At 43.2% G+C, this 130,249-nt stretch overlaps 7 protein-coding genes across 16 annotated transcripts; 3 read left to right on the forward strand and 4 right to left on the reverse strand.

The window, feature by feature from the left end:
* The first annotated feature begins 2,183 nt into the window (after positions 1 to 2,183).
* On the forward strand, positions 2,184 to 23,087 carry scarb1 (scavenger receptor class B, member 1). 5 transcript variants are annotated; one of them, XM_087790935.1, is made up of 14 exons: positions 5,113 to 5,441; positions 9,025 to 9,185; positions 9,717 to 9,858; positions 9,944 to 10,147; positions 11,466 to 11,561; positions 12,558 to 12,673; positions 12,751 to 12,917; positions 13,009 to 13,127; positions 18,394 to 18,467; positions 18,578 to 18,629; positions 19,843 to 19,989; positions 20,289 to 20,336; positions 21,849 to 21,921; positions 22,658 to 23,087. In XM_087790935.1, exons 1-14 carry the CDS (start codon positions 5,322 to 5,324, stop codon positions 22,663 to 22,665), a joined length of 1,527 nt encoding a protein of 508 aa, XP_087647061.1. In that variant the 5' UTR covers positions 5,113 to 5,321; the 3' UTR covers positions 22,666 to 23,087. The 5 variants fall into 5 exon arrangements, with proteins under 5 accessions (XP_087647060.1, XP_087647061.1, XP_087647063.1 ...); XM_087790937.1 differs by lacking the exon at positions 20,289 to 20,336; XM_087790934.1 differs by lacking the exons at positions 5,113 to 5,441; positions 21,849 to 21,921; positions 22,658 to 23,087 and adding an exon at positions 2,184 to 2,319 and having other exon boundaries at positions 20,289 to 21,105.
* A 2,634-nt stretch (positions 23,088 to 25,721) lies between these two features.
* Positions 25,722 to 39,472, forward strand: LOC148079384 (electrogenic sodium bicarbonate cotransporter 4-like). The gene is made up of 18 exons (XM_087790930.1): positions 25,722 to 25,864; positions 27,620 to 27,749; positions 28,506 to 28,666; positions 31,292 to 31,444; positions 33,066 to 33,121; positions 33,272 to 33,429; positions 33,493 to 33,580; positions 33,746 to 33,900; positions 33,965 to 34,090; positions 35,139 to 35,313; positions 35,483 to 35,616; positions 35,695 to 35,875; positions 35,932 to 36,022; positions 37,434 to 37,480; positions 37,956 to 38,147; positions 38,334 to 38,447; positions 39,048 to 39,209; positions 39,290 to 39,472. The coding sequence occupies exons 2-18, from the start codon at positions 27,670 to 27,672 to the stop codon at positions 39,470 to 39,472; spliced, it is 2,256 nt and encodes a 751-aa protein (XP_087647056.1). The 5' UTR covers positions 25,722 to 25,864; positions 27,620 to 27,669.
* A 174-nt stretch (positions 39,473 to 39,646) lies between these two features.
* On the forward strand, positions 39,647 to 40,699 carry LOC148079385 (electrogenic sodium bicarbonate cotransporter 4-like). Its single transcript, XM_087790939.1, has 4 exons — positions 39,647 to 39,733; positions 39,798 to 39,971; positions 40,035 to 40,196; positions 40,600 to 40,699. The coding sequence occupies exons 1-4, from the start codon at positions 39,674 to 39,676 to the stop codon at positions 40,657 to 40,659; spliced, it is 456 nt and encodes a 151-aa protein (XP_087647065.1). The 5' UTR covers positions 39,647 to 39,673; the 3' UTR covers positions 40,660 to 40,699.
* Positions 40,700 to 42,319: 1,620 nt separating this feature from the next.
* On the reverse strand, positions 42,320 to 43,679 carry ubc (ubiquitin C). The gene is made up of 2 exons (XM_087790938.1): positions 43,582 to 43,679; positions 42,320 to 43,371 (listed from the first exon to the last, which is right to left on the reverse strand). Exon 2 carries the CDS (start codon positions 43,368 to 43,370, stop codon positions 42,432 to 42,434), a length of 939 nt encoding a protein of 312 aa, XP_087647064.1. The 5' UTR covers position 43,371; positions 43,582 to 43,679; the 3' UTR covers positions 42,320 to 42,431.
* Positions 43,680 to 45,468: 1,789 nt separating this feature from the next.
* Positions 45,469 to 65,863, reverse strand: sez6l (seizure related 6 homolog (mouse)-like). Of its 4 annotated transcripts, none has more exons than XM_087790925.1 (17): positions 65,672 to 65,863; positions 58,922 to 59,287; positions 58,354 to 58,496; positions 58,099 to 58,294; positions 54,322 to 54,507; positions 53,981 to 54,152; positions 52,782 to 52,948; positions 52,507 to 52,701; positions 51,511 to 51,649; positions 51,254 to 51,450; positions 49,477 to 49,671; positions 49,218 to 49,409; positions 48,096 to 48,290; positions 47,811 to 47,843; positions 47,567 to 47,681; positions 46,443 to 46,548; positions 45,469 to 46,338 (listed from the first exon to the last, which is right to left on the reverse strand). In XM_087790925.1, the coding sequence occupies exons 1-17, from the start codon at positions 65,739 to 65,741 to the stop codon at positions 46,309 to 46,311; spliced, it is 2,697 nt and encodes an 898-aa protein (XP_087647051.1). In that variant the 5' UTR covers positions 65,742 to 65,863; the 3' UTR covers positions 45,469 to 46,308. The 4 variants fall into 4 exon arrangements, with proteins under 4 accessions (XP_087647051.1, XP_087647050.1, XP_087647053.1 ...); XM_087790924.1 differs by having other exon boundaries at positions 45,469 to 46,341; XM_087790927.1 differs by lacking the exon at positions 47,811 to 47,843 and having other exon boundaries at positions 45,470 to 46,341; positions 47,567 to 47,675.
* Positions 65,864 to 69,355: 3,492 nt separating this feature from the next.
* On the reverse strand, positions 69,356 to 91,488 carry myo18b (myosin XVIIIB). 2 transcript variants are annotated; one of them, XM_087790928.1, is made up of 45 exons: positions 91,408 to 91,488; positions 90,499 to 90,690; positions 90,238 to 90,384; positions 89,771 to 90,012; positions 89,115 to 89,283; positions 88,994 to 89,057; positions 88,814 to 88,926; positions 88,590 to 88,757; positions 88,295 to 88,505; positions 88,065 to 88,207; positions 87,902 to 88,002; positions 87,705 to 87,768; positions 87,506 to 87,650; positions 87,271 to 87,435; positions 86,913 to 87,003; positions 86,551 to 86,743; positions 86,406 to 86,486; positions 86,220 to 86,340; positions 86,011 to 86,158; positions 84,301 to 84,484; positions 84,080 to 84,230; positions 83,916 to 84,025; positions 83,508 to 83,573; positions 83,312 to 83,440; positions 83,099 to 83,242; positions 82,936 to 83,025; positions 81,887 to 82,006; positions 81,704 to 81,809; positions 80,037 to 80,161; positions 79,820 to 79,974; positions 79,566 to 79,689; positions 79,222 to 79,422; positions 79,043 to 79,153; positions 78,879 to 78,983; positions 78,640 to 78,801; positions 77,533 to 77,646; positions 77,355 to 77,471; positions 74,288 to 74,371; positions 74,094 to 74,231; positions 73,846 to 74,031; positions 72,043 to 72,176; positions 71,917 to 71,958; positions 70,765 to 70,932; positions 69,760 to 70,695; positions 69,356 to 69,481 (listed from the first exon to the last, which is right to left on the reverse strand). In XM_087790928.1, exons 2-44 carry the CDS (start codon positions 90,535 to 90,537, stop codon positions 69,765 to 69,767), a joined length of 6,402 nt encoding a protein of 2,133 aa, XP_087647054.1. In that variant the 5' UTR covers positions 90,538 to 90,690; positions 91,408 to 91,488; the 3' UTR covers positions 69,356 to 69,481; positions 69,760 to 69,764. The 2 variants fall into 2 exon arrangements, with proteins under 2 accessions (XP_087647054.1, XP_087647055.1); XM_087790929.1 differs by lacking the exon at positions 71,917 to 71,958.
* Positions 91,489 to 93,602: 2,114 nt separating this feature from the next.
* On the reverse strand, positions 93,603 to 127,776 carry grk3 (G protein-coupled receptor kinase 3). Of its 2 annotated transcripts, XM_087790940.1 has the most exons (22): positions 126,017 to 127,776; positions 115,653 to 115,729; positions 110,054 to 110,127; positions 109,838 to 109,939; positions 109,130 to 109,204; positions 108,690 to 108,751; positions 108,570 to 108,621; positions 106,372 to 106,463; positions 106,192 to 106,291; positions 105,435 to 105,513; positions 104,109 to 104,239; positions 103,845 to 103,939; positions 103,016 to 103,123; positions 102,216 to 102,282; positions 101,436 to 101,536; positions 101,025 to 101,091; positions 99,719 to 99,814; positions 98,340 to 98,502; positions 97,464 to 97,600; positions 97,345 to 97,383; positions 96,219 to 96,332; positions 93,603 to 96,155 (listed from the first exon to the last, which is right to left on the reverse strand). In XM_087790940.1, the coding sequence occupies exons 1-22, from the start codon at positions 126,127 to 126,129 to the stop codon at positions 95,994 to 95,996; spliced, it is 2,106 nt and encodes a 701-aa protein (XP_087647066.1). In that variant the 5' UTR covers positions 126,130 to 127,776; the 3' UTR covers positions 93,603 to 95,993. The 2 variants fall into 2 exon arrangements, with proteins under 2 accessions (XP_087647066.1, XP_087647068.1); XM_087790942.1 differs by lacking the exon at positions 97,345 to 97,383 and having other exon boundaries at positions 126,017 to 127,767.
* Positions 127,777 to 130,249: the final 2,473 nt, after the last annotated feature.

The raw sequence follows: 130,249 nt of genomic DNA on the forward strand, positions 1-130,249 counted from the left end.
TTGAAACTCAAGGTTCCAATTTGGTTTCGGTCGATAGGAAAGAAACACACAGGGATCTTCATAAACAAGTAAAAAAAACATCCAAACTCATGCATATGTGTGTTTGTGTATGTTCTGTCCATGTATAACAGGGTGTTGTGATTTATGGCTTTTTGTGGTCATACAACTGTCATGCAACACAAACATGTGTGTGTGTTGGACAAGTGAGTGTGTGTTGTGAGTGAAAGATGTAAGTTGTGTGTGAGAGGAGTGACATCATTGCACGTGTTTGTTCAAAGTAGTCATTTGACTCAACGGTAACCATTGAAGAAACAAAGTGAATCATAGTAAGGCGTTTTGCAGAATAGACATTTTGTTTCATCTTTCAATTGGTTCCGACTCTCCACCAAGATCCTATCGATTCAAGACTTCAAACTGACAACTTAGTCCGATCTATTCTAAGACTGGAAGAAAGACCTGGTCCTGGTCTCGGTTCTGGTCTCGGGCACGAACGAGCAGCAGATTCTTCATGCTGGGTCAGATGAGCGTCTGCGGCCGTAAGCTTCTGCGTTTGCTAAAGAGTGTGACGCCTTATGAGAGATTCTTCAGAGAACTTCTTCATCCCCAAAATCCAGCGGAACCGGTGGACGCACGAGGGAGCGAACTTTTAATATCATCGGCGGTCAACTCTTGGATCCCCTGCAGGGTCGTGGGGGCGGATGTTGTCGCGCCTCATTTATCTCACAAAGAGTTTGAATGTTTGGCCTCATAGTCGCCTCATTCAGCTCCGTCACCGACGTGGACTCGAACCATTTCCCGCGTCAGTGCTTCGGTCAGAGGACTCCTTATCATGACCGGATTTTAACGATTTCAATTGCAGGAGAACTGCTCCAGGTGTTGAACATGATGTGAAACTGTGCGTGAGTCTAACGTGTGACCCCCAAGCCAGGACAGTTCACAGTTGATCATTTCACACTTGATTTTGCCAAATATATTTCCTTCATTTTCAAATATTTTCCGTCATTCATTCATTCATTCATTGTCTGTGTGTAGAAACTGACGGAGATGATGGAGGAGCCGAAGCAGAAGACAGGGTTGTGGTCAACGTTGCAGAGGAGCGGCAGGAAGTGAGGTCATACCACAGAAACACCAGAGACACCTGTTTAACCTCTGACCTGTGATCTTGACTTTAGAGATCGCAGCAGGTCGGCTACTGATCGGCTCATGACGGATCAATAACACTGAATACACTGAGAACACGAAACAGTAGAAGAAGTCCAGACCTTTGGGTTGACTATTTGGGTTTTTTCTTGGAACAGTGGTTCTCCACTGTCGCCAACCAACAAGGAGGAGGAGCAGAGGCAGGAAGAGGAGGAATGTAGAGATTCCGCAGGAGAAGATGAAACAAGGAACCCATTTTAGAATGTTTTAAAATATGAAATTAACTAGGAGGTGGAGGAGAAGTAGAAAGATTTGAGGAGGGATTGGGAGAGCTTGGAGTATTGAAGAGGAGGCCTAGAGATGAGGAGGAGAACAGAGACAGGTGAAGGAGAGAGGATTGGAGTAAGGAGAAGAAAAGTAGCATGGAGAAGGAGGAGAGAGAGAAGTGGAGAGGAGGATGAGATGCAGATATAAAGGACGAGGTGGGGGAGAGGAGAGGAGCAGGAGTAAAGGGGAGGAGGAGTAAAGAAAGCGGAGGAGAAGGAGAAGAAGAGAGTAAGGAAGAGTAAAAAGACAGGATGAGGAGTAGAGAGGGAGGAGGAGGATACGATGAGAAGGAGGACATGGAGAAAGACAAGAGGAGTAGAAATGAAGGGAAGAAGAGAGAGAGAAGAGGGAGGAGTAGAGAGAAGGTGAAGCAGAAAGAGAGCTGGAGTAGAGAGGAGATGAAGTAAAGATGTAGGTACAGAGGGAGGTGTAAATTTGGGTAAAAGCAGGATAAAGGACAGAGGAAAATGGGAAGGAGGAAGAAAAGAGATTCAGAGGAGAAAAGAGAAGGATGAGTAAAAGGGGTGAGAAGTGGAAGGAGAAGAGAGGGAGGGGAGTAAGAGGTGGGGTGTTAGGGAGGGAGTGGGTGAATTGGGAGAATAGCAGGAGACAGAAGAAAAAGGGGGAGTTAAGAAGGGGAGGTACGAGGGGGGGGAGACATGTAAAAGTATAAAACGGAGCTTTCGGCTGAAGCAGGAGTTATTCTTGTGCATCTTCATCTTCATCTTCATCATGGCGGTGCAGAAGTCCAGGGTCACGCTGGCGTTCCTCATAATGGGGGTTCTGACGCTGCTGTTCGGGCTGAGTCTGCTGGTTCTGGGCCCGGCGGTCATGAACCACCAGATCAAGAAGGTGAGTGCTCCTCTGAACAGAACCACCTGGAGCGGGTTTTGAATCACCTGGACATGTGACCAGTCAGATGATGTCGATTCTCAAATGTGGGATTATCTTCATCAACGTCTCTTTCTAACATGATTATCGACTGATGATAATCTATGGACAGTTTTCTGAAGCGGTTTTCATTGAATCTGCACGTCAGAGCGAACTTTGAATGTCAAACAGTTTATTCGAACGTCTGTGAAATTGCATTTGCTGTCACGCTGCACAATATTTCGGGTTGGACCCTCAGTGTGGTCCTCAGGCAAGATCCTCAGATATGTTGTGAAGGTAGGCGTGTCACAACGAGACTCGTGACCAGACCTGACACACCAACCAAGAAGAATTTTATCTGAAGCCTATCAGATTTAACCATCCTGACCAAACTGGTCATTATTGGGACAAACTGGTCCGAGAAGCTGTTGGTTTCCGGGCGGTTAATGTTTGGAGTTTCAGGGTCATGATGGTTTCAATCCAGAGTCCAGTGACTCAGTCAGTGAGACAGTGATCAGTGAGTCATTCAACGGTTCCTCAAGTCAACTAGAGCCGTTAAACGATTTTCCTAGGTCAGGATATTTTAGTCCGACTTTCAAATCTGCTGATGATTTTGGGATGTTTGATTTATTCTATAGACTTTAGATATTTTATGGGATCATGATTTGTGCACTAAAATATTATTTTATCCCTCTTCAGTTTTCTGTGATGGTTACTTTTTTCCAAATCAAATTATATACTTTTTTTCGGGTGTTTAAAAAAAAAAAAAAAAAATGTACGACTTTTGTTTTTCCACTTGTTGTAACACAATCCCTAGATTTAAAAAATACATAATATTAGTGTAAATGACCTTCTTATTGATTTACATTTTTTTAAAGGCTTTTAACTTTATTATGTATCACGGGTTTCAATCCAATTCAATTTTATTTAAAGTGTCTTATAACAAAGTTATCTCAAGACACTTTACAGCTTAAGTGAGACTATAGTGGAGAAAGATGGTCAGAAAGAACTGAATTCTGAGGAGAGACAATAACATTTTTAATTTCAAGTCCGTACGCTAGGACAAGATCTAATGTGTGCTTAAGACAGTGAGTCGGTTCATGAACATACTGAGAGAAACCAAATGACTCTAGGATAGAGTTAAACTTGTTAGCTAAGCTATCATGGACCATATCAACATGGATATTGAAGTCACCAACAATAATCACTTTCTCTGATTTAAGCACCAGGCTGGTCAGGAACTCGGAGAAGAACTCAGACAAGAATTCAGAATAAGGTCCAGGAGGACGATAGACTCCAACAAAGAGAAGTGACTGACCTGATCTCAAGGTTGTATTAGATATGATAAGTATAATTAAAAGAATTGAAATCAGATTGTTGTCTAGTAAAGGTTGACAGACATGAGTTGATGATGGCTGCGACTCCACCTCCTCGACCAGAGTGTCGAGGGGCATTAAAGTTAGTGTGGCTGGGTGGTGTTGATTTATTTAAAGATACGTAATCATCTATAGACAGGTTTCTGTTAAGCAGAATAAGTCAATGGTTTTATCTGATATGAGTTCATTAATTAGTGAAGCTTTTGAGGACAGGGATCAGATATTCAACAATCCACACTTAATTCTCCTGTCCTCTACAATGGTAGTGGAAGTATTTATTTTAATTAGATTTTCTTTAACAACTCTTCTACTGCGGATATTTGTTCTTGGTTTCATTAAACGGGTCAGATTCACACTCTCTATGTGGTTAAAGAATTACCTAATTTATGAATAATTCAAGAGATTTTCTCCTACTAACAGTTGGTGTAGTTACTTTTTTATGCTGTTGGATGTCTTTTTTCTTGCAGGATATTAGGGGAACACAAAGAAATGATTATAGTTTTTTGTTAATTCACAATATAACGACTTTAAAAGTTGTAATATTTAAAAGAGAAATCATAATATTATAAATTAAATAATAGTAATAGTAATTTTTTGTGTGTGGCCTTAATAGTTAACTGTCATAGAACTTGACTTTTATTTTTATTTTTATTAATTTGATCTTTTTCTTGTTCTGTTACAGTTTTCCTCTTTATTTGACACTCGACATATTACTGAAAAATGATAAAAGAAGACACTCTTATTCACCGAACCACTGACTAAACTGTTTACTTACTTACTTACCTGTAAAACACGTTGTTGGTGTAACACCTGCAGCCGCACCTCGGGAGGTCAGGGGTCAAACCTTCTGTGTTATGTAGAACAGTTCAGTTTCAGCTGTTGACCATTATTATTTTATCTAAATGTATTTATTCACTAAATCAATTTAAATGTATCTTAAAAAACATTATATATATTATATATTTATTTTCCACCATAGGAAACAATTTATATGTATTTTACTCAATCAATTTAAATTGATCTAAAACATTTAAATCAATATTTGAATCCGTCCTTTCACTATTTATTTTTTACTCAAAAGTATTATTGAACTACTGTAAATTATATATTTTTTATTTTTGACATAAAATATTTATTTTCCACCATAGGAATCGATTTATCGATTTAATTATTTTTTAACATAATATTCATACTAATAACATTTTGCTTTTTCATTATCCTTATTATAATTGATCTGTTTTATTTGAATAGTAGCATGATGGAAAATATTTTTCAATAATAAAATAATAAATGTGTTTTAATTCCTTTAATTATAGTTGTTTATTTTGCGGCTAGCGGCTGCTAATCGGGTACTACATCTCCCATGATGCCCCGCGTGAGAAGGAGGCGGCGCGGGGCATCTATAAATGACACAAACGCAACATGCAGGCAAATATCGATCACAAGTTATCGATACCTGTCTGCCTGTCTCGGTTCGAATCTGCGGGTCAGAGTTTGTCGCTCGCCGATGTTGTTTTGCTGCTCTTCGCTCGGCTAGCAGAAAGTTAGCCGTCGAAGCTAAACAATAACAAGGGGCAGATAAGCGGGTCAAGTCGGATCTTCGGAACCATGGCCGTAGACGGGTCCAAGGTGGCGGTGGGATTCGTCGTGGTGGGGGTCCTGACCGTGTTCTTCGGGGTTGTGCTGGCGGTTGTAGGTCCACTGATCATCGATGACCAGATCATGAAGGTGAGTCAAGTGTTAAAAGTGCCGACTCAGCAAATAATCCTCAAAACATGAGTTTACTTTTTTTATTTTTATTTACTTATTCATCACAGAAGATCTTATCTTATTGTACTTGTTCAAGTTCTGGATATTTAACTGATGAATTAAATCACCTACAACTGAGTGAATGTGTAACATTTCCATGTCAGATTTTGAGTCACTACATCAACTCATCTGAGAGTCACGAGTCACGACACCGACTCACCTGTTAACTTGAGTCACAGCACTGACTTGACATTCAAACTTGAGTCACTTCACTCACCTGTAGGTGTGAAGTAACAACATTGACTCACCTGTGGAGTCACAGCAGAGACTCACCTGTCTGTGGGAAGTAACAATATTGACTCACCTGTGGAGTCACAGCACTGACTCACCTGTGGAGTCACAGCACTGACTCACCTGTGGAGTCACAGCACTGACTCACCTTTGGAGTCACAGCACTGACTTGCCATTCAAACTTGAGTCACTTCACTCACCTGTCGGTGTGAAGTAACAACATTGACTCACCTGTGGAGTCACAGCACTGACTCACCTGTGGAGTCACAGCAGAGACTCACCTGTCTGTGGGAAGTAACAATATTGACTCACCTGTGGAGTCACAGCACTGACTCACCTGTGGAGTCACAGCACTGACTCACCTGTGGAGTCACAGCACTGACTCACCTTTGGAGTCACAGCACTGACTTGCCATTCAAACTTGAGTCACTTCACTCACCTGTCGGTGTGAAGTAACAACATTGACTCACCTGTGGAGTCACAGCACTGACTCACCTGTGGAGACACAGCAGAGACTCACCTGTCGGTGTGAAGTAACAACATTGACTCACCTGTGGAGTCACAGCACTGACTCACCTGTGGAGTCACAGCAGAGACTCACCTGTCTGTGGGAAGTAACAATATTGACTCACCTGTGGAGTCACAGCACTGACTCACCTGTGGAGTCACAGCAGAGACTCACCTGTCGGTGTGAAGTAACAACATTGACTCACCTGTGGAGTCACAGCACTGACTCACCTGTGGAGTCACAGCAGAGACTCACCTGTCGGTGTGAAGTAACAACATTGACTCACCTGTGGAGTCACAGCACTGACTCACCTGTGGAGTCACAGCAGAGACTCACCTGTGGAGTCACAGCAGAGACTCACCTGTCTGTGGGAAGTAACAATATTGACTCACCTGTGGAGTCACAGCACTGACTCACCTGTGGAGTCACAGCAGAGACTCACCTGTCTGTGGGAAGTAACAATACTGACTCTCCTATCACAGAACTGTTTTTGACTTTGTGTGAGTTAGTTTTTTTTCTCCTGTTTCTTTGAACTTTCTTAAATTCCTTCGTGGTTTTCGACATCAGTTTGTGACGATGAAGCTTTTATTCTTCCTGACATCGAGGTCACGCTACAGTAAAAGTTGATTGTGAAGACAAATGGCCATAAAACCACTAAGAAAAGAACACAACAATTATAAAAACAATAAAACTCAAACTCTGTGAACAAAATAAACAATTACTCTCCAATGACTGATTACTTTTGATTGTCTCTTATCACAGGAATTTAAGAAGGTCGACTTCTGAGAAAGACTTTTAATCTGGAGCATCATCTCTGGTTTTATTTCTAGACTGACTTTTACTGACGGTGACCTTTTGATAATGTTTGTAGGTACGTTTACTTTTTCTTCAGCTCAGTACAATTCTTTTTCTTAACAACTTTATTTTAGATTTTCACTCTTTTGATAGTTTATCTGTCTATCTCATCGTTTTTGACAGAAGTATTCATTGACAAAGTCGCAGTAATTTTTACCAGTTGTCAGAAGTTGTCGACAGTGTTTGTTTCTGCATCTGTCGACGGTAGTTGTTAATAGTAGTTGTTAACGGTGTTTGAAAATAGATGTCAGTTGTATAATATTTGTTGATTTAGTTGTTGAAAGTAGTTGTAAATCATCGATAATGGATTTTGACATCGCTGTTGATGGAAGTTACAGATAGTTTTTCATCAGTTGATAATGGTAGTTGACGTTGTAGTTATTGACAGTAGTCGTTGACAGTAGTCGTTGACGGTAGTCGTTGACAGAAGTCGTTGACGGTAGTCGTTGACGGTAGTCGTTGACGGTAGTCGTTGACGGAAGTCGTTGACGGAAGTCGTTGACGGTAGTCGTTGACGGTAGTCGTTGACGGTAGTCGTTGACGGTAGTCGTTGACAGAAGTCGTTGACGGTAGTCGTTGACGGTAGTCGTTGACGGTAGTCGTTGACGGTAGTCGTTGACGGTAGTCGTTGACGGTAGTCGTTGACGGTAGTCGTTGATGGAAGTCGTTGACGTTAGTCGTTGACGGTAGTCGTTGACGGTAGTCGTTGACGGTAGTCGTTGACGGAAGTCGTTGACGGAAGTCGTTGACGGTAGTCGTTGACGGTAGTCGTTGACGGTAGTCGTTGACGGTAGTCATTTACTTGGTTATTGACAGTCATCGTTGACTTGGTTATTTGTATTTGTAGTGTTGACTTAGTTGTTGGTAGAAGTATTCAACAGTTGACACTGCTTATTAATTCAGTTGGTTTAAAGTAGTTGTAGTATTGGTTGATACACATGTTGTCGTGTGCTTCGCTCTACACATGTGTGGTTGTGTGCTTCACTCTACACGTGTGGTTGTGTGCTTCACTCTACACGTGTGGTTGTGTGCTTCACTCTACACATGTGTGGTTGTGTGCTTCACTCTACACATGTTGTCGTGTGCTTCACTCTACACATGTGTGGTTGTGTGCTTCACTCTACACATGTGTGGTTGTGTGCTTCACTCTACACATGTGTGGTTGTGTGCTTCACTCTACACGTGTTGTTGTTTGCTTCACTCTACACATGTGTGGTTGTGTGCTTCACTCTACACGTGTTGTTGTTTGCTTCACTCTACACATGTGTGGTTGTGTGCTTCACTCTACACATGTTGTCGTGTGCTTCACTCTACACATGTGTGGTTGTGTGCTTCACTCTACACATGTGTGGTTGTGTGCTTCACTCTACACATGTGTGGTTGTGTGCTTCACTCTACACATGTGTGGTTGTGTGCTTCACTCTACACATGTGTGGTTGTGTGCTTCACTCTACACATGTGTGGTTGTGTGCTTCACTCTACACATGTGTGGTTGTGTGCTTCACTCTACACATGTGTGGTTGTGTGCTTCACTCTACACACGTTGTTGTGTGCTTCACTCTACACATGTTGTTGTGTACTTCACTCTACACATCTTGTTAAGCAACAGTTGAAGGTTGAGTGCCGAAATATGCGATCCTTCAACTTGAGGTTATCGTGGTGCAGATCGAGCTGATTGTTGGTTTGCACTGTTTAACAACAGGAAGGGTGGTGGCCTTGGGAGCTCATCCTCAAGGTCGTCGGGGTCCAGAAGACCAAGATAGCACTTGAAGAACTAGTTCCTGCTGTGAACATTCCTGTGACTCGCTAAAGCAACATTCCACACTGGACCTGTCGTGTTGTTGACTCTTTTTGTGTGTCAGGTATTGTGTGTCAGTGATTGTGTGTGTGTGTGTGTGTGTCCGTCAGAACACGATGATCGACCCGAACAACGAGTTGACCTACACCATGTGGAAGGACATCCCCGTCCCCTTCTTCATGTCCGTCTACTTCTTCGACATCCTCAACCCGGAGGAGGTCCTGAAGGGAGAGAAGCCTATGGTGGAGCAGCGTGGTCCCTACGTCTACAGGTACCAGGTCCGGTCCGGTCCAGTCGGCCCGCGGGCCTGTGGGAGGCGGGAGGGACAGGGGATGCTGAGTCAGCAGTGCTGGACGATGCTGAGCAAACACTTTCTTATGTCAGAGTAACGTGACGACAGTTAAGAATACGTTTTCTCAGCTGAAACGACTTCCCTTTTTTCTAAAGTGATGAAAGCGACAGAACCAGCAGTCCAGGTCCGACTGTCTCGTGGGGTCCGACTCGTGGTTGCTTGTCTCAGTTGCTTGCACAACCATCAAGTGTTTCGGCTCATATCTCCAGCTGTGGAACATCATGGTCACATGTTTATTGTGTGTTACCTCAGTAGACAAAACACTATTTATAAGTTCTAGTGTTGACTTTTATTGCCACGACTTAACTATTTCACAACAACTTATAGTCACTCAAAGTATTTATTCAATATATGATCAGTCAGAAAGTGCTACCGTAATGACTGTAATACGAGTGCAAAAGTTCTGGTCAATGAAGAGAGAAAACATCAAAACTTTGTATTTGTTTCTAGGAAACGCTGTCAGAAAGACAACATCACGTTTCACCCGAACTACACGGTGTCGTTCCGCGAGTACCGCCAGTACTTCTTCGAGCCCGACATGTCGGTGGGGAACGAGTCAGATGTGGTGACCATCCCCAACATGCTGGTGCTGGTGAGTGGCTGTGACCTCTTCTTCTTTTATTTTTTTTATCCGACTCTCCGTCTCACCGACGGCTCTCTCTCTCTCTCTCTCTCAGGGCGCCGCCGTGATGATGGAGCGACTCCCGTACGCCGTGAAGCTGATGATCAGCGCCTCCTTCTCCTCCTTCAATGAGGGGCCCTTCCTGACCAAGACCATCGGGGAGCTGATGTGGGGCTACGACAGCGGCCTCGTGGACTTCCTCAATAAATACTTTCCAGGCATGCTGCCGTCCTCGGGGAAGTTTGGACTCTTCGCAGAGGTGAGTTCTGTCTTGTGACACGTCGGTGCGATTGACTCTCGTATCTGTGTCACAGCAGGAAGTAAAACAAGGTTTTGTCATAAAGCACGTGTTTTAAACTCAAAGACTGTGTAACAGAATTTTGATTAATTGGAATTTTACATGTTGAAGCTTTTCAATTTTTTTTTATTGAAAAAGTACTAAATTATTTTTTGTAATATTAAATTTAATAATTTGTGTTTTGAAAGTTTTGATTTGTTTTTTAATTATTTAATAATCATTTTAATTCAATATGAAATATTTTCAAAATAAATTTCTAAGTTTAATTTTGTATTATTAATATAAATTACTTATAATAATGTTGGTATAATAGTGTCACCAGACAATTGTCGGCTGTTCGTAGTGACACAATTATTATATTTATTTATAATTTAATTATTATATCATTTAAAGGGCTGTGAATTAAATGCTGAATTTAGAAAATTTGCATTTTTTTTAAACTTCAATTACTAAAACAAAAACAAATTCAACTTTAAATATATAAATTATTTAATTATGCAATAAAAACAAATGAAACCTTTAAATATACAAATCATTTAAAAACTACATACAATTCCATGTTTTAAAAACGTTTCCATAAGTAAATTCATAGTTTCAACATTTGAAATGTTAAATTCTGCTATTCAATAAATTCACAAAGTTTGACGAGTGAAACCAGTCGAGATACAAACATGAGGAGGTTGTCAGGTTGGTTTTGAGTGTGAGGTAAGAGTGAAAGTGTGTGTGTGTGTGTGTGCTAGCATGTTTGAGTGTGTCGAGATGAGATGTGGAGGAGTGACCTTTGAACTGTCACTGAGTCCACCAGCTGAGATAATGGGACATGTTGTGCTGACGAGGTCGTCTTTACGGTGTCTCTGTCACGTCTTGCTCAAACACATGTCGGGTCTGAATAACTGAATGAAATGTACATGCAAGTTAAAAATGATAGTTCAACCAAGATTCGAACTTCACTCACTTTCTACTCGCCATCATGTTCTCTAAGGGTTGGGATTATTTTCAGACTCATCTGTTCTTTATTGGAGTTATAGACAAAAGTTTTTTGTTTGTCCGACGGTCGCCAACCAGGAATTTTCTATCACTTTAATGGAAGATTTCTTCACTTGTTTGCTCTCATTTCACAACTTTAAAAAAGACGACAGCTTTGAACCGTGCAGACGTCTGGATGTTGTGTTTGGATTGGGTTTGACTGTCTATTTGTGTTTGATATATTTGTTAGAATTCTTAAAGCGGCATCAGATGTGAGTCGTGACACACGTTTGTTGTGCTTTTCCTTCCTCAGTTCAACAACTCCAACACGGGTCTGTTCACCACCTTCACTGGGCAGGACGACATCAACAAAGTCCACGGCGTCGACTCCTGGAACGGCCTGACGGAGGTGAGAGACTCGCGGCTGCATCTACACACTTGACACACAATCACACATGTTTACATATATCGGTGTCGTCAGGATATTCAATGGTTCAGTTGAACTTTTTATCGTTTTGTTTTTTGGCAGTACCTATTTCTTTAAGCATAATTTAATACTTTCTTTATTGAAATTATTATTATTTTTAAATAATTCGATTTATTATTATTCTTTCAAAAATGTTTTTCACACATTCAGTTTGATTTTCTAGATCCAATAATCCAAAGATAAATGTTCAAAATCTAATATTTTTTAATTCATAGCCTTTTCAATTCAATATAAAAATGTAAAAAAAACTTACCAACATTTTTATATTGAATTTAAAAGGCTACGAGTTTACATTTTTGTAATTAGAAAATCGAACTGTATGTCTAAAAAAAAAATGCATTAATTCATATTTTAAATATGCAAATTTAACCATTTAATATAAAAATAATTAAGTTCAATCGGTTTAATTTTTTTATTTTTATTATTTAAAGTTTCAACATTTGAAATGTTAAATTCAAATGTTTAAAATTCTGCTGACACTGATAAACGTCCGTACAAGACTCTCATGACAACATTTATGTTCCTGCTTTATTTCACAAGTGTAGTCATGAGTTCTTATGTGTGTGTGCGTTTCTACATGAATCGTCTACAAAAAAATATTTTCACCTCCTCCAATAAAAATGATTAAGTTTCTATTTTCAAATGGAATAACAAAAATAGAATAAAATGAATAAATCTCAGGTTCAGAGAGGGGGTCACAGGCATGAGCCAAGATACAATGATTCGACGTCTTTGATCAAACTGATTAAAATCATAAAACATGTGACATTCTTTGTTCATCAGTCTCCTATCGTGGATAAAAAAATGTATTTAAAATGTATTAAAATGGTTTTAAAGTAGAAAAAATGGTCATCTATTGAAATATAAAGCATATTCACTGTTGCCATGGTAACAAGGTGAGGCTTTGTTGGCTTCCAGCTGAGCTACTGGAGGACGCCGGAGTGCAACATGATCAACGGCACGGCCGGACAGATGTGGCCCCCCTTCATGACCAAAGAGTCCACGCTGCCCTTCTACAGTCCTGACGCCTGCAGGTAGGGGGCGCCCCCGCTCGCTCTCGCTCTGGCAGCGTCGCAACCGATAAGTCCTGAGCGTGCGTGTCTGCTCTCAGATCCTTGGAGCTGGTCTACCAGCGACCGGGTGAGGTGAAGGGGATCCCTCTGTACCGTTTCGTCGCACCCAAGACCATGTTCGCCAACGGCAGCGACTACACTCCCAACGAGGGCTTCTGTCCCTGCCGGCAGTCTGGACTTCTGAACGTCAGCAGCTGCAGGAACAGTGCGTCTCTCCCTGAACCGCCGACCCGATCCGTCCTCTGACCCGATCCGTCCTCTGTCTCGCCCTCTGACTCGCCCTCTGTCTCCTCCAGAGTCTCCCATGTTCATCTCTCACCCCCACTTCTTCAACGCCGACCCCGTGCTGCTGGACTACGTGGACGGTTTGAATCCCACAGAGGACGAGCACGGGCTCTTCATCGACATCCACCCGGTGAGTCACCCTGAAAGTCTCCTATTATGGAGTCTCAGAAAATATCAATACACTTAATATAGCTTCTTTTTTTTTCATAATCCTGAATTAATATTCAACAGCACTTTATCATTTTAAAAGTGTGGTTTTCAAACCATATTTTATTTATTTAAGTAAGAAAACCATATTGTAAAGTGCGTCCAAAAGGTTTTTGCTGAGGACAAGAGGATACATTCGACTCCAGAAGCTTTTAAAGCTGATGTTTGGTTTCAAAACAAATTTTGGAAAATAAGTATTTGTATAAATGTGGGAATTTTATTTAAATCTTAGTAGCGTTTTTCCAATAATGCTTGAAAAACAAGCAAACCTCTCTTTCACTTGACCTTTTATTTAACCAAAACTGTTACTTTGAGACGTAACTTTGCTGATACAAGAACAACATTATTTCTTCACGATCATCAGCGCAGAGTCCTCACTCCCACCTCCCTAGAATATAAATACATATACTATACAAATAAAAATTACTTACTTACTTACCTACTCCCTCACCTGTCTCTGTCTTAAAGGAACAGTAACACGCGAAAAACGAGCGTTATAGTATTTCACTTCAGTTTTCAAATTTTGATATCAAATCATTTTGTTCTTAATTTCCTTTTATTTTGTATTCTGCATTGTTGAAATGATGGTGATAATAATAATAATATAATAATGATGATTATGATGTATATTAATTAATATATAAATGAACCTTCAGAGTCACATAGTGCTTTACATAAGAAAGGGAAAAACAACCATGACTCTGCATTACTGCAGTAAATATACAAAACATTCAGCCAATATTTAAATTTTACATATTTTCCATTCACTCTCATGTCAACTAAGGGTTGGGATTATTTTCAGAGTAATCGGTTCTTTTTAGAGTTATAGACCAAAATGTTTGTTCATTTTAATGTAACGACTGGAGCTCAGTTGTCTTCGTCTTTATCTTCGACCAAAAAGACACTTAAAAACATCAAAATGCTTCGAAACTGCTTTACTGCTCAATTCATATATATTATAAAGGCAAAGGGAGAAAGTGAACATTATGGAATTATATTTATTTTTAAAGTCAAAGGGTTTTCCTTCATGTAGGAAATGAAGTGAAATGAATGAATGAACAACTTTGAGTTTTTAAGATCGCCGACCCCTGCCCTAGATTGTGTGTCCTTGTTCCTCCCTGTAGTGTCATGTTTATCGTAAGATTCTTGCTACTCCTGATCCTCCAACATGATAAAAAAAATGTCATGTCGTACGTCAGAGGTCACTCCTATCTGGTCATAATGTTTGTGCGGTTTGTCCTGGAGAGAGAGAGAGTATGACGGTCCGAGTCTCTCATAGACGACCACTCTGCTGCACAGCCGACGACACGACAAGAACTGATCCACCTGCTGGTTCTGATCACGAGTGGACCGGTCCCAGCTGAGCTGGTTTCATAAGAGTCGTGTGACTGAAGTCGTGCCAGCAGAGCCGAGCAGACAGAACCTTCAGAACCGACCTGCAAACCTGGAGACACACCAGAGAGGGAAACTAGTCTTCAGGTGTCAATAAAGTTTTTATTCAAATACATGCGATCAGAAAATGACATCAATGTTAAACAAACAAACAAAGACTGAAAACAATTGCAACTGAGAACGAATTTTTATAAATGAGGTATAACAAAATCCAAAGTAGATTCTGTCTGTTTTATCGCCGTGATCATGTAACTGTTCCGTGTTATGCAAAAGTTTATCACGTCGTAAACGCTGATAAGCTAATTGGTGATTGTTTTACGGTGCTTTAACGGCTGCCGAGTGTCGCAGCAAAGCGTTGCCACAAGAATATCTTTGACCTTTTCTGATAATGGAGCATGTCATGGAGTTACTCAAGGTTGAGCTGGAGTTTCAGTTTTCATCAGGGACTGAGAGTAGATCCAAGAACTCAAGAAGTTCTGAGTCAGATCTTCATGAACCACTTTTAGTAGTTGAACGATCATTTAAAAACAATGATGTCGGTTCTATGACCCTTGAGTCGAGTCTTCACAAACTTATTTTTCAATATAATAAGATGCTGTGTGGGGGGGGGGGACACCCTGAACATGTCACATGATCACCCGGACTAGCTGGTACCCCGTTGAAGGAATAAGGTCTAGAAAATAAATAAGTCTCAGAGCAGAACCTGAACCGACGCTGGACTTGAACCACAGAGTGAACGAGGGGTCGCACAGGTCCGTGTCAGACGGAGTTCTGCCCCGAAGGTCCTGCAGCTTTCATTTCCTGCAGATGGTCTCAGTTCCTCCTCGAGTCAAAACAACTTCAACACATTCAGTTCAGGGTAAAGCCGACCCGAATCTATAGGAGCCTTTATTAATTAAGGGGATGATGATAAAGATGATGCTTATTTAAGGTAAACTCATTTAAAAAAAACACGTTTCAAATGTTGAATCTTTCTCACTTCATAAAGTTCTCCCCTGTCTGAAATCCTTACGAACAAGAGGTTACGAGAGCGAAGTCCATTAATGGCTTCACTCCTCCTGCAGCCAGCTGCAATTATGCCAGCTTTGTTTATACAACAGGTCCCTTGAAGGTGGAGACTTATGGTGCACAATGACAAACCCTGATGTTTGACCAATCACAGCAGAATGATGGTAAACAAGATTTAATCTCCATAAAAATGGTGTTTTCAGTGGGCGGGGCTTAAGATCATTATTTAATGTAAGATTTAAATGAAAAGAGAGTTTTGTACAAACAGACACACACTGATAGAATAGAGATACAGTAAAGTCCAACATTTATTTAAGAGACACAATAGTGTTAAGAGTTGATGAAGTTGATGATGATAATGAAGTAAGTGACGAGGATGATGATGATTATGATAAAGTTGGTGATGAAGTTGATGATTCAGTGGATGTAGACGATGATAATGAAGTTAATAAGTTGGTTATAAAGTTCAAGATAATGATGATGATGATGATAAAGTTAATAAGTTGGTTATAAAGTTCAAGATAATGATGATGATGATAAAGTTAATAAGTTGGTTATAAAGTTCAAGATAATGATGATGATGATAAAGTTAATAAGTTGGTTATAAAGTTCAAGATAATGATGATGATGATAAAGTTAATAAGTTGGTTATAAAGTTCAAGATAATGATGATGATGATGATAAAGTTAATAAGTTGGTTATAAAGCTCAAGATAATGATGATGATGATAAAGTTAATAAGTTGGTTATAAAGTTCAAGATAATGATGATGATGATGATAAAGTTAATAAGTTGGTTATAAAGTTCAAGATGATGATGATAAAGTTAATAAGTTGGTTATAAAGTTCAAGATGATGATGATAAAGTTAATAAGTTGGTTATAAAGTTCAAGATAATGATGATGATGATGATAAAGTTAATAAGCTGGTTATAAAGTTCAAGATAATGAAGATGATGATGATAAAGTTAATAAGCTGGTTATAAAGTTCAAGATAATGAAGATGATGATGATAAAGTTAATAAGTTGGTTATAAAGTTCAAGATAATGAAGATGATGATGATGATAAAGTTAATAAGTTGGTTATAAAGTTCAAGATAATGAAGATGATGATGATGATAAAGTTAATAAGTTGGTTATAAAGTTCAAGATAATGATGATGATGATGATGATAAAGTTAATAAGTTGGTTATACAGTTCAAGATGATGATGATAAAGTTAATAAGTTGGCTATAAAGTTCAAGATGATGATGATAAAGTTAATAAGTTGGTTATAAAGTTCAAGATGATGATGATAAAGTTAATAAGTTGGTTATAAAGTTCAAGATGATGATGATAAAGTTAATAAGTTGGTTATAAAGTTCAAGATGATGATGATAAAGTTAATAAGTTGGTTATAAAGTTCAAGATAATGAAGATGATGATGATAAAGTTAATAAGTTGGTTATAAAGTTCAAGATAATGAAGATGATGATGATAAACTTAATAAGTTGGTTATAAAGTTCAAGATAATGAAGATGACGATGATAAAGTTAATAAGTTGGTTATAATAATATTATAGTTGCCGGCCTGGTTGCCTGGAGAACAATCAGCTCAGAGTTTGTCTCGGAATCGAAAAGGCCTTCAAACCATCAGTCCACGGCACCAAGTTGTTAGGGTTTTTTGTGTTCCGATGAACCGACCCCTCCCCAGCCTCGTACGTGGTGATGGAATGAAGGACAGACACATGGATGAGTTTAAGAAAAATGCTCGTTTAGTGAATTATGCAAAAGTCAGAGACAAACTTACGTGCACACGGGCGCTAGCAAGCAGAGAGATCTATCGCAGACGTCTTCGGATGCCAGAACGCAAAGATCAGACAAAATGGTGGATCTTTATAGTAGAATATTCAGGTTAACGCCTCTAGTCAAATGTGAATGTAGGATTGGTCAGTAAGTGTAAACATTTGATTCTAAGATGGCCGGTCGCACGTGAACATAGTGGAAATTTACCAAAAGTTGTTGTTTTCAAGAATCTGTTCCCAGCGACTTGTGTCCTTCAGAGTGAATTCTCAGACAGGTGTCCAGACGTCCAGGAATCTGGGATTGTTTAATCTTTCTGTGTGTGTGAGGCTTTGTGACCTCGGCCTTTGAGTTGTGAACCTGAGTTTAGTTTAAGTGAATGCAAGAATAGGATTATTTAATATGAATTAAATATGTAAGATTATCAGTTAATCAAGTGACTATTTGAAATGTGTGTTAAATCTAGGTGATTGATTACAGTAAAGTTGTCATTTCCTTACAAGTTCAAGATAATGAAGATGATTATAATGATGATGATGATGATAAAGTTAATAAGTTGGTTATAAAGTTCAAGATAATGAAGATGATGATGATGATAAAGTTAATAAGTTGGTTAACGTCAGCGAAAGTGATTACGAAGATGACTAAAATAATGAAGATGATGATAAAAAAAAGTCGAAGTTCTGAAGCTATTTCTGGTTTACCAGATTCCTTGAACGCACCTCTTGTGTTACGAGATTGTGTCGTTGACAGCTGCCGGAGTAGCGTGAGATTTCCTGGCGGTGATGTCAGAAGCATAACTCCTGGCTCCAGATGAAAGCTCTTTCACACGTGTGATTGTTTCTGTCGCTCTCACTCCGCAATCAGCTGGAGCGTCTCGGCGGCACACGAGGATTTCCTTCTTTTGTGGGTCCGCTCGTTATGTGGGAACATTCAGCAGCCGATTGTTGGTCCGAGGCGGACTCTGACGTCGCTGAGTTCTAAGTTTGTCTCTCCACGGTCTCTCCGCAGCAAACGGGCGTCCCACTCAACGTCTCCATCCGCCTGCAGCTCAACCTCTACATGAAGGAAGTGTCGGGATTTAAGTGAGGATGGTTCCCTGGAGCGTGACGAGGACATTAAGCTTGTCACCTATTGTGTCTTCACCATTCATCTCCAACTGTGAGCTCACTTCCTGTTTCCCCTGCTCCTGCAGGCAGACCGGCAAGATCTCAGAGGTGGTGATGCCCATGCTCTGGTTCGAGGAGGTGAGTGAAGCTCCGGTGGTTAACACAATAACACACTGTCACACACACACTTGCAAACACTCGCACACACACACTTGCAAACACACAATCATATACTTGTCGCATACACTTGCGAACACACAAACATACACTCGCAAACACACACTTGCAAACACACAAACATACACTCTCTCACACAAACACTTGCAAACACACAAACATACACTTGTTACATACACTTGCAAACACACAAACATACACTCGCAAACACACTTGCAAACACACAAACATACACTCGCAAACACACACTTCCAAACACACAAACATACACTTGTTACATACACTTGCAAACACACAAACATACACTCGCAAACACACACTTGCAAACACACAAACACACAAACATACACTTGTTACATACACTTGCAAACACACAAACATACACTCACAAACATACACTCGCAAACACACAAACATACACTTGCACACACTTTCAAGCACATAAACACACACTCTCACACACACTTGCAAACGCATCTCTCACACACACACACACACACACACACACACACACACACACACACACACACACACACACACACACACACACTCTCACTTGTAAACACACTCTCACATACACTTGCAAACACATAAACATAGACTCGCACACACACTTGCAAACGTACTCTCTCACACACACACACACACACACACACACACACACACACTCTCTCACTTGTAAACGCACTCTCACATAAACTTGCAAATACATAAACGGACTCGCACACACACTTGCAAACACACAAGCATACACCCACACACATACTTGCAAATGCACAAACATACACTTGCACAGACACTTGCAAACACATACACTCACACACACTCTCAGACTGACTCGCACACACAAACACAAAGACGTTCACAAACTTAAACACACTGACTCACTATCTTGCACACACTTTTGAACACACAGATTTACAAAAACAAAGATTTGACATACTTTCACAGACTTGCGCGCACAAACTCGCACTCAAAACAGGGACCCACTCACATACACACAATCAGACTCACACATTCACACCCAGTCACACAAACAGTCGAACATATATGCACGCTAAAACACACATGCAGACTTGCACATACATGTACACACAATCCCCTCTTCTAGATTAAAGCACAGGTGTGATAGTTGTGTTGCTGCTGTCGTGACTCGGTGGTTCTGGTTCCTCAGAGGGGGAACATTGACGGGCCGGTCGTCGACACCTTCTACACAAACCTGGTGGTTCTTCCTGCCGTCATGGAGTACATGCAGTACGGCTTCATCGTCCTGGGCGCCCTCACGGTCATCATCGCTGCGGTGATGCACCGACGGATCAAGGTCAGTGTGTGTGTGTGTGTGTGTGTGTGAGAGAGTGTGTGTCAGAGAGAGAGAGAGAGTGTGTGTTGGTGCACGCGTGTTCCAGATAACAAGAGTAACGGCTGCATGCAGCATGACCTCGACTCAACAACTTCTTTATTCACTGTAACGATGCTGCAGGTTCAAGCAGCCAAAACATTATGACCAGCTAAGTATCAGGAAACGCATCATGGTTGTAGGTTCTGAGGGCGACTGATGCTGCAGTGACGTCTCGAAGGAACTTGTCTCATGATGATGATGATGTTTGTGGTCGTCCACAGAAAGCTCGTGAGTTCGCCTTGAAGAGCACCATCATCGAAAACAAAGTGGTGTGTTTTGCCGAAAAAATCTACTCGGAGAATCTCCCCGATGCTCAATCAGAGTTTATATTTAGGAAGATTGTTCAGGTTTGATGATTGAATCCTGGTCTGAACAAGTCGTGAGATGATTCCGGGAATGTAGTCTTGACAACGAGTCTTCATATGACGAGGCTCCACTGATCTGCCTGCTCTACTACAGACACCTCACAGACGACTGAGCTGCGGATTGTCGTCCTCTTTAACAATCTTTTACAATCCTTGTCCTCCAAAATCTGGAGAGAGAAAATGGACACATTTGATTCTGAAATCACGAGTCGTCGCCTCGCAGCAGCTGTTGACAGGAAATGAAAGCCTTGTTTGTCCTTCACTTCCTGGATTAACTAATGACATCCTGACCCAGACGCGGTAAAACAATTTAAAATAAATGTTTGTTTTTCCCCCGAGTGAAGCGCTGCTAGCAGCTGAGAAGAACTTAAACAATTTAACCAACGTGTGTATTTAAGTTCTGCTGAAACAAATTCGTTATTTTTTTCATGTCCCCGGATTTTAATCCGCGAAAATAGAGAAAACGTACCTGTAGTGACGTCTTCAGACAGCAGAGGGCAGCCACGAGTCACAAATGAAGTCTACTCTATTGGAGACACAAAGACAACAACTAGATCGACATTAAAAAAAATCGACAACACCTCATAATTATATTTTTTTTTTTCCACTGCGCTTTCACTTGGGTATTTTATTTTATCAATTTAAGTAAATCCACAATTTTATTGATACTACGCTTTAGCGGGAAGCGATTTATATCAAGGTCCCACTGATTGGACCAACCATCGTCTAGTTAGAATATGAACCAATAGGCAGCTTTCTTTGAAATAAGCCCCGCCCATTGTGTCTGTGAGGTATTATTTTTTTGCTGTATAATATATTTCCCCTCCTCGTCTTTTCTTTTTCCCCATAAGTAATGTGCAGGACACAAATGGAATAGTAGTAAAGTATATACTTTACACTATTTTGTTTATAGTGATTTTATTTGTGCGTTGAAAGATAAAAATTACATTAATTATTTCCATATTAAGCAGATTCTAAAGTGAAAAATGAATAATGACTGGATCAACAGGAAATAAAACAAAACTATAAAGTTGAAGTTTAAATTAAGAATTTCATATTTTATTTTATTTTCAGTTCAAAAAACATTTTTAAACTTTGGTGGACACGTTTGTGAACCTCGGACGTAAACCCCGGAAGTGTCTCGCTTACTGAATATTTATGTTATTGCGTAACAACATGGAAACTCTCACATATTTGAGGTAGAACTCTTTAGCTAAGAAGCCGCGTCGCGAGTCACCAGCGGTTCCTCCATCTGCGCCCACAAAACTAATCAACCTCTGCTCCCATCAATCACCCAATCCAACCAATCGCACGCCTCGCTGATCAACTGCATGTCCGATTGATCGCCTCCTCCTGCATGACCCCGACAGTTGTGTTCGACCTCCATGAGTGAGTCCATCTCGTCGTTTGTTCTAGGCGTCCGATAGAATGGGGGTAAACGGGTCATACGACCGCCAGCCTCAGGCCAAATGTAGCGTAAACACCCCAGGTATGTATGTTTCAAGGTCTCTGACTGTATGTGTCTGTTGTTTCGTCGACGAGAGGAGGCGTGGCCCTCGCACCACAGCAGGGGGCGACACTGAGCTGCGTTTTGGAATGTTGTGTCTTGGGAGCATGTCTCGCGGAGCCATAATATTATGACTACCTGGCCAACGCTTAACTTTTCGGACACACATGCTAGCATGTTATGTCAGGCTAGCATCATGCTAGCATGTTATGTCAGGCTAGCATGAGGCTAGCATGTTATGTCAGGCTAGCATGAGGCTAGCATGTTATGTCAGGCTAGCATGATGCTAGCATGTTATGTCAGGCTAGCATCATGCTAGCATGTTATGTCAGGCTAGCATGAGGCTAGCATGTTATGTCAGGCTAGCAAGATGCTATCATGTTATGTCAGGCTAGCATGATGCTAGCATGTAATGCTCAGGCTAGCATGATGCTATCATGTTATGTCAGGCTAGCATGATGCTAGCATGTAATGCTCAGGCTAGCTGTTTCTATAAATGGCTACAAAATGTTTTCTACTCCAGCACCAGGGGGCGCTACATTTCAAGTTGATTTCATGACAAGGTTTGTGTCGCATATTTCATGAGTACACTAAGAAGCAGCAGTGTGTTACCAACATGGTTTGTGTCTTTTTAATTATTTTTTTTACTGTTTTTTTAATATTGCTGTTTTTTCCTTTGTCTTGAAGAAAGTTTTCTCACATGTTTTCTCTTCTGCAGAGAAATAAAAGTGGCAGCATCTTCGAGTCGACACAGAGCACGTCACTGGAGGAGGAAGAATCGTTTCGGGGGAAAACCGACACACACACACATGGACACACATAGACTCCATACTGAGCTTGTGGGACCTCATTTATAAAAAAAATAAAAAATAAAAAAGACAGTTGAGTCGCTAGTGCAGGTTGAGATGTTCCAAGATCACATGACTCTGGTCCTTGTGGTTCACAGGTGGACGTTCACACGGGTGCTATTTCTATTTCTTTGTTTACATCTGTATCTGTTGTGAGGACCAGGACTTGGACCCGCCCCGGGTCACCTGTCAAAAACACTCTGTACTGTTGTTCGTGTTGATGTGTTCATGATCGCCTCTTTGACAGACGGTGAATGATTGACGTGAAACACACTCGGATATTAAATTAATGACAACAAATGTGTTTCCATTGTTTGAGTGTCTGACCCTGACGAGCTGGGACTTTTTTTTTACATGATCCACAGTTTCAACAGGTCTGCAGGTTAGACGTTCATAAGTCAGTTCTGTGGCGCCATCTGTTGACGAGCGAATGCATTTATTTTAAGACATTTTTATGCAGAATGCAGTGACAAAAATGTATAATACAAAACAATTAGAGGTATTCTAAAGTAAAATCTAAAACAATCATTGCTCCCACACCCCATGATATGTTTTACAATATTTAAAAAAGAATGTTGAAACAAATCAGGCACACTTTGCGTTTAAACAAAGATATATGGCTATACAAGTACACATGAATGCATATATGTACATACATCAAAGTACATATTGTGGCCTTTTTGATCAAAATGGCCACTAAGTATCTGCAGATTCTGATGCAAATATAAATCCCTTGAAAATAATTAATACAATTTTGTGGATTGGCCACGAATAGACAACTTTATTATTCCAAGTTTAAATAAGAGTAGAAGATTCTTAAGCCTCGCTGAATGTGTGGCAGGTACATTAAACTTCCATCTTAATAAAATTTGGGTATTAGAGGGGGGAGACACATTTTTAAAACTGAATCCAAAAGTTCAATTCCATTATTATGTATTAAATTCTGTTATAAAACTATTATGTTTGCTCCTGAGTTATAATAAACCATATTAAACAATACCACTGAATTAAAAGTTGAGAAAGAAGTTTTGTTTGTCCAAGATGACAAGAATTTTGGATCTAAAAATCAAATAAAAGTGTTTTTAAAACATTTAAGTTCCCCTTAGACTGTAATCAGCAATTTAGGGATTTCAACAAGTGACGTTTTTGTAGCGTCAGGTGTGAGACAGCGCCACCTGCTGGAGGAAACCACTTTGAAACGCTAAAATAAAAGTAAAAAGTAGCGTCTGTTAGTTCGGAACGTTCTGTTGTTGCTCGGATGAATGAACGCGTGTGAGCCGAGTCAATACTCAGCCTGAGGACACACACACACACACACACACACACACCCTCCCGTCTATATTGTCCTTCTTCTTGAGAATATTTCATCTTGAGTTGTGAGTCATTCCTGAGACATACTGCTCCTGATTCGCTGCAGGTGAGACTCGATGAAAGCCTGACGTAAAGTTGTAAGTCCTTTTGTTGGGTCTTGAATAAACATTTTCAGACAACATTGACGACCACACACAGACACACGTCAAAAACACGTCAACAAGCTTGAGTCAAAAGATGATGGACAGATCAAATAAATATGATGAGTGTGAATATAAATATTTACAGCACAAGATAAAAAACTGTCCTATATCTTGAAAAGTTAAACCAATAAATAAACATTTTCAGGATGTTTTGGAGTACAACACAACTTTATATTCGTGTCAGTCAGATGAAATAAAACATGTACGACAACCTATGATTAAAAATTGAAATAAAGTTGATGACTGATAAACACACCGAATTCGACCTAATTGAAAGCATCATCAATCCAGGAAGTCTCCAATTCCAAGGGACTCGTTGTATAAACAAAGCAATGGCATGATTACAGCTGGCTGGAGGAGGAGTGAAGCCATTATTACATCATAATGGACTCCGCTCTCGTAACCTCTCGTTCGCCGAGATTTCAGACGGGGGAGAACTTTATTAAGTACTAAGTTGAAAACATGGTCATGATGAGAGAGTTACTGTATCTTAGAGAGGAAGATTCCACATTTGAAATATGAGAGTTAGAGTTTACGATAGTTGCCCTTTTGAAACGCCTTCTTTACCGTGTTCGATCTTGGGATCATGTGACGAGCATGAACCTCAAATCAGCGGAAGTTCTGTGGAGTGTGGGGTGTGTAGCCTGAAGCTACAGTGTGTGCGTTTGTTTGTTTGTTTTTTCTATGTGCTCTGCCTGTGTGTGCAAATATGAGTGTGTTTTTCTGTGTGTATGAAAGTGTGTGTGTGTGTGTGTGCACGTGTCCTTCACAGTCACTGCTCACAATGAGGTCATCCGATCAATACGACACGGTATCGATCAGCCCTGGAACTGTCGGTATGACAGCAGACAGAACTTCCGTCCTCCCAAGTTCAGGTCAGAACCTCCCTGGACCGTCGGACCACCACATGACCTCGGAGTTTACTCTGTCGGAACCTCCCGCAGACGACGATGGATCATCACGAGTGGCAGGCCGGCCGGAGACACCGTCACCATGACGACGAGGACGAGGACGGTGAGTCTCATCCATCCGTCCGTCTTTACGTCCCTTCAACTACTTTCAAGGGTTCTATTCATCCTCCACTTGTACTCTTTTTTCATTCATCTTCATCAGTTCATCACTTGTTTCCATGTGTTGATTCTCTTGTCTTCACTTTGACACATTCATCCATCAATCACTCCATCATTTCAACCATCCTTTCATCCATTCACAAGATCTAATGTTATCTTCATTGAATCCATCTTCTGTTCACCCTCGATATTTATGAGTGTGTGTGTTTTTATTGGTGTGTGTGTGTTTGTGTGTGTGTGTGTGTGTGTGTGTGTGTGTGTGTTTCCTCTTCTGTAGAAGTCCAGCCGTTCTACATCGGCGTTCCGGTCCCAAGCAGACGAAAACGCCGCCGCCATCACTCGTGCAGTGACCCCGAGCGCGCCGCTCGCCACTCTCACTACGAGCACCACACGCACCACCAACACGCCCGCCACGGGTTCTACCCCGACCGGGACGACCAGTACGGGGACGATGAGGAGAGCGCCGACCAGCAGGAGCACCTGGACTTGTCGGGTGAGTCCTGATACCCTTCTGATGACGACGATGATGATGAGGAAGAGTCGCTTCCTGTCAGAGGTCACATGCCGTCGGAGGTCACTTCCTTTTTTTAGAGGTCACCTACTGCCAGAGGTCACTTCCTGTCGATGTTTACATCCTGTCAAAGGTCATCTCTGGTGGTCTTTGAAGTTTTGTGACTAATTGAGTCAAAGTTGAGGCTATGACCTCCAGGCGGCAGCATTTGTGAATTTGTTTTTGTCTTATTTCAAGAACTGAGCTATTTCTTGTGTGTGTACATGTGTGTGTACGTGTGTGTATGTGTGTGTGTGTGCGGACACTAATCTGATAATTCTGTGAAAGAACAAAATTGGCGTTTCATATTGGAAGTTCGGGTCTTGGGCGGTCTGGACTCGTAAGCAGCTTAGAACCCAGGAACTTGTTATTTTGTGTGTGAACACATGACCGGGGTGGGGGGGTTGCGTGTGATTGAGCTTCTGTGTGTGTGTGGGGGGGCCTGGAATTGGGTCGACGGGCTCTCAAGGAGCTGCTGGTGCGTGAACCTCTTAAAGCTTCTGGGTCTGGAAACTCCGGCTGGTTCTGGATTACTAGCTTTCGCCCTCGGACCTGTTGGACTCCTCAGATGGACGATCAGCAGAAGACCTGAAGACCTGGACTCATGCGACCCGGACCAGGGAGTAACTTAGCACACATTTGAGGGGACCCACAAGGAGTCACGTCTGCACGTTCAAGTCCTTCCTTGGGGACCAAAAGACATGGCTGACTCGCCAAACCCGGGGAGCCTCGGGAGTACCTCCAGCTGGACCTTGCCAGGGTCCCGTACAGGTAACGATCCAACAAATACTTGGACCACTTCGATCAGAGGGTGTGGCCCCCCATTGACCTCCGCCTGCTGGACCTCTTTGTTTTTCTGGTACTAAGTTCTGGTGTAACCAGAGCTCCTGGAACTAAAGTGGTCCAGATCCTGATGGAGCTTGTCTCACAGGTGGCTGCAGTCCCCAGTCCACCACTGCAGGGGTCATGTGATGACACCATGTGACCAGCAGTGGTCAGTAGCCTAACATGGACCTGCAACAAGATTCCGCTGTGTGTGGTTGTTATTGTGTAACATCAAATTGTGTAATTTCTGTAGTGCTCTTTTGTTGTTTTATAAAATATGAATTGTGTTTTCGTTTATCATTGGTGTTGGTTGAGTAATTTTTGTTGCTCGTTAAGTTGTGTTGTTTTTGGCTCTCAGTTGATACAACTGGTTGATGTTGTGTGTTTGTTGGATCAACAGTTGTTACATATCAAGTTAAGACGTTGCATAAACAACAATTTCAACTGTGTTGCCTTCGTGTTGTGTATATTTTTGTGTTGTTAGAAAAAAGTTGTGTTCGCTGATTGTTTTCTGAAGAAACTGCGTGGACGGGTCATGTCGTCATGCTGTGTGATTGTGAGTCGATCCCAGGGGAAAGTTTCCAGCGACGCTGCGTCAGGTCTCCCGGTTGCTAACGCTAATGATTAGTGGTGGAAAGTGTGGCTGGATTACATAATCCGGACAGAGACGCCGCCGCGGGACCCGCGGTGGGATTATTGACGAGCGTTCGCAGCAGCACGCCTGTGGACGTGTGTGTCTGTCAGGACTCTAGTGGTTCACCAAGATAACACAAGCTTGTTCTCTCACGCCCCCTGCTGGTCACACAACAGCTGTGTGACAGACTCACACTACTTGGAAATAAATGTGTGTCTTTGTGTGTCTTTGTGTGTCAGTGTCTCCTGCGGCGGAGCGACTGCGTCACCTCCTGACAGAAGACGACAACATGCCGACTCCCACTATCTTCACTGAGATGGACACACTGCAGCAGGAGGGAGGAGAGCTGGAGTGGAAGGAGTCAGCCCGGTACACACACACACACACACACACACACACAGACACACACACACAGACACAAACACACACACACATGCACACACACACAGACACACGCACACAGACACGAACACACACACACAAACACACACACACACACCCAACACACATACACACACACACAAACAAACACACGCACACATGCACACACACACAGACACACGCACACAGACACGAACACACACACACAAACACACACACACACACCCAACACACATACACACACACACAAACAAACACACGCACACACACACACACAAAAAAACACACACACATGCACACACACGAAAACACACACACACATACACGCATACACACACTAGAGGTGTGTATTGGCTAGAATGTGGCCATAGGATCAGGATACAGGGGCAACAAAATGCTGGAGTCGACTGTATCCCCTCGTCCTCAGTCATCGCTGGGATTTCATGTGTATTTATTGTTTCTTTAGCTGCAGAGGACGTATTGACTGCTGCCATCTAGCGGTCGGAAGTTAAATTGCAACACAAAAATGATCAAATCAATAAGATCAATAAGAAAAACTATGGTAACAATAAAATATGATTTGATTTCTTCGAGACACACGCACACACAGAGTTAAACACAACCAGAAATACAAACGCACACTCTTCATTAGTTTGAGGATTAAGTCAAGAATGAAGTTTCTAATTAAACAGTGTCCTGTTGCTGGTTGACCCCTGACCTTGGGACCTCTGTCGCCCCCTGCAGGTGGGTGAAGTTCGAGGAGAAGGTGGAAGAGGGAGGAGAACGCTGGAGTAAACCACACGTGTCCACACTGACGCTGCACAGTCTGTTCGAGCTGCGCACGTGTCTGCAGACCGGCTGCATCCTGCTGGACCTGGACGGGTTCTCGCTGCCCCAGATTGTCGGTCAGTACCGGCCCAGTTTGTCCGGACAAAAGTTCATCTTATCGGGTCTTACTGAGTCACTTAAAGGGCCTTCAAACTTTTCACCGTCCAGAAGAGTCTATGTGTTGTGATGTTATTGTGATATATTGTCGTCCACTGTTGTGATGTTGTTCTGATTGTGATATATTGTCGTCCACTGTTGTGATGTTGTTGTGATTGTGATATATTGTCATCCACTGTTGTGATGTTGTTGTGATATATTGTTGTCCACTGTTGTGATGTTGTTCTGATTGTGATATATTGTTGTCCACTGTTGTGATGTTGTTGTGATATATTGTTGTCCACTGTTGGGATGTTGTTCTGATTGTGATATATTGTTGTCCACTGTTGTGATGTTGTTCTGATTGTGATATATTGTCATCCACTGTTGTGATGTTGTTCTGATATATTGTTGTCCACTGTTGTGATGTTGTTCTGATTGTGATATATTGTTGTCCACTGTTGTGATGTTGTTGTGATATATTGTTGTCCACTGTTGTGATGTTGTTGTGATTGTGATATATTGTCATCCACTGTTGTGATGTTGTTGTGATATATTGTTGTCCACTGTTGTGATGTTGTTCTGATTGTGATATATTGTTGTCCACTGTTGTGATGTTGTTGTGATATATTTTTGTCCACTGTTGTGATGTTGTTCTGATTGTGATATATTGTTGTCCACTGTTGTGATGTTGTTCTGATTGTGATATATTGTCATCCACTGTTGTGATGTTGTTCTGATATATTGTTGTCCACTGTTGTGATGTTGTTGTGATTGTGATATATTGTTGTCCACTGTTGTGATGTTGTCCACTGTTGTGATGTTGTTCTGATTGTGATATATTGTCGTCCACTGTTGTGATGTTGTTGTGATTGTGATATATTGTTGTCCACTGTTGTGATGTTGTTGTGATTGTGATATATTGTCATCCATTGTTGTGATTGTGGTTTATTGTTGTGATGTTGTTGTGATTGTGATATATGGTCGTCCACTGTTGTGATGTTATTGTGATTGTGATATATTGTTGTCCACTGTTGTGATGTTGTTGTGATTTTGATATATTGTCGTCCACTGTTGTGATGTTGTTGTTGTGATTGTGATATAGTGTCGTCCACTCTTGTGATTGTGATATATTGTCATCCACTGTTGTGATTGTGATATATTGTCGTTCACTGTTGTGATGTTGTTGTGATTGTGGTTTATTGTTGTGATGTTGTTGTGATTGTGATATATTGTCATCCACTGTTGTGATGTTGTTGTGATTGTGATATATTGTTGTCCACTGTTGTGATGTTGTTGTGATTGTGATATATTGTCATCCACTGTTGTGATTGTGATATATTGTTGTCCACTGTTGTGATGTTGTTGTGATTTTGATATATTGTCGTCTACTGTTGTGATGTTGTTGTGATTGTGGTTTATTGTTGTGATGTTGTTGTGATTGTGATATATTGTCGTCCACTGTTGTGATGTTGTTGTGATTGTGATATATTGTTGTCCACTGTTGGGATGTTGTTGTTGTGATTGTGATATATTGTTGTCCACTGTTGGGATGTTGTTGTGATTTTGATATATTGTCGTCCACTGTTGTGATGTTGTTGTTGTGATTGTGATATATTGTTGTCCACTGTTGGGATGTTGTTGTGATTTTGATATAGTGTCGTCCACTGTTGTGATTGTGATATATTGTCATCCACTGTTGTGATGTTGTTGTTGTGATTGTGATATAGTGTCGTCCACTGTTGTGATTGTGATATATTGTCATCCACTGTTGTGATGTTGTTGTGATTGTGGTTTATTGTTGTCCACTGTTGTGATATTGTTTTTGTGATTGTGATATATTGTTGTCCACTGTTGTGATGTTGTTTTTGTGATTGTGATATATTGTCATCCACTGTTGTGATTGTGATTTATTGTTGTCCACTGTTGTGATGTTGTTTTGATTGTGATATATTGTCGTCCACTGTTGTGATTGTGATTTATTGTTGTCCACTGTTGTGATGTTGTTTTGATTGTGATATATTGTTGTCCACTGTTGTGATGTTGTTTTTGTGATTGTGATATATTGTTGTCCACTGTTGTGATGTTGTTTTTGTGATTGTGATATATTGTCGTCCACTCTTGTGATGTTGTTGTGATTGTGATATATTGTCGTCCACTGTTGTGATTGTGATATATTATTTTCCACTGTTCCGATGCTGTTGTGATTGTCAAATATTGTCGTCCACTGTTGTGATGTTGTTGTGATATATATTTTCCTCCACTGTTGCGATGTTGTTGCGATATATATTTTCCTCCACTGTTGCGATGTTGTTGTGATATATTATCATCCACTGTTGTGATGTTGTTGTGATTGTGATATATTGTCTTCCACCGTTGTGATGTTGTTGTGATATATTTTCGTCCACCGTTGTGATGTTGTTGTGACATATTTTCCTCCACCGTTGGGATGTTGTTGTGATATATTGTCGTCCACTGTTGTGATGTTGTTGTGATATATTTTCGTCCACTGTTGCGATGTTGTTGTGATATATTTTCATTCACCGTTGTGATGTTGTTGTGATATATTTTCGTCCACTGTTGCGATGACACCTGCCTGTGCACAGATGAGCTGCTGGACCGTCACATTGCAGACGGTCTGCTGTCTGAGGACCTGAGAGAGAAGATCAGCTTCGTGTTGCTGCGGAAACATCGACATCAGACCAAGAAACCCATCCATCGCTCTCTGGCCGACATCGCCAAGTCCAGCAACAACAGCGGTGAGTTTATGCTTCTTTTATGGTTCCTATACTTATGAAGGGCGTCAGTCACACAATCACACTGATGGGAGTAGGCTGCGACGCAGAGCTTCAACTCACCATCAGGACCAATCAGGGTTAAGAGTCTTGATCAGAGACACAACGGCACAATCTTACCTGGAGCTGTGTGTTTGTGTGTTTGTGTGTTTGTGTGTTTGTGTGTTTGTGTGTTTGTGTGTTTGTGTGTTTGTGTGTTTGTGTGTAACTAACTTCTTTCAGACTTTTTAACATCTTTTTTTTTCTTCTATGAATGTCTTCTTCATCCACCTCTTCTTCCTCATCTTCATCATCCACCTCTTCTTCCTCATCTTCCTCATCCACCTCTTTTTCTTCCTCATCTTCATCATCCACCTCTTCTTCTTCATCTTCATCATCCACCTCTTCTTCCTCATCTTCCTCATCCACCTCTTTTTCTTCCTCATCTTCATCATCCACCTCTTCTTCTTATCTTTATCATCCACCTCTTCTTTATCTTCATCATCCACCTCTTCTTCCTCATCTTCATCATCCACCTCTTCTTCTTATCTTTATCATCCACCTCTTCTTCCTCGTCTTCATCATCAACCTCTTCTTCCTCATCTTCATCATCCACCACTTTTTCTTCCTCATCTTCATCATCCACCTCTTTTTCTTCATCATCTTCATCATCAACCTCTTCTTCCTCTTCTTCTTCCTCATCTTCATCATCCACCTCTACTTCTTCTTCATCTTCATCGCCCTTCTCTTCTTCATTATCATCCTCATCATCAACCTCTTTCACCTCCTCTTTTCCCTCATCTTCATCTTCTTCCCCCTCTTCTTCTTTCTTATCTTCATCTTCCTCCTCAAGCTGCACCCTCCATCCGTCCTCAGCCTAATCTAAGTCGCTGCACTAGTTCTGCTTCTGGGATCCATCGATCCACTGAAGACCTGAGAACCAGACACTCAGGCAGCCTGGGGAGACTCCGTGAGTCAAACGCACACACGCACACACACACACACACACGCACACACGCACACACACACACACACACACACACACACACACACACACACACACACACACACACACACGCACGCACGCACACACTTGCACACAAAGAGAAACCGAAAATGCCACAGACAGATATACAGATGGACAAACAAAGAGAAAAAAATAAATGGAACACGTTATTATTTTAACCAAAATATACGTTTATTTAGGGTCATGACCTTGTTGCCTCAGAGACGGTGAAATATCACTTACAGTGACATTTTTTAAACGTGCCTGAACTCTTTTGCTGCATACTCTCCGACAGCAGCTACGACAGCGCCACCTACAGGGGTCCGTCAGCAGACCCCTGAAGGAAATGACATCCCTGAATATAAAGAATTAAATTCCGACAAACTTGTAGGATTTAAAACACAAACTTTACGTTATATTTATTTTTATTTATGTGTTGAAAAACACTTTAAAGAAAATAACATTAAAATTGATCTTTTTTATTTGTACACAATTTGTTTGTACACAAAAATGTTTTAAAAGGTTTTTAAACCGTAGATGATAAATCAATTAAAAAGTTAAAACAAATTGAGTTTCACAAAATTGGTTTGTGTGTTTCAGATCACGCTCAGAGTCGCAGCATGAACGATATTTCCGACACACCGAGTACAGACCAGGTATGTGACATTAATTATACTTTCAAGATGAAAAATAACAACTTGTCAATATTACATATATAAAGAAAATATTTAGAGGACTTCAACAGAGTTGAGCCAGAGTTAGTAGAAGATTAAGTCTTAGACACAGACTATCCTTCTCTTCTGCAGCTGAAGAACAAGTTCATGAAGAAGATTCCTCGAGATGCAGAAGCATCCAACGTGCTGGTGGGTGAGGTGGACTTCCTGGATAAACCTTTCGTCTCCTTCATCCGGTTGGCTCAGGCCACCACACTGGGGGGTCTCACAGAAGTCCCAGTCCCAACAAGGTGAGCTTGGCTCAGTTTTAAAGAGGCCCAGTCCAACCGATGTTCACCACCTTCGGCTCTCAGGTTCCTCTTCATCCTCCTGGGGCCGCAGGGAAAGACCAAGGCCTACAACGAGATCGGCCGAGCCATCGCGACACTGATGGTGGACGACGTGAGTGATACTATCCTTTGATGTTCTTCGGTTCTCAATAATGTTTAACCGCAAGACTGCAGGTCATGAAACTGGGGCGCCACATCCAACCAAAGTAGACTTTCTTCAGGACTTAGACCTGACCACTTTAAACTCCCAGTGACAGTGTTCCTTCACCTCCCACAGCTGTTCAGCGACGTCGCCTACAAGGCAAGAGACCGGGACGACCTGATTGCAGGCGTGGACGAGTTCCTGGATGAGGTCATCGTGCTGCCCCCCGGAGAGTGGGATCCCAAAATCCGCATCGAACCTCCGAAGAAGGTTCCGTCAGCAGATATGAGGTGAAGACCGAGGTGCGGTTCTTCTTTGATGTGTCTCTGATCGAAAATGTTTTTTTGCCCGCAGGAAGTCGGTGCTGAACCTGAACGAGCTGGGCCAGATGAACGGTTCTGCTGGAGGTCCAGCCGGCGGAGAAGAAGAGCAGTTTCCTGCACCGCACGAGGTCGGCCAGGAGCTCAAGTTTACTGGAAGGTACAACCAGATCCTCAGACTTTCGAAGTGTGAACCAAAAAAGTGGATTACTGGAAGAGGTCCGACCATAAAAGTCCACTAGTGAGATGTCATGGGCGTTGACTGATGTTCTGGAGTCTCTGACAATCTGGGCTTAGATCTGTTACGTCTTTGGGAGAAAGAAACCATTGTACCACAATGACATCTATGATGGCGGTAGTTTTTCTTTAAATTTCTCTTTTCATCCTTCAATGTTAGCTAAAATGACAGCTGTCACAATAACTTCAATGTTATCTATAATGATAGCTGAGATGTTAGCTGTGATGAAGGCTACGATCTTAGCTACACTTTTGCCGTGATGTTAGCTTTGTGCACCGAGTTCATTTGGACATAACTACAGTAACTTAGGGCAGGGGTGGGCAATTATAATTCTTCAAGGGCCACATTAAATTCTTTGAATGTTGTTAGGGGCCGTCAAGCAAAAAGAAAGATGAAAAAATCCCTCATCATTAGGCCATGACATTTATTAAGCTAAATAAGCTGCTATTTTATTCTTGTATATATGAGTTTTTTCCAAAACATTTCGTCAATTAATTAAGAAAAATGATTGAAGGATTAATATATAGTCGAAAAATTACGCACAATAAAATTAAATAAAATTACACACAATAAAATTAAATAAAATAATACACAGGAAAGGAAGTAAAAACGTGTGAAAATGTAAACGAATAATAAATACAAAATACATTTGTTAATGCATTAGAACCATTTATACATGATCAAATTCTGACGTTACGAGGACTGCAAAAATACAGTCAAAGGGCCCAACTTTGCCCAGGTCTGACTTAGGGTGATTGTATTCTGAATCTCCCGGACAGGCCAGGCACCCCCAAAAAGGGGATGTAGGGTCACCCTAAATACCACAAATGTTGGATAAATGAGACATAGTGAAGTTAATCATGAGCGTTAGTATGATAGCTACAAATTTAGCAGAGATGGTAACAGTGTCAGCAGTTTTTTCTTAGTTCTCTTACTTCTCATAGTTGAATTGTCTCTGTTGTCTCTGAAGGATCTGTGGAGGACTCTGGCTGGACATCAAGAGGAAGGCGCCGTGGTACTGCAGTGACATCTATGACGGCTTCCACATCCAGACCATCTCTGCCGTGCTCTTCATCTACCTGGGCACAATCACCAATGCCATCACCTTTGGGGGACTGCTGGGGGACGCCACCGATAACTACCAGGTACTGGAACGGATTCTCAGTCTCCACATGGTGTTTCTGAGAACCTCCGTAGTGGTGAGGAGCTTTTCAGCGGATACCTCGCTCAGGGACGGAGGTCCTTTTGCTGTGTCACCGAGTTCAGTGAGTCAGGTCCTGCAGCAGGAAGTGTGACAATACTCTATTTCTGCAGGGTGTGATGGAGAGCTTTCTCGGAACCGCTCTGGCCGGAACCGTCTTCTGCTTTTTTGGTGGCCAGCCGCTCATCATCTTGAGCTCCACCGGGCCCATCCTCATCTTCGAGAAGCTGCTGTACGAGTTCAGCAAGTAAGACAGTCGCCGACCACCTGCGTGATGTTTTTCTGGTGGTGATGATCACGATTAGGAACGTCTCCGTCCTCACAGGAACAACGACGTGGACTACATGGAACTGCGTCTCTGGATCGGCATCCACTCGTGTCTGCAGTGCTTCATGCTGGTGGTGTCGGACGCCAGCTACATCATCCAGTACATAACGCGCTTCACGGAGGAGGGCTTCTCCAGCCTCATCTCCTTCATCTTCATCTCTGACGCCATCAAGAAGATGGTGAGCGTCGTTCGTCTTCTGCCTCGCCAGCGCTGACCCCGTCTGCTGCTTCTCAGGTGGGCTGCTTCAAATACTACCCCATCAACCGGGACTTCAAGCCAGACAACATCATTGGCTACAGATGTGACTGCCTCCCTCCGGACCAGGGTGAGTCCTCCCAGACCCGGTTACTTCCCCTGACCAGAGTAACAACCCGAGCTGAATTCCATTTGTGATATCAAGTTTTTCTTTGACTTACTGACTGTCTGGGTTTCCTTTTTTCTTTTTTCTTTATTTTCTTTTTTTATTTGCTGTGCTTCAGTTGAGTCCCATTTTCTCTAATCCACTTTACCGGACATCAACCCAATCTGATAACTTCTTTTGCCTTTCAAATTCACTTTTTGTCAAGTTCTCTTTTTCTGGGGTCGGATATAAATTGATAACTGGGCAGACTTACAAATCAAATCTGAGTAATATTTATTCGATAATGCTGTTACGCCTGCTACAAGAACGCTGTGAAATAGTTAAGTTATATTTGATGATAGCTGTGCCATTAGCTTTGAAAATAGCTTTGATGATAACTACAAGGTTAGCCGTGCTCTTAGCTATAATGTTAGCTGTAAACATAGCAAAGATGTTAGCTACAATATTAGCTGTTATTTGAACTTAGCTGTGATGATAGTTTTGTTATCTGTGTGACAGCTACATTGTTAGCTCGTGTTTCAGCAGTTTAGCTAACATTTTAGTTGCAAAGCTACATATGAACGTTTGGTATGCTAGTAGCTGTGATGACAAATACTGTTTATACTACCTTTTTATCTGTGATGATATCTATCATGTTAGCAGCAATGTTGGCTTTGAAGACAGCAACAATCTTAGCCGCTATGTTAGATACAATGTTTGCTATGCTCTTCGTAAAAATGAGAATTCCTATGTAATTTTCGTTTGTTGATTTTTTGCATTATAGGATCCCAGATGCTTTTCCAATATTTTTTATATCGACTTGTCAATAATTTAGTTTTTTAACATAAATGTTCGACTCGCAAGATAGTTTTTTCTTTGAGTCAAGTTAAATGTTGGTTATTGTAACTTTTTTAATTTCCTTTTATTTTGATGGTGATGGTTTCCTTCGGTCTCATTTTACTTTAGCGTTTAAGTTTGTTAATGTCTTTATTATTCAGTTACGCTTTTGTTGTTGTCTTTTTTATAATGTGAACTATTTTGTGTGAGTATTTATTCTTATTTGTATCAGCTACTGCTTTTTTGTAGGTGTTTTTCTTTAGAGGGTTTTTTTATTTAATAACGTGGAGTTGAGTTTCTTCAGTCTTTAGTTTTATACTTTCCTTATTTTTTATTCTTGCTAATTCTAATGTTTAAAAGTATTAACAAAGTGCTATCTATCTATCTATGTCTGTTATGTCAGCTTCTGTGTTTAAAATCTCCATGTTGTCGAAACTAAACTCATCTCTTCTGTCTTGTCTCCTCACCTGTTACCTGGACGACCATGTGAGTCTTAAATTGTAACATGACTTTGACCTTCATCTCATGAGATCTCACTTCAAACATGTTCAATCCTCAGTTATCAACGGTTCAGCACCGCTCTCCGATGACAACATGACGCTGCTGGTGAGTTGAACTTCATAGGTGGAATAAAATGTTTATTAATAAAATTATTATTTTATTATATTTCTATGTCTTCATGTCTTTATCTTTATATATTTGTTTCCTTATGTTTCTGTGTTTGTGTCTTCATGTCTTTGTAGCTTTAGATATTTATTTATTTCTTTTTCCGTGTTTGGGTCTTAATTTCTTTGTATCTTTATATATTTATAGTTTCTTTAAGTTTGTGTCTTTATTTATTTACGTTTTGTGTATTTGTCTTTTTGTATCAATGCATCTGTTTATTTGGCAATTGCTATAACGTTTGCTATGCTAGTAGCTGTGATGACAAATGCTGATTTGTATGTTCCTGTTTATTTATGTCTGTGTATCTTTATGATCCTGTGTTTGTGTCATTGTCTCTGTATATTTATGTTTCTGTTTATTTATGTCTGTGTTTCCTAATGATTCTGTGCCTCCATGTCATTCCTTATGTCTCCAGTTCAACCTGACCGACCTGGACTGGGGTCAGCTCAGTAAGAACGAGTGTGTGAAGTACAGCGGCACTCTGGTGGGGAAAGCGTGTAAGTACGTCCCGGACCTGGCGCTCATGTCCTTCATCCTCTTCTTTGGGACGTACTCCATGACCGTCACCCTCAAGAAGTTCAAGTCCAGCCGCTACTTTCCCACCAAGGTGAGATGACAGGCTGTCTCCCCCGACTCCCCCCCGGGCCTCGTCCACACAACTGCGTTTCCAGTTTCAGAAACTGTTGACCGTTACAACGTGGTCAGGTGGACGTGCCTCAATCTTCCCCATTACCCTCATGTGACCCCTATGACCCCTCTGTGACCCCTCTGTGACCCCTCCACGTTCCTCTAGTTCCGTAAACTCATCAGTGACTTCTCCATCGTCATCTCCATCCTGGTCTTTTGCGGTCTGGACTGTCTCCTGGGCCTGGACACCCCAAAGCTGCACGTCCCCACTCAGTTAAAGGTCCACGTCTCCCTCGTCCTCCCCCCCCCCCCCCCCGAGTGTGACCTTTGACCCCAGATTCTAATCATACATTTGATTTCATGGTGATTCAGCCTTTTTTCTCTTTCATCTCTTTTTTCTTGTTGCTAAGCTACGGAAGCTAATCAGTGATTTTTCCATCTTCATGTCAATCATGACGTTCGTCGGTCTGGATATGTTGATGGGGTTAGACACCCCTAAACTAATCGTTCCCACTGAACTCAAGGTAAAAAGAAGTCGACTTTTCTGTGAATCGAAGCTACAAGGTTACAGATAAGGTTAAACCACTATGATGGTTGAGATTATTGCGAGTGTTAGCTACGATATAAGCATTGATGGCTGCTTATAGTGTGGCTGCGTTATTGCTACGATGTCTGCTGTGATTATAGACATGATCTTAGCTTCATGATTTACTCACGTCTGTTTGATCAGTAAAAAAAATTTAATAAATAAAAAATGATTTAAAAGTGATTTTACAAAAAAAACCTTTATGTTGCTAATGAGGGAATGGAGAGAAATCGACAAGTCATCCTATGTTCCATTTTCAAGAATCTGTCTAATGTTCTGTCTTTGTTATCACAGCCGACCCGCTCAGACCGCGGCTGGCTGGTCATGCCATTTGGTAAGAACCCCTGGTGGTGGTACCTGTTGAGCTTTGTGCCTGCGCTCCTGGTCACCATCCTCATCTTCATGGACCAGCAAATCAGCGCCGTTATCGTAAACCGCAAGGAAAATAAGCTGAAGGTACGAGATAGTTTAGTTCGTCTTGATCCAGTGTGGTGGTCAGGCCATATTTAGTGTTCTACCTGTGTTTGGTGCTCCAGAAAGGTTGCGGGTACCACCTAGACCTGTTCTGGGTTGGGGTCCTGATGGCTGCCTGCTCCTTCATGGGGTTGCCGTGGTACGTTGCAGCGACTGTCATCTCAATCGCCCACATAGACTCGCTGAAGATGGAGACCGAGTCCAGTGCCCCGGGGGAGCAACCACAGTTCCTGGGAGTCCGGTAAAACCTGACCAGGATATCCTAGAAGGGACTGATGTTTACTTTGGGTCTGCTAATGTTCGCAGCGAGCAGAGGCTGACGGGGATTCTGGTGTTTGTGTTGACGGGACTGTCGGTCTTCCTTGCCCCAGTCCTCAAGGTGAGTCCAGGTTTGTTAACGGGACTTGGCTGGAGCTAATAAGTTTGATTTCCTACAGTACATCCCCATGCCGGTCTTGTACGGCGTCTTCCTCTACATGGGAGTGGCTTCGCTGAGTGGCATCCAGGTATGTGATATGGAAGACTCTTACTCTTCTACTGGTTTGACCCGCTAAACCATGTTTTGTCCAGTTCTGGGAGAGGATCAAGCTGTACCTGATGCCCCCTAAACATCAGCCAGACTTCTCCTTCCTGCGCCACGTCCCTCTTCGGCGAGTCCACCTCTTTACTCTGGTCCAGATCGTCTGCCTGGCAGTTCTCTGGATCCTCAAGTCCACCTTCCTCGCGATCATCTTCCCTGTCATGGTCAGTTACATTTCTACATTCCCAAGTACGACTGTCACTGACAAATGACCTTCCCGTGTCCAGATCCTGGGTCTGATGGTGGTCCGGAAGCTGCTTGACCTGATGTTCTCTCAGCACGACCTGGCCTGGCTGGACGACATCTTGCCTGACAAGGATAAGAACAAAAAGGAGGATGACAAGAAGAAGAAGAAGAAGAAGGGGGGAGATCCAGAGAGCGATGAGGAGGTGAGGAGGAGGAAGGTTGCTGGTCCGAGTCTTTGTCTCGTCTGCCGGTTTTGGAGTCTGTATCTGTGACTAACACTCTCTCCTCTCTTTCCCACAGTGTTGCTGAACAGGCACAGTAACACTTGCTACCAACTCTGTTCGTCCTCCAACCCTATCTTCCCTTCTTTAACTTGCTTTAAAGTCTTCTGTAGACAAGCCTTTAACTGCTGACGAGTCTTTAAATGTTGCCATTTTAGAGACATCTTCTGTAATCAAGTCATTTTTGTGTTGAAGTGTTAAACGGTGGATCAGTCTAACGACGAGTCTTCTTGACAGTAGAAGAGCTTTGGCGTTTCTAGTCTTTAAGGAATATCTGTTGACAGTCAAACCCTCGCTGAGGTTGCATGTTTCTCATCTTCCTCAGCCCAGAGTCTCAATCCCATCTCCTACACCACTGATCCCAATGGAGGTGGTTAGCCAGTGACCCCCCCTCCTGCCCGTGACCTCCCCTAACCCTCCGACCTGTGAGTTTCTCTCTAAGGTCCTCCTGCTTGGATATGTCTTGTATGTCCTTCAGTGTTTTCTTGTTTGTTTGTTCATCCAGGAAATGAACCCGTCCTCCACGGTCTTAGACCCCCACCACCTAGACCACAGGTACTGTGTGCTGAAACTCCACGTGCCCTACAAAGACCTGATGACGGTGCCTAACACGCACGCTGTGGTCGGCTGACCGCCACAGCGACCACAAACGAACGAGACAACCTTCCAGCTCTGAGCTTTAACCCGCTACACGTTTATTCCCTTTTTCAAACTTATGAACTGTCTCTTGTACCTGTATTGGTTCTGGGTCCTTGGCCTTTGTTTTGGGCTTCAGATTTATTACTCTTTCTGTTTCTGCTTCAAATCCTAATCCACGTCCAGCCCTAACCCGAAGTCTTGGCGTCAACCCAGGTAGTGTTAGGGTGGAAGACTGTCTCGGGGTGGTTCTGGTGTCGAATGTATTTATGTTGTTTAGAAACTCTGATTGTTATTGTGTAGAAACATGTAAATAACAATGTTTTGAGCCTCCTAGACTAGACCCGTGTCCCCCTCTAGGACCTGAGATGGACAAAGCCTTGAATACAGATCAGCCAATTGCAAATTTATTTTATTTTGATAATTACTGGCCGTTCATCGGTTTGATGTCGGCTCTAGACCATCATACCTGGCTACAAATGACGATTGTAAGGAACCAAGTACACTTGGACTACCATCCAGACCACCATGTACTGGCACTGGACCAAGGTAGTTGACCTTGACCACCACCTCCTAGTACAAGACCAGTGCAGATGACCTGGACAAGACTAAGAATAGCAACAGAACCTGCAGCTCAATGTCAACATAGCTTAGTCCAGATGTTTAGATGCACCCATGTCACCTGGACTGATGTTCTTCTCTGGGTCCTCCTGGATTGGGAGGAGACACGATGTAAAAAAAATGTTCCTCTGTATCTGTCAACACTGTGGCCATATCTTAAATGTCCTCTGGTCGCATGACTGATGCGGATAAACAATAAAAGTAGATCTAGTGCCCGAGACGTCAACCTTGTCTGATTCCCAATGTCCCCATGTGTTGTAAAAGCTAAACGATGTGCCTCCATTTCTCAAAAAATGAAAACACTAACACAATGTTTATTCAAAGTCCCAAAATAATGGGGACACCTGACATGAAATTGTACTCTTTAAGACAAATTATAAGTGTAAGATTATTAGAATATTTGAAAGACGTGAAACAAAAAACAAACATTACGTTTGACTGATGAACTGTGTGTAATGAAGACTTAAGTGATAGATAAACCCGTAGAAATACTTGTTTACCTTCATCAGATTGATCATTTCAAAATTCCCACTAGTTTATTAGTGATGTTCTTGTCCAACAGAAGAGCATCAGCTCCTTGGCAGAGGTATGCACTGTGTGTCTTTCTAGTCAGGTCATATTTGGAGGCATCACTCATTAATAAACAGATTTAGTTTCAACTGCTGGAAGCTTTAGTAGCTTCAGCAGGGAGAGTTTAGCAGTCGGAATTGGCTCTTGGGCCTTGAGTTCAACAAACGTTTTATACTTTATAAGTAGCTGAACTGATAGAACAAGACAAGGAGTCTAGATGACACTTAAACATTTATTATGCTAAAAATCTGCATGTTTCCAGTTTGTGGGAGGAAACCAGAGTGCCTGGAGAAAACCCACACTAGAAGCATGTGCTAGCTATTCCTGCTATCAATCAGGTCTTAGGGGCTCCTGAGAGCCCCCTCTAAGACGCAGCACAAGATGGAGGGTGGACTCCTTCTGGATGTTGTAGTCTCCCAGAGTCCGGTTGTCCTCCAGCTGCTTCCCGGCAAAGATGAGCCTCTGCTGGTCCGGAGGGATTCCCTCCTTGTCCTGGATCTTGGCCTTGACGTTGTCTACGGTGTCGCTGGCCTCCACCTCCAGCGTGACGGTCTTACCGGTCAGGGTCTTGACAAAGATCTGCATGCCCCCCCTCAGACGCAGCACCAGATGGAGGGTAGACTCTTTTTGGATGTTGTAGTCCGACAGAGTCCGACCATCCTCCAGCTGCTTCCCGGCAAAGATTAGTCGCTGCTGGTCCGGAGGGATTCCCTCCTTGTCCTGGATCTTGACCTTGACGTTGTCTACGGTGTCGCTGGCCTCCACATCCAGTGTGATGGTCTTGCCAGTGAGGGTCTTCACAAAGAGTTGCATGCCACCCCTGAGAGGCAGGACCAGATGAAGAGTCGACTCCCTCTTGACGTTGTAGTCGCCCAGAGTCCGATCATTATCCAGCGTATTCGCACTGTAAATAAATGTCTGCTGGTCTAGTGGGATGCCCTCCATGTACTGGATCTGGGACTTCACGTTTTCGATGGTGTCGTTGGGCTCCACCTTCAGAGTGACCGTCTTGCCAGTAATAGTCTTGACAAAGATCTGGATGCCCCCCCTGAGTCGTAGGACCAGGTGGAGGTTTGCTTCCTTCTGGATGTTGTAGTCCGAGAGAGTCCGACCTTCTTCCAACTGCTTCCCAGCGAAGATGAGTCTCTGCTGGTCCGGAGAGATCCCCTCCTTGTCATGGATCTTGGACTTGACGTTCTCTACCGTGTCACTGGGCTCCACCTCCAGGGTCACAGTTTTCCCGGTCAGGGTCTTAACGAAGATCTGCATCCTGCAAACACACGTTCATTGCGCGTTAACAAACTTGCAGAAAATGAAAGTCGTTTTTTAAATATATTTTTCATTCTACATCATCGGCAGATTCTTTCTTGTGCTTTTTCTTAATTTGTTAGCAAATATAGCTCTTTTCGGAACACGTAAATGAACAGAAACAGTGTGACTGCTGGTTTAACTCCTGGTTAGACTAGTCCAACCAACTCACCTTCACCGCCTGCTGCTGCTGGAGCTCTCAAATCAGATGTTCTTCACTGAGAGCTGCTGGCTGGACTGATTCTCTCATTAACACCTGCTGAGAGCGACACACAAGTCTGGAGTTCACGTACGGACCCACAACACATCTCTCGCAGGCACACAGACACACAAAGATGACCTAAGAGTAAGGGTACTTTGGAACATCATCTTTGTCTTCATTTATTCTTGAAGTCATAAACCAGACTTCCCACTGCTGCAGGTCACTTGAACTAAGGATATGTTAGCAGGAAGAGGAAGTAGACCTACATTTTATTTCATGTAGGATTAGGTCTAAAGTTGAACTTTAAAACCTTTTTTGAAAATGCGAACATTTTGTTACAAAATAGACACAGTTTTGTTGTATTTTATAAAACATTTCTTTCCATATTTCATACTCATACATTTTAATCATAATAATAATAATAATAAAACGTTTTTAAAGTTAAAGTGAATAAAGTTTAAGAAAAGTAAATATTTAACACTTACTAGATTATTATTGCTCATTATTAAAATTGCTCAAGTATGTTTGTTTTTATTGAACACGTCATTAATTGTAATGTACAATTCAGAAATTTCAATTTGTGACCTTTAAGAAGTTTGACTTATTTTTGACACATTTTGAACAGTGTTGAGCTCACAATTATGGAGGTGTGCACTCTCTGAGTGTTTTCTTGAGTTCAATTAACTTCCACTGCAATTCTTCTTCGCTTAAAGTTTTTTAGCATTTATGTTTTTTTTGTCACATTTCAAGAATGTCGAGCTCATTTCTGTAACGTGATGTGTCCGAAGTTACAATACAAAGACTTATAATCTAAAATACTAAAATATTTAAGATAACCTGTCCAACAGGAACAGTAACTTATTATTACCTCTTCTATCATTTGAAAAATATAAAAGTTAAATATTTTGTTTTTTTCGCGACACATTAGTGGCGACAAAATGGCATCCCTAAAAATCCTAATCCCAACGCTTTCTATGCTGCCCCCTACTGACAGCTTGTGGTAGCAAAGCTCTCACCTGGTTCAGGTCCTCTCGGTGGCTCACTTGTTTAATTCCCGACTGTAGAAAGTTGCTGGATTTATACCTTTTGAGGGGGCGGAGCCAAGCGCTGCCTTTGATACAACGTCCAGGGTTCGAAGATGAACGTAGGCGAACCGCGGCAACAACAAAGGTTCGATGTGTGTTGATCAGAAGACACACTGAATATAAGACAACACACTTCTGTGAGCTTCACATATTCAGCTAGATGCTCTTGTGTGCCCGCTTCAGGTCAGTCGCACTTTTGTTGAAATACATATTTACCCTGACAATAGTAAAAAAAAGTTGCTTTTGTAAAACAAATTTAAATCATGCTTCAGTTAGACGACAAAAAAAGTGGTGCACGTAAATAACAAAGATATAAACCAGGGTTGGTAGTTCCATTCCTTAAAGGGTTGAAGAATGAAGAAACAAAGAAATTAATAAATATATATCAATTATTAATAATAATAAAAATGCATTTTTTTGTTTTATTAACAAAGGGGGGAAAAAAAATCTCATTTTTTTCAATCAAAATTGTTATTTGTAACATTTCACTCAATTAAGATGTACTTTTAAAATAAACATTATGAAGACCTTTGGACAAAATTGTTGATGGTAGTTATAAGAAATATTTTTGATTTATTTATAAGGTTGTGTTGTATTTAGCCGCCTGTTTAACCAGAAATAGTAAAAAACTTTATCTTAAGGATAATCTTAAATATGTTTTCCGATTGAATAATTTAAATTTAAATGTTGTGCTAATGTTTCTTTATCTTTGTGAAGATCGTTGTTAATAACGTAACTGTTATTGTGCAATTGTGTTGTTGCTGATGATAGATTTCAACTTCTTTTTTTTTTCACTTTTCCAATTTTATTTTGGGAAATTTGCAACATTGTGAAAATGTACATTGAAAACATCAAAATAAATATAGTTACATCATCTGAGGGTCGTTAGTTTTGTCGGCCGTTATGTACACAGTCGAGTCACCGAGTCACGTGATCCTCCGGGTCAGCAAATGTTAAGAAGTTGTTTTGTTCTTCTGTCGTTGTGATCGAGACACACAACAGTTACAACACTTTACATCCTGGTTTGAAGCGACACACACACACACACACACACACTCCTTCAACTCGTTTATATACACGTGGAAAGTCAGACACACAAAACAAACCCCGCTCTCAGACGCACACACACACACACTTTGGACTCACACTCTCACAGCAGACTCACACACACCTTGGACTCACACTCTCACAGCAGACTCACACACACCTTGGACTCACACTCTCACAGCAGACTCACACACACCTTGGACTCACACTCTCACAGCAGACTCACACACACCTTGGACTCACACTCTCACAGCAGACTCACACACACCTTGGACTCACACTCTCACAGCAGACTCACACACACCTTGGACTCACACTCTCACAGCAGACTCACACCGAGAAGTGCTGAAGACCTCGGGGAACTCGGACCTGGACCAGTCGTTCACGTTTGTGTTATAAAAATAATAAACTTGCGCTCCAACGACAGCGGCGCCCCCTGGAGTCCAACGAGAAGATGTGCAGCTACAGAGGTGTTTTCTCCCAGCGGGCGTCACAGTGGAGGCTGGACATCATGAGTTTATTTACACTGCCCCCTCCTGGACGGAGCAGGACAGACAGGTGCGCCTTATATCGAGACTTCATATTCACGAGAGTCCTGCTGCAGGGAGGAGAGTCCGGGGTCAGTCAGCCAAAACATTATGACCACTCATGCAACATGAGTCAAACACAACACGTGGTCATCATCGGAATCGTACTCACAGCTCCGGTTTCGTAGAGCGGGTTATCGAACTCCGTCTCCACGGTGATCTGTCGGTACGGGTGCGGGTACATGAGCGGCAACCTCAGGTTGGAGTGATAGCGACAGCTGAAGAAGAGGAAAGATGACACGGATGTCAAACTCAACAACTAGAGGGAACAAAAATATTAAAGAATCCAAATCAAGGGCAAACATTTATTTATTTAACCAAACAGGAAGTATGATTAAAACATTGCCTATTTATTTTCTGAGGCTCAATTTAATTAACTTTGTGTTCATTAGGGGTGTGTTTTGGATACAGGGACAATGATACGATATATCGTGATACTGTAGTAACGAGGATATATGTGTAGTATTGTTGAGTACTTGACTCTGGTGTTGCAGAATTTACAGACATATGACTCTTGACGAAGTCGTAAATGTTTTGAAACCAAAATATGTCCAAATATTAGATTTAAAGGCTGCTGGAGTCCACTGTATCCTCTCGTCCTCAGTTATCACCATGATCTCGAGGGAGTTTTATTGTTTTTTTTAGCTGTTGATGACTGTTAATCGCAACATAATAATGAAAAATTGCTGTCAATATTTTTGTGATAATTACAAATATAAATATAAAAATGTTTAATTTTATACACAATTCATTGGAATATGAACCGTAAAAGTACTGTGATAAAAAAAAATAGAATATGATTTATGAGCCCCCCCCCATACAACAATATGGTTTTAATGAGTTTGTTTTCTAACAGTAACTATTTTTTTTTTTTTTTTAGAATCCCTTATTAGTCCCGCGAGGGGAAATTCAACCATTCACACATACTGATGGGAGTAGGCTGCACACTTGCGCCAAGTTCACCATCAGGAGCAATCAGGGTGAAGTGTCTTGCTCAGGGACACAACGACACAAGCTTGTCCGGAGCTGGGATTGAACCTGCAACCTTTTGGACTGCAGGCAACCACTCTACCATCTGAGCTATGTTGCCCACATTGTTGGTCATATACGCTTGTTCTTCTCTCCTTCGTCCACTCTCCTGATCCCTGGCGACCGACCTCTACTTCCCCTTCATACAAACTCCTCTCTGGAGGTTCTGGACCAGGTTTGGTGGTGCAGGGTTTTCTGGGGTCTCACCGGGTCATGTAGACGTAGACGGCACCGAGCAGCACAAACAGCAGCAGCACCAGGACGAAGACCGCCAGCGCCACTTTCCCGCTGTCCAGCCGCGAACTCGCCGCCGCCTCTGCAACTGACAAGAGTGATGACAGGCGTGAGTCTGGAGGAGCGACACACGCGTGTGTGCGGCGCACACGTGACACGTGACACATGACACGGGTGGATGCAGGTGGCGGCGTGAGCGCGGCGGCTTCACACTCACCTTCGACGGTGCGACTCCCAAAACAGTGCACAGCTGTAAAACACATTTACAGGTTCTGAACGGATGGTCAGCAGCCGTAACATTATGACCACCAGGGCCTGACCACAGAACCATGCAGGGAACAGACTTATAGTCTTTTAGTCTCTGTTAAAAGTTAAAAATAACTTTTCTATTGACCAGTTTTAATATTTTTTATTAATGTTTTGTCATGAATGTCGATTTTCTGTATTCATGATTTGTGTGTAAAAAGAAAAGACGTTTTATTCTGTGGACAGGAAGTCTCACCGCGGCACAGAGGAAGTGGTCCGCTCCAGAATGACGGGTGTCCCAGGATGCACTTGATGGCCACTTCACCGATGAGCTCGTAACCATGGTAACAGACAAAGTTCAGCGACTCCCCGGGCAGGTACAGCCTCTTGGACAGAACCTGGTACCCATTGTCCGGGAGACCCGGGTTCTCGCAGGAGACCGAGTCCTCCGCTGCAGAGTGAGAGGCGACAGAGAGGGAAGAAGAGGAGGAGGAATGAAGGAGGAATGAAGGAGGAGGAGAAAGAGGGTGAACAAGAAGAACCAGGAGCAACAGACGGACGATGAATCAACTCCAGCTGTCAGTCCTGGAGAGACTCCTCCTCCAGCAGGTGGCAGCACCATGATTTACATTTCAAACACCTCACACTGACTACACACACTCACACACATGCATACACACACACACACAAAAACCCACATGCATACACACACACTCACGCACACATACACAAACACATTCACACAAACAACCACACACACAAGCACACACACCCACACACATATACAGACATGCATGCACACACACAAACACTCACACACGCATACACCCACGCATATATACACACATGCACACGCACACAATTACATATACAGATACACACAACAGTGCATTCACGCACATACACACCAAAACTCACACATATATATACACTAACAAAGACATACATACATATAAACACACACATAAAAAGACAATTACATATACATAAATACACACAAATAAATACACACGGATGCACACAAAAGTATACACATACATACAGACAAACGTACATACATACACGCATACACATAAAAACAGTCACACCTGCATAGTAAATACACACAAATGCACATACAAAATACACACATATACAGTATACACTCAAACACACACACATAAATACAAACACAGATACACACAACAGTACATTCACGCACATACACACAAAAACTCACACATATATATACACTAACAAAGAAATACATACATATAAACACACATATATAGACAATTATATATGAATAAATACACACATACATATAAACACTCACACATATTCCCTCAGACACACACAGCTGCAGTGAAAAGTGTGTGTTGTGTAGATCTGGACCTACATGCACAGTGAGGGAGTCGTGACGTCCACACCGGCGTTCCTGGCTCTCGACCGTAGCAGGTTATAGTGGCGCCGCCCTGCAGGAGGAAGCCGGGGCTGCAGCTGTACTGTATCACCGTTCCCACCAGCAGTTTAGGGTCAGACAAAGTCCTGGTGGCGTGATCCACGTGACCCGGATCTGAGCAGTACATGACTGGAGGAGAAGACAAGTGGTTGGCTTCCTTCAGGTACTCCGCTCTCCTCCTTCCTCCTCTACTGACTTTTCTCACAGAACGGCGGCTGAGAGCTCCAGGAGAGGTCCAGCTGGCAGGCCAGGGTCTCGTGTCCCACCAGGTCGTAGCCCGGGTCGCACTGGTACGTGATCCGAGCTCCGCGCACCAGGGCAATGTGGGACATGGTCTTCCAGCCGTTCTGGATCTCGGGCAGATCCGGACACGAGTCGTTCCTGGACACCTCTGAGAGGGAACACACACACTGATACAACATCTCAACAATGTTGTGTAGTTGTTGTCAAGACAGGAAAGTAGTTACAAGAAAAGATCTTCAAAGTAGCGAGTGTGTGTGTGTGTGTGTGTGTGTGTTTGTGTGTGTGTGTGTGTGTTTGTATGTGTGTGAGATGATTGATGGTGCAGCGAGCAGCGCTGTTACAGCGAGTGTATAATCGGCCTGCAGGGATTTGTAAGTAGAAGTTTCTGCATCAATTATTCATTTTCTATTGACTTTTGTGCTGAATGAAGGAGCCAAGTGTGTGTGTGAGAGTGCATGTGTGAGTGTGTGAGTGTAGGTGTCTCGCTAATTTGCTATCTTCCCACACATGCTTAACACCCAGTGAGAGTGTGTGTGTGTGTGTCTGTTCTGGAAGTGTCTTCACACTGCCTCACCTCAACTCCTCACAGAGAAGACACGTGTATGTGTGTGCGTTTGTGTGTGTTAATATGTGTGTGTGTGTGTGTCTTCGTGACTGTCTGTCTGTTTGAGTGCGTGTACGAATGTGTCTGTTTTGTCTACTGCAAAGATTCTGAGAACACACAATCAAATACCCTTTTCATTGAGACACACACACACTCACACATACAATAAAGTATTCTATAGATTTACACACACACATCTTCTATGAATTAAAATACACCTAGACACACACACTAAAATCTTCTATAGATTTACACACAGAAGCGCGCACACACACACACACTAGAGTCTTCTATAGATTTACAAACACACCTAGACACACACACTAAAGTCATCTATAGATTTCCACATAGACACACCAGAGCTATGTATAGATGTAGACACACACACACACTAAAGTCTTCTATAGAATTACACAGAGACACACACACTAGAGTTTTCTAAATTTTTAGACACACACACACTAGAGTTTTCTATAGATTTAGAAACACACACAGACTTTAACACACATACTTATTCTTCTATAGAATTACACACAGACACACACACTAGAGTTGTCTACGATGTAGACACACACACTAAAGTCTTCTATAAAACTACACAGAGACACATACACTATAGTTTTCTGTAGATTTAGACACACACAGACATTAACACATATACTTAAGTCTTCTATAGAATTACACAGACACACTAGAGTTTTCTATAGATTTAGACACACACACAGACATTAACACATACTTAAGTCTTCTATAGAATTACACACAGACACACTAGAGTTTTCTATAGATTTAGACACACACACATACACACACGCACAAACACACATAGACACACATACAAGAGTTATGTATAGATGTTGACACACACACACACTAAAGTCTTCTATAGAATTACACACAGACACACACACACACTAGAGTCTTCTATAGAATTACACACAGACACACACACACACTAAAGTCTTCTATAGAATTACACACAGACACACACACACACACTAAAGTCTTCTATAGAATTACACACAGACACACACACACACACTAGAGTCTCCTCAGACTCGCACAGTTCTGTATCCTGACAAATGTCCTTCCAGGTCTCCTCTCAACACCGTCCTCCTCGACTCACCCATGTAGTTGATGATGAAACCTTCGCCCTTCCCGAACACCAGGCCCGCGGGGTCGGAGTGGAAGGTCACGGTGAGGTCGGGGGTCGTGGACGAGAGCTTGAAGGGGCTGCTCCCTCCCACGTAGCGACCGAGGATGCGGGTGGTGACCTCGTCCCCGTCGGTGATGGTGAGCATGTCGCTGTCGCTGATGTTCAGGCTGACGAGACAACAAGAGTGAGACTCCCTGGAGTGAGCAGCGACGCTCCAAGGCTCTCACAGCTGCACGTCCAGCAGGACCCGCTTGTCTTCGGCCACGTGGATCCTCCAGCTGCAGTCCTCGCCCTCGCCGTACCACTCAGGCCAGTTGGGAGACAGGATCACGCCGCCGGGTCCCGTCAGGTCTCCCCCACACTGAGCTGAGACACGACGTGATGCTCGTTTTAAACTTTATTCATATCTTAGCTCTTTTAAATAAACACAACAACGTTTCAAGAGGTTTGTTAGCTTAACGCTAACGCGAATAGTAAATCCTATTCAACGGAGCTAGCGTCGACCATCACACCTGCCACAATGAAAACTTTACTGAAAGTGAACTTGATAAACAAATATAAATGTATTTACACAGACATAAATACTCAGACGACAATTTCCCGATGACTATTTAAGCATGTATTTTAAATATAAATATTGTTTTGTCTTTTATAGCATAATTTAACTAGAGGTACTGTATATTAGTGTCGTTTATTCATATTCTTTCAAAATGTATGTAAGAATGTTGATATAATAGTGACAACATTAAATAATTTATTATTTTCACATAAAGTTTGATATTTTAAATCCAATAACTAACAAATACATTTTCTAAATGCAATATTGTTTAATTTGTAGCCTTTTAAATTCAATTTAAAAATACCACCAGACAATAACGTTGGTTTATATTCGACCATAATATATTAACGCGCCACTTTTTTCTTACGTTGTCACATGATCGTCACGCATCATATGATTGGCTTAAAGTGCAATCAAGTAGCAGGTAGTGCTATCATAGCAATATTTGTATACTGAATTTAAAAGGCTACGAATTAAACAATATTGCATTTAGAAAAATACATTTTCTTAATTATTAGAATAATAATATAAAACTAAAAGTGTAATTGAAAATGTATTCATTTATAAAATGTTTTCAAATGAAATTATTTAAGAAAAAAAAGTAAATAAAACATTGACCTGAACATGAAAACAAATCAACTCAAAACAACACATGCAGTCCCACCTTTACAGATGGGCTCGGTGTCGTTCCAGTACGGGTCTCTGGCACTGATGCACTCGATGACAGGCGGGCCCTGCTCCAGCGAGTGACCCAGGTCGCAGCTGAACTGGACCACGGTGCCGACGCCGTACATGGTGTCAGAGGTGGTGAAGTTCCCGTTCTGCAGGTACGGCTCGTAGCAGTGGCCTCGTTCGAACGCTGCAGGAGACAATCGAAGATAAACGTCAGTCGTGAGACACGACCATGTTTGACGGATCCGTCCATCCTCAGTCCGGCACCTTCGAAGCGGATGTTGAAACCCGTGTTGTGGTTGGGCTGCTCGGTGATGAACTGGATCCTCACAGCCGGACCCTCACTGATCACACCCTCGAAGGGGATCTGGCCGCCCCGACCCGAGTCGAACAGAACCACAGAACCGGCGTCCAGTCCGCTCCACAGCACCAGCCTTCAGCAGAGGAGAGTTCATCAGTTTGTTCACGCAGGACATAAGATCCTGTTGTCAAGGCAACAACACTACAGCAGAAGCTACTGTTGTCAAGGCAACAACACTACAGCAGAAGCTACTGTTGTCCAGGTAACAACACTACAGCAGAAGCTACTGTTGTCAAGGCAAAAACCCTACAGCAGAAGCTACTGTTGTCCCGGCAACAACACTACAGCAGAAGCTACTGTTGTCAAGGCAACAACACTAGAGCAGATGCTACAGTTGTCAAGGCAACAACACTACAGCAGAAGCTACTGTTGTCAAGGCAACAACACTACAGCAGATGCTACTGTTGTCAAGGCAACAACACTACAGCAGATGCTACAGTTGTCAAGGCAACAACACTACAGCAGAAGCTACTAACCTCATGGCAACAACACAGCAAAAGCAACTGTCATTATAGCAACAACAATACACTGTAATCTACTGACATCATGGTAACACTACAGTGTACGTACGATACCTTGGTAATGGGAACAACACTACAGCCAAAGTTCTTTGTGTCATGGCAACAACACTACAGATGAAGCTACTTTTCTCATGACAACAACACTATGACTTCAGTTGTCATGGTAGCAATGCTACAGCAGAAGCTACCATTGTCATGGCAACAAAACCACAGCAGAAGCTTCTGTCTTCACGGCAACAACAACAACATGGAAGAATATTCAGTTTTCATAGCAACAACACTATAGTATAATACTGTGGTCATGGCAACAACACTATAGTATAATAGTGTCGTCATGGCAACAACACTATAGCAGAAGCTTCTTTCCTCATGGTAACAACGGTAGAGCAGAAGCTACTGTTGTCATGGCAATAAAACATTAGCAGAAGCCTCTGTCATAATAGCAACAACACCATGTCGTTCTGGTAACAATAATGTTTCCATGGTTACAACACTACAGCTGAAGCTACTGTCGTCATGGCAACAACACTAGAACTTCTCTGCTTCCATGACTTCACATCTACACGGTATGAGAGACCACTCACCTGTCTGTGGGTCCGAGGCCCAGTCTTTCCAGGTGCAGGTGCAGCCTCTGGTCTTTAGGGGCCTCCAGAGACCAGGAACAGGATCGGTCCTGTGTGGTGTTTGTCCCGTGGTGAGGAGACGGAGACAACACTCGACCCACTGATGCGTTCTTCACCGACCCACCACACAGAGCTGCACACAGCAGGTAGCTGTAACTCATCCTCTCGCTCACCCTCTTACTCACCCTTTTACTCACCCTCTCACTTCACCTCTCAGTCACCCTCTTACTGACCAGTCACCACTTCACCTCTCACTCACCCTCTCAGTCACCCCTTCCCTCCTCTCACAGCACTACACTCACCCCTGCAGCTCGGCTCTTTGCCACTCCACACGGGCAGGGACGCGTTGAGGCAGGTGAGTTGCGGCGCCCCCTGCAGGTGGTAGCCCATGTGACAGTGGAAGCGGGCCACACCTCCAGGCAGTAAGTCCTGAACCAGAACTTCTCCAAAGTGAGGCCTCTTAGGAAGAGAACAGCTGAGCCTGAAGACTGAAGAACACAAACTTATGGATGCTGACACACACACTATAACACACTCGCTCACACACACTCATTCACACACACTGTACAATAAAGACTCATGTCTCTTCTACAATAAACTCTCGAGTCACAATAAAGACTCATGTCACTTCTACAATAAACACTAGAGTCACAATAAAGACTCATGTCACTTCTACAATAAACACTCGAGTCACAATAAAGACTCATGTCGCTTCTACAATAAACACTCGAGTCACAATAGAGACTCATGTCACTTCTACAATAAACACTAGAGTCACAATAAAGACTCATGTCACTTCTACAATAAACACTCGAGTCACAATAAAGACTCATGTCTCTTCTACTATAAACACTTGAGTCACAATAAAGACTCATGTCACTTCTACAATAAACACTTGAGTCACAATAGAGACTCATGTCACTTCTACAATAAACACTAGAGTCACAATAAAGACTCATGTCACTTCTACAATAAACACTCGAGTCACAATAAAGACTCATGTCTCTTCTACTATAAACACTTGAGTCACAATAAAGACTCATTACACTTCTACAATAAACACTAGAGTCACAATAAAGACTCATGTCTCTTCTACAATAAACACTTGAGTCACAATAAAGACTCATGTCTCTTCTACTATAAACACTTGAGTCACAATAAAGACTCATGTCACTTCTACAATAAACACTTGAGTCACAATAAAGACTCATGTCTCTTCTACTATAAACACTTGAGTCACAATAAAGACTCATGTCACTTCTACAATAAACACTAGAGTCACAATAAAGACTCATGTCACTTCTACAATAAACACTCGAGTCACAATAGAGACTCATGTCTCTTCTACAATAAACACTCGAGTCACAATAAAGACTCATGTCACTTCTACAATAAACACTAGAGTCACAATAAAGACTCATGTCTCTTCTACAATAAACACTCGAGTCACAATAAAGACTCATGTCACTTCTACAATAAACACTCGAGTCACAATAAAGACTCATGTCTCTTCTACAATAAACACTCGAGTCACAATAAAGACTCATGTCACTTCTACAATAAACACTCGAGTCACAATAAAGACTCATGTCTCTTCTACTATAAACACTTGAGTCACAATAAAGACTCATTACACTTCTACAATAAACACTAGAGTCACAATAAAGACTCATGTCACTTCTACAATAAACACTTGAGTCACAATAAAGACTCATGTCTCTTCTACTATAAACACTTGAGTCACAATAAAGACTCATGTCACTTCTACAATAAACACTAGAGTCACAATAAAGACTCATGTCACTTCTACAATAAACACTCGAGTCACAATAGAGACTCATGTCTCTTCTACAATAAACACTCGAGTCACAATAAAGACTCATGTCACTTCTACAATAAACACTAGAGTCACAATAAAGACTCATGTCGCTTCTACTATAAACACTAGAGTCACAATAAAGACTCATGTCGCTTCTACTATAAACACTAGAGTCACAATAAAGACTCATGTCACTTCTACAATAAACACTCGAGTCACAATAAAGACTCATGTCACTTCTACAATAAACACTCGAGTCACAATAAAGACTCATGTCACTTCTACAATAAACACTTGAGTCACAATAAAGACTCATGTCACTTCTACAATAAACACTTGAGTCACAATAAAGACTCATGTCTCTTCTACAATAAACACTCGAGTCACAATAAAGACTCATGTCTCTTCTACAATAAACACTCGAGTCACAATAAAGACTCATGTCTCTTCTACAATAAACACTCGAGTCACAATAAAGACTCATGTCTCTTCTACAATAAACACTCGAGTCACAATAAAGACTCATGTCTCTTCTACAATAAACACTCGAGTCACAATAAAGACTCATGTCTCTTCTACAATAAACACTCGAGTCACAATAAAGACTCATGTCTCTTCTACAATAAACACTCGAGTCACAATAAAGACTCATGTCTCTTCTACAATAAACACTCGAGTCACAATAAAGACTCATGTCACTTCTACAATAAACGATCGAGTCACAATAAAGACTCATGTCTCTTCTACAATAAACACTCGAGTCACAATAAAGACTCATGTCTCTTCTACAATAAACACTCGAGTCACAATAAAGACTCATGTCTCTTCTACAATAAACACTCGAGTCACAATAAAGACTCATGTCTCTTCTACAATAAACACTCGAGTCACAATAAAGACTCATGTCACTTCTACAATAAACGATCGAGTCACAATAAAGACTCATGTCACTTCTACAATAAACACTCGAGTCACAATTAAGACTCATGTCACTTCTACAATAAAAGATCGAGTCACAATAAAGACTCATGTCACTTCTACAATAAACACTCGAGTCACAATAAAGACTCATGTCACTTATACTATAAACACTCGAGTCACAATAAAGACTCATGTCACTTCTACTATAAACACTCGAGTCACAATAAAGACTCATGTCACTTCTACAATAAACACTCGAGTCACAATAAAGACTCATGTCTCTTCTACTATAAACACTCGAGTCACAATAAAGACTCATGTCACTTCTACTATAAACACTCGAGTCACAATAAAGACTCATGTCACTTCTACTATAAACACTCGAGTCACAATAAAGACTCATGTCACTTCTACTATAAACACTTGAGTCACAATAAAGACTCATGTCTCTTCTACAATAAACACTCGAGTCACAATAAAGACTCATGTCACTTCTACAATAAACACTCGAGTCACAATAAAGACTCATGTCACTTCTACTATAAACACTCGAGTCACAATAAAGACTCATGTCACTTCTACTATAAACACTCGAGTCACAATAAAGACTCATGTCTCTTCTACAATAAACACTCGAGTCACAATAAAGACTCATGTCACTTCTACAATAAACGATCGAGTCACAATAAAGACTCATGTCGCTTCTACAATAAACACTCGAGTCACAATAAAGACTCATGTCACTTCTACAATAAACACTCGAGTCACAATAAAGACTCATGTCGCTTCTACTATAAACACTCGAGTCACAATAAAGACTCATGTCTCTTCTACAATAAACACTCGAGTCACAATAAAGACTCATGTCGCTTCTACTATAAACACTCGAGTCACAATAAAGACTCATGTCGCTTCTACTATAAACACTCGAGTCACAATAAAGACTCATGTCACTTCTACAATAAACGATCGAGTCACAATAAAGACTCATGTCGCTTCTACTATAAACACTCGAGTCACAATAAAGACTCATGTCACTTCTACTATAAACACTCGAGTCACAATAAAGACTCATGTCTCTTCTACAATAAACGATCGAGTCACAATTAAGACTCATGTCTCTTCTACAATAAACGATCGAGTCACAATAAAGACTCATTACACTTCTATAATAAACACTAGAGTCACAATAAAGACTCATGTCACTTCTACAATAAACGATCGAGTCACAATTAAGACTCATGTCACTTCTCAGTATAACACTTGAGTCACAGTTAAGACTCAAGTCTCCTCTACAATAAGAGTCACTTCCACACGGACGAGTCACTGGAGGACTCACTCTGGTAGTGCAGGGTAAACGCCCCGACGCTGCCATCTGCGGCGCTGCGGTAGAAGACGGACAGTGAGTTGGTGGGGCTGCGTATCACCTGACCCTCCACCAGCAGCGTGTGATTGGCCAGCAGCAGCTGGAGTCCCCGCTCGTCCAGCCCTCTGATGGACAGCTGCTCGCCCTCCGAGAGGTTCACGCTCTTCACCTGCGGATCGGACCAGGACGTTACGACCGGCCGAGTCGCTCCGTCTGAAGGATCTTTACCTGCATCTCCACGCCGTAGCCGGTGTAGACGGTGATGCTGTAGATGCAGCTGAACGACGAGCCGTCCGGCGCCGGAGGAGCGTCTTCGGACGAGTCGATGAAACCCTCTGGGTCGGTGAAGTTCCCCAAACATAGGGCGCCAGCTGAGGAGACAGGAAGTGAAGGCAGCTCAGATTCACGTTATGTTGACTTGACTTGTGTATGGTCAAGAAAGTGACGAAAGGGGCAACAATACGATATATTGTGATACTGTAGTATATATTTGTAGTATTGTCGACTACTCTAGTGTTTTTACAGACCACATGACTCTTGACGAAGTCGTCACTGCTTTCATTTGTTTTGAAACCAAAATATGTCCAAACATCAGCTTTAAAAGCGAGTCCAGTGTATCCTCTCGTCCTCAGTCATCGCCAGTATCCCTCAGGATTTTATTGTTCCTTAAACTGTGTTGAGGTTTAATTGAAACACGAAAATGAACAAACGCTTGTAAATAAAATGTTTACATAGTTTAGTTTATACAAAATGTTTTGGGATATACTTTCTACCATAACAGACTCATGATGTTCACCTGCAGAGGGAGCCGGAGTGTCCAGCGTGGAGGTCTCAGCGGAGGCCTCAGTGGGGGTCTCAGTGGGTGTCTCAGTGGGGGTCTCAGTGGGGGTCTCAGTGGGGGTCTCAGTGGGGGTCTCAGTGGGGGTCTGAAGCTCTGGGTTCAGTGTGGGACTAAAGTCTTCGATCTCCACAGTCGGCCCGACGTTCGGCCCGTGCCTGGATCCCTGGCCTTGATCCTGCAGGTGCTCAGGTCGACCGATGCCAAGTCCTCGGCCCATCAGGGGCAGCAGCTTGTGGGGTAGCAGGGGGGTACGCAGGGCCCCCCTCTTTGGGGACCGGCTGGAGTTTTGAGACCAGGGGGCGACAGAGAGCACAGATGGATCTGGAAGACACAACAGACTTACACGGTTGAGTCTGAATTTTAAACTCACTGTTGCCATGACGACAGCAGCTGTCAATCATCAACAGCCACAGTAAAATCAGAAGGAAAACTGTTGTGTGCATGTGTGCGCACGCAAGTGTTTGTGTGTGTCTTTGTGTGTTCGCCCTCACAAACAAACAACTCGGAAGCGTCAAGTGCCATTTGAGCTGCTCGAACGAGAATATGAAGAGCCAAACAAACAAACACGGGTTTGTGTGTCAGAGTGTGTCGTTGTGCGTTTCCCTCGTTAAACTTCCACTTCCATCACAATCGAGATGAATCGCGTCCACTTAACGAGCTGGAACCCTAAAACCAGTCGGAGCCGGTTTCACTTTCCGCCTCAGGCATTTAACGATCGCGCACAAACACACACGAAATCACAGTTCTAGGTCAGCGGCCTCAGTGACCATCAGAGAAGCAGTTACAGCTCAACAACGCCCCCTATAGGGAGTCTGTTCTATGTTTATCCAGAGCTTTTTGTCGTGAGAAATAAAAAATATGCCACAAAAACAGAGAAGACAACCAGAGATGGAGTCACGTGACTGGTCCAAATTCAAGTCAAGACCTCAGCAGTTAAAAGTCACAAGTGGGTTCAAGGAGTTTGAGAAAGACCCGTCCAGATGAAGACTTCAGAAGAACAGAATTGGTCTTTAGACCTGGAGTCTCATTCCTTAGAAATAACAAGACTCAGGAGCAGAGGTGGAGACTGTGAGGAGAAGGTCCAGACAAACCAGGTCCTTCAAGGGTGAAGACCACTGAATATAGTTTTTTTGAGGACAGGTCTGACCTAACCCAGACCTGAGAAGTCTTGTGCAATCAAAGGAGGTCTCAATGAAGCACCTGGAAACAACATCCTGAACAACATGAAGACTCTGAGGAGGCTGACAATTTGAAGGCCAAGTCAAAAGTGTTAGACAAGACCAGTTGTTGAGGGATTAATCCGGGATGTTTTCCAAAATCTGCAGTTGTTTGTTCTCTGCTGCTGAATCTGGAGAGTCTGGAGCAGACAAGTGTCGGACGGGATGAGTGTCAGCAGCACGACTTGAAACACTCGGGAGATTAGCTTCACACACTCTCTTGTCGGATCCCGTAGCGCCACGGGAGCGTCAGAGAAGGTTCCCGACTGTCGACTTACACTTCTGTGAAGACGGCAAATCCTCGCCGGGATTAAGGATCCTGTTACACAGGAGGAGCTGAAATATTCCCAAGTCAGACAGAGAGTCTGCCTCCGTCCTCTCAGCTGATGCGAGGGATTAACAGGGAACGTCAGGTCGAGAGCTGGAGAAGGTTTCGGGGATTAGAACCATCAGTGATGAGGGCGCAGGATACAAGCTGGAGAGGGAATCTGCTGACACGGTTGTTGGTAACTCTGCCAAGTCTTTGAGACACTTGTCACACTGCAGGGGGAAAAGTTAGAAGAGGAGGAAGATAAGGACAGAGGGCAGAAGAAGAGGAAGATGTGGGGATAGGTAGTGGATGAAGGAGAAGAAGATGAAGAGGAAGATGTGGGGATAGGTAGCGGATGACGGAGAAGAAGATGAAGAGGAAGATGTGGGGATAGGTAGTGGATGATGGAGAAGAAGATGAAGAAGAAGATGTGGGGATAGGTAGTGGATGACGGAGAAGAAGATGAAGAGGAAGATGTGGGGATAGGTAGTGGATGATGGAGAAGAAGATGAAGAAGAAGATGTGGGGGTAGGTAGTGGATGACGGAGAAGAAGATGAAGAGAAAGATGTGGGGATAGGTAGTGGATGATGGAGAAGAAGATGAAGAAGAAGATGTGGGGATAGGTAGTGGATGACGGAGAAGAAGATGAAGAGGAAGATGTGGGGATAGGTAGTGGATGATGGAGAAGTAGATGAAGAAGAAGATGTGGGGGTAGGTAGTGGATGACGGAGAAGAAGATGAAGAAGAAGATGTGGGGATAGGTAGCGGATGACGGAGAAGAAGATGAAGAGGAAGATGTGGGGATAGGTAGTGGATGATGGAGAAGAAGATGAAGAGGAAGATGTGGGGATAGGTAGTGGATGAAGGAGAAGAAGATGAAGAGGAAGATGTGGGGATAGGTAGTGGATGAAGGAGAAGAAGATGAAGAAGAAGATGTGGGGGTAGGTAGTGGATGATGGAGAAGAAGATGAAGAAGAAGATGTGGGGATAGGTAGTGGAATAAAGGAGAAGAAGATGAAGAGGAAGATGTGGGGGTAGGTAGTGGATAAAGGTTAAGAAGATGAAGAGGAAGATGTGGGGATAGGTAGTGGATAAAGGAGAAGAAGATGAAGAAGAAGATGTGGGGATAGGTAGTGGATGACGGAGAAGAAGAGGAAGAAGAAGATGTGGGGATAGATAGTGGATGACGGAGAAGAAGATGAAGAAGAAGATGTGGGATAGATAGTGGATGACGGAGAAGAAGATGAAGAAGAAGATGTGGGGATAGGTAGTGGATGATGGAGAAGAAGATGAAGAAGAAGATGTGGGGATAGATAGTGGATAAAGGAGAAGAAGATGAAGAAGAAGATGTGGGGATAGATAGTGGATAAAGGAGAAGAAGATGAAGAAGAAGATGTGGGGATAGATAGTGGATGATGGAGAAGAAGGTGAAGAGGAAGATGTGGGGATAGGTAGTGGATGAAGAAGAAGAAGATAAGGAGGAAGATGTGGGGATAGATAGTGGATAAAGGAGAAGAAGATGAAGAGGAGGATGTGGGGATAGGTAGTGGATGATGGAGAAGAAGATGAAGAGGAAGATGTGGGGATAGGTAGTGGATAAAGGAGAAGAAGATGAAGAAGAAGATGTGGGGATAGGTAGTGGATAAAGGAGAAGAAGATGAAGAAGAAGATGTGGGGATAGGAAGTGGATGGAGGAGAAGAAGATGAAGAAGAAGATGTGGGGACAGGTAGTGGATAAAGGAGAAGAAGATGAAGAAGAAGATGTGGGGATAGGTAGTTAGAGAAGATGAAGAGGAAGAAAAGGAGGGAGAAATAGAGGAAGAGACAGGGAGAAGAAAGAAGAGGAGGAAAATAAGGGAAGGAGAAGGAAGAAGAGAAAGGACAGAAGAAGAGGAAGGACAGGAGAAAGAAGCAGATGAAAGACGGTAAAGGGTAAAGGGTGGAGACGAACTACTGGACTTGGAACAGACTTGTTTCTTGAATACGCATGGACTAGCCAAAACATTATGACCATATAGCAAATATAGAGAAGTTCTGTGATTGTAAGTAAGTAATAAAGTAATATTTGTGTGTTCTCGTGTGTGTGTATTTGTATTTGTGTGTTTGTGAGTGGGTGTGTGTGTGTGTTTGAGTGAGTGTTTGTGTGAGTGTGTTTGTGTGAGTGGTTTTGTGTATTTGTGTGTGTGTTTGAGTGAGTGTTGGTCTAAGTGTTTTTGTGTATGTGTGTGTTTGTGTGTGTTTATGAGTGTGTGTTTGTGTGTGTTTATGAGTGTGTGTGTTTGGAGCTTCAGTATCCAGGATTATCCTCTCGGGATGATGCAGGACTGCACGGATGCTGCTGACACTTCTGCACAATAGAAGCAATTAACTGAAGCTTAACTTTGTGCCTGTGTGTATGTGTGTGTGTATGTGTGTGTGTGTGTGTCTGTGGGTGTGTGTGTGTGTGTGTGTGTATAAGTGTGTTAAGCCATGTGTGTGATTGTGTTAAGCTCTGTGTGTGTAGCAGAAATAAAAGTGTCCAGGACTCACATCTGTAGCAGAGAAGGAGGATTTGGGGAGAAAAGGAAGATTTTGTAACCATGAACCACAGAAGTCCTCCAGGAGGGGTCAGCATAGATCCTGCTGCCCCCCTCACTCCAGAACAAGACTCCAGGTATAGTATCTCTGACAGATCTAATGAACATTGTTAATGCTAACGAACCATCCAAGGTCCATTTAAGTCATTGTCAGGTTCTCTTTTCGGGTCAAACTTGAGTCACAGGGACTCATCAGTCGGATTCACTGTCAGATGTTTGTCCACCTGCTGCTTCCTGTCTGACAGGAAGTGTGAGACCATCAGCAAGATGCAGAGAACCTGCTGACTTCAGGTGGAGTCAATCAGAGTCTTCAGCTGTCTGGTCAGCGCTGATCTGAGCTCAGTTTCCATGACTCAGCTTGAACAGAAGAAACGTAAGCAGCGCCACAGACGCAGCAGATCTCAGGCCAGTGAGTCAACATAGAAGATCTTTAAAAGATACACACAGAAACTTACACACACATCCACACACACATCAGCACCACATCAAGACACACACATACCTCAACCAACAGATCAAAACACACATCCACAGACATCAACACATACATTAACACACACACTCACACACACATCAACACACACATCCACACATATCAACACACACATCTACAGACACATCAACACACATCAACACACGCACACACACATCAACGCACACTTCCATGAAAACATCAACACACATACAGACACCACCACCATCAACGGAGACATCTACACACATTTCATCAAAAATACTGAGGCACACATCAATAGACAATTATGCATAAATCAACACAGACATAAACACACATTACAACACACATCAACACAGACGATTATGCATAAATCAACACAGACATACACACATTACAACACACATCAATAGACAATTATGCATAAATCAACACAGACATAAACACACATTACAACACACATCAACACAGACCATTACGCATAAATCAACACAGACATAAACACACATTACAACACACATCAACACAGATAATTACGCATTAATCAACACAGACATATACACACATTACAACACACATCAACACAGACAATTACGCATTAATCAACACAGACATATACACACATTACAACACACATCAACACAGACATATACACACACACATTACCACACACATTAACACAGGTATATACACACATTACCACACAAATCAAAACAGACATATACACACATTAAACACACACATCAACACAGACAATTACACATACAAAAATACTGAACACACACACACACACACACACACAATCATACACACAAACTTGACAGGTCATTACAACAATAATTCACCAAACTTTGGTCTCAGTCGTTTGCTGTGTTTCAGCAAATAAGTCAAATTTAACTTTAGATGCAAGACGACAGTGGGGGGAGGAAGAAGAGGAGCAAAGATGAAGAGGAGGAGGAAGATGAAGAGGAGGAAGAAGAAGAAGAAGAGGAACCAAGATGAGGAGGAGGAAGAGGAGGAAGATGAAGAGGAGAAAGAAGAGGAGCAAAGATGAAGAGGAGGAGGAAGATGAAGAGGAGGAAGAAGTGGAGAAAAGATGAAGAGGAGGAGGAAGAAGAGGAGGAAGATGAATAGGAGGAGGAGGAAGAGGAGGAAGATGAAGAGGAGGAAGAAGTGGAGAAACGATGAAGAGGAGGAAGAAGAGGAGGAAGATGAAGAGGAGGAAGAAGTGGAGAAAAGATGAAGAGGAGGAGGAGGAAGAGGAGGAAGTGGAGGAAGATGAAGAGGAGGAGGAGGAAGAGGAGGAAGATGAAGAGGAGGAAGAAGAAGTGGAGAAAAGATGAAGAGGAGGAAGTGGAGGAAGATGAAGAGGAAGACCAGGCTCAAAGATGAAGAGGAAAAAAGATGTGAAGTTCTCAGCAGGAGTCTGAGCTTCTTAGTTTAATGATGAACAATTTCAGACTGTGTGTGTTTGACAGGACAAGTCTGAATGTTGTGTGTAAATGTCTCACGACTGTTGTGAGACATTACATGGTAACAACAGTGTTACCATGTATCAAACTCAAGGGGGGCTCAGGGGCCAAATCTGGTCCACTAACTAATCCTACATGTCCCGTTAGAGGTGCGCGCTGAGTGACGTCAGCAACGCCTCGGAGGACGACCTGTGGAACATCTACTGGACACACGTGACAGTCAACACGTGGAAGAAGGTGGTCCATGACCTTCAGGTGGACTCAGACCCGCAAGAAGCTGTCATCGGGTCACGTGACTTGAGAAAGTAAACAACAACAACAGGACAAACAAGGGTCGTGCTCAGCTAGCCTTCATGCCCTTGGCTCGACGACCCTCCAGGACTGAGGGGGGTGTGAAGGGAGGAGGGTGAGGGGGTGAGGGGGTCTGGAATGGGAGCCTCCACATCAATACAAGAAGATTCCTTCACATCTCATTAACTTCCTCACTTTGTAATGATCATCTCCAACGTCCGCGCGCAAGCACTCGCGCACGCAGACTGCAGAGCTTGTTGACTGATGGAGATCCACACACACACACACACACACACACACACACACACACACACACCACCACCACCACCACGCACACCCAAGAACACCCGCTCAGCATCTCCACCATCACTGGCCGCTTCATACCTGCAGTCGTGAGGCTCCACAGCATCCAGATCCCGAGCAGCGCGCTCGCGCAGCAGGCGGCCGTGGGCATGACGAGGCGAGCCGGCCACACGGAGGCGAATGTCGGCCGTAGAGGAGACACCAGAGGCGGAGCTCGGAGCTTCAGCTGCGGCCGCTCTGCAGTGAGGAGGAGCCGCTGTGAGAGTCACTGAGTCCGCATGTCAGCAGCAGCAGCAGCAGCATCATCAGTGTCCTCCCTCTGTTTGTGTTCCTACACACCCGCCCACCGCTCACACGCACGCGCGCTGGCACAGCAACACACACACATGCACGCAGACACACTTGATCAAACACTGACACACGCACGAGCCTGGCACAGCAACACACACACATGCACGCAGACACACTTGATCAAACACTGACACACACACACACGCACGGAGACACACTTGATCACACACTGACACATGCACGCAGACACACTTGATCACACACATACAAGCAGGCACACTTGATCAAACACTGACACACGCACGCACGCAGACACCCAGAACCACCACGCACACCCAAGAACACCCGCTCAGCATCTCCACCATCACTGGCCGCTTCATACCTGCAGTCAAACACTCACACACACACGCACGCAGACACACTTGACCAAACACTGATACGCGCACGCACGCAGACACACTTGATCAAACACTGACACACGCACGCACGCACGCAGACACACTTGATCAAACACTGACACACGCACGCTCGCAGACACACTTGATCACACACTGACACACGCACGGACGCTGGCACACTTGATCAAACACTGACACACACATGCACGCAGACACACTTGATCACACACATGCACGCAGACACACTTGATCAAACACTGACACGCACATGCACGCAGACACACTTGATCAAACACTGACACGCGCACGCATACACACACCCACACAGAAACAAAACAACTCCGCAGCATTACAGTGCAAGCACATTACTGAATGTTTTTATTTTTCAAACGTTAAATTATTTATAATTGAAATTATTTTTTAAAGCATTTAATCATATATGTTTTTATTGTATTATTATTATATATTGAAAGGTTGTATTGGTAAGCTTTTTAAACAAATATTTGGATAAAAAAACGGACTATTTTCAAATTTATTAATTGATTGAATTATTCATAAAATTTAATAATTAATTAATAATTAAATGCTTTTAAAACAAATTTCAAAAAAACATTTAAAGTTAAAAAATTTGAAGTGTTAAATTAAACCACTCGATATGCTGATGGCACTGATATACTTTAACACGTACAATACACATTTGACACATTCATGCATAGATACAAACACAAACGTACAGAAACACACACACACTTACAGACACACCCTTCAAGCGAAGGAGATGTGCAGATTAAATATGTTCAACTTTTTTTGTCAGCGTCAAGACTTGCTGCAATGTTAGCATCAATGCTAGTTACTATAGTATTGTAAATTTTAGCTGCAATAACAGTGTCAACAATAGCATAAAGTTCAGTGTCAAAAAAGCTTCAAAGCAACCTTAAATATTGGAAACAATATTCATTATAACATTAGCGTAAACCTTTACTTTAATGTCAACAATAGAATCAAGCCAGCTTTAATATTAGCATCAATGTTAGTTACAATACTAGAGCAAACTTTAGCATAAACATCAGTAGCTTCCAAGCTACCTTCAATATTGGCATCAAATGTTACAACACTTTAGCTTCAGTGTCGATAATAGCTTTAAAGCTAGCTTCAACCTTAGCATCAATATTAGGAACAATATTATCTTAAATGTTAGCTTCAACTTCAGTGTCAACAATAGCTTCTAAGCTAGCTTCAATATTAGCGTCAATGTCAGTTACTACATAAGCGTAAACATTAGCTTCAACATCAATTGCAAGAATAGCTGCTTAGCTTAGCTTCTAAGCTAGCTTCAATATTAGCGTCAATGTCAGTTACTACATAAGCGTAAACATTAGCTTCAACATAAATTGCAAGAATAGCTGCTTAGCTTAGCTTCTAAGCTAGCTTCAACATTATCATCAATGTCAGTTACTACATAAGCGTAAACATTAGCTTCAACATAAATTGCAAGAATAGCTGCTTAGCTTAGCTTCTAAGCTAGCTTCAACATTATCATCAATGTCAGTTACTTCATAAGCGTAAACATTAGCTTCAACATAAATTGCAAGAATAGCTGCTAAGCTAGCTTCCATAATAGCATGAATGTCAGTTCCAACATTGAATCAAGCGTCACTGTCAACAACATCTTCTTCGCCAGCTTTAAAATGTCGTCAGAAGGAACACGGAGACACTGGAGATGAGGAGGGGCAGAGAACACCAGAGGTCAAAGGTCACACGTCTCAGTCAGATCACTCAGTCAAGTGGACCTTTGAAGGAGAGAAGCTCCTCCTCCTCCCACCTCCCTCCTCTCCGTCTCCTTCCTCCTGCGTCTTCTTCCTCCTCATAATAATCCGCCAGAGGATTTTCTAAAACTCCTCTGCCGGACAAAGGCAGTGGAATTATTTTCCATCTTGTACGTGAGCTCGTGATGATTCACCAGATAAGAGCGAGATCTGCCGCGAGCAACGGGTCGTTTATTGATTTGTTGATCATGACAAAGAAGACGAAGACAACCGTGGTGATGATGATGATGATGATGATGATGATGTGCGTGAAGAGAAATGCAACAATGAGCCTCATGAAGAATCAATACGAAGGAAGGATAGGAAGAGGAGGAGGAGGAGGAAGATGAGAGGTTCAGTTCTGTTGAGCACTGACCCACTGACCCGCCTCAGTTCTGATCACAATAGTCTCATCTAGTCTGCAGACACTCCAGGTCAGTGAGCACACACACAGTCTTAGACACGGTCACACACTCAATATCTTTTAAACACACCGTCACAAACACACAAACACACAAACACACACACACACTCCTAAAAACAGTCACACACACATATTAACACACACACATGCCTAAAAACAGTCACACACACATATTAACACACACACACACTCCTAAAAACAGTCACACACACACACACACACACACACACACACACACATACACACACACAGCCTCTTAAACACAGTCACGGTCACACAAACACATAAAGCCACGGCCTCACACACACACCGTCACACACTTAAACACAATCACTTTTAAACACCCCATCACAAACACATACACAAAAAGACACTTTTAAACACACTTACATATTAACACACATACACTCTTTTAAACACAGTCACACACACACATAAAAACACTCAAACACACTCACATATTAAAACTTTCATATGGAGGTACATTTGTTTCTTTATGATTATATCAGAAAAATCTAATAAAAAAAAAGATTTAATTGAAGTTATCTTTTTGTGTCAGGATAATATTATGAGTTGGACATTTGTGTCTTACTTATTCAATCCCAAGTCCTTTTTTTAATCAAAGTGAAGTTATGAAATATATATATTTTTTATATATATATATATATTTAAATTGTATTTTGGATTGAATAATAAAGAAACAAATCTACCTCCATACTTTCAAAATGTATAATCGAGTTGACTCGACACAAATTGACGCATCCAATGTAAACGTTGTACATTTGAAAAATGCTGAAGAATAAAAACTGTCAAGCGATGATACTTCTTGTACAAACGAGAACAAAACTTAAAATACAAAGAGTGCTTTTATTTTGAAATTGAAGTTGGACGATCTCTGTGGTTGTGATGTTACTTTGAAACTTCCTTTCGTCATCATGTCGTTTCTTTGGGTGACGATAGCGACACCCAGAGGCTGAAAGAGAGAAGGACAGGAGAGAAAAAACAAATTGATTTCAGAAGTATGTAAATTACTCTTTATTTAATATACAATATTATGAATTTCATATTTCCAAGCTACCCAGGTTAAGAGGCAAGGACACCCTGGAGAGCTGTCCAGTTCATCACACACATGTTATGGACTCTATATAGTGACGTAGGAGGTAGAGCGCGTGGAATATGATCTAATAATGAACCAGGTGTTTTGTTTGTCCCAGCTAGCCAGGGCGCTGTCTGTGTGTTGGTTTCACGCACCTGACTCAGTCCAGCTCCTTCTTCAGGTATCTCTTCATGACCGACGTCACGTCTCCTCCCTCGCTTCCCTCCGCCTCCAGCCTCTCACCCCTCGGCCTTCCACTCGCTCGCCTGGACCCGCTGAGCTCAGAACTTCTTCCGGACCCGCTCGAACTGGAGGACTCCGTTTCCGAGCCCCTGCGGCTGCGCGTGGACGGGGGCAGCTCTCCGAAGTGCACGCTCAGCGCCCGCCGGCCTCCTCGCACGGAGCCGGCCAGGCTGCTGGTGGACTGGGCGCGTCGGATGGCCGGGAGGATGTCCGACGCCGCGTCGTCCCGACCCGAGTCTGAGGTGAGACGGCGGTTCTGGAACACCATGGGTTCGGATCCCAGAGCGCCTTCGCCGGCGTCCTCCGACGCCAGGCTGCCCAGGAGGCACCGCCTCGGCGCCAGAGGGGAGCGTTGGAAGGAAGTACGCCGGTTTTCCTCAAGGTCCTCCTCCGGGATGGTCAGCGACGGTGGTTGATGGCGGCCGGCGTGCGGCGAGGTCATCGCAGAAAGACGGGGGAGCGACGGCAGGGAGGTCAGGGAGTCGCTGGAGCTGAAACGAGGGAGTCGGGCGGCGGCGGACATCGACGAATCATCGGAGATGGACCGAGAGCTCGTGGCGCGGGGCAGCAGTGGAGAGCTGGGTTTCAGGATACTAGGGCCCGGTCGCGGCTCCTGCAGGTCGTCCGGGCCTAAAGACAGCGCCGACGCTCGCCGCCTGATCGCTGACGCGCCGGTGGTCTGGTAGACAGGAAGTGAGACGGCACTGTTGGCGTCGTCTCCGGCGTCCGCGCCCGCTCTCCGCTTACGAAGACCGTCCAGGAGCTCCGACAAGGCGGACGAGGACGGAGCCCGAGCTGGACCCTTGGTGCCGCTTTCAGAACTGTCGTCTCCTGGATCCACACAAGAACTTTCGGACGAGGAGTGAACACAAATGTAAGTCAAACATCAAAACACTTGCGTGCACGAGTGCTTTTACCGAAAGCTGTAGTTGCTAATGGTGTCAGTCACTGACTGGCGCCCCTCGTGGCCACTGATGGTACTGTCGCTGAAGCGTGAACTGGCGCGAGAGCCTCCTCTGGGTACTCCCAGCCACTTGCGGATCCCGTCGCCAACATCCTCGCCGCCGACGCTAGAGGCCGAGTCGCTGCAGACACACGAAGACTCAGTGACGCCGACACGAGCCGTTAGCACGACTAGCATGCACGAGCTAGCAGCAGGTACTCTGATGAATTCTGGTCACGTGACCATCAGAAGTCATTAGTGCATCGCATGTCACATGATGCTACACACCAAGCGCCGGTCACACTCGCGCACTAATCCAGCCTGCTGTAATCTACCGAGAGGTAATCTTAGCAAATCTTGATTTAATTGTTATAATCTCAGTTTGGTTTGCATATATTTCAACATAATCTTACAATAATCTCCTCACATAAGGTTCATCTTTATATTATACATTTGAAATAACTTCAGATATCAGTATAATCTCCGTAATTAAGACTTGTTTTATCTCTAAATCTAAAAAATACGTGAATTTCACACAGAATGTACCATAAATAAACAATAATTTATAGCAAATACATCTACTTTCAAATTTATAATGTAGAAAGAGCATTGCTTTGTGAGTGACACTCCCATAATCTAGAATAATCTGTTTTTTTTATTTTAGTAGTATGTAGTATTGATAATCTTGGTGATTAAGTCGGAACTCTCCTCATAGTTACTTTTCCCATCATGCCTCAGTTATTTCCACATTAACAATATCATATCAATATTACATCAGTATTTCCGTAATCTTCAATAATCCCACACTTCATCTCAGATGTCGACAAACTCACAGGAAAATTTGGTAATCTTTGATAATCTCTTTTTCTCATTCGCCACTTAAGTAATGCTAAGCATACATGCTATTACATAATCTCAGAGTAAAACACATCATCACCTTCTGTGTAATCTCACCCAAAACTCCATTTTTAATCTGGTTTAGTTGGATTATTTTCATGTATGATTTTTTTTGGTTTTGATGTGAAGTTCAAGGACCCAACCAGTTGATGCGTTCAGGTTCTCTTGTACAGCCATAAGCCATAAAGACAACACACAGACACACATACACACTCTCTCAGATTCTTACAGGTCTCTCCTCCGAGTTAAAGACTCGACTGCGGTCTGAACGCTGGATTAAGAAGAGCGATGACATGTTAAACAGCCGTCAGGTGACCTTATCTAAGGGGGGGCGCGAGTGAACAAGGTCAGCTACCTCTCGCCGTCGCTCTCGTCGCTCGACTCCACCTCCTCCAGGGCCGCCTGCAGATCCACGATGCGGCGGATCGACGTCTCTAGATCGGCTTGTAATGTCTGTCGGACGGCGGAGAGTTCCTCCACCTGCATCTCCTGAGGAGCAGAAGAAACGGCAGCAGGTCAAGAGGCCCGACCGTGAACCGTGTACCTGTTGTAGACCAGAGCAGGTGGACGACTCACAAAACACACACAGACGCACAAACGTCAGACACGGTCAAAGCCATCTGTGGCCCTCAGTCGGCCATCCAGAGGTGTTTGTGGCAGATTTGTGGAGAAGAGATCTCCAGATTCAAGGAAAGTTCACAAAGTTGTGTGACTAATGTGACACCGAGTGTGGTTAACAAACATGTGCACGGTTTACTACTGTCATCTGGTACATAACTAGTGTTTTTTAAATAAATATATATAGATACTGTATACATGAGGCAGAACGACGGACTAACACACTCACCCTGTCAGAGTCACTGTGGTGAAGATACACACACACACTAACACACTGCAGATATGGGTGCAGCTGTTGTCATAGTGACACAATTGTGTGTGTGTTTGTGCGTGCGTGTGTGTGTGTGTGTGCATGCCTGCGTGTAGGTGTGTGTGTAGGTGTGTCTTTAACCTTGAAGAGACAACGAGGATTAATCAGTGTGCGGAGATGAGCCTAATGGAAAAGTGTGTGTTGCTGTGTGTGTATCTGGGAGTGTGTATGTATAGTTATTCAGTGGACATGGAGGTAAGAAAAGGTGTGAGACAAGTGTGAGGTAAGACAGATGTGAGGTAAGACAAGTGGGAGGTAGGAAGAATCCAAGGTGAGACAAGTGTAAGGTAAGACAGCTGTGTGGTAAGACATATTTGAGGTGAGACATATGTAAGGTGAGACAGGTATGAGGTAAGACAGATGTGGGGTGAGACAGTTGTGAGGCAAGGTCTTACACCCGACGTTTTTGAGGTGAGATAATAGTAAAGTGTGACAGGTGTAAAACAGGTATAAGACAGGTAAGACAGTTGTAAGACAGTTGTAAGACATGTGTAAGACATGTGTAAGACGGGTATAGGACAAGTGTAAGACAGGTGTAGGACATGTGTAAGACAGGTAATACAGGTGTAAGACAGGTGTAAGACATGTGTAAGACAGGTAAGACAGGTGTAAGACAGGTGTAAAACATGTGTTAGACATGTGTGAGACAGGTGTAAGACATGTGTGAAAGAGGTGTAAGACAGGTGTGAGACATGTTAGACATGTGTTAGACATGTTAGACAGATGTAAGACAGGTAAGACAGGTGTAGGACAAGTGTAGGACAGGTAGGACAGGTGTAAGACAGGTAAGACATGTATAAGACATGTATAAGACAGGTGTAAGACATGTGTAAGACAGGTGTAAGACATGTGTGAGACATGTGTGAGACATGTGTAAGACAGGTGTAAGACATGTGTGAGACATGTGTAAGACATGTATAAGACATGTGTAAGACATGTGTAAGACATGTGTAAGACAGGTGTAAGACAGGTGTAAGACCTGTGTGAGACATGTGTAAGACATGTATAAGACAGGTGTGAGACATGTGTGAGACATGTGTAAGACATGTATAAGACATGTGTAAGACATGTGTAAGACATGTGTAAGACAGGTGTAAGACAGGTGTAAGACCTGTGTGAGACATGTGTAAGACATGTATAAGACAGGTGTGAGACATGTGTAAGACAGGTGTAAGACATGTGTAAGACAAGTGTAAGACATGTCAGACAGGTGTGAGACAGGTGAGTCACCAGGTCCATGCGTCTCCGGCTGCTGTCCTGCTCCCTCTGGCTCAGCTCCTCCATCTCCAGACGGACGTCCTGCAGCCTCTGCTGGTAGTAGCGAGCGTTCTCTCTCTCCCTGGCCTCGGACTGGGCGCTCTGCTCAAGCTCCTCCCCCAGACGCACCACACTGTCGCGCAGACGCAGCACCAGCACCTGAGACACACACCTGTCAGTCTGACCTCCTGACCCCTCGTCGTCGTCCTGTGCCTGCTGACCTCAAACCTCTTGACCTGTCCTCTCTGGAACTCCAGCTTGTTCTCCAGGTCGCACACTCGCGCCTCCTGCTTGCTGACGATGCTGCGCCCCACGGTGGACGACTCCAGGAACTGCAGCCTGGACACGCACTGTTGCAGCTGCAGGGACCACAGGTGAGTCTCCAGCGGGACCAGAACCTGAGCTTCTTGCTCACCTCCTCCTGGAGAACGTGCCTCTGCTTCTGCGCCTCCTCCAGCTCCGCCTGCAGCTCCCGGATCTGAGTGATGTCACTGGACGACTTTGACAGAGGAGAGAAGATTCAAAACATTATGACCGCCCCCCCCTCCTCCTTCTGGTCTGCAGTGGTCAGTGGACGTGTAAACAAGCTAATGTAGCTTCAATGCTAACAAGTGAGAAGAACCGTCAGAACATTGAGTCACAGCAGAAAGTCACACCAGTGAGTCGCAACAAAAACAGTCACATCACAGTGAGTCACAACAGTGAGTCATTTTATTTGTGACACAAAAGTGAGTCAACGAAAAGGCTGAATATATTGAGTCACAATAGTGAGTCACAAAAAAAGATTCACTACAGTGAGTCACAAAAACAAAAATTAAAATATTTAGTCAAAATAGTGCATCACCAAAAAGGGTCACAGCAGTGAGTCATTAAATCAAAGACACAACAGTGAGTCATAATAGTCAATCTAATGAGTCACAATAAAAGGAGCCATAACGTTGAGTTAAATATTGAGTCATTTAATAAGCGACAACAGTCAAAAGAGAGAATCTGCTGGAAAGAGTCAAAGTGCAGTGAGTCACAAAAAAGACTCACTACAGTGAGGTACAAAGAAATTGAATATATTGAGTCAAAACAGTACATCACTAAAAAAGAATCAAAACAGTGAGTCACATCATGAGGAGTTGTAACACTGAGTTACTGCAAAAAGAGTCACAGCCGTGAGTCATGGAATAAAAGACACAGTGAGTCACACTAGTGAGTCACAATAAAAAGACCCACAAGACTGAGTTAAACCAGAGACTCATTAAATAAGCGACAACAGTCAAACAAGGGAGTCTGTTAGAAAAAGTCATAGTGCAGTGAGTCACAAAAAAGACTCACTATAGTGAGTCACAAAAAAATAGAATATTTTGAGTCAAAACAGTGAGTCACCAAAAAAGAATCAAAACAGTGAGTCACCAAAATAGAATCAAAACAGTGAGTCTCCAAAATAGAATCAAAACAGTGAGTCTCCAAAATAGAATCAACACGGTGAGTCACCAAAGTAGAATCAAAACAGTGAGTCTCCAAAGTAGAATCAAAACAGTGAGTCTCCAAAGTAGAATCAAAACAGTGAGTCTCCAAAATAGAATCAAAACAGTGAGTCTCCAAAGTAGAATCAAAACAGTGAGTCTCCAAAATAGAATCAAAACAGTGAGTCTCCAAAGTAGAATCAAAACAGTGAGTCTCCAAAATAGAATCAAAACAGTGAGTCTCCAAAATAGAATCAAAACAGTGAGTCTCCAAAATAGAATCAACACAGTGAGTCACCAAAGTAGAATCAAAACAGTGAGTCTCCAAAGTAGAATCAAAACAGTGAGTCACCAAAATAGAATCAAAACAGTGAGTCTCCAAAATAGAATCAAAACAGTGAGTCTCCAAAGTAGAATCAAAACAGTGAGTCTCCAAAGTAGAATCCAAACAGTGAGTCACCAAAATAGAATCAAAACAGTGAGTCTCCAAAATAGAATCAAAACAGTGAGTCTCCAAAGTAGAATCAAAACAGTGAGTCACCAAAATAGAATCAAAACAGTGAGTCTCCAAAGTAGAATCAAAACAGTGAGTCTCAAAAATAGAATCAAAACAGTGAGTCTCCAAAGTAGAATCAAAACAGTGAGTCACCAAAATAGAATCAAAACAGTGAGTCTCCAAAGTAGAATCAAAACAGTGAGTCTCAAAAATAGAATCAAAACAGTGAGTCTCCAAAGTAGAATCAAAACAGTGAGTCACCAAAATAGAATCAAAACAGTGAGTCTCCAAAGTAGAATCAAAACAGTGAGTCTCCAAAGTAGAATCAAAACAGTGAGTCTCCAAAATAGAATCAAAACAGTGAGTCTCAAAAATAGAATCAAAACAGTGAGTCTCAAAAATAGAATCAAAACAGTGAGTCTCAAAAATAGAATCAAAACAGTGAGTCTCCAAAGTAGAATCAAAACAGTGAGTCACCAAAATAGAATCAAAACAGTGAGTCTCAAAAATAGAATCAAAACAGTGAGTCTCAAAAATAGAATCAAAAGGGTGAGTCACCAAAATAGAATCAAAACAGTGAGTCTCCAAAGTAGAATCAAAACAGTGAGTCTCAAAAATAGAATCAAAACAGTGAGTCTCCAAAATAGAATCAAAACAGTGAGTCTCCAAAATAGAATCAAAACAGTGAGTCTCCAAAATAGAATCAAAACAGTGAGTCTCCAAAGTAGAATCAAAACAGTGAGTCTCCAAAATAGAATCAAAACAGTGAGTCTCCAAAGTAGAATCAAAACAGTGAGTCTCAAAAAAAGAATCAAAACAGTGAGTCTCCAAAGTAGAATCAAAACAGTGAGTCTCACAAATAGAATCAAAACAGTGAGTCTCCAAAATAGAATCAAAACAGTGAGTCTCAAAAATAGAATCAAAACAGTGAGTCTCCAAAGTAGAATCAAAACAGTGAGTCACCAAAATAGAATCAAAACAGTGAGTCTCAAAAATAGAATCAAAACAGTGAGTCTCAAAAATAGAATCAAAAGGGTGAGTCACCAAAATAGAATCAAAACAGTGAGTCTCCAAAGTAGAATCAAAACAGTGAGTCTCAAAAATAGAATCAAAACAGTGAGTCTCCAAAATAGAATCAAAACAGTGAGTCTCCAAAATAGAATCAAAACAGTGAGTCTCCAAAATAGAATCAAAACAGTGAGTCTCCAAAGTAGAATCAAAACAGTGAGTCTCCAAAATAGAATCAAAACAGTGAGTCTCCAAAGTAGAATCAAAACAGTGAGTCTCAAAAAAAGAATCAAAACAGTGAGTCTCCAAAGTAGAATCAAAACAGTGAGTCTCACAAATAGAATCAAAACAGTGAGTCTCAAAAATAGAATCAAAACAGTGAGTCTCCAAAGTAGAATCAAAACAGTGAGTCTCCAAAGTAGAATCAAAACAGTGAGTCTCAGCAGAGTGAGTCAAAGCAGAGAGTCATCAAACAAGAGACACAACAGTGAGTCACACGAGTCACAGCAGGAAGAGTCACTGACCTGCGCGATCAGGGCCTTGTGTTTCTTCATCAGCTCGTTCAGGTCCTCCTGGTCCTCCTCCAGCCTCTTCAGCAGGTCCATCTTCTCGTGCTGCAGCATCAGGAGCTGCTCGTCCACCTGCAGGACGCCGTCCACGCGTCAGACGTGCATGTGACTCCCGCGCCAGAGTGGGACTCACCACACTATTCTGCCTGCAGACGTTCTCCAGCTCCACCTGCGTCTCCTCCAGAGCCTGAGACAGCGTCGTCTGAACGTTCTCCGCCTCCTGTCGCCGCAGCTCGCTGTCCTCCAGCTGCAGGAGACACGTCATGTCACTCGAGGTCGAAGGTCGTGTCGTGGTGGACAAGATTTCGTTTTGTCGAGTCAAGACACATGGATATTGTAGGGTTGAATTTAAAAGTTCAAAAGTTTGTGAACATTCACTTTTTACTGCATTTAATTGTTTTTAATCCTTGAATACGATCATTTCTATATAGAAAGTTAGTTTTTATTGATTCATTCAATTTATTATTTTGTTTATAAGACGTTTTATGTATTCCTTTTTAAATCATTCAATTTGATTCATTTTTATACTTTCAATACTTTTATACCTTTACATTTTATATTGAATTTAAAAGGGTAAAAATGAAAAAATATCGAATTATCAACTCATTTTGTAATTATATGAATTAGAATATCTGAATATCTAGAATGTCTGTGTAAAAATATTAATTCAATTGAATTATTAAAAATAACAAATTCAACCTTTAATATAAAAACTATTGAATGAATTTATTTTAAAAAATAAGAAAAGATGTTTCAAATGTTCAAAACAATATATATTTCTTTATAAAAATATTTTTTTAAGCATTTATTTTTTAATAAAAATTGAAACAAATGTATTAATTAAATAAAAAGGAAAAACCATTCGATTTTAAAGATTTGATTTGAAAATATTAGATTTTTTAAATTAAATGATTAAAAATAACAAATTCAACCTTCAATATAAAATGTATTGAATTAAGTCATTTAAAAAATAAGAAAATACATTTCAAATGTATTAGAATGTAAAATAAATGTGTTTTTTTAAGCATTTATTTTTTAATAATAATTTTAAAAAGGTATTTATTAAATAAAAAGGAAAAAACACCTTTTAAATAAAGAAATTATTAAATTCAAATATTTTTAAGAACCAAACAAAATTTCAATGTCAAAGATGTCGTTTAAACTGTTAAACTGTGCAACATTCTGACTTCCACACGATGATGCTGTCGTGTCCAGAGAAGGTTCTGCTGGTTCCTCTCACCTGGCAGTGAAGTCTCTCCAGCTGGTCTCTGCTGTTGGGCGGCAGGTTCTGACTCTCGCTGTCCACCGTGGACAGCAGCAGCTGAGCGTCGGCCAGGAGGGCGTGAGTTCTCTTCAGGTCTCGTCTCAGCTTCTTCTCCACGTCGAAGTCTCGGTGTCCCACCTGGACCGGAAAACACCGCCCCCCTGGTCAGAGACCCTGACCCTTGACCCTTGTCTCGGACCCCTGACTCGGCTCACCTGGTCGCACAGAGTGGCGATCAGTCCCTCCAGGTCGTGCTTCTCGTGGATCACCATCTGCTTCTCCTCGTACTCCTGCTCCAGCTGCATCTCCAGCTGCCTCAGCTGCACACACACCCCCCCGGGTCAGACCAGAACCACCCAGACCCGGCCGCTTAACTCACCCGTCTCTGAGAGGACTTGTGCACGTCCTCCAGCTCCTCCTCTTTGTCCTCCAGCTCCTTCTGGTGGATCTGCTTCATCCTCTGCATCTCCATCTCGAACCTCATGTGGACCTGAACGGGTCAGCGGGACAGGAAGTGAGAAGAGTTCGTCCGTGGAGCAGGACGGGCTTCCGGGTCACCTGCTGCTGCTGCTGGATCCTGGCGCTCAGATCCAGGATCTCCTCGGCGCGCTGGGACGCCTCGTCCTCGCACCTGCGCAGCTGCTTCTTCAGGTCCGGCAGAGACTCGGCAGCCAGGTCCACAGGAAGACTGAGGTCCCGGATCTGGAAGCACAGTTCGTCCTTCTGCTTGTGGACCCGGGACACCTCCGACTGACTCTCCTGACGGTCACCACAGGAGAACATATCGAGTCACGGCACTGAGTCGCCAAACGATTCACAACATGAAGAGTCATAACATTGAGGCGCCCTCTAGTGGAAGACACGCATCTGAGTCACTGAGGAACCAGGCGGTCCAGACTCACCTGGAGGTTTATGCGAAGTGAGTAGATCTCTGCTCCCAGAGCAGCGTTCTCCTGCAGAGTCTTGTCCTTCTGCTCGCGCTCGTTCTCCGCCTCCTCCAGAGCCTGAGTCAGCTCGCTGTCGAACCTGAGTCAGAGTCAGAGCCAGAGCCGGAGTCAGAGTCAGGAGAAGCTAGTGACGAGTCTTTTTTATCAAGTTTTATATCAGCAGAACATTAGTGATTGACAGCCGACTCCACAGACACGTCAGGACCAACCGTCTCTGTTTGCGGTCCACGTCGTACATCCTGCTCTGCAGCGAGTCGGCGAGGACTCTGGCGTCCTGCAGGTCAGAGGTCACGCGGCGACAGTGTCTCCTGAGCTCGTTCACGCTCTTCTTGGACTGATCCAGCTGAGACTGCAGCGTCGCCACCTACACACAGACGCACAAGTCAACACGACCCTTGTGACCTCTGGTCTCCATGGCGACCTGACCTTGGTATCCAGCTCTCTCCTCGTCTCCTTCTCCAACTCCAGCTTCTCCTCCGTCTGCTTCAGTCGTTTCCTCACGAACTCCACCTCCGTCTGACATACTTCCAGCTGCATCGCCAGCTCGCCGTCTGCAGGTCAGAGGTCAGGACACTTGGTTACTTCTCTGTTAATGAACCCTGACCACCTGGGGGCGCTTTAAGTCCTGACAACTTCAGCTGACGTGAAGGTTACTCATCCTAACACAAAAGTTACTCCTCCTAACACAAAAGTTACTCCTCCTATTGTGAAAGTTACTCATCCTTACATGACACTTACTCCTCCTAACATGAAGGTTACTCCTCCTAAGGTGAAAGTTACTCCTCCTAAGGTGAAAGTTACTCCTCCTAACACAAAAGTTACTCCTCCTAAGGTGGAAGTTACTCCTCCTTACATGACACTTACTCCTCCTAACATGAAGGTTACTCCTCCTAAGGTGAAAGTTACTCCTCCTTACATGACACTTACTCCTCCTAACATGAAAGTTACTCCTCCTAAGGTGGAAGTTACTCCTCCTTACATGACACTTACTCCTCCTAACATGAAAGTTACTCCTCCTAAGGTGGAAGTTACTCCTCCTAAGGTGAAAGTTACTCCTCCTAACACAAAAGTTACTCCTCCTAAGGTGGAAGTTACTCCTCCTAAGGTGAAAGTTACTCCTCCTAACACAAAAGTTACTCCTCCTAACATGAAGGTTACTCCTCCTAAGGTGGAAGTTACTCCTCCTAAGGTGAAAGTTACTCCTCCTAACACAAAAGTTACTCCTCCTAACATGAAAGTTACTTCTCCTAAGGTGGAAGTTACTCCTCCTAAGTTGAGAGTAACTCCTCCTAACGTGAAAGTTACTCCTCCTAACATGAAAGTTACTCCTCCTATCGTGAGGGTTACATCTCCTAACGTAAAAGTTACTCCTCCTAACGGGAAAGTTACTCCTCCTAACGTGAAAGTTACTCCTATTAACATGAAACTTACTCCTCCTAATGTGAAAGTTACTCCTCCTTACATGAAAGGTCCTCTTATTAACATGAAGGTTACTCATCCTTACGTGAAAATTACTCCTAAGATGACAATTACTCATCCTAACATGAAAGTTACTCCTAACGTGAAAATTACTCATCCTAACATGAAAGTTACTCCTAACGTGAAAATGAATCATCCTAACATTAAAATTACTCCTAAGATGAAAATGACTCACCCCAACGTGAGTTAAAATCTTTTTTTTTTCTTTAAAAAAAAAACAAAAAAACAGATTTTTACTCCCACACAAATATTTGGATCCTGATTTAGCTCTACGGAAATCTCAGAGGATCACTGGGCTCATGGCTGCATTTAAGAGACATAAGTAACTCTATTGTCTTCACTGGCAGTATGTTGCCATGGCAACTGTTGACACGACAACAGAAGATTAGGATGACTCACAAGTGTTTAAGTTCAACATCAGACTGGAAGTCAATCGTTACCTGTAATCGACTCGGTGCCCCCTGGTGGTTTCCTTCTAGTGTCGAACCCGATCTTCACGTTTCAAGCAAAAAAAAACGACGTTCAAACACGTCAAATGTCCAAACTGTCGCCTACGATGACGTCTGAATCCAGAACTTCTTGGCCCCCTGACTTCCTCACCGTGAGCGACGTACCTGTACCTGCTGCTCGCCGACTCTCTGCGCTCACAACTTTCAGCTTCTCTTCCTCCAGCTGCTTCTCCAGCGTTTCCATGGCGACCTTGCTCTGTTCCAAACGAGTCTGAAGAAAAACCCAGTCCAGTCATGATAAGTGGACGTCGGAGATAGAGAGAGAGAAAGACCCGGAACCCTGTTCACCTGCAGCTCCTTGTTCTCCCGACTGAGGCGCAGGCGTTCAGCTCGCTCCACGTCCAGCGCCTGACCTACTGCGTCGCCACGGAAACGCTCGTCGCTGAGCTCCGAAGTCACAGCTGTAACCTGCAGATGTGTGTGTGTCAGTGTTCGAGTTAGTATTTGTGTTCTTTATGAGTTGTGTAGGCATTCATACTTGATTACAGTTACTGCAACTGTGTGTGCAACTATGATAATCTGTTGTGTTTCACTTGCTTAAGTGCTTCCGTTTGTGTTCCACGTTGTGCGTCCATTTTTGTGTTTTAGGACTGTTGATGTATGTATGATACACCATGATAGGGAGTGTGGATATATCTGTGTGAAGGTAAGCTTGTGTACTTGTGTATGAATATTATGTATAAATAAATGTATACATGTATAAATAAATGTATAAATACGTAACAAAATGTATACATGTATAATACATGATAGATATATCAGTCTAAGGCAGTGATTGGTTACAGCCTTGGATCAACTACCACTGCCTTGAGAGCATCACACGTTCATCACGTGTTCATTTTAGCTTCACGGCTAACTTTGGATAATCCTGGGAAGGTGGACCGTGTCTATGCTATTGCTAATAATTTATGATCTGATATAGATGTGAAATAGACAAGATCACAGTCCAGTGTGTAATGTATTTAGTTGTGCTGCGTTTATGTTTTGAAGTGAGTTTTGCGTCCAGTTAACTGCATCGTTCTAGTGATCAGAGAACCTGAGTTATTCATTTTCTTCACAGATGGGTGAGCAAGTCAACAATTTCTTAAATACTCAGGTGTCAACTATGTGAGAATATAGAGAATTGTAACTGTGGTTTGAAGTGTTAAGTTCAGAGTTTATGGAGGTCCGTGAAGGCATCGCGAGTCTTGGTTCATTAAAAAATGAAAATGTGTGTACATGTGTGTGAGAGTGTGCTTGTGTGAGATTGTGTGTGTGTGTGAGAGTGGATGTGTGTGTGTGAGTCGTGTGGCTATATGCATGTTTGTGCATGTGTGTGTGTGTGTGTGTGTGTGTACCTTAGTGTCCCGCTCGTCTGCGATCTGTCTCAGTTCATTTCGTTCTTTTTCAGATTTGTCAAGTCGACGTCTCAGAGCTGATATTTCATCCTGATGACATCATGGATGACATCATCAACCACCCTCATTCTCTGTCTTGTCTGTGTGTGTGTGTGTGTGTTACCTCTTTGGATTTGAGTCTCTGGTTGTCCATGTTGACGTCCAGCAGTGGTCGTACTCGACAGAAGAGTTTCCACCAGCTCCAACTGGACACCTGTCGGAGGGTCCTCAGGTTCTGCTGAAGACACCTGACGGCCATTTGTTGAACCTGCACACACACACACACACATACATGAACAACTGAAGGTTCCACTGGTGATGTTTTCTCTGGACTCACCTTCAGCCGCCGGTACTTCTGCCGGGCCAGGTGACCCAGACAGCAGGCCTGCAGGTGAAGCAGCCAGCCGGTCACCTGCTGGTCTCGCTGCTGCTCCAGGTACCCGAGAACTCCTCTTTTCATGAAGACCTGCAAGGACACCAATTGTCAATCCCAAAGTCCAGTCCAGACCAGATCAGAGACCAGGACCACTTACCCTGCTGCACCCCATCATGATGCTGCGCTTGTCCAGGTCCAAGTCCACCAGGAGCTCCTCCACTGCCTGCAGGGAAGGAGAGGAAGAGGAAGATGATAAAAATGAAGAAATGATGAGGAAAATGAGGCTACAGATATGGAAGATGATGATGAAGATGAGGAAGAAGACAATGCAAATGACTATGAAGATGTTGAGGATAAGGTTGAAAAAGAGGACGAAGATGAGGAGAAATATGATGAAGATGAGGAAATGAAGGAGTAAAAAAGGTGATGAAGATGATGATGAAGATTTGGAGAAAATTGAGTAAGAGGTGGTTTCAGATGAGGACATTTAGGAATGAATAAGAAGGATGATGAAAATGTGCTAAAGAGGAAGATGATGAAAGAGGAAGATCAGAAGGACACGGACCTTCCTCTCGTCGTGGTTGACAAACATGGAGGAGTATCTCTTCATCACAGGAGGCGACAGAGCCTGGAAGTGACACCTGAAGTCGCTCAGGCTCATGTGATCCGGAAAACCTGCCACAGAGAAGAGTCAGCATAGGTCTAAAACTCATCGGACCAAGACCAGACCTGTGCGGTACAGCTGCAGCGCCGACAGGATCTGAGTGGAATGGAGTTGGACTCGCAGTGCCGGAGCGTCGAACCCGCCGGCGTCCATCTTGGTACCGACACACTGCACGAACACGGGCCGAGCCCTGCGGACCAGATTGACCAGAGCGTCCTGCAGATCGGTTCAGAGGCTTGTTTAAAACAATCTTTCAAGTCTCCACCACCTCATGTTCCTCACTCACCGCCTGCAGCTTCACAGAGATGCACTGAGAGTGTCGTCGGACCGCTGCCAGCCCGCTGCTGAAGGTCTTCCTGATGGTTCCGCTGCGCTGCAGAGAGCGCTGGCTGCGCCCCTCCAGACCCCCCAAACCTCGACACAGAGGTGGCAGTGAGGCACTCACTGAGAACATGGACTTTACCGCCGGGCTGTAGGGGCAGGAGAGAATGCAGGAGGTGAACACGGTACGACTGGTGCTACAGTGACAACATGGACCTTCTCCCAACTCTCATCAAAGCCTATGCTCCTCCCTGTCAACTCTCCCTGGTTCAGTGCCACCTACTCTCAAATCTGCTGCCATTACACCAATCCTCAAACTTGGCTCAGACCCCAACCATTTTTATAACCTCCAATGATTTTCAACCTTTCCAGCAATAATGTGAAACCCCACCTCTCCTGACATGTTTCAAATGTTGACTCTTCCTCTCCAATATGCAGTAAGTCCTTCATCATGACCATGTTTTGAACTTATTACTTTATAATGTTCTCCCCCGTCTGAAATCTTGACAAACGAGAGGTTACGAGAGCGGAGTCCATTATGACGTAATAATGGCTTCCCTCCTCTTCCAGCCAGCTGTAATTGCGCCCTGCCTTGTTTCTACAACGAGTCCCTTGGAGGTGGAGACTTCCAAGATTGATGATGCATTGTGACAAACTTCAGTGCTTGACAATCTAATAACAGCAAAGTGGGTGTTGGTTATTGTAAACAAGATTTAATCTCCAGAAAAATGGTGTTTTCAGTGGGCGGGGCTTGAGATAAATTTCCAATGTTTTTTCAGTTGAAAAGAGTTTTGTACAAACAGACACATACTGTTGAAAGAATAGAGTCCAACATCAACTCAGAAGTTTAATTCTATTTCATCAGACTCTTCAGAGACACCCTACTTCATCAGATTAGATCATATCCCTCTGGTTGTTCCAAATTAATGTAGTTAAAAAAAATGTACTCCCAGCCATCTCCCATCATTTTTTCTAAATCCGTCCTCACAAAAGCCAACAGTGTCTCCGTCACCATCAACAACTTCTCCATCTCCCCTTCCCCCAGATGAAAAACTTACCTACCTACCTAACTACCTTCCTACCTTCCACCATACCAGCCTTTCCCTGCCCTTTCCCATCCCCACATCAATAAAATATTCAGCACACATCCATCTTCACAACATTAGTCGTCTTAGTCCTTCCCTCAGCCCCCCCCAGTACCTATACCCTGATCAACTCCAGCTTCCATAACTGCCAATCTCTTATCTCTGCTATCCCCCTCAAATAACCCTCTAAACTTCCACTGGTCCAAAATGCTGCTGCTCAGATAATCACTAGGACCCACTCTATCATTCACATCTCCAATGTTCTCCAACAACTTCACTGGCTCCCGGTCACTCAAAGTATCAACTGTACAATTTTCTTCTTGACTTTGGAAGTACTCAACAGCTTGCACAACCCCATTTCTGAATGATCTCATCCAAATAGAGGGCCAGGGCCTTCAGCCGCTCTGCTTCCCACCTTTGGAACTCCCTTCCACCAGACATTCGTAACATAGACACACGGACCGATGTTTTGTAGTATTCTGTTTAAAATTGTTTTAACAAAATGGTTTCCTTCAGTGCTGTGAAAGGCGACTTCAATAAAAATGTATTATTATCACTATTATAAGTGGACCTGCCGGTCATGAACTCACATGTTGGAGTTCTGCAGCAGAGAGATGGCGTTCAGGGCCGACTGGTTGATCTGAATGAAACCAAACCATCCGGTCATATCGTAGCGAACTGGGTCGGATCCAGTCAGGTGGTTGATCTCGCACTGGAGCGGCTGCTCACACTGACGGACTGGAGACACGGGTCAGAGTCAGGACCTGGGCCAGAGCTGTATCATATTCACCAGACTTACCGGCGTCACTGTAGTATTGACATACTCTCTCCAGGGCGACGTTCTCGCTGGAAGTCGTTGTTAGCATCTCCTCGTCCAGGACCCACAGCAGACCTCGGGGGTCTCCATCTACTGCCCGGACCTGAGACAGAATCCCAGAGAGTCAACCCAGGTGTTGAACCAGCAACCTGTGGAATAACAGCAGACCTGTGGGGGGGGCTGGTCGATGGCTGAGACTATGTCAGCTGGACCCTCGTCTGGACCCTGGAAGTCTACGGGGATGTTCTCCTGCAAAACATACAGATTTGTTGTGTGTTTGTGTGTCGTTTTGCATCCGTCTCAATTTGTGTACCTGTGCATACAAGTCCAGGATATGTGTGAAGGTGTGTGTGTGTTGGTGCTCCATCAGCCTTTCCTGCAGGTAGTTGTGACACAACTCGGACCAGTTGGCTCCTCGATCTCCTGCCGTGTGTCTTGGGTTCCTCAGACCAGGTGAGTCAACGACAGTCACTGAGGCTAGCGCCAACTGCTGGCTGCTGAGTGACCTGCAGGCACAGCATAGATGTCAGTGAATGTGCTTTGGGTTTTTCTGTATCCTTGTGTGTATGTGTTGGTGTTTGTGTGTGTGAATGTGTGTCTTTGTTGACTTTGTTTCTGCATTTCCCTGTGTGTGTGTGTGCATGTGTGTTTATATGTGAGTGTGTGTGCGTTCACCTGTTGATAATTGAAACGATGGCAATGAAGAGTTCCTCATAGAGTCCGGCAGCTGTTCCCTCAACACACTGAGCTGCCGACAGTCTTGGACCTGCAGAGACCACATGAGCAGAGTTTTCATCTGAAGAATACAGTCGGAACCTACACCTCTTCAAAATTCCACTTTTGAGATTGAGGGAACAAGCAGGTGGCCATTTTGTTTTCAAATTTAAGATGCCAGTTCGCTACGATGCTGGTCCGTCTGAACACAACAGGAAGAGACACCTATGGTGGAGGACTCTGGACCATGTTTAGAAGACAGGAATATGATCCTACTTCCTCTGGATTATGTTATAATATGTTATACATGACCTCTGACCTTCCTCTACGTCAGTGCCCCGCTCTCTGCTGCCCCCGGTGGCTCGCTGCAATATGTGGCGGAGATGGTGCTTGAAGACGGCGGTGTGAAGCTCGTCACCCTCACAGCCCAGGACGCTGCTCGCTGCCTGAGCGCTCTCGAAGTTCACAAACTGTCTTCGGCCAACTGTCAGCAGAAGTTCAGAAGTTGGATTGACAGGTGAAACATGGTGTCTCCATGACAAGAGCAGGCTTACCTTTACAGGCTCCGGCTACGCCCAGGTGGAAGATCGCTGCCAGGACATGCCAGATGGCTCGCTGCTCACCTGGGCTGAAGCCCAGTGTGTCCATGGCTACCAACAGCTTGTTGAAGCCTACAGAAGCTCTTTGCTTCTCCTCCACCTAAAAAACAAACATTAGACCTCTGACCTTCAAAGACCTGCAGGTGAGACTCACCTTTGTTGGCGCAGTCATTCCAAATGAGTTAGACTCTGGAAGTTGGTGAAGCTGGAGCTCCGACCTGGTGCAGTCACACACAGGAGATGATGGGAAGGAGAGAAGAGAGAGAAGGATGAAGACAAGCAGGGGAAAGAAAGATGGAGAAGACAAGGAAGCAAATGAAGAGGAGGATGAAGGGGGGGGTGGTTTTGTACCTGAGCTCAGAGCTAAGCCCTGCCAGCATTTGTGAGAAAACCAGAAAGCTGCTCTCTCCTGAAGTCTTCTGACAAACCCTCCACTTGTCTAACATCATTGTCTGCAGGAAGAGATAGGATGAACATGAACAAAAGGGCCATCAACCAGACATCAGACGCTCACCTGTAGGTGGCCACCGGAAGCTTGACCCGCGTGGTTGAAGTCCAGAGAGAAGATCATGGCAAATCGAGACGACGCATCGCTGGTTGGGGAGCTGACACAGCCAAAGGAGCGAAGGACGGTGAACATGGCAAGGACACGGTCAACTGTGAAGAAACAGAGTCGCAGGTCAAGAAGTCAAGAACATTCCTGAAGGAAAGGGGGTCAGTCTGAACCCACCCCATCTTACTCACCAGTGACATTGCCCCCAGTGGTGCCAGCGAGCTTCAGCAACTCGTGTGTGAAGGCTTGACATGTAGTGGTCTTGCCAGTACCACTGCGTCCTACCGCGCAGAAGCTGTGGTCTCTCCTAGTCCCAACCATTGATACGTAGACCCGCTTGACCAGTGCGGCTAACTCAGGTGGGGCGTTCCAGACCGACTCCCCTCGCCGGGACTTTGGTGTCTGAGAGCAGAGAAACATAGTGACTCTTGACTGTGAGGGACAGAAAGCTGAGTAGATAAAGGTCATGACCTTTAAGGCGCTCACCTTGTTGTTCGTCTGGATCGGAGGCCAAAGGTTGACTAGGTTGGGGCCAGCTCTGGTTAGTGACAGACCAGCTCTGGCACGGGAGATCAGTGTGTGCAGGACACCACACTCATTGACGCTTTGGAGCTGACTGAGGTCGTCACAGAGATCCAGCTCTGAGGGGTTACACTGAGGAAGACAGTTAGTCAGGACCGGATCTGCTCCTGGGTCATCACAGAACCCACCTTCTGGATATCGTGTTGCGTCACGTCATGCAGTGACCCATCAGTCTGCAGTCGGACTCTCACATGGCCGTCTGGGAGTTCTGGCGTTCCTTCATCAGGCTTTAGCTGAGTCGCTGAGCAGAGCCAGTACCTTTCATCAGACAAGTCCACGAGACCAGATAGATGAAAAGTGCAACTTACCAAGACAGAAACCATCTTTGTGGACAAACCAAACGGTTCCAGCTTCATACCAGATGTCCTTCACCTGAGCAAGAAATACATGAACCAACTTCAAAAGAACTAATCCTGGTGAACGTCAAACCTCTGGTCTGTGGTCCTCTGTAATGGCTGTCTCGGCCTGCCGCCCCTCTGGTTCCTGGCGCTTCTCCTGCTCCTCCATCTGTCCACCATTCACCATCTTGTGGAAACTCTCCTGTGACTTTTGGACCTCCTCCATCTTCTTCTGAACCTTCTCAACATCCAACTGTTGCCTGGCATAATTGCAAGGAAAAAAGAGTCAGTGTGGGGTTAGGCCTTGTTGTTCTTGCCTAGTCCTTGTCTTGTCTAGTCCCCTTTCTGCAGTCTCTGTGGACCATAACTCTGACCAGTCGTCTGAGTGCACTCAATTGGGAATAGACCATGCGGCTCCTCCTCTGGTTTAATATGTGCTCCTAAGACCAGACACCTTGTGTACAGTACCAAAAAGACACTATTGACTTAGAAGAAGTAATTGGTTCTTGTCCAGACTTTTTGGGCGTGTGCCTTGTGGTCACTATGTTTGCTTCTTGGCTGGACTTAAGTCTGTGCCCACTAGTTCAGGATTCACCTGTGGGCGTATTACGGGACATCCCACCCAAATATCCCCCTACCAAAGATCAGCCATCCCTCCTGACAAACCAACCCTCCTAATGATAATCCAGAACTTGTTCACAGACACGGTGGGAGGGGGCATTAGACTTCTGCTTTAATTTTTCTTACCTCGCTTTCTCTTTCTGCTTCTGTGATTCTGGGGTAACCTCCTGTCGGGTGTCCGGCCTGCTTCCAGGATTGGACATGTTCCCTTGAACCGGGGAGACAATGTGCCTCTGGGAAGTCCGATCCAAGAGGCGACTTTGTTTAAGCAACTGTTCGGCTCGCAGGGCCATCTCTGCTTCCAGGATTGGGGGTGTTTGGTCCGGGAGCAGGAACTGCTGCACCAGCTCCCCGCTCAGTTTACTGGGCTGTTGAAGAACAATGGCACAAGGCTAAGATAAGGTATTCTTTATTAATCTATGATCGGCTAAACTAGGGTATGTAAGTGTTTGCTAGCCTTTACTAGACTATGCTAGGCTACACTAGGCTAATGTAGGCTAGACTATGTTACACCAGGCATGTTACGCTACACTTTTCATGCTATACCAGGCTTCATTAAATTACGCTAGGCTGTGTCAAACCAACACTCATACCTGTTTTTCCACCTTGACTTCTGGTTCCTTCTGTTTGGTCACTTTCTCCGAGTCTCGCACCAGTTGCTTCAGGAATCCTTCTGGAACTACCGAGAGTGGTGGAGGTGGTGCCACGTCAGGGGAGACCACCGTCTTTTCCTCCTTGATCTGCACAAGCAACAAGAAAACCATGGATGACAGAAAACAACGCTCGCTAACGTCAGCGTGTTCACAGGATCAAAAAGGTCACATGTTCACGGAAAACATGCCGACTGGATGAACCTTATTCTCCCAAAGCTTTAGGCGGGAGGACAGTGCCATGGTGCCACGGGACAAATGCAAGAGGGGTCACAGGCGGTAAGTGGAGCAACGTCGGTGGCACAGGTGTTCTCAGGTGTTCAGGCAGTGTCACAGACAGGTGTGATCTCACGGCAGAGGGAGGTGGTGAGGGGTCGGGGGAGTTAAGGGACCGTCCTAACACAGGGAGAGAAGAAGTTACCAGATGTTAAACTTCAACTTCAACAACTTTTCACCGATGATCAAGTCCGGTCTAGTCATGGATGTTCATAACATTATGACCACATGGAGCAATATTCTGCCAGCTGTGTGTTCCTGGTACAGAAATTAATTGGTGCTTTGGTGGACCCGGGTCAGCACCGACATTCCAGACGTACGAAATTTTGAAATCCACTGGGAAAAGACGGGAAAATAAAACCAACTACAAACGCCCTCTGCTGGTTAACTGAGGGTCAGTTCGTCGTCACATACACGTAGTGTTGTGTTGTTCTGCCTGTTAGACAACAAAAAATGACATTTGTGTTGAACAACTCTATCTCAACTATCTAAACAGTAACAGTAGCGCCCTCTAGTGGAAAAGCTTTTAAAATTAACGACAAACTTCAACGTCCGAACTGTCGCGTCACAAATTCAATTCGTTGTGTGACGTGTGTGTGAAGGCGCTCCAACGTGTTGCGTGTGTGTGTAAGTGTTTGTGTGTGTATGAACATGTTATGTTAATAAGTGTGACTGTGTGTGTGTGTTTGAGTGTGTTATTGTGGGTCAGAGTGTTCATTACTCAGTTATAGTAAAATCGAATTAATACTCAGTGACACGAGTACGAACGCTCGTCTGAAGATGAAGGTTTGACTCCGACAACAACAACAACAAACAAACAAACAAACATTTTCTCACCTTCGACGACGATAAAAAGTCCAGAATTTTTGTTTCCAGGTTCCCGAAGCGTCGACTGTCTCACACTCACACACACACACACACTGCCCCGAAATAGTCGTGACAAGAACAGGCCTGATGAGCTATAAATATCAGGAGGAGGGGAGTGTGTGTGTGTCTTGGGGGGGGGTTCAGGGGCGCAAACCACAACAAATTAACAAGTGTTTGGCTTTGGTTTTCAAAGTGTGTTGCTTGTGTGTCTGTGTTTGTGTGTGTGCTTCAAGGGATGTGAAAAATACGAACAAAACAGACTGAATGTGTGTAAGAGAGTGTGTGTGTGTGTGTGTCCCAGCAAACCACATTGACTCTCCTCTATCAGCTGTCCAGCTTGATTGACAGCTGCAGCTGAGAGGAGGAGTCAACTTCTGTGGTGGGAGGGGGACCTTCATCATCATCGTCATCTTCATCGCCATCAAAGCTGTAAACAGAAGGTGAGACAAACTTAATTTCTGCTTCGCTGAATCATCAACTTGTTGCACGAGTGCGTCAACTTGTGTTTTTAATATCAGGAGAATGTAACACACACACACACACACGTGTGTTTTTTATTGTGTCAAGTTCACCTGGTTTATTTCATCAGTGACACTGAGTTGACAAACGCATGATTTTAACTTTTTAAGTATTTTCACAATGATCCGTTCTCACGTCAACTATGTTTAGACTTTTACGCTTAAGCTTCATAAATGTTCTTCCCTCGATTTCATGTGTTCAGAGAGTTTTATTTAGTAAATTATCATCTTTAATTTGTGTGTACTTTTTATCGATGATACAAGTTAAACTTTTGAACCTTGACCTTGAAAATGACCTTAAGCTCCGCCCACTGAAAACACTGTTCTGAAGATGAAATCTTGTAACCACGCCCACTCTGCTGTGATTGGTCAGACGTCAATGTTTGTCCTTGTGCGTCATCAACCCCGGAAGTCTCCACCTCCAAGGGACTCGTTGTATAAACAAAGTGGAGCGTGATTACATCTGGCTGGAGGAGTGAAGCCATTATAATCATGGTCATAATGGACTCCGCTCTTGTAACCCCTCGTTCGCTGAGATTTCGGGGAGAACTTTTTAAAGTAAAAAGTTCATGGTCATGATGAGGAACTTACTGCATCTTGGAGAGAAAGAGTTCGGCAAAATAAAGTCAACAGACACGTTCAACATCATTTTGTTTTACAAATATAAACCTCCTATGGGTTACATGTCTTAAATATGCTGTTTCGCTCACAATAGTTTTCTTTTATTTCATCTGCCGCTCGCCATCGTGCGCATGTGCGGATCAGCGTGTTGTTTCACACGTTCTCAGTTTGTTAGTTTTTTCAAAACATTGTTTCGCTAAACTTTCTTCAGTGAACACACAGCGTTTATAAACGAGGGCCCGGGACTCACCTGACTCACCTGAGGCTCCAGACTCTCTACAGGTCCGAGTCGTCCTTAGAACTTGAAGCGGATGAAAATATATGAAACGTTCGTGTCGCCTCTTGGCGCAGACGGGTCACGTGACCAGGCGCCTTAAACCGCTTGAAAACCTGGAAATTCGTAGACGTTTATTCTGGTGTTTTCTTCTGCTCAAAAGTTAATGTATAACGACTTCATTTTTTCGCGCGTTTGAGTTTGTCACGTGGTTTTAAAAGTCCGGATGTCAATGCACGTCAATGGTTAAAACTCGTGAAAACACACATTTACAATCATTTTTGTATTTCAAATTTAAAAAGTGGTTTAACATTAAAATTTGAAAATTGATTAATTTTAATTTATTTCAGAAAGAAAATAAAAAGGATGGTAAGTTAGTAAGTAATTTTTATTTGTATAGCGCTTTTCCAGACCAGGGTCACAAAGCGCCTAAACAATCAAAACAATATTCAATAAAGTATATACTTTAAAGGTCAAGATAAAACTGCTAACACAACAGGAGTTCCAGAAAATCAAGGAAAAACCTGAACAAATAAAAACAAAAGAAAAGAAACAGAAAAAAACTTTTGTTTCATAGATATAAATAATACAATTTATTTTTATTCATTTATTTTTTTAAATCAAGATTCTACACAGAAAATATGCAAATATATTTTATTTATTGAGGTGAACCTTATCTTAAATTCTTTAAAGTCGTATAGTTTATTCTGTGAATCTGGTGTTCATGCCTGACAACAAAGACGTCCAGAGTGACACGGAAAAGGATCTTTATTCAGGAAGTGTTTTTTTTTTTTTTTTTTTTTTAACATCAGACACTCGACTTCCGTCCGGAAACAAAACAATCGAAAATAAAATTAATTTCATTCTAGTCGTCCAAACATCTCATCAGCTTTTCATCAGAACTGGACTGGAACAAGAACCCGAAGCCGCGGCCGGACCCGGAGATCGCGATGGTGGAGCGCCCCCCACAGGCAATAAATAGAAAGAGTCCGGCGCTGAAAGAAAAATAATCATCTGGAATTCGCAGGAAACTTTATGTGCAAGATCGGAGCTGAAGTCGTCACCACAAACGATTAAAGTCACACGGAAACCCCCCCGAACTGAGACGTTTTCGCTCACGTTAAATAAAAACCTTTGCACTTCATATACACAAATATTTATATTTACTCTCTACTCGCCGGCCGCACGTGTGAAAGCGACGAAACAGCGTGGAAGGAAACGAGCGGGTGAGACGAGCGCCGACATTCTTCTTCTGCGATACACGAAGAATAAACTTTTGGTCACAGTTTTGCACCCGCCGACGTTTCCGTAGCGACGTCCGGCTCGGACGCTTGGGCGCCGCCAAGCTGGCGAGGGTCGAACAAGGAGGCGTGGCCATGCGCTCGGACCATGACGCTCATTTGGCACATGAACAACTATTAAGTAACACGTCGGGCTAAAAAGGTGCAACAACGTAAAACGATAAAAACCATTTTGGTTTACAAAAATAAAAGACGACTTTTTTCTCTATAAGACGATAAATCTCCCCGAACCCCAACGCGCAAAGGCTACCGAAGAAAAATATGAAAACTAAAAATCACAATGCACCCGAACGAAGCCTGGCGGAGTCCCAGCTCTGGAAATGATCGCAGACGAGGACGCAGAACTGCGATTAAGTTAAGAACAAACCCTGAAATTAATGAATCGCGATCTTCAGTTGATCGCAAACTGCGTCACAATAAGAACAAATAAAATAAAAAAGAGGAAAAATCCGCCCGGAGCCTGCGGTCGACACATGCGAGGTAACGGGACTGAAACCGATAATGAACTTTTCGTAATGAACGTTACGATCTTCAGTGTAGAAGTACAGCGACGTTAAACTCTTCGAAGTAAACACTGACTCGTGAACGCCCTTCTTTGGGGATCAGAACCGTAAATCGTAACAAAAGAAATGTGTAATTTACCGACGTTTTACCGGGCCGCTATCAAGCTAACTTGGGAGTTAGCATGGACAGGTTTAAGCTGCAGAGGGCGCTGTTGCTGAACCAAACAAGAAACACTGGTATACGCTCAACATCAATGGCGACATCATGCTGCTAATGCTAGCCGGGGAGCTAACGTGTAAGAGAGTGTTTGCGTGTCGCAGGTTGTAAGTAAACATGTGCAACCGTTGTGTTGTCGTGTGTAAACCAACTTGTGTAGAAAAAAACAGTTTTGGTTCCGGGCGGACTTTTCCTTTCATCTTCCGTGAAGACAAGAAAGAAAAAAAAGAAGAAGATGAAGCTTCCTCACGAAACTCGCGTGCAGGTGAGTCCCGCCTCCACACGCCCCCCATTCCTCCCCCTGCCCCGCCCCCCATGTGGACACGGATGAAGTCTCTGATGTACACAACACTGACGCACACAGAGGACAGGGCTTTATATACACTTCGGCCCCCCCTCCCGCCCCCCATCCATCTCTCTGTGGCCTTCATACACAACAGTCGCCGTGGTTACTTAGCCTCCTGGTCGCCACGGCAACAGGCTGCTGTCCGTCAACCAATAGAATCTAAGTGTCTGTGGCTGCGCAGGACAGACCTGGAAAAAGTCTGTGGTCCTCGTCAGTGGAATGGTCGCCCCCCCCCCCCCTTGCCCCCCAATCGTGTTTCCCGCCGGGCGACTCAAATAAATGCTGACGTTGGCACTTTTTGCACTTCGGTATCAGTCGAGCAGCCGATTGTGTCCTTCCTCCTTCTGTTGCAGGAAAGTCAACAACTGTATGTGTGTTTGTGTGAGTGTGTGTGTGTGAGTGAGAAGGGGGGGGGGCGTGAGGAGGAAGGGGGGCACCTGAAGTTTGAAGAGGTGAGTGTGTGAGAGAGAGAGAGAGAGAGAGGGAGATAGAGAGAGAGAGGGAGAGAGAGGTCAGTCCTTCTCACATTCATGCAGGATCTTCACATGCTGCTCGTCTCACTGGCAAAGTCCCGCAAATCAAAGAATGAATGTGTGTGTTCTTGTGTTTATGTGTGTGTGTATGTGTATGTGTGTGTGTGTGTGTGTATGTGTGTGTGTGTGTGTGTGTGTGTGTGTGTGCTGGTGCTCGAGGTATTGAGGGAGAAGGTGAAAAGTCCAGTTGTGTGTGTGTGTGTGTGTGTGTGTGTGTGTATATGTATATATGTGCGCTCATGTTCACAGGCCATTGCTGTTGCGGTGTGTGAGCGGAGGTTTGGACAGCTCCACCACGCCGGTGCGACTCTTGCCGATGACCTTGGGCGCACGGCGCAGCAGCTTCTGGGCCTCGGTGAAGGCCTCGGTCAGCTCCTTCTTCCACTGGACGAACTCCGGGTCGCTCTGCGGGTCAGACAAGCGGTCAGAGCGGGCGCCGTGGCGGCGGCGGCGGCGAGCGACTCTCACCTCACACTGCAGCACGAACTGCTTCCCTCCTTTGATGCGGAGCAGGATGCACTTCTTGTCCTTGATCTGCGTCTCCTCCACCGACACGATCTGCTCCATGGTCAGCAGGTTTTGCTGAGGACAACACGACCACCGTCACTTCAACCACACCGGACACATGACCTGGGACTAAGGAGATCAAAGGTCGCAAGGATGGCGGGGCTTCTATCCTTTGACCGGAAGGAACTTGGAAAATAAAACAATCTTATCATGGCTGGATCAATTATTATTTTTTTAAAGTAACAATGATGTAGATTAAATTATGAAACAGTAGCGCCCTCTGGTGCTTCTCATGCATCACTGCACAAGATAAAAAGTAGGATTTTTTTTTCTCAATATGATGACGATATTTAGCAGCACAATATATATATATTTTTTACATATTTTTTAACTTTTATTCTTCTTTTTCATTTTAATGTTAGATTCCAAATCATATTTTATCCTCATGGTTTACATTTCAATTAACCATTTAACAGTTAACTGTGTATGAAATAAAAAAATCGATTGTTATTTTAATTTTTTTTAATCTATTTACATTTAACAATTACTTACAATTAAGATGCCAATATTCACAGTGTTTGTTCAATTTTGTGTTGCAATTAATCTTCCAGCCACTAGATGGCAGCAGTCAATACGTCCTTTCGAACCTTAGGAACAATGACATCCTGAAAGAGCTCGGTGATGACTGAGGACAAGAGGATACAGTCGACTCCAGACGATTATAAAGCTGATGTTTGGATATCATTTGGTATCAAAACAAAGCAGTAAAGACTTCGTCAAGAGTCATGTGGTCCGTTACTGCAACACCAGAGTCAAGTACTCGACAATACTACAAATATATACTTGTGCCAATGTATGGTGATACGTATTGTATCGCCAGACTCCTGACAATACAAAGATATATAACAATTTTGATTCCTGAAAAATGAGTAACAACAACCATTAATAGATATACAATTCTTTGGTCATGTGACCTGTATGAGGGTGAGGGCGTCTGACTGGACAAGTGGCCAGGCCGGGGGGGGGGTTGCAAGCGTCTACTGAGAGAAGCGGACTCTGACTACAGGCGTCAGGTGGTCTCACTCACCCCGTCCTTCAGCCTCTTCAGCTGCGTCACCCATGAGTCCTTAAGTTAGCAGTCGGAGCACACGGACAACGTTCAAACGTGGACACTCACACACTGATAGGCTGGTGGCGTGGACTCACCCGGGACTCGCCCTCTCCTCGCCACTCCACGCGGTTGGGGAACAGGTAGAAATATCGGCGCTGCCACTGCGTCAGGAAGGGGTTCCCCAGCTTCAGCATGTAGCCGTGCATGATGCAGTCCTTCCCGAGAGCGTAGTCTGGACACACGAGCGGAGAACGTCAGAACTCACTCGTCAAAAGAACATAAATGGATGTAAGGATGTATTTTTCTAGATAAGACCTAATGTGGCTACAATACAAAGTCATGTGATCAAGTGTTGATCAAGTGTTGTTATTGTTACTAAACTGTTACAAGAGACAAGGGTCAAAACCTTTGAGCATAAATTGTATTTTTACAAAAATGTCTTTTACATCAAGTACCAAAAGCTCATCTAAAACACTGCCATCTTTGTAGGTTGTCATCATCAACGTGAACATTAATCTACTTTGATTCTGAACCAACCATCTGACATAAAATAGTCAAGAATCATGTGTGTGTAACAGGATTGGCAGGTGGCACGACCTGTAGTTAGACCTGTTTATAATTGAGTTAATGAGTGAAGTAAACTTCTAATGACAGATGACAGTTATACCAACGAACAGACCTGATTGGCTGTGTGGGTTATTGCTCATAAATCAGCCAATCACGGTGCACTTCTGGTCAGACCAGGAAGTAGAACAGACAGAATCTTGGAAAATGATGAGATTAAGAAAGACTGTCTATGCAGCACAACATTAGAAAACCCCGGATTCAATATACACTTTTTTCATTCCTGACTTTAACACATTCCTCAATATTTACTAAAATATCCCCGCAACACTACGAAGCTAGGAGATGACGCGTCCAAAATAACTTTACTAGGCAGCTCAACATAAGAAAACGCATATATTCCATACCTTCTTCGTGGCCCAGCTGTTTATTCTTGGCTCTCTTCCGAGCCTCGTTCTTGTCCGTGTCCGAGTTGACGGCCTCGTAGACCGTCTCGGCCACCTCCTGTTGCCAGCGTTCCGATATGACAAGCGGGAAGTTCTTGTACAGCTCCTGGTCGCTGTCCAGCAGCTGCAGAGACACAAAGCAGACACAGGAGGTCACATGACACGCTCGGAGGAAACACTGTAGCCCTGATAGAAATCTCTCGGGAAATAAACACTGAGATTACAACGTTGGCCGTAGCAGCAACAGGGCCTGACCTGATGTTCACCAGGAATGTTTAAACGATACAAGTGCAGTTGACGTCGAGTTAAAAGAAACTGTTAGGAGTCGTGGATCAAGAGATGAGCTGTGAAGCTAATCTCTCATAAACAATGAGGTTTTGCTCCGTGGTTAACGGAAGATAGAGATTAATGGACTCCTGAAATGGAAATTTCTTTGGCTTCATACTACCAACTTGTTTTTCAAAATAAAAGCTTCATAATCTACATAAAAATAATCATTTATTTCCGTCCTGCAATTTAAAACACCAACCTGCAAACTTTTAATCAAACGTTACACGGATATGTTTTCCTTAAGCAACATCATTAAATGGCATTTTTTGTAGTAAGTTACTGGTTAAGTTTACTTGGGTAACACATGACAGATGGAAAGTGTTACAATGAAGTTTGTCTCCAACTTTAATGTGAAGTTAAGGACGTTTAAAACTGAAAGCTATACTTGCTAGCTTAGCTAGTGGCTAACAGTGCTATCTACAGTGAGGTGAAATCTATTACCCTGTAACACTTTGTTTCTTTATTTATGTGGAAGATTAGAACGTCAATTGCGTGATAATACAATGATAAAACAAAATATATTTTATTAATATCAAATTGAGACATTTCAATGAAAGTTAATTGAATGTTTTGTTTCAATGAATCTTGTCCGTTACTGAAAGACCACTTGCTCTTATCTGATGGTTTTGTTAAATTAAAGTACAATTCCATGATACCACAAATAGATTTGTATCAAGAAAGTAATACTTCACTCCAATACACCACAAAACATACAATATTTCATCAAGGCAAGATTAATTATTTCCATAGCTCCACATTGAACATCGTAGTCTCAGGAGTGTCAATGAAAATCAGCGGGTCCTACAAGAGAAGTTATGGTCGGGTGGAATATTCGGGGAGATGTGAGCCAACAGGTCACATGACTCCGATATTGAGGTCATCACTCCCCGCACTCACAGTCTGGATCTTTTTCAGAAGCCGACAACTCGCGAACAGAATCATACGTCCCGGGATCAGAACCCTCCCAGAAAGACGAGGTCAGGGGGGGGCGACAGGTGCGCCGGGCTCACCTTGATGCCCTTGGTGTCCTCTTCATCAAAGGAGCCGATGTCGAAAGCGTCGGCGGCGTTCACTTCTCCTCGCGGGGGAATCAAAGGAGGCGAGTACTGAGGACAGAGAGACAGACGTGTGACCCGGGGCAGCACTCAGCGTGTTACCACGACTACCAGATTGGTCTGGTGGCCCGGAGGAGTTCCATGAGGTTCTGTTAAAAAATGTTATATGAATATAGGATAAAATGAATGGGATGAACTAGACAGTGAGGGGATCACAGCTGTCTGCAAATTAACTTCAAAATAAAACTTAATTTCTCCCAAGTTTTAAAATCTTCCAAAAGCTTATGATTTATTATTTCATCTCACATTACCTCAATTATACAAAAGCTAAATGGAATTAAATTAAATTCCATCTCAATATGTGTGTGAATTCTGGGAAAATGAGGCAAATATGTGTTAATGAAGAGCCGTGGGATCAACGATGGCAGCTAACAAGCACAAACACTCTTATCAGAATCAGAATTCTTTATTTTTGCCATTCTGGAGAGATTTTTGCTGGTAATAAAATGCAAGTTAAGTGGCTAACCGGTCATTTACAGGAGAGGCTGACCTTGGATCTGACCTTGCTGACATACATTTTTCGATCTCAATCCATCTGCATGAATTTAGGAATGATAGCAGAGTGCAGTTTTCAAGGTATTGGTAAAGTAGTTGTTTTAACTGAAATAAAAAAGACACGTCACAAAATGCTTGCTCCAGAAGACCCCCCTCTATTGCACCTGCTTGATAAGGTGATAAACATCAACCAGATTTCAGAAATGATGACATTTATGCTGCAACTGAAAAATGAATGAAAAAAGATATTTTGTAAAATATGGGACATTATCTACTTTGAACATAACCAGGATTATTATGCACGTCTGCATCCAAGAACTGCTTGTTTTAATCCGTAATATTGTTTTTGTTTTAACTTTTAATCCCCGTGTTTTTATAAATATGTGTGTGTTTGTTAACCATTGTGTGATCTCAGGGGTCAAAGTGACACAAAGGCCAGAAAACAAATGTGTTTGTGGTATCCCTTTTGTCGTCTCTGGGTCAAGGTGAATGACCTCCTTGGCTTCCAGAAATACATATGCAGACAACACAAGGGATACCACAAACACTTTCTTTGTTTTCGGGCCTTCCGGTCACTTTGACCCTGATATAACCCAAGGGTTAAAAAATTAAAAACCTCCAGTTGAAAACAAAGTAAACTACCGAACAACCTCGCCAGAATGTGAAAGAAATTCAACCCAAGACTCCAGTAGGAGCGAGGACTCACCTTCTGCAGGTAGACCTGCTGCCAGTCGATTCCTTTAAAGAACTGATGCTCCTTCACCTCTGGAGCTCTGCGGGACAAGAACGTTAATATAGCTTCCAACCGCGAGGGGGCGCTGCTGTCCGCGGAAACTGTATGCGCTTATCATCTTTACTGAGACCCTCCAAAATAAACATTACTTTCATGAAGACACAACCGTGAAGATTTGAGAAATAAAAGTGTGTATTCGTTACTGTTCATCCGTGTGTGTGAGTTCCACCTCTCATATTTCCTTCCAGTGTGAGCCTCATGTTTTTCCTTTTATCTGTGAGTGTCCATGAAACGTTTCTGTGTGTGTCTGTTTGTAGTGCGTTTGTGTTATCGTTTCACGGGTGTGTGTGTGTGTCTATGTGTGTTGGATTGTGTGACACCTACCCTCTGCCCTGACAGCCGAGTCTCTTGGATACATCTCTCTGCAACAAACCCTCCAGCAGGTCTTTCAGCTCAGCGGTGAACGAGTCCGGGAGCTCCACGTTCTGTCACACACACACACACACACACACACACACACACACACACACACACACACACACACACACACACACACACACAAAATCACACACACACACTGGAGTATGAGTGGTCTGGAACATTGAACTTCTCCATGTTTACATGAGATCAGATCGTTCATCAACTCTGATAAACACTCCGACATAAAGAGTCGTATTTTTAGTCTGATCGGGACGCGACCCTCCCTGCTGCTCCCTCTCTCTTCTTCTCTCTCCCCCCCCCTCTCTCTCTCTCCTTCACTCTCCTTTACTCTCCCTCTCCTCTCCCCCCCTCTCTCTCTCTCTTCTTCTCTCTCCCCCTCTCCCTCTCCTTCACTCTCCCTCTCTCTCCCCCCCCTTGGCTTCTCACGTGCACAGAGGAGGATTATGGAATAAACCAGATTAAGTAGCTGGATTAAAAACCTAATCTGGATTAAGATGATATAAAAGATCACGCTGTGTGGTCAGAGGTTGTGATCGGAGTCATTACGAGTGTGCATACAAACACACACACAAACACACACACGCGCACAAACAGCTGAGCCACGGCGCCGCAGGTTGAGCCGTCACTCACGGAGTGGTCAAGAGTTTGACATTGATCAATTATGACCAAATAACACCAGCAATGACATCATCATCATCATCAGCATCATCATCTTCATCTCACCATGGTCAACGTCATCCTGTCAATCTCGTGTTTGTCTTTGGTCTTGTGTTGTCTGAATGGACTGTGCCTGAGGAGACAGAACAAGAACCCACCGGTCACTAACGGAGGAAGAGGAGAATAAAAGTGTGGGGGGGGCGGTGGGGTCAGGGAGGAGGCAGAAAGACCACTTCAGCGTCGCTCTAGGACACACACAATCGTCTGACCCGAGCCAGGGGTCACTGACTTCCCAGTCACATGACTCATGTGACCTTGAAGGAAAAAAGAAAAATGACCGTCTGATCCAGAAGTTTGTTCCCGGGTGAGGGGAGCAAATAGACGTCAAATACTTGGTAATGCTCCTTGGAGTCGTGTTTAAGAAGCGCATGTTTGAAGACGGAGATCATGTTCAAACATGTTGTCGCTCCATTTTTAATTAAAAAAGTTCATTTTAATACTTTAAATAAATTTCATCCCAAATTCAAATGTTGACTCATATTTTCAGTAAACAGTTTGTGTTGAAACACGTTCATCCGTCGGCAGCAGGTGACCTTTAAACACACACACACACACAGACACACACACACACACACTCTCTTAAAAGCCTCCACACTTCAATAGGAACACACTCACCTCTGGGCTGAGGCCTGTGGCATTTACACACTTCAGATCAAACACACACACTCACACACCATCAAACAGCGCAGAGAAGAGTGAGGAAGAGGAGGAGGACGAGGAGGAAGAGCGAGGAGAGCGAGGATGAGGGCGAGCGGGGACAGGAAGTGATGTCACGTGAGAGCAGGACCAGCAGGGGGAGCAGTTACCCTCGCAGTAGCTTGAAGAGCATGCAGCCCAGAGAGAACCAGTCGGCGCTGCTGTCGTATGCGGTCCCCTTCTGCAGGACCTCGGGCGCCATGTAGCCGTGTGTGCCGCTGCAGGTCATATGATAACAACCATAAATATTGTTGACAAATAAAAACACTTTTTACACAATATTTTATTTTAATTAAAAACATTTTGTAAAGTAAACACTTATATGCAATTTCTTAAAGGTTTGAATATATATATAAAGAAAGTAACTTAAAAGACCAAAAAATACATTTATTTATATTTTAACTCGAACAATTTGATACTTATTCTTTGTGACCCTGGTCTAGAAAGGCGCTTAATCTTTACTTACTTGCTAAAAATAATAGATTTTAGGATCCATTATATTCTCTTTGTTTATATTCTACAAGTTTCTATATATACTCAATTACAATAAAAGTAAAAATGTCAAAGATAATTAATACACATGTATACATTAATTTATGTCATTTATTTACAAGAAGATTATTTAAAAAAAAAGATGTCATATTTGTAATTAATAAATAAATACTATAGTTTCAAAATATAACCCTATTTTTGCTTCCTCATTCTACAGCTTCATGTTGTTATTCTTTTCAGCTCAAAATTAAACTGAACTTGTCTTATAAGGACAGATAAAATGTAAAAGTAATGGTGTCGTGGCCTAGTCCTTGAAGGCATATGTAAAGCCCCGCCCACTTTCCTACATCCAATCAAAAGCTGCCTTCAGTTTGACTCCGTATAAGACGTTGATTCCACTCGTCCCTCGCTATGACATCACTGGTTCATTAGTGTGGGGTCACTCACACGCTGGCGTGAGGTTTCTTCTTGGAGAAGTCGCAGGCGAGTCCGAGGTCCGAGATGCGAACGTGTCCGTGCTCGTCCAGCAGGATGTTGGCGGGCTGCGGAGGCAAACAGAGCAGAGTTCAGATCCATAGCGGCGGCCGATCCGGTTCCTGGTCTTGTTCAGCCGAGCGCTAAAAGTGTCCAGAACCATCCGTTATTCTGGCAGCCCGTCCAAACAGGCGGTCTAGAGGGAAACCAGAACCAGGTACGGGAGGAACGCTGTACCTTCAGGTCCCTGTAGACCACGAAGCGATTGTGCATGTGCTCCAGTCCCAGAATGATCTCTGCGGCGTAGAAACGCATCTCCTTCTCGCTGAAGACGCCGTGCTGGGAGAGGTGGTAGTGCAGGTCGCCCCCTGTATATGTGGACGCAGTCAGTCAGCATGATGTCATCACTTCTGGGTCATTACCTTTGTGTCCCCATTTTGTCAAAAGACTGTGCGTGTATTTCTATATGTGAATGTGTGTGCATGTGTATATGTGTGTATGTATGTTTGTGTACGTGTCTGTGTGTGTGTGTTTGTATGTACGTATGTTTGTGAATGTGTACGTATGTGTGTGTATGTGTGTGTGTATGTGTGTGTGTGTGTGTGTGTGTGTACGTATGTTTGTGAATGTGTACGTATGTGTGTGTATGTGTGTGTGTATGTGTGTGTGTGTATGTATGTATGTTTGTGAATGTGTACGTATGTGTGTGTATGTGTGTGTGTATGTGTGTGTGTGTGTGTACGTATGTTTGTGAATGTGTACGTATGTGTGTGTATGTGTGTGTGTGTGTGTGTGTATGTGTGTGTGTGTGTACGTATGTTTGTGAATGTGTACGTATGTGTGTGTATGTGTGTGTATGTGTGTGTATGTGTGTGTATGTGTGTGTGTGTGTGTGTACGTATGTTTGTGAATGTGTACGTATGTGTGTGTATGTGTGTGTATGTGTGTGTGTATGTGTGTGTATGTGTGTGTGTATGTGTGTGTGTACGTATGTTTGTGAAGGTGTACGTATGTGTGTGTATGTGTGTGTGTATGTACGTATGTTTGTGAATGTGTACGTATGTGTGTGTATGTGTGTGTGTATGTACGTATGTTTGTGTGTGTATGTGTGTGTGTATGTGTGTATGTGTGTGTGTGTGTTTGTGTGTGTGTGTACGTATGTTTGTGAATGTGTACGTATGTGTGTGTATGTGTGTGTGTGTGTGTGTATGTACGTACGTATGTTTGTGAATGTGTACGTATGTGTGTGTGTGTGTGTGTGTGTGTGTGTATGTACGTATGTTTGTGAATGTGTACGTATGTTTGTGTATGCGTGTGTGTATGTACGTATGTTTGTATGTGCGTGTGTTTGTGTATTTGTGTGTGTGTGTGTGTGTGTGTATGTACGTATGTTTGTGAATGTGTACGTATGTTTGTGTATGTGTGTGTGTGTATGTACGTATGTTTGTGAATGTGTACGTATGTTTGTGTATGTGTGTGTATGTATGTACGTATGTTTGTGTGTGTGTATGCATGTGTGTGTGTAGGTGTGTATGTGTAGGTGCCTGTGAGTCTAGTACTTACCGTTCATGAGGTCGAGGATGAAGCAGAGCTTGTCGGGAGTGTGGAAGGCGTAAGTCATGCACACGATGAATGGACAGTCCTGCAAACACACCAGAGAATCGTCAACACTGTTGTTTACTACACAAACTGTAGCGACATACAGAGTAAAAAAATATTCAAATGAATTAAATAACCAGCGAGTAATTAAGCTTAAATAAACCTAAATTAAATTCAACTTTATTTAAACAGGGAAGTTAATCAAATATTAACTGATAAAATATATTTTTTAAGTCGATAACGATATTTTAAAAAATGATTTAACTTAATTAAAGATAAATATAAAAAATATTAGGTATTAGACATGTATTCGGCCACACTGAAGAAAACATTAAAACTGTAGAAACACAAATTACAAGTAAAAAGGATTTTCAATAATTAGTGGCCTGTATTAGCGATATATTGTGATACTGTAGTAACAACTCTATATTTGTAGTATTGTCGAGTCCTTGACTCTTGATGAAGTCTTTACTACTTTTTATTTGTTTTGAAACCAAAATATGTCCAAACATTAGCTTTAAAAGCCGCTGGAGTCGACTGTATCCTCTCGTCCTCAGTCATCTACGAACTATGATCAAACTAAAATACTTTGAAACGACTTGAAAGCCTAAATTATGTTTTTTTTAAATGTTATTTTGGATAGTAGTACAGTATCATGAAAGATAATATGGCACATCAGTGTATCGACACCTTCTCACTAATAATGGCAGCGCAGTCTCACCCCGGTGCTGACTAACGACAGCATGATTCGTTCGTTGAGTGCCAGCGTCTCTCCCTGCTTCATCTTGATCCTCTTCTTGTCCAGACACTTCATGGCATACCTGCGGTCAAGCACAGCGACACTTGCCGTCACGACACAGAACAGAGAGGAGGCGGAGAAGGTTTGAGTTTTTCCCCTCACATCTTTCCAGTGTCCGCCTTCCTACAGCCGTACACTTCCCCGAAGCCGCCCCGGCCGATGATCCGGTGAACGCTGAAGTCATTCATGGTGAGCTGGAGGTCAGAAGCATAGGAGTGGACGTCAGGAACAGCAGCCTGGAATCTTAACGTCATCATTCTCGACTAAAAAGTTAGCAACTATGGCTAGTGGTAGCCTAGCAACTGTCCTTGCAGCGCGAGTGTGTCATTCACTAAGAATGGAGCGGAATGAAGACGTAGCTAAACAAAACCTCAAGTAAGCAGTACAATAAACAATAGTACAATAAATATTCATCTATTGAGTGAGAACAATGTTCTTCACTGTGGAAGCTTTGCAGTTTGCAAGAGGTGGAAAATCGAATGTGCAAAGATTGTAAGAGCATTTCTGACAACTACGCTGTACAAGGTGAAAAGTAGGCGTGGCTAAGCATGACATCACTGAGTGATGTCCGGCACAAGTTGAGGGTTTTGATGGATCTTTGCTCAAATATAGACTTGACTAATGATGAGAACATGAGGTCAGACCTAGATGAGAATGTGGACACGAACCTGTAGGACTGACATAGCAACAATCTAGTCCAGATCATTATTTTAATTCAGTTCCTCCATATCAGAGACCAGAACCATGAGTGGGAAATGGTTGGCTTGTGACCCGACTAGCTAGGAGGAGAGAGTGTTTCCAGGGGAAGGAGTTCAAGTATTCTGGGGAGTTGTTTATGAGTGAGGAAGAGATGGAGTGTGAGATGAACATGTCGTCCTCAGTCGTGAGGTCTGTGTATCATGTTGTGGTGAAGAAAGAGGGAAGCTGGAGCTCCTTCCAGGAAGAGATGCATGGAATAGACCAGACCACATTCTAACTCCATGAATTATTGATGCTTTTGAATAACAACCTACTTCCAGTTTATAACGTAATCTACTTCTAGTTTAGTTGACATCAGTTTAAGATAAGGCTGCACAATATATCGAAAAAATATCGATATTGGCACGACTTGAGGCATTGAAAACATGTAATTTATATTTTTTTTTAAAAATGTATTGTATAGATCAAGCGTTTCTTAAATGCGCACTTTTTTCAATCAGTGTCACGTTCTATAAAGTTGTCATTTTGTACTTCTATGTCTTGTTGTTCTTTACGTCTCTTCTGTTTGGCGCAGCTTGCTAGGCTCTGTTGCTATGGCAACGCGTCTTGCCGGCGCGCTGATTGGCGTGGGTCAGTATATACACGGAAGTAAGACTAACTTATGAACGCTACTCAAACACTAGTGATCCAGTCACTTCTCTCTTTCAACCCGCTTCGCTAAAGCAACATATTGTAAGTACTTTTCATCTCGTCTCAGTTGTTTTCAGCGTTTTTATAAGATTGCGGAACTTCCAAACAAGTGTAAACCTTGTAAACCCTGTATGCTAATGAGCTAAGTTGTTAGTATCAGGTCATCTATAAACTGCTATGTGTGTGTACAAGGAGGTAGGATTTATTATTGATTTGGTGATATCGCGAAGCGCCGGCAACTCCTCTCTGATGTCGCTCAGTTTGGCGAGAAACCGATGCAAGTCCCGCAAAACTGAGTGTTATAGTGATAAAGTGATATTTTTCATGGTCCTGTCGGCACAGAAGCGTGGAAATAAACAAAAGGGAAATATCACATCCTTTTCCTTATCTATTCCCCCGGACCTCCCCTACAGAACTTGCTCCTGCGCGTACACGCGGCCACATTTTTAGGTGAAAGAAAAATATCGGATTAATATCGATATCGCACTTCAACAAACCAATATTGAATTTAGCACATATTTCCAATATCGTGCAGCCCTAGTTTGAGCTCAGATCAGGGGTTCTCAACCATTATCATGTAAAGATACATTTAGGAACACAGTTGATAGTCCCATAAAATCTATTTTATAAAGTCATAAATTAATAAAACAACACTTTTAAGAGAAAATAAATAATGCCAAATTCTTATGTTTATCTAGTTAAAATAAAGTTTATTTGAAACTTCAAAATGACTTCATTAATTAATATGTGCAAATTATTTTAACATTTTCATGAAATTTGAATTATCAGGCTTCCAGGAAACAAGAAAGTCAAGTACTGCCGTGTTTGATCATTAATATCTTTTGTAAATCAGCTCATCTTTCAGTCTTTAACTTGCAGGTTTGGGAGCCGAGGTCCCGTGCTCTACTCACATGGATGTTGAGCTCCACGTTCTTCCACTGGCAGAAGCGCGTGAACTTGTCGCTGTCGCACAAACGGGCAGAATTAACATGAGAATCCTTCGGGTCCGGAGCCTCCGACCCTAGACTCACCTCTCGATGAACTTGAGGAAGATCTTCCCCCTCAAGCTGTCGCAGATCTCCACGATGTACGGCTGCGGGACACACAAACACAGGGCTCAGCCTGGTCGTCATGGCGACCGCCTCTCTTTGTGATGTCACCTATACGTGTTAACGATCGCACCGACTGTCGGCGCCAGTTTGTAACGGTAAAGGAAACGTCCGGGAAGACCAGAGCCGAGGCCCGCGACACATTTATGTGTTGGGCTCCAGAACATTAACTTGAGAATCTGCAGGCGAACAGGGGTGACGCTTTGTGTAAAACCTGGACTGGATCGAGTAAGGGGGCCGGATCAGGGTCAGAGGATGCATCTCAAACCAGTTCTAGCTGCAATTATTCCACCAGCAGGACCTCCCACAGCCCCTAGTTAAACTCGGCATTGCACCTGCGACTGATGAGAGGTCAAATTTACCTGGAAGAGGGTCGGGGGCACCTGCTTCTTGGCCAGATGACTCTGCACGTGGTCCACTGCTTTCTTGGAAAAAGGCTGAAACACAAAGATTGGGGAGTTAGAAACTAAACTTCTGCTTTCCTGTGTTACGCAACATGGAGCTGCACATGAGGGCGCCGCTGAGCAGGGAGGACCAGAACTTCCTATTTCAGTGCATCAAGGTTTAGACTGAGAGACGTCGAGAGAATCTCGAGTGTGTGTGAATGAGAAAACCTCTCAGAAGAAACCCGCCAAGTCAGCATATTATTCGTTGTTTATTTGCCAGCATCTGTAGTTTTCATTAGATGTGCTGAACTCATAACTCAGGTAGGCTTGTTTACAACTTCTGGGTTTGTTAGCAGCCTGGAGCAGTTGTTTAATTTGTTTTGTTTTGTTTAACTTCTCACTCTGAGAACACAATCGTTTTCTTTACTCTTCCAGGGTTCGCTTACCAGAAGAAAAGTTAATTTACACGGACACTGTGTTCATGGGTGTCAACAAGGTTATTTACAGGTTGTTGATCAGGTGGTCGTTCAACTGGAAGAATTCCATGTTTGGGATCATTTGTTTTTTTCCCTCTCAGGGATTATGTTTTTCTAAATCTTCTAAATCCAACTTATTTGCCAGCTCGTTGTGAATATTGTGAACACTCGACGAGACTTTCAATGTTGTGCTAATAACGTGACTCACGTGTGAGCAGGACAGCAGCTCCTTCATGATGTAGCCGTCGTAGATCTGTCGACTGCGACTCAGCCGCTCGTCTTCAGAGTCCAGTTTCTCGTAATCCTTGATCTAAAGACAGAAACCCGGTCAGGACCAGAAGCGGAGGACTTCCGCCGAGCCGCCTCGATCTCTTGAGGTTTCGGGAATTTTCTGCTTTAACCCGAGAGAATAAGAGTCACTTACTTCCTCGTAGAACTTGAGCTGAGGGACAGCCTCGTCGATCTCGTTCAAGCAGAAGTCCTTGAAGAGCAGAAAACCTGGACACATGGGAGAGCAGCACCGTTGGCATCTCATTCAACAATTAATATTCCATCCACTAGAGAGCGTCAGTTGGAACAATGAAATCCTGCGAGATCTTCGTGATGACTGAGGACGAGAGGATACAGTCAACTCCAGCAGCCTTTAAAGGTAATATTTGGTCATATTTTGGATTGAAAACAAATGAAAGCATTAAAGACTTTGTCATGAGTCATGTGGTCTGTAAATTCTACAACACCAGTGTCAAGTACTCGACAATACTATCCATGTTCCTACAGTATCACAATATATCACACCACACCACTGTACAGTGATATGTGTATTGTATATTGCCAGATTACCGAATATATACACCAATCATGGGGATGGGGGGGGGTTAGCACCATAAAATGTATGTGGCCAAAAGACACTTGGCTAAATATGGACAAAAACACCAGAGAAGACCTGGTCAACATAGTGCAGGTCCGAGTCTAACTGTAGTGGATTGAGATGGCAGCATGGGGGCACCCTAGGCTCAACAGCTCCGGCGAGAACCGAATGAGATCATGTCTTTGCACAAACTTGTAAACTAAACACCAGATCCAAGTGTGATGCGAGAGTGGAGGAGGGGTGTTACCATGGCGATCGCCTCCCAGGTTACAGTGCAAGTGTGAGCTGGGAAGTGAGATGTAGAGTCTGTGCTGTAAGGACGATGGAGGCGATGAAGCAGCAGAGTCGCAGGAGCATGCTGGGACTCCAGCCGGGTCACCATTGGTTACGGACTCTTCACACTTTGGCCAAATATTGTTCTGTACACCAGGGCAGCGAAACAGTTCCCGCCTGCGATCAATTCAGAGACCAAACAAAAACTGGCTGCTGCAGGGGTCAAAGGTTCAGAGTCGGCGTGTGAGGATAACTTCTGTGCAGGCATTAACATCATCTGCAACAGGAATAACCGGCTAACAGGATTCGGACTCCCGCTGTGATCAGACCTAGTCTGCTGTGCTGGAGTGTTGCGCTTAAACTGAGCCGGAACATTTCGGCAACCGACGCTCCTCAATTAAAAACACCTCCCTGACGGTCGGAAGACGTCACCCCTCAACCAGACAATAACAAGTCAAAACACCACATCAACACTAGACCATTAGCTTCAGAGAGGTGGCTGAGGATGCAGACCGTGGGCCACATGAGGTCCCTCGGCTGATCTTCGAGGACCATGTTCATGGAACTTCTTTTTTCTTCCTCGTCTCCGGCCGCCTACTAACGTCCGACAATCTTCCTTCGGCACGTCTTCCCGTCTGCTCTATCTCGACTGCAGACGTGATGGAGCAGATGCGTCACTTCCTGTCTGCAGCTCCAGCTGTGTCACGTGTGTGTGTGTGTGTGTGTGTGTGTGTGTGTGTGTGTGTGTGTGTACACAAGAGCAGCACAGGGCATCCTTGTTTGCAGAGCAGGAGCTGACTCCTGACGTAGACGCACACACGTGCACGCACACACACACCGACGCAGTGAGTGAGTGATCGAGGATTAACCTTAATCTCCGAACACTTCAACGCGGCCTAGCTAATTCAACAAATGGCCTTTTAGAGACACACATGAACACACACACACACTCAGGCCAGCACACACACACACATCTATTACACACACTCAGCTATGTCTCATTAGCAGCAGCATCTGAAAGTCTAAAAATACCGGCTGGACTTGTTCTGACAGCTGAGTCGCCTATACATCATCTGACCAAGCAGCAAGAGGCTCCGATCCTGGACTTGATGAGCCAGGACCTTGAATCGGTCTTCAGGACGTGGTCCATCTCGGGTTTACTAAAACACCCTTTTCACTTTGTTGTCTTTCGGTCCCTTTTTACAGACTAGAATTGTATCCCTTAGCATCTTCTGAGCATCACAGCTGAGAGCTTTTTTACTTCTGGGACCACTTCCAGAAGACGCCAGACATTAAGGGGTTTGATGGTCGTTGTCCAAGTCTACTGGTCCAATCCACATTTCCACATTACCATGTCCTTGTCAAGTTATGGTTGTCAGCTTGGAATTGGGAAGACACCACATCTATGTGGACAATGGCCACGGAGACGATGAGACGCCCCCTTGTGGGCATGGGAGGACCCACATGGCCTCCAGGCGCCCCTCGTGGAAACAATACAACACCCATGGACACAAGACGACCCTCTTGGAGTTGAGACGCCCCTTTCGGTAAGGTGATACGACCCCTGTAGACACGAGACGACCCGTGTGCAGACAATGACAACCGTGGACAGAAGAGGACACTTGTGTCAGAAGCATTTTGGTCACACATCTTGTGTCTACAAGTCTTGTGACACCTGTGAAAGACAAGACTTTTTATCTTTGTGTGGACACATCACTTGTGGGGACAATAACACTTGAGACAGGACTATATTCAGAGTCAACAACATCTTAAATATCCAAACAATTGCTGCAACAATGACCTTGACCCAAGTACTGTGTAAGACCCTGGACCTCTGAGGTGTGAAAGGTTGCAAGACGGTTTAAAAGTATCTTGGATTTTCCGTCATGACGTTCACCTGGGACGTGTCACGCATGAACAACAGTTGCCTCGCTGCAGGCGAGTGCATGAGTGAGTTACTCCGACGGTCTTTGGATCTTCGCAGCGAAGTTCTCACGAGTTCTGCTCACTTCATCACCTCAGGTCTGTTTGGCAAACTTAAACAAACGGCAGAGCGGATGTCTTGTCCTGGAACAAGTGTGTTTGCAGAAGCCGCTGAATTTGAGATATTAAACAAAAGCTACAGACGAGAGGTGCTGCCGAGGAGGAAAAACACCTTCCACGCCAGACGGGTCATCACGGGTACGGGGCTGCATCAACATCCCAGTGTTGATAGTTGACACGGACGGCAACTATCAAATAAAAAATACCTGCGACGCCCTGGATTACGGCAACCGGGTGGAGCAGAAGTCATGTGACCCGGCTCAAGACCGTTAACACGTCAGTGATCCTGGTCCAGTGTCTGGAGGACGTGGTTTTTGAACTGAGGATTCAACCATGTGCAAGAGTCGCTGCGGTTCCATCAAAATCAGCAGCAGAATAGATGTTACATCTTCTCAGAGTTTGTCACCAAAGATCATGTTTATTTTATCCGTGTTCTTCTTTTTGGAATAATTACATTTGCTGCTACATCGGCTTCTGAGCTCGTGTTGTCATCCAGTCCCAGTGGAAGTTTCAAAAAAACAACCTGGATCCATTAGAGCTTCTTTAGGGAGGACCTGTGACCACGGCAACCTCTTCCAGGAGGTTTTGGGGTTCTTGTTCTCTTGACCACTAGGGGGACACTGGAGTCTGTACGGCTCCTTCCTCCTCCCGTCTTCAATTTTCATCGCCTGTTTTATTCCTCCTTTCATCAATTTCATTTCTCCCCCGTCGACGCGGCGAGCGCAGCGCTCCGGCTGAGGTTGCCATGGTAATGGCAGTTGCTAGGCAACACACAACTCTCCATCATCCATTCCAGAAGTGTGACAGATGGAGAGGGAGAATGCCAAGGCAAGGGAAAGAAGAAGTGAAGAATGAAGAAAAGAGCGCAAAGTCTTCTTGCATCACTTCATGATGCGGCGCCACTTAACCTCTGATCGGTCGTCAACGCGACCGGATCCATCCACGACACCGACCGATCTTTAGATCGCGGCTCGTTCGCGTGTGCACGTTCTAGGCCCTCGCCGGACCCCGACCAGTGGACGGACGACATGAATGTGACTCCGTGTGTCCCGCCAGACGGGACGCCAGAACAAGGACTCGATTCAGCGGCGGCGGGAGAAGATGAGGAAGCAGATTTGGGTTTGCGGTCACGCTCGCTGTGAAACCGCTGTAGCACGCCGGCGAACAAACCCACATGTTGTTGTTGTTGTTCTGACATGCAAACTATCCATTTGACTGGCAAACACCAGACGCGTCCAGCGGCGATCCGTCCGCCTCTCACCCACTGTTGGAACTCGGATGAATAACGGTCTTAAACAACAGGAGCGCCGTGGCTCGCCAACTCACTTCTTACACATTTACAAGTGTTCGTCTGATTAGCTGACTCATCGTTCTTCTGCTTTCCTTGACCTTTTGCCGTTTTTGTCTATTTGACTAAAATGAAAAACGCTGACTCGTCTGATTTCCTCCCCTTGAAGGGGCGATCTGCCGCTGCCGTAGGACCTTCTAAAGGAGAATAAAAGACTCTCGCTTGCGGTCACAGACCCTCGACTGACGACGACGTTGGTTATTTCAGGAGTTTTTTCTTCTTAAAAACTCAATGTTCTTCACACTTTCGACATCTCCAGCAGTCAGAAGTGGATTTCACAAACAACAGCGCGTCACTTCCTGTGCAGAGGACGTTCATAGAGGAAGTGATGAGAAGAGAGACAAGAGCAGCAGTCTCTGGAGTCTCTCACACACATACACAAGAGTAAGTACAGCAGCTGGAGCCTGCAGGGCCGCGGAGGTCTCCTGGTACTCCACCTCTCCTCTGCTGCCGGGAGAGTGACGGGGGAAGAAGGCGGAGGGATTCTACGTTCACCGCACGCACCACCGCTCTGTGCTTCTTCAGGCACTTGTGTCGAACTAACTCACTACACGAGTGCTTCTGTCTCAGCGAGGCCTTGTTAGGAAACAGACGATCACATGACCCAAGAAAAACATGTTTTCTTAATTAGATTCTGTGGATGAGTCGAGTTTTTACAGACAACATTGTCGTTTCTCTTCACGTGTGGGATGTTTTTGTCTTGGGGACAAAGTTTACATTGTTTTAACACTTTTCCATTTATTTTCATTCTTCGATTAATTTTTTTAAATCAGCTTCAGTTTCCATTCACTCCTTTTATCTTTAAATGACTCAATTAGTTTGTTTTTCTTATATTTCGTGTTACCGTTTACATCAACCAGCAAGCCTCCATATAAGGAATTGATTTATTTTAATTAACAAGTCTATATATTTTAGGTGTGTTTGTAGTGGAAGCTCCAGGTCTCTCAGCTCCAGCTACAAGTTTTTTCTCATTCAAACACATGGCAAGTGTTGCAGCAAGATTTACTCTGATGGACTGGAATTTTTTCTGATCAATTCTTCTAATGGAGGCTTTAATAAAAGAGGGACGTTACAGACGAGCACTATGGAAGTATTTGGATGTTTCTCTAAGACAACTGAGCTCCAGTCGCCACATTAAAATGAACAAACAGTTTTGTCTATGACTCTTAAAAGGGACAGATTACTCTGAAAATAATCCCAACCCAGTTACGGGGCAGTTTGGTTAAGATAAATTCTGTTCAGCTGCAGCTCAGTGGGGTAAAGTATTTTGGCCCCTTGTGTGATTGAGTTTGACCTCCTGGTTTATACTAGAAACAATGTTCCTTTAGTCAACTTTTCAAGTGTTTATTATCTTCGTGGTTTCTTGTTTTGAGTTTCTCACAATTCAACTTTTAAGTGATGTCTCACACGCCTTCAACACTGATGGTTTCTGACTCAAACAAAGGTCGATGTTGAAGGTTCAACAGCCGAGCAGCTTATTACAAAACTCACCGATCTTTTGGTTGAAGATCTTGTCGAACGTGAGCTCGTCTCGCTCCTCCAGGTACTTCTGCATCACACTGCGAATGCTGTCAAAACAGGGGGAGGGAGGGGGGGAGGCGCGGGGAAGAGAGGGAGCGGGTGAGTAAATTAATAAACAACATGCTTTACAGTCCTGCTCCGCCTCCGGGTGCCTTGCTTTGAGACTCTCCCTGCCTCTGGGTCCCCAGATGGACTCTCCCCTGCAGGGGGGAGGCAAGGGGGAGGCAAGAGGGAGGCCTGGGGAGATACAAGACACCCAGAGAGAGAGTGTTAATGAGAACGAGCGCAGAGAGAATGAATCAATTAGCGGCTCCTGCACGGATCCATTAACACCAACAGCTCCTGCAGTCCAGTTCACCTGGATCTGGATCAGAACCTAGTCAGAAATGAAGATACAGAGCCAGGGCCTTCAGTTACCAAGCTCCTCTGCTGTTTAAAAAATACTGTGTTTAAGACTCATCTTTAAACTCTTATTTTTGATGAAGCTTATCATACAGCAAACTTTCCTATTTCTTTTTCGAACTGTAAAACTCTAACTCACCCTCTTCCTCTCCATCTTCCACCGGAGACCTTGTCCTTCACCTCTTTCTCAGCACCTCCCGAGCATGATGCTGGATCCAGTATCTCCACCTGTTCTACAGCCTCATCGTCGCTCCTGCCATCTCTTTCCCTCTTCCTCCTCCTATCCACACCGAGTCTGCTTCTGCCTGTTAAAAGTATGTTTTCCTGGCCTCCATCACACATGGTGGGACCTGTTTGCTTCTTTTATTTAAACTGTTATTTCCTCAAGATAACTTTGTTAGGATTGGACACTTGAAAAAAATGAAATGAAATTGAATTAAGCCTGGAGTTTCCGCTCCGTTTGTCTGAGACAAGATCCGAAAAGAACATTCCCAGAAAAGGATTTATAAAAATGTATCCAATAATTCCCGAAAGGCGGAATTAATAACACAATAGAGGTGCATGTTGCCACAAAATGGATTTTGCAACACTGTAATTACGCAGTAGAGAGTAGTTACACATACTTTGATTGATGCCATTCTTCAAAGTCAACAAGCAAAAAGGCTCCAAAAAAAGGTTTTATGATGAACTTTTTAAAGCTTTGCACAGTTACCGAACCGATGGGGAGACTGACTTGGAAGAACATTCTGTTTTAGGGCTCGTTCTACTGTTTATCTCCAACACATCAGCCAACTACTGTGATTTGAAAGATGCATCAAGATCTACAAACCTGCACGTCTGTGATCACGAGGAAGCTACGAGATCGAAAAAAATCGCCGGTGGCTTTGCTGCAACCTGCGACAGGAGTGCTCCCAGAAGCATCATAAATATCAATACATGCCATGTTCACTGCCATAAGAGAGGAGCAGCGACAGAGATGTTACAAACACTTCCCAGAGTAGAAATGGATGTCTTTAATAACTCTGTCTGTGTTGTGTATTTTAAGCAAGTACTGAGTATTTATTGTTTTCATTTGAGATGCATGATTCAATTAGGTTTTTACCTTCTAGCTACATGTTTGAAATGTGCTTCCTTTTTTTAAACGTTTTTATTTAAACAGAGACTAATGCTGGAGATGTTTTTCTGTAATACAAGTGCAATAAAAATATATTGTATTTGACCTCTTTAACCCTTTCTTTCAGTGAAAGTTAAATCTCCAGGTACTGCGAAACCAATACAAAAACAGGGGCAAATAAATTAGCAAAAAGTGATCTTTTGTCTGGAAATATTTTTTATTCCTCAGACAAACTACTTTACACAAAACAAAGAAAGAAGAACTGTGATACAATACAACAACTGCATTATCAAGAGAAAATACAGTGATCTAAAGTTCAGGTTATAAAAACCGCCCCTAGCAGATAAACAGATAAATAAACAAACCATTACGCAGTCGGACAAAAACTAACTGAGTGGACAACGCCAACCCTCAGTGACCTCTGAGGTCAAAGGTCGAGTTAGAACCTGGTGTCAGCATTTAGTTCTGGAGTGATAAAAGGAATTGATTTCCGTGTCTGGAAGTCATCAAAGGCAGAACCAACTCATCAGTTCCGTCTAGTTCCTCATCAGCACGGCGTCGCACCTTAAACAATTGTTGCTGAACCGTTGATCGTATATCGATTCAAACGGCAGAGAACCCATGAAGTTATAGTCAAAGCTTCAGTTTACGATCCTCAGCGGTTGATGATGACGCCAGACTCTGACTACTTGTGGATCGTCATATAACTAGTATAACTTACTACAATTGATACTTGAAATGTTCCCGTCAAGTGACTGTGATGTCAGAGAAGATACAATTTATTTTTTTTCAAATTAGTACTACAGTAATTGTTAGTTGACATCTTACCCTTGTATTTGACAAACAAACTCATGTACAATTTGTTTTTTTCTCCCTCTTAAGCAAACTTCAATTCAATTTAAATATGAGGTTCTACATTATATTCAGTATAAAGTGTGTTTTTAACCATGATTTAACTTCTGGTGACGTAACTATTCTAGAGAAGAAATGCATGTCTTTGACATGAAAACAATATGTTTGTACAGCAGATGCAATACTCATTCATCATGATTTCGTGCCGATATTCATCTTGAAGACATTTTTCTCTTTCGAGTTCACATCGCAGTGCTGCTATAAAATAAACCTATTTCATCATAAACTTGTGATATATTCGATCGTAAATTACACCTGACCAAAGGTTTAGTCATTACACTTCTACTTCCTCACTTGTATAAAATATAAGTGTGATTATAAATTACCTTCATTTAAACTTAACACTTTTAACACAATTTTACACTTGATTTAAAGAAAATCCTGAATAAAATATACCAGAAAGATTTTTCTCTTATTATTCAGCTCATCCCACAATAATCATTCTTTATTTTCTGCCTTTATATTTCTCAAAATGTTGCCCTCAAAATGCAGGAGATAGTGTTTCAGAGCGTTACAAATTCTAAACTTCCTGGGCGGGGGACAGTGGCGCCATGCACAGGTTCCCCTACACTGTGAGAACCCTGAAACCATACAAGTGCTACTAAATAGAAAGCGACAAAAAGATGGAAACTCAAACTTTACCCTGAAACCTGCACAGTCCAGTTAAGAAGATACTGTAAGAGTCGTGCCTCGTGATCATTTATCACAGAACCCATTCTAGAACCACCGTTAGCTTGACGAGTCAGCTGAGGTCAGTATTGAAGCGTTTTGTTCTGGACGATATATATATATTTAGACTCGTCTGGAGCAACACAACTGTTTCACTAGTTTGTCCAGAGTCAGAGTTCTAGATCTAGAACATACACAGCAGGTTGGACACGGGTCAGCAGTTCTGGTAATGGCGTAACAACATCTGTGCAGCATGCTAATGTAGACAGCAGGAGAAACAACAACAACAAGACATTGGAGAGAAATTCATTATTAAACATCTTCAACAGTAAGATGGACCATCAGATTGCATCAGAACCAGTGACATAGGACCAAAGCTCCTCTTTCTTGTCTGCCACAATGAGCTCTTCATACTTCTAAAGAGAGACACACCGGGAAATGTGACACTGAACACCTGAAACGCTTGTGTGGTCTTCGTGTCAGAAGCTTAAGCTAGCTGTGACCAGAAACATTTGTTTTTAGCACGTTCCCTAGAAAAGAGTTGGTTTCAAATTCCATTGACTTGCTTTAGTTGAATGCATTGAACAACTGACTTGAGGCAAATAAACAAAAGATAACCTCGGGTCTAAACGCAAAGATTAGCAGGAAGTCAATTAGCTGCGATGACGCTACATCCAGGAGATCTCCAAGTAGGGATCAGAGATGTGGGTTCAGGTGCACCATCAGCAGTCTCAAGCCTTCTTCTACTACAGGACTCAGCTGTTCATCCACAACAAACTCTTTTTTTTTTATATCTGTAATTTTGCTTCTTTCCCTCAACAAAACGTGTCTACTTTAAAATAACGCAGGTTTACTTTGGGTTCATAAACAAGGGTCTGGTAAAACAACATTCTGATGAGGTTTGAAAATAGCAACAGTCACATTGATCTTTAACCATGATTGCAATTGTGATTTCATCATAACAACATGAAGGTAATGAAAAATGAATGGTTCAAAGTGTGGCCTTCAGTATTGTGTTGCCCAGCAATCGGCCAAAGTCATACTTTTCAGTCTACTTTGGATTTTTATCCAGTTTAATTCCCATTTCTGCTTCTCAATTTTATTTATCTTGTGTTGGAACTTTACGGTTGATCAGGGTGTGTATTGGCAAGAATCTGGGGCTACAATATGTATCGCAATACAGGGTCAGAGATTCAATATATAGTAATACTGTAGTAACAAGGATATATTTGTAGTATTGACTGCTGCCTGCCATCTAGGGGCCCGGAAGTTTAATTGCAACACAAAATGAACAAAAGTTTTGAATAATAGTGTTATTTATAAAATAAAACATATTTTTAAAAACTATTTTATTTTATACACACTTTATTGAAATATAAAATATAAAATGTCCATGATTAAAATAAAATGTGATTTTATATACAGTATACATCATTTTGAAGATTGATAAGGTTTTGTTTTTTTTTGTTTTTTTTAAACAAAAAAACAGTTCGTCAATAAGTGTATTGACAATTTTTTATTACCTCTAATGGTCTTGAAACATTGCTCTTAGTGGACTTTCTAACTTTTCACTTTAACAAGTCGTTCCTGGCCACAACCACTGAACCACGAGTCAAACCACCAGGCCAACGATCGGTCTGAGTCTCTAATGGATCAAGAACCACATGTGGTGTTCCAGGACTGCTCCGATAGGAAGTAGTGTCTGATCAGTATCAACATCTCAGGCGAGCAAATATTGAACATCATTAACAGGATCCCGTTGACATTTCTGCGGCTCTAATTGAAATGTGATGATAACGAGCGGCGGTGTTTGTCTTATAACCTGGTCGGGCAGATATTTTTTTTGGAGCTTCCAGCTGACAAAGACTTGACATGAGCCTGGTTGAGAGGCCGCGTGTTTGGGAGGAAAACCAGTTCCGCTGGTTGACACGGGTCTTCGGCAGAGGGGGAGGGAGCTGGAACTTGTGAAACCGAGACGACTCAGCGCTTTACTTCCTGCTTCCGTTTCAGGAAACCCTCAGCATGAGAGACGCCGCCAAAGTTCAAGTTCCGCCGACCGTTGAGTCACCGCAGCCCAGGTGTCCGTCCAGAGCCGTGAACCGAGAAGAGCTTCTCATGAAGCTAGACGAGCTCACAAATATCCTCCAATCAAAAACAACTCTAATTCTATTAACAAGTTCATCCAGATGTGCATAAAGTCGAAAAGTGTTGAGGACAGTTAATCACAAACAGTGTTTAAAGAGTAATTTTAGAAGCAATTCAAAAAAACTTTAACTCAAGCGACAACTTTTGACTAGTGAGTTGCGGCAGAAGAGTGTTATTTGAAAGCTGCCACCAAAACACACGATTCCCCGGAGGGATTTCTACCCACTTCTCATGTTGTGGGTAGAATCCTTAATAGTTGTTTAACGCGTCCCTCTGTGGCCGACCTTTGACCCCACCCCTCCCGGTTTTGTGTTTTATCACACAACAAGTTCCTCCTCTGGATCTCTGCCGCCTTATCAGGATTATTATTTCAGAGAACAAAAGGCAGCAGCCAGTGGTGTCTCCGGCGGCAGAGTCATGAATCGAGAGTCTGTTCGTTTGGTTTCGACCACAAAACATCAAGCGCATTATTGAGAGCATTATCATAACCGTCAACCTTTTTAAGTGCCTGATCTTTTTGCTAATGATTCTACTATAGGCTAACGGGTAAACAAGCACAGCCGAATACACATGTGGAGTCCTACCGGTGAAGTACCAGTGAAGATTTGAGCCATTTTGGATAGTTTTTGATGAAGAGAATTAAGTAAGTAAGTAAGTAAGTAAGCAATTTTTATTTGTATAGCGCTTTTCTAGACCAGGGTCACAAAACGCTTAAACAATCAAAACAATATTCAATAAAGTATATATTTTAAAGGTCAAGATAAAACTGATAACACAACAGGAGTTCCAGAAAATCAAGGAAAAGCCTGAACAAATAAAAACATCTTAAGATGTTTCTTAAAGGAGTCAAAGTGATGAGAAAGAGCCAGTTGACAATAACGAAGGAATCGAAATAACAGACCATAGTTATTATTTTATCTTGTTCTCTGAACTTGCCCCATTAAAAAAAAACATTTTGGGATTGAGTCAAGGCTTTTACGTTCACCTGCTTCAGTTCTGCACGTCTAATATCAAACATCAAAAAAGGCATCTCAGGTTAATCCACCGATAAGGTTTCCTCTCACAGCCCTTCTAGGAAGAGCCCTCCTTCACCCAACAGAGATGTTTGACCAACTCTGTTGCTATGAGGGGTCATCTTTGCATCATCGGGTCGGTGTCCTCCCTCCCCCACAGGAGCCCTCAGATCCCCGCCGCAGGACGCCGCCTCGGACCGTCGAGAATGTGGCAGGCGTCCGCGATCTCCTCGTGTCACTTTCGACAGGAGCTCTGACGCCCGGCGACTACAACTATAGAAGCTGTAACGTCCGTCGAACCGACACAAAACATCCACCCGTCCGAGACGACAGTCACGTCCGTGCAAGAACTGCTCCGTTTCTTGACCGCAACTTTTATTTGCCAGTTTGAAAAAATATAAAAATGGGTGCACACAAAATATGTTTATACATATGACCTATTAACTTTGATGGCACCTATCACGTGACCTCTTCTCCTTGCACTCATTTGTCTTAGATTTATATTGTGCGACAAGACTTAATAACTCAGCTTAGAGTCAGATAAATGACTACTGGATACCTGAAACACCAGGTAAGGGATGGAAGAGCCACCCCAAACTGATGTTTATTTCCTCCAGGAAACAAACAAATATTTGGATCCTGGATACGACCTGCATCTTGAAACTGACAACACTCATCCAGGGGTTAAGATTATTACAACAACGAGTGTGCGAGACCATACCAGACTAGCGACACTGTGGATAATCTCAGGGACGTCAGTGTTTCCTGACCGACACTCATGATTCCTGAACATCTGATGGAAGGCCAAACAAGATAATCCCAGATTATCGGGTCAGGTTGCAGGAAAAAAACCCGAGATAAACATCTTATTAACGCAGGACAGAAGGAGTTTAATCCGTCCTGCTGAAGTAATAGCAGTTGTCGACGATGTGACAAACTTTCTGTGCAACGTCGTATGGTCCTATACTCTAAAAGTTTATCTGGGTGACCTAAAACTGACCAAACTGTTTAACGTGCGAAGGCACTCGGCGAGACGAAGGCGTGGAGAACTCCGTCGACGTCGACCTTCACCGGGGTGACAGAGCGCCGGCTTCGCTTCTCAAATCAACTTTCTGGAAAACTGATTTGATTGGTCAGCCTGACGAGCGAAGGAGCCACTGGCTGACGGAGACCGACGACGACGTGTCCATTAGCATGAGAGACGTGGACCCGCGGCGGCTCGGGATCTAAAACTGACCAAACCGTGCTACTTGACATCGCAATTATCGGGTCAAAAAGTTTCGTGGTAATCTGATCATTTAAGACCTTTGGTTCGATTTCAAGCTTATTTCAGAAAAAATCTGCGCACTAATTTAGCAGAACTGCTTAGTAAAATATAAATAAGATGATTTGACGCTTCACACAGAGCAATTCTATTTACGAAAAGAGGAACTTTGAAAACAAAGGTTGCTGTAGTTCCAGTGTTTGGTTAAACAGACCAGTCAGCACTGGTCCCATCTGATTTGTGATGTCTGTTTGCTGGTCCAGAGTCCTACTGGACTGGTTCTGGATACACTTGAGGTCATCTTCACGGTTGAAGCTGCGGCTCACCGTTCTGGTTCTGACTGACAAATGTTCCTCGCATAAACTTCAGTAAGTCAGTGGACCAAGAAAGTGAAAGTGTTTGTATATTTACAAAAAAAAAACCAAACCACACGCAGAGACACAGAGGAAACTAAAATGACGACTTCACGACAGCGGAGGGAAGTCGTTCTACAGCAGCACGGTTGCAAGATGACTTGCTGCGTGGAAACTTGTGGGAACTATTTGGTTATCATTTCTCTTTTCTAACTGACAAACAAACCAACAACCAACACTTTAGAAACAGAGGTGGACATGTTTCGTGTTAACATTAGTTTAAATTGATTCAGCGATACTGGATTGACCCAGTACAGACCTCAGGACTTGCTAATAAAACTGTGTCAATTCATACGAACAACTGATCGACACTAGGTCAAACATGAGACGACTGACGGCGTCAAAGTCTACATAAACAGGGACGTTTGACGTTCATCGTGGTGGATATTTTCTGCTGATCTCATGTTGTCAGGACATGTTTTTGAAGCCCGGAGTTTCGTTAGTCAGTCAACATTCCGCTGGGAATTAAGTTGTTAATAGAAAGTATCCGAAACGTCAAACAACAATGAAGATGGAGGATAAACATCTGCTTGTTATCAAAACATTCCCATACACAACAGTGACATGTCCAGACTTTTGGGGAAGACAACACACTTGTCCACAGTCTCGTCTCCTCCACTGAAATCACACAAACCACACAAACGCGTTGACCTCCTCACATGTTGAAAGGTCAAACCGTCATGCTACATGACATTTCCTAAGAAGGATTTTCAGTTCTCATAAATACAGGAAAATGGTTCAACTCAAATCTAGTTATTGCTCAACACTAAACTTGAGTGAGGAATAATAACAACTAACCCTGATCATTAGACTTCTACAGGATTCTGGTCCACATTACTGGTAAGAATGTGTCAGGGGCAGCAAACTTATAGTCGTAGAGAACGGATAGAAGTTCAACTATCTTATGGTGATGTTCAACAGTTGGAATTCAACAGAGTCGATCATGGCGGTTGATTTGGTCGCGAGTATTTTTGTATTAACCAATGTTTACAGATGTAAACGTCCAGAACGGCCGAGAACATAACGTAGGGACTGAGCACCTGAAAAGCTGAACATGTCTGTCCTCGACATGGTTGTTGCCGATGGCATTAAATGTGTAGATGCAAAAAACACTCAGTAATTTAGCGCCACATTGACTCTCTGGCGCCCCTGCTGGCTAAAAGATTGTTTACTGCATAAGTTTGTTACGTTAATATGTTTGCCTCGGGCTCAGCCTGAGAGCAGTAGAACAAGTTGTAGGACCCGAGTGGACCCTACAGTGGACTATTTTTGGAGTCACCTATGTGGAAATGTACATTTTCAAACAGTTTAACCAATTATTCTCCAGCTTAAGAACACTCACATATCCTGAGGTCAGCCTCCGTTTGTCTCCAGGACAGATCATTGATCATTGTTGACATTATGAAATGTTATAAGAGGACTTTGACATCTAATAACTACATTTGTGCGTCTATAGCGCTGCTGTTTTGTAATAGTTTTTTTTATTATTTCTCTTCAACTTCACAAAAATTAATGAGTTAACTGAGTTTTGACTTAAGTTTGAACTTGAAATGTCAAGACTGGGAAATACAATAATACATTGCTAACCTACTGAATAAATATTAGAAAATTACTAAATAATAACATAAATCTAAAATATGAACCCATTTTGAATATTGTAAAGCAAACTAGTAAATGTAAATTTCTTGCATTTGTTTCTACTGTAAAATAATTGCTGCACATCTTAGAAATGATAAAAAAAAAGGATTAGTTAAAGTTGAGCTTTTAAAACAGCTGATTTGCATGGTCGATCATCAATATGTGTATTTTTCCCAGCTGCAATGTTTGTTTTACGTTTACAAGTTATCTTTAGGTGTTTCTTGAGTAAACAATTGTGACGAAACACAACTTAAGATGCCAAAGTCGTGTCAAGTTAAATATTGGGAGTGAAAAAAACAAACTCCCTTAAACCCATGTTGAGTATGTAACGTTTAAATCATCTGAATATTAATATTTAAACATGGTAAAGAGCTACGAACGTCTGCGGTAAATACTAAGTTCCAGTTTGTATTTTAAACAGTCAGCGAGAACAGGTTCTTGGAATCATCATGTTTTTCAATGGCAGATGAAAGTATGTTTTCAATCATGTTTTTTTTTTTTTTAAAGATTCTATCCAAGGCTTTAGTTTAGTCGGTTGCTGAACATATAATACACACTTGGTACAAATGACATTTCAGTAGTTTTCTTGATGGTTATTGAGTGACATTTCTGCAAACATCTGGATGGTTCTTTTGAAAATAAAAGTCTAGTTGAACCCTGGAGGAAGAGGCCTCCATCTTTCACTGCACATCCCTCTCTCTCGAACACAACGTGTAAGCGTGAGAGGGTCATGGTGTCGCAGGTTCGAGTGCGGTTCCGCTCACCTGGGCTCGGGCAGGATGATCTTCTTGCTGGCTCTGGCTGCAGGAGTCGACTTGCTCTTCTCCATCGCCATCAGATAGCTGACATCAGCGAGCACCGCTTCCAGGTCCGCCATCTTCACAGCCTGGACGGAGCGGATCGATCAAGGAGAGAAGCCTGGTTCTGTTGCTCAGCGGTTCCGATTGCAATAAAAAAAAAAGGAAGGAAGGAAGGTGCGATCACAGAGGCAGCCGGAGCCTCATCCAGGGGGGCCCGGAGACCGGCGGCGGCGGGGCGGGGTAGGGGGTGGTGGGGTGGGGAGGAAGTCGGTGCTGGAAAACTCGGTTCTTGGTTCGCTTAGACTAGCATGGTGAAGGCAGGAGAACCGAACCGTGCAGGGGAAGACATGGAGCTAATCTGAGAGCAAAAAAAATCACCCCCGAAGTCTGTGTAATCCCATTTAGTGCAGGAGGAATAATCTGGATTGAGACCAGAGTTGTTTACTGGAGCTCCCGCTGGTCCCTGGAGGGGTTCTGTCGCCGCTGGCCCCCCAAAAAATAAAGCACCGATGATAACGCCACAGAGAACCCGGGGTGACCCGGAGAATATTTTTAAGATGTTTACCTGCGATGGCAACAACGGCGCGTGTTTTATTTTATGGATCCTCTTCGACGGGTTCAGTCTCTTAAATTTTAATTATTTAACGAGAACATTTAACATTCCATGGAATCCAAACACTGTTTATTTTCGCTTCCTGTGCGGCTCCAAAGCTCCCTAAACACGCATCAATCACGCGAAAAAAAACAACAACAACAAGTGGATCTGTTGGGTCAGAACCGCTGAGGTTTTTAACGCGACTAACGAGGTTGTCATCCACGGGTTTTAATGACAAATTAGCTAGTAAAGAGCTAACTTGTTTGTAGCCCCCGCTAGTTAGCTTCCGCGCTAGCGAACCTGCTAGCCAAGCTGGCTAACAGACGGAGGATGTGCTCGAGCTTTAGATCCAGACTTTGGGTCGGTTTTTTTGGGGGGCGTTCGTTCCCGAGTGATAACCGGTCAACACTAGAACTATCCGGCGGAGGACGATGCTGTCTCTCGGCTTCAAGGTTTTAAGAAGCTAACGGCGGCGAGGAAACTCGGTTCTTGGGGGGGAAATGTTGAAATGTTTTCCGTGTCAGAAGCTCGTCCAGCGCAAGTCAGGAAGACAATCGCGTCAAATAATCCATATTCGCTTTTTCGGGGTGACCCGGAGGATTCGGGGGTTGTTGGGGTGGCGGCGGGGGGGGACCCTCCGAGGCTGGAGGAGACCGAGCTCGGAGCGAGGGTTGACGGCTCGGGAGGGGGGGAGGGTGCGCTGGAGGACTCGCTGAACGGTTTCACCATTCGTCGCCAATGGTGTCGGTTCTGGTCGCGACCAGCAGGTCCACAAATGTTCGGCTTCCGAACGGCACCGACTCCTTTGCCCCCAGACGGACGGGCACGCGTCTCACGGAAGCCCCCCTCGCTCGCTGCGTCTCGACCCCGCGGCGGTGGTGGCCCTCTGGCTCAGACGGTTCGGATCCGGGCTCTGGCAGGACACATGTTGACTCGAGTCTCCTTCTTCTGGGGTGTTTTTTTTTCCTTCGGTGTTTTCTGTCGCACGGTGAGTCCGCGGCTGTCGCTGCTTTGTGGCTCCACTTCCTCCCACTGCGGCGGTGAGGGAGGCGCGCAAAACCCGGAGCTGGAGCAGCTGGAGCTGGAATCACGGCTCGCGAAAAAAACAACAACACACGTTTATGATCCCAACAGTGACATCCGAGGAGAACCTGAGCCTTGGATCGTGTTTGGAGTCTGGGTGTGACTCGGATAGAGGAGAACCGGTACGGTAGATTCTACCCCCCCCCCCCCTCTCGAGGGGGTGGGTGGGGGGGGGGGGACTTTGGACGGGAGGACTTGGGCACGTTAGGGACGTTTAAAGTCTCAAGGTTCAAGGTGTGATGTTCTGAGCCACGATGGTTCTGGACCTGGACGGAAGAGACACATTATCTGGGCTCATAATAAAGAGACGCAATTAAGCCTTCATTAGATCAAGCAGAGGACAGATGTGGCGGTGATACAGCGCCCCCGTCTGGACAACTGGTGAACAGCAGCGGGGCCCTCTTGATTGTGGAAGGTGATGAAGATGAAGCTCCAAACAGATGTTCACAAAAGTCATTTCCTACAAGAATTCCACACGTTGTTTTTTTTTTTTTGCTTGTTTCAGGAGCCAACATGAAGCCAGTGTAGCTGAGAAGTCGCAACATACTTATCGTACACACTGTTGTGAGGCTGTCATGGCAACAGGAAGAAAAACAACGTCCATACAGTGGCTTTATTCACAACCTCCAAACTCCCAGAACTCAACATACGCACACATACTGTCACAGAAACACAGTCACAAAGACGCACACATACAGTAGGGTTTACGCACAACCTCAGAAATCTCAAACACACAATGACATTGTGAACAAAAAAATTACATTTGAAAAATAACAAAGACACTCGCATACAGCCTATTTACTTACATACACAATCTCTGAAACGCATGAGGACTATGGTGCATAAACACAATCGGTTAAACACACACTCTATTACAGAGATACACTTACATACACATACTCACTAATGCACTCAACCAATCAAGTACACACAAACGCACACTTAAATATAGACCTACAAACACAAAAGCAGACACTCGCACATAAAGACACGTCTATGAAGACACACATACTGTATTCAGAAACTTTTATACAGATACAAAGACTCACACATACAGCATATTTACTTACAACCTCCCCACAAAGAAACACACAAACACAATCTAGCTAAAATACAGATTCACTAACCCACAAAAATACGCATATGGTTTATTATGAATTTATTTATAAACATTTATTTTATTTGAAAAATAATAGATACATTTAAACTAAATATAAATCTCAATAAATAAAACTAATAATATGAAATGAGTGAGCGGAAAACAATCTCTAGTACAAGACATTTTAAACATTTGCACAATATATAGAACTCACAAGACCCACAAAATATTTTTCACCTCATAAAAAAGATCTAATGTGTTTTTATAATGAATATTTTGTTTCTTTAGCATCTCCTAACAGACAAGAGGCATTGAATTTATTTTATAACATTAAATGTTTCTCATCATAAAGATGTACCAATTTGGTATTAGAAATTATACTTGTATTTATTTTTACTGTTGATTTACAACAGTTGACATTCTAATGTTCAACATTCATTTCACTTCACTCCAGCTCGTAATGTTACCCACTTGCTAAGCTAGCAATGTTAGCCACTTGCTAAGCTAGCGATGTTAGCCACTTGCTAAGCTAGCGATGTTAGCCAATTGCTAAGTTAGCAATGTTAACGTTGAGTTTAAAATGTCCTGCACTTTACATTACAGTTGTAAAAAACATTTCACTGTCATCTGTCCCAAAATGGAATGAGTGTACTTTTAGATTCTTAAAGATCTTCACATGTGTGTAGCAGGTTTACAACTTCCAGGCCTGAATTTGAAGAATGAAAAAGTAAAAAAAAGAAAGAAAAAAAAAGTATAACAAGAAAAATGTGTTTAAACACTCAAATAATTGGGATGTCTTCAAGTATACTTGCATACATTTTCAATAAAAATAGAGAAAGTCAAAGCAATATGGTGAACATTCGTTGTCACAAACAAGGCTGTGAAGGCTCCTGAGGAGAAGCGGCTGTGAGGTTCTGGACTTGGTGACAAGTTGGGAGTGTTGACGTGTCAGTTGCAAATATTTGAGATCTCGTGATGAAACAGGAGCAGGAAGATATTTGAACTGTGAGCATGTTTAATATGTATCTGGTTTCTTTGCTCTTGTGATCAGCCGTGAGGAGGATGTTGATCTTGACTCAACGCCGACTCCACTTCACTCCTGCGGACTGGAGACGCACAAAACTGCTGCCACAGACCGACACTGGTGTTCTGACCGAACAAAAACTCAGTAACAAAATCAACTACAAACACAAACGATCACCAAATACATTTACAAACATACAGACACACAACATACACACCTTCACAGAAATGCACAAAAACACACATTATTTTTATTTAAAAAATATTATATATTCTCGGTGTAAATATATAATTATAAGCATTAATAAATAAGTATATATCTAATTAATGAAATTAAATAATTATTAAACTAGTAAATTATTAAATACATAGTCTTAAAATGCACATTTAATTTATT

This window comes from Callionymus lyra, chromosome 5 (assembly GCF_982586985.1).
Source record: "Callionymus lyra chromosome 5, fCalLyr1.hap1.1, whole genome shotgun sequence".
Lineage (NCBI taxonomy): Eukaryota > Metazoa > Chordata > Actinopteri > Syngnathiformes > Callionymidae > Callionymus > Callionymus lyra.

What these genes read in the sequence shown, in the direction of transcription:
- scarb1 (XM_087790934.1), top strand. Translation starts at nt 2,200, where the DNA reads ATGGCGGTGCAGAAGTCCAGGGTCACGCTGGCGTTCCTCATAATGGGG. An exon ending in CCTGGAACGGCCTGACGGAG is followed by an intron (nt 11,562 to 12,557) that starts GTGAGAGACTCG and finishes GTTGGCTTCCAG; the next exon opens with CTGAGCTACTGGAGGACGCC. An exon ending in TACAGTCCTGACGCCTGCAG is followed by an intron (nt 12,674 to 12,750) that starts GTAGGGGGCGCC and finishes GTCTGCTCTCAG; the next exon opens with ATCCTTGGAGCTGGTCTACC.
- LOC148079384 (XM_087790930.1), top strand. Translation starts at nt 27,670, where the DNA reads ATGCCGACTCCCACTATCTTCACTGAGATGGACACACTGCAGCAGGAG. An exon ending in GTTCCGTCAGCAGATATGAG is followed by an intron (nt 33,901 to 33,964) that starts GTGAAGACCGAG and finishes TTTTGCCCGCAG; the next exon opens with GAAGTCGGTGCTGAACCTGA. An exon ending in GCCGCTACTTTCCCACCAAG is followed by an intron (nt 38,148 to 38,333) that starts GTGAGATGACAG and finishes ACGTTCCTCTAG; the next exon opens with TTCCGTAAACTCATCAGTGA.
- LOC148079385 (XM_087790939.1), top strand. Translation starts at nt 39,674, where the DNA reads ATGCCGGTCTTGTACGGCGTCTTCCTCTACATGGGAGTGGCTTCGCTG. An exon ending in CTTCGCTGAGTGGCATCCAG is followed by an intron (nt 39,734 to 39,797) that starts GTATGTGATATG and finishes TGTTTTGTCCAG; the next exon opens with TTCTGGGAGAGGATCAAGCT. An exon ending in CGATCATCTTCCCTGTCATG is followed by an intron (nt 39,972 to 40,034) that starts GTCAGTTACATT and finishes TCCCGTGTCCAG; the next exon opens with ATCCTGGGTCTGATGGTGGT.
- ubc (XM_087790938.1), bottom strand. Translation starts at nt 43,370, where the DNA reads ATGCAGATCTTCGTTAAGACCCTGACCGGGAAAACTGTGACCCTGGAG.
- sez6l (XM_087790924.1), bottom strand. Translation starts at nt 65,741, where the DNA reads ATGCCCACGGCCGCCTGCTGCGCGAGCGCGCTGCTCGGGATCTGGATG. An exon ending in GCTACGGCGTGGAGATGCAG is followed by an intron (nt 58,295 to 58,353) that starts GTAAAGATCCTT and finishes TCCGATCCGCAG; the next exon opens with GTGAAGAGCGTGAACCTCTC. An exon ending in TGGGAGTCGCACCGTCGAAG is followed by an intron (nt 47,682 to 47,810) that starts GTGAGTGTGAAG and finishes CACTCTTGTCAG; the next exon opens with TTGCAGAGGCGGCGGCGAGT.
- myo18b (XM_087790928.1), bottom strand. Translation starts at nt 90,537, where the DNA reads ATGGCACTGTCCTCCCGCCTAAAGCTTTGGGAGAATAAG. An exon ending in CTGCTGCAGAACTCCAACAT is followed by an intron (nt 84,485 to 86,010) that starts GTGAGTTCATGA and finishes CTGCCCCTACAG; the next exon opens with CCCGGCGGTAAAGTCCATGT. An exon ending in TGGAGAGACTTCACTGCCAG is followed by an intron (nt 77,647 to 78,639) that starts GTGAGAGGAACC and finishes TGTCTCCTGCAG; the next exon opens with CTGGAGGACAGCGAGCTGCG.
- grk3 (XM_087790940.1), bottom strand. Translation starts at nt 126,129, where the DNA reads ATGGCGGACCTGGAAGCGGTGCTCGCTGATGTCAGCTATCTGATGGCG. An exon ending in CTCGGCTGTCAGGGCAGAGG is followed by an intron (nt 101,092 to 101,435) that starts GTAGGTGTCACA and finishes CTTGTCCCGCAG; the next exon opens with AGCTCCAGAGGTGAAGGAGC. An exon ending in TGAAGAGGCTGAAGGACGGG is followed by an intron (nt 96,333 to 97,344) that starts GTGAGTGAGACC and finishes TGTTGTCCTCAG; the next exon opens with CAAAACCTGCTGACCATGGA.